The sequence below is a fragment of the Eleutherodactylus coqui genome, chromosome 3, assembly GCF_035609145.1.
Source record: "Eleutherodactylus coqui strain aEleCoq1 chromosome 3, aEleCoq1.hap1, whole genome shotgun sequence".
Taxonomy (NCBI): Eukaryota; Metazoa; Chordata; class Amphibia; order Anura; family Eleutherodactylidae; genus Eleutherodactylus; species Eleutherodactylus coqui.
Window position 1 is genome coordinate 229,934,238 of NC_089839.1, and position 121,781 is coordinate 230,056,018.

The 121,781-nt window shown below is 43.1% G+C and overlaps 1 protein-coding gene across 2 annotated transcripts; it reads left to right on the forward strand.

The window, feature by feature from the left end:
- The first annotated feature begins 8,472 nt into the window (after positions 1 to 8,472).
- On the forward strand, positions 8,473 to 109,619 carry KIFAP3 (kinesin associated protein 3). 2 transcript variants are annotated; one of them, XM_066597058.1, is made up of 20 exons: positions 8,473 to 8,621; positions 12,029 to 12,160; positions 14,603 to 14,757; positions 25,443 to 25,501; positions 34,986 to 35,127; positions 35,211 to 35,310; positions 42,796 to 42,920; positions 44,542 to 44,640; positions 53,518 to 53,696; positions 55,661 to 55,823; positions 63,335 to 63,435; positions 75,797 to 75,905; positions 77,502 to 77,614; positions 80,503 to 80,668; positions 83,213 to 83,338; positions 85,160 to 85,258; positions 88,258 to 88,343; positions 89,621 to 89,810; positions 94,732 to 94,831; positions 109,107 to 109,619. In XM_066597058.1, the coding sequence occupies exons 1-20, from the start codon at positions 8,590 to 8,592 to the stop codon at positions 109,207 to 109,209; spliced, it is 2,379 nt and encodes a 792-aa protein (XP_066453155.1). In that variant the 5' UTR covers positions 8,473 to 8,589; the 3' UTR covers positions 109,210 to 109,619. The 2 variants fall into 2 exon arrangements, with proteins under 2 accessions (XP_066453155.1, XP_066453156.1); XM_066597059.1 differs by having other exon boundaries at positions 94,735 to 94,831.
- The last annotated feature ends 12,162 nt before the right edge of the window (positions 109,620 to 121,781 follow it).

Here is a 121,781-nt window from a genome sequence, read left to right on the forward strand (position 1 = left end):
CAGTAGTGCAGAAACAGAACACTGTAATTAAATGTGCCGCTTATTGGCCTGTGGTTGGAGGCTGACTTCCCTTACGGAACGCACAGCAGATCCAGGAAACAATTTTGCGCAAGCCTGCTGTAACGCTTAGCTGCGTATTAATTAGGACTACTACCCCCAGCAGATAGATACTGTAGGCAGCGCATAATATTATGTATACTGTTTCCCTCTGGCGGGATGACGGCGCTGATGTAACAGAGACAGCAGATCCAGGAAACAATTTTGCGCAAGCCTGCTGTAACGCTTAGCTGCATATTAATTAGGACTACTACCCCCAGCAGATAGATACTGTAGGCAGCGTATAATATTATGTATACTGTTTCCCCCTGGCGGGATGACGTCGCTGATGTAACAGAGACAGCAGATCCAGGAAACAATTTTGTGCAAGCCTGCTGTAACGCTTAGCTGCATATTAATTAGGACTACTACCCCCAGCAGATACTGTAGGCAACGTATAATATTATGTATACTGTTTCCCTCTGGCGGGATGACGGCGCTGATGTAACAGAGACAGCAGATCCAGGAAACAATTTTGCGCAAGCCTGCTGTAACGCTTAGCTGCGTATTAATTAGGACTACTACCCCCAGCAGATAGATACTGTAGGCAGCGTATAATATTATGTATACTGTTTCCCTCTGGCAGGATGACGGCGCTGATGTAACAGAGACAGCAGATCCAGGAAACAATTTTGCGCAAGCCTGCTGTAATGCTTAGCTGCGTATTAATTAGGACTACTACCCCCAGCAGACACGCAGTAAATTGAAGACGGTCACAGGCAGCCCAAATATAGTATTTTTCCCCAATTTTTTGGAAAAAGCCCACTGCCTATATAGCCTGAATATCTCTTTCCCTGCCTCACCAGTACTGGCCCTATACTCTGTACAATGACTGCAGACTGAGGACGCAATGCTCTGCACGGCCGATATACAAAAAAACAAACAAATGTGCAACACTGCAAAAAGCAGCCTCAACAGTACTGCACACGGTCAGATGTGGCCCTAAGAAGGACCGTTGGGGTTCTTGAAGCCTAAAATCACTCCTAACGCTCTCCCTATAGCAGCTCCGGCATTAGCAGCACTTTCCCTGATCTCTGTCAAAATGCATCTGTGGCGAGCCGCGGGAGGGGCCGATTTATATACTCGGGTGACACCTGATCTCGCCAGCCACTCACTGCAGGGGGGTGGTATAGGGCTTGAACGTCGCAGGGGGAAGTTGTAATGCCTTCCCTGTCTTTCTATTGGCCAGAAAAGCGCACTAATGTCTCAGAGAGGAAACTGAAAGTAACTCGAACATCGCGTGGTGCTCGCCTCTAGTAACAAGCATGTCGAACACGCTAATACTCGAACGAGTATCAAGCTCGGACGAGTACGTTCGCTCATCTCTATAGCCAATGCTATAATAAGCATCTTTTAGCCACCAGGGGAATGGAATCAAGGAGACGGACCAGTGTTCCTATTCTGTTGGTTGCAACTGCATGCGCTCTATCATCATAGTATCATAGTAACATAGTATGTAAGGCTGAATGAAGACAATGTCCATCTAGTCCAGCCTGTCTATCCTCCTGTGTTGATCCAGAGGAAGGCAAAAAAAACCCCATGGCCAGAAGCCAATTAGCCCTTTTGGGGAAAATATTCCTTCCCGACTCCCTAATGGCAATCAGACTGTTCCCTGGATCAACCCCTAATAGTTCATACCTGCCTGTAAACCCGGATTGACACTTAACCTAATATTTATATCCTGTAATATCCTTCTTCTCCAGAAAGACATCAAGTCCCCTTTTAAACTCCTCTATGGATTTTGCCATCACCACTTCCTCCGGTAGAGAGTTCCACAGTCTAACTGCTCTTACAGTAAAGAATCCCCTTCTATGTTGGTGATGAAACCTACTTTCCTCTAATCGTAGCGGATGTCCTCTTGTTACCGTCGTGGTCCTGGGTGTAAACAGATCTTGGGAGAGATCCTTGTATTGTCCCCTCATGTACTTATACATGGTTATTTGGTCCCCTCTTAACCTTCTTCTTTCAAGAGTAAATAGTCCCAGTTTGGATAGCCGCTCTGGGTATTCCAGTCCCGTCATTCCATGTATTAGTTTAGTTGCCCTTCTTTGAACCCCCTCAAGCACTGTGACATCTTTCCTGAGCACCGGTGACCAGAATTGTACGCAGTATTCCATGTGAGGCCTGACAAGTGCCTTATATAATGGAAGGATGATGTTCTCGTCCTTCGCCCCTATACCTCTTTTAATACATCCCAAAACTTTATTTGCCTTTGCAGCAGTGGACTGGCATTGGTTACTCCAGTTTAGTCTATTATCCACTAATACCCCCAGATCCTTTTCCATATCACTTTTCCCTAGTGGTACCCCATTAAGTGAATATTGGTGACATCCATTTCTCCTGCCCATGTGCATAGTCTTACATTTTTCAACATTGAACTTCATTTGCCATTTTCCTGCCCAAGCCCCCAGCTTGTCCAGGTCCGTTTGTAGCCGCACATTGTCCTCCGTTGCATCGTACAGTATCATACAGTATTGATGTAAGGGGGACCCTGAATAGCCATAATCGCTATGTGGCTGATTTGGGCCCAAAATGGAGTCACTTTGCTGCAGCCTTCAAATATATGGTTTGAGTTTAATAATCTCGCCAGTGATGGACATCCTTGGCATGTAGGTCTCTGGAATGGGAATATCTTGGAGACGAAGCCTGGCGTATATACCCTAGCCTGTGGTTTGTCATATAGTTCTCCTATGAAAGTCTAGAAAAGGCCATGGAGGTGCCCTGCATCTAAATACCTGCTGCAACCATCCCCATCGAATGTTGTCAAATGCCTTTTCAGCATCTATAGTAACCAAGACTGGAAAGCTTTGCCCCATCCTTCATCTAGTGTCACTGTCCAGTGCCATCAAAACTTTTCTATTATTGGTGACTGCTGACGTACCCAGCAGAAAGCCAACTTGGTAGAGTGAAACCAAAACCATCAAAAGAATTGATAGTCTGTTGGCCGTTACTTAAAGGGGTTCTGACACGAATAACGTTTTTATGTTTTAACATCCATTGTTCCCAGGTCTGCCTAATGTACACAGGGAACCCACGATTTTTGGCTTGCTTTAGCTTTAAAACCTAATGCTTACCTTTGTTATCAGCATCTGCTGTTGTTGTTGTGCAGCTGGGGGTCATCTCCCAGCAGGCTTTGAGCTTTAACACAGCTTCCTCCTTCCAGGGTTGCCGTGGAGAGAACAGCCAGCCTGCCTGCCCACAGATAGTCATGGGATGCTGGTGGGCGGCAGCTAACAATGTGAAGCTGGGGACAGTTCTATGCAAGCCCAGTCCACATGCCCTGTGACGAGCCAGGACGGGCCGCCCCCACCCCACTCCGGGATTGCGCACAGGCGCAGAAGACAGGAGTCAGGACGGGCCGCCGTCCACTCCCGATAGCGTGCGCATGCGCAGAAGACCTTCCAGCTCAGCCAGGATGAATGGGCCGCCCACAGCAAGCACTGCTTGTGACGTGGTGCCAGTCCGGTGACCTCAGAAATGGTTCACGGACGGAGCAGAGGAAGAAGCTACAGAGGAAGATGACAGATGGAGGGGACATGCCTGATGATCGGTCCTGGCCAGGCAAGGTAAGTACTTTTTATTTTTTTTGTCATGTCAGAACCTCTGTAAGATAATATCTTCAAATCCTGATTTATGAGTCAAATCGGTCAGTATGATTCCGGAAGTTTCCCTCCTTTGGTAATAACTTTATGTAGGCAGTATTAAGGTGGGGGGGATTTCCATCCCCTACAAAACAGAGTCAAAGAGGCTAACAAAGATGGATATTATTCATAATTTAAGGGCTTTATAAAATTCCACAGGGTAGCCATCAGGGCCTTTAGACTTTAATGAGTCTACATTAATGTGAAATGTAGTGGGTTGCCTAGTGACCCAATTTTTAGAGAAGTGATAGAAAAAAGTCTTAATACAATTTTGTAGAGGAAAGACTTTAAAAAAACATCATAGCATAATCTATTCTTCTAGGAAGTTCTGTTAAGCCTGTTGGTGAAAAGAAGGGGCTACAAATCTTGACTTCAGGGTAAACAGGTTGGGCGGAAGCAGGTAACAGCTTCGGCCAATCAGAGGCTGCAGCATTACCTGCCCAAACTCCAGACATCATGGCAGCCAGGTTATGAGAGCTGGTGCCAGGAGTGCCAATGGTGAAGCTGCCATGCGTCCGTCGCTTCTGGCATTTACACTGAATGATTGTCATTGAGATTCCCACAATCCAGCGAGAATCTAAAGATTATCATTCTGTATAAAAGGGCCCTTAGACTCCATGCTGGAACATTCTTTTATTTTAAGGCAAATACTCCAAAATTCAACAGGCTCTCTAAGTTTAGGTTCTCTAGATCAGTGTTCCCCAACTCGAGTCCTCAGGGACCGCCAACAGGTCATGTTTTCTGGACTACCTCAGTATTGTACTAGTGATATAATTATTGTCGTTGCCTCAGACATTGCCACAGGTGTTCTTACTATAGGATATCCTGAAAACACAACCTGTTGGTGGTCCTGGAGGACTGGAGTTGGTGACCCCTGCTCTAAATTACATATAACTGCAGTGGGACTTTAGGAACTGAGTTTACTTGGGTCTTTTTCCTAAATTTGCACTCCATCTTTCGGTGCTGTGTGGCTCACTCATTCTCCAGGTGTCTCTTTCTGCCTAGACCTGACCGTGCTCTCAGCCCTCTTGGACTGACACACTTCAGGGGATAGCCTACAATGTCTTCAGACCTTCTATAGTCTGCACTGTGTTTCACTGCTAAGCCCTACCAACTATACCACATGCTGTTCCCTGGATGAGGAGCCATGAATGGGGAGTGTCTCTAATGTCCGCATGTTGCCCGTCACTATGTTGAGTCTACAGTAAACGCCGGCCCACATGTACCACCACTTTACAATATATTTTTCAATGCTATATTTGTATGGAACATGTAACAAAATTATAGGAGTGGATAGGACAATAGATAAAGTGTACAAAACGAACCTCAGCGTTCTATCTGCAGGGGAACAGATGACTTACATGTTGTTATCCCGAGTCAATTTAACATAGTATATAAGGCTGAAAATAGGCAAATGTTCATCTAGCTCCGCCTATTAAACCCCCCACCCCCACACACACTAATGTTGATCCAGAAGGCTGCAAAAAAAAAAAACAATTACGAAGAAGCCAATTTTCCCCATTTAAGGGGAAAAAAAATCCCTTCCCGACTCCAAGTCTGACAATTGGAATAATCTCCGGATCACCGACCCTTCTGAAGTAGGCCGCCTGCAGACGAGCGGAAATTCCGCAGCGGGATTTCCCGCGGAATTTCCGCCCCTGGAAGCTGCCATAGGATTGCGTTAACAAATGCAATCCTGTGGAGATGGCCGCGCGAAATCTCGTGCGGCAAACAAATCGCGGCATGCTCTATTTCTGTGCAGGGCTCGCAGAGTCCCGCACAGAAACGTCACTCACCCGCCGCCGACTCCGCTCTGCGCATGCGCCGGCTGCCAGCACATGAAAGAGCCGGGGCCGCGGGACCAGGTGAGTGTCACGCTGCTCTCTGCAGACGCTCGGGTCCCGCTGCGAGAATTCTCGCAGCCAGATCCGACCCGGCCGCCTGCAGGCAGCCGTAATTAGTGGCTATGACACGTAATATTGTAACACTTAAGTAAGGAGTTGAGGTCCTTCAAACTCTTTTATCGAATTTGCTGTCACCACGTCCTCAGGCAAAGAGTTCCACAGTCTCACTGCCCTTACAGTAAAGAACCCCTTCTATGTTGGTGTAGAAACCTCCTTTCTTCTAGATGTAGAGGACGCCCCCTTGTTACAGTCCTGGGTATAGGTAGATTGGGGGAGAGATCTCACATCATTTAGTTTTCTCCTTATAGGCTTTTAGTGTTTCTTCGCTGTTTTCTTGTTTTAGTAGTTTAAACACTTCAATTTTATCATTTATTGCCGCCTTTACTTTTTTTCTTGCGCCACATTGCTTTTTTCCTATTTTTAACCCTTTTATTCCTATAAGGTCGGGCTCGCATGTGTAATTTAATTGTGTATTATTCGCACAATGTACGCATGCTTAATACGCGGTGAATGGAGTCAATGAAACTACATTGTCATCGATGCATTTACACTTGCATATATTCATTGCGTATAATAAGTGCATAAAAAAGAACACAGCGTGTAACTATTTTAGTGTAATATGCATGTTAGAGCCCTATTGTGATTTATCGGTGTGTACAAAAACACTGTACATGCGCTAATTACGTCGCGTATACGTATGTGGCATTTTTTACATATTGCTAAGAAACATGTGTTAAACGTTTATAATAAAAGAATCAGGAAGAAGTGCATGTAGCGGATGTGAGGTACAGGCATACGCCATCACAAATGCGGTGATACGCAGCTCCACATACCATGCAGAATCCGACCTGCCCGTGGACATGAGCCCTTAGGCTTACTCCACACGAGTGAGCGCCATATTGGACTGTGAAACTTGGCCCGATATTGTGCTCGTCAACATGCGATTTACCCACAGATGCAAGACGTTTTTCTTTAAAACACGCCGCCCATCACTTCCGGTAAAGTACCGATCCTCCGGCGCAGCTGAATAGCAAGTGTTTCCATTGTTTTCAATGGGAAGCTTCGCATCACATTCCACGTGTTGAACACAATGGGCGATGCGTTCCGAGGGAACGCCCATAGATAGGACGTGCCGCAATTTTTTTCCTGCACCGCTATGGATATGGCCCCAATCAAAAGAATGGGGTTCATACCCGTGCGAGATTTGAGCGCATGTTTTTTTTCAGCCGCGTAAAAGCGTCCTTAACCCCTTCCCACCCAATGACGTAAGGGTAACGTCATGGCAGGCTGGTACTTCGCGCAAAATGACGTACCCTTACATCATCATGACTGACATTGCGCTATCCTGCAGCGGGAGCCGACTGCCAGTCACAGCCGGCGTCCCGCTGCAACAGCGGAAGGGGGGTATCGGAGATGCCCCCTCCGCTGTTAACCCCTTCCCTGCCGCGATCTAAGTAGATTGCGACACAGAAAAAGTTTACAGAGGGAGCGCGGCCTCACTCTGTGTCTCCGGCCGGCTCTTGCGATGTTATCGCGAAAGCCCAGCCTGTCGCCATGGCAACAGGACGCCAGACACTGGCGTCCTGTAGTGCCAATGCCTATGATCGCTGTATAAGCGATTAGGCATGGTAGGGCAGTAGCTCTACCATGCCTTATCACAGCGATCATAAGTGCAGTGATGTAAATCCCTCAGAGGGACTCAAATAGTGTAAAAGAAAAAAGAAAAGAAAAATGTCAAAAAAAAATGTATAAAAACCCCGTTTTTATGCTTTTTCTAATATTAGCATAAAAAGGGTAAAAAAAAATTATACCCCCACATATTTGGTATTGACGCGTCCGTAACGACGTGTACAAAAAGTTGAACACACTTTTTATTTTGTACGGCAAAAAGCGTAAAAAACGCTAAAAAACAGAGGCAAAATGCTAATTTTTAGCATTTTGCCGCCCAAAAAATACAATAAAAGTGATCAAAAAGCCGTACATTTCCCAAAATGGTACCAATAAAAACTACAGCTCGTCTCGCAAAAAATAAGCCTTCACAGAGCTCCGTCCATTGTAAAATAAAAAAGTTACAGGACTTTGAATGCAGCTATAGAGAAAAAAAAAAGATTTCCAAAAAAAGGGGTTTTTTTGCAAAAAAGTGTAAAAACCTAAAAAAATATAAGAATTTTGGTATCGTTTCAACCGTACCAACCCGCCGAAAAAATGTATTGTGTCATTTATGCTGCATGACTAACGCTGTAAAAAAAAAAAAATCTATGGCAGAATTGATGCGTTTTCTCTCCCTGAGATCATAAAAAAAAATAATAAAAGTTTTACGATATAGCCTATGTACCCAAAAGTGGCACCAATAAAAACTACAGTTCGCCACGCAAAAAACAAGCCCTTATACGGCCGCGTCAACAGACAAATAAAAAAATTATGACTTTTGAAAAATGGAGAAGAAAATCCGCCAAAAATCGCGTGGTCCTCAATGCCAAAATAGGCCATGTCATTAAGGGGTTAAAGAGAAACCATCCCTTCCCGCCCCTCGTCTACAGGCCGAACCAGGACCCTGCTGCACCCTGATGAGAGCTGCTGTGCATGGTGATGCTGGCTGTGGCTTACAATGCCCAGCGACATTACAAGGTGACGTCAGCGGCCGCGGCACACAAGTCATGGCGGACACGATGCTTTGGGGCAGCTTCTGGGGTGAAGCCACTGTTCTACTCTCAGGCTCAGCGGGTTTTGCTCCTCCATGAAAACCCCAAGAGCCATAATAACTCTGACCCAGCGTCCTCCCGCCGCCCACTAGTCCGCGGCCGCCCAGCGGCTCCTCCCCGACCGGCACAGTCACGTGACCGTGACGTCACGCCGGGCCTGGGCTGTGCTGACACCGCGGCCGCTCCGTCCCCCTGGAAACCATAACAAGCCGGGCTGCAGGCAGCGGAGCCGGGACGTCTGCAGACATGCAGGCCGAGGACGCCAGATACCTGAAGAGGTGACGGTGCTGCGGGTTGTCATGGCTACAGGCAGTGATGGGGGACTATGCAGGGATGCTCTCCACCCTTGTAGGCTCAGGACCGGCTCAGTGTCCTCCTCCAGCTGCTGGCCGGTGGGAGGGGAGGCAGGTCAGGCCGCGCTCACACCAGCGGATTTGAATTGCGCGTTACCAGCGCCATGTACGCTCGCATTAAAACACTGATCTTCGCTGTCAGATTCGCGTGGCCGCAGACGTAAAACGCAGTGTGTCCCACGCAGCGTTTTACTACCGTGACGCGGCCTGTCACCAGGTATGGCAGCGACATTGTACTGCGCGCCACAGCCTATCGTGTTTTTTTCCCCTGCTTATATGTCCCGCGCTGTCGCTTCACAATGGCACGTATACACGCCGGCCATGTAATTGCGCATGGGCGATGTGGTTTACACGCCCATACAGAACAATGGGGTCTCTGGCACGTAATATGCGTCTCACACGTACACCGCACACGTAATACACGGTAATCTTGCGCTCCTGTGACCCGGCCTTATACACACACTGGCGGTTTTCATTGTGTATAGTACACGTGTATAAAAGGGCGCAGCGCGTTCTATTTCACCGCGTATTACGCATGATAGAGCCCTATTGTTCTGCATGGGTGCGTACGAAACGCTGTATAGACGCAACTACATTGCGCAGGTACAGCGTTTAAATGCAACGCCGCTAAGTAACAGAACAGGAGATTAAAAAAATGAAACCAGCAAGCCCGTTTATAATAACGTGTGCGAAACACGCTGGCATGCGCAGGCAAAAATCGCTGCCATAGCCGGTGATACGCGGTCCGCACCGCAGTGGAACACAGTTTTCATCTTTTTGTACTGGATGTTTTTAGTAGCGAACCAAAGACTTAAAGGGGTTGTCCCGCGGCGAAATGCAATTTTTTTTTCAACCTACCCCCGCATTCTGCCCCGTTAAAATCAATACCGTTTGTAATTTAAAAAAAAAATAAACCGCTTACCTCCTTCCCAGTTCGCGCAGCATCTTCTTTTCTTCTTTTAAAGATGGCCGCCGGTCCTTTCCCAATGATGCACCGTGGTTTTCTCCCATGGTGCACCATGGGCTCTGTGCGGTCCATTGCCGATTCCAGCCTCCTGATTGGCTGGAATCGGCACACGTGATGGGGCGGAGCTACGCAATGACACGTAGAAGGGGGCGGAGCCAGAACGCTACATGAACAGTACATGGGGGGCCGGCGGTGCGGTCACAGCGGGGGTCCGACAGCCTCATAATACAATGGTGTACTCAGCACCTCTGTCTGGTTAGTAGAGCGGGGTCTCCCCTTCATGATGTCTGTGCGCCCAAAGACAAGCCCCTTGTAACGGTCCTGTGAACTAAGGCCGGGCTCACACGAACAGATTTGTATTGCGAATCACGCGCACATACTACGCGGTGAATAGCGCCAATGAAAGTACACTGATCTTCACTGTTCCCCCCCACACCTGCGTATATTACACATGTAACAAAGAACGCAGCGTGTTCTATTGTACTGTATATTGTTTTCTATGGGTGCGTTCGGAACTACATTGCGTTTTGTTCGGCATTTTTTACGCATGTCGCTAAAAAACGTGAAAAGACATTATTTATCCCTTTCCAATCCAGTTTTGGATTCAGGGTTTCCTAAAAGACTTTCTCTTTTTGCTGTTATACAACGGTGCCATCTGCTGGCTAAAGCCAGTGTGTGCGCTAGAGAGGCTCCGACAGCAGAGTTGCTGGTAATAGACGGTAAGAATACCCTGTCGGACGTCTTCTGACATTGGAGCTGTACAAGCTTCAATCAGAATGTAGGAAGATATCAGACCGTGGATTGGAAAGGGTTAAAAAAAGAGGAAACCAAGAAGTCAGTGTGTAAAATACACTGTACAAGCGCAGGCGTACGAGAGCAAAAATGCAACAATACGCAGGGATATGCGATTCCCGACGCAAGTGAAACGCTGTGATTTTTGTGCAGTGTTTTGCGGTACACTCATGTGAGGCCGGCCTGAGATATGGTGCTTATAGTTTAGGTGACGGGGAGTTTATGGAGCTGTCTCTTACAATCACCCGCTGCGTCGTTGCTGCAATAGGAGTCTAAGGCTTCATGTCCATGGGCCACATGGTTTCTCCCTGCAGAATCCCGTAGCGGATTCCACCCAGCCCACAGAAATGAGGCCAAAAAACCCTTTTTACATACCTGTCCCGCCGTTTCAGGGCTGTCCTCCGTCACGGCCGAATCTTCTTTCTTCTGCTTTCTTATTTTTAAACTCCTGCTTTCCCGTGGTTCGCGGTGTCAGCTGCTTACGTGCCGCGGATCTAGACGATTTCCATTGATTTCAATGGAAGCCGCGAGAGCCGTCCATTGGAAAACTGCAGAAAATGGAGCATGCTGCAGTTTTTCCTGCACGTGGGCAGCGGTTTCAGCACTGCTGAAAATGTGGCACAACTTGGTCCTGCGTTTTTGGCAGCGCTAAATGTAAGAGCTAGCTACACGACCTAAAACCAAAAAGTAATACTCGCCTAGCTGGGGTTCTCGCTGCTGTTCTCCGGAGATCCGGGCCAGCTGCCGGGCGCTTGTCAAGCCGACAGCATCTATTGCTAGTGACGGGGATTGAAATTTCCGCCTCCCAGTGAGAGATTGCCTTGATTGGTTCAGGAGCGCCAGCTTCACCAATCTGAGTCGGCGTGCGGTGCACCAATCACAGCCAATCAATGAATGGCTGTGATTGGTGCATCCAGCGCTGGCTGTGATTGGCTGAGCTTGCTGACACTCAGCTTGCTTAGCCAATCAGAGCAATCTCTCGCTGGAGGTGGGGTTTTCAAACCCTGTCATTAGCAAAAGATCCTCTGTCGGCGATGACAACGTTATAAAAAAATGCGTGACAACGCTGCTGAAACCGCAGTAAACGCAGCATTGAAAAACGCTGTGTTTCTGCAAACGCATGGCTTGATAGGCAATCTACAATCCTTTCAGAAGGATCCAGCTGCCATGGCAACCCGTGATCTTATTGTGGAGAGCAGTGCCGGACCCCCGAACTGTGATTGTGGCATTTAAATGTCTCTGGCAGGATTGATGGCTGCATTTAAAGAGTTAAGTCACGCCGCTGATTGGAGCTCTTATCAGAGCTGTTTCTGGCGAGTGTCGGCTATAAGAAAGAGCCATCAACCGCATTGTATGGAGCGGGGTCGACCAATGATTTCCACTCTGTGTAGCAAGTTTGCTTTAAAGTGGATACAAATGAACAGAAGTGAGCTGCAGCCCATCTGTAATGGTCAGACAAGCGATGCAGCTACCGCACATTAGCCATTTAGAAGGATGAGTGGAATAAGGCATATTTTTGTGATTCACTATAACATTTCTTCCTGTTTTTTCAATATATATCTATTTTTTTTAGGAAAGTGAAAGGAGGTAACATAGATGTCCACCCAACAGAAAAAGCTCTTGTTGTCCACTATGAAGTGGAGGCAACGATCCTTGGAGAGATGGGAGATGCAATGCTTGGTGAGAGAAAGGAGTGTCAAAAAATGTAAGTTCTAAGTAAAAGTTCATACAGTACAGTATGACATATGGATATATGTCCTTTTTCAGCCTTACAAACTATTTTACTGTGCAAGTACCATCTACTCAAATGCATTACCTTCAAGGTAGGGTTGCTACCTTTTCCACCCAAAAATCACATGGCTTCTATTTCTTGTGATGTAGAGTCGATCCGCAACATTCTGCTTCCTGCAGGGCAGTTTACACTACATCACTAGTGACACAGCGATCACTGCCTGGTAGAAAATGCCGAATCCTCGTCAGCCTGTTTTAGCACGCAGGCGTAGAATGTTGCAGCGACTGTGCCTGAACAGTCTCTCACCTTGAATGTTCCTATAGCATATGAACACTCACTGCGAGACACCGTGCCTGCACGCTAAAACAGGATTAGGCAGGAAGCAGAATGTAGCGAATGGACGCTACATCACAGGAAATAGAAGATTTGGCCAACTTGCGGAGAGGTGACCCAGGGGACTGGAGGAGCCAGAAGAAGATTGGTGAGAAGAGGTGGTAAGAAGACTACCTGGGGAGAAATGGGTAAGTAAAGAATTTCTTTTTTCCAATGACTGAACCGCTTTAAGCTCTACAGTTCAGTGACATAAATAATAATAATCATTATTTATATAGCGCCAACATATTCTGCAGCGCTTACAATACAGGGGAAATAAAAACAAGACCACAGTTGCATGAAGTAATCAATTGATGGAAACAATAGGGGTGGGGGTCCTGCTCCAACGAGCTTACATACTACAAATAATGGGGTGATACAGAAGGTAAAGGGGCTGGAGATGTGCACGGTATGGCGAGGTGGAGAGTGAGGGACGCTATACACACAGACAGTGGTTAGGCCGTATAGAGTTGGTATAACTGCAGATGCCGGTTGATTACGGCTAGCAGGAATTGCAGTCAGTAGGATAGGGAGCATGTTATCAGGCGGAGTACCGAGGGGTCTGGTTTAGGGGATATGGTATGCCTCACTGAAGAGATGCGTTTTTAGAGCACGACTGAAGTTTTGTGAGTCCTGGATTGCCCGGATAGCCTTTGGTAGCGCGTTCCAGAGGACCGGTGCTGCTCTGGAGAAGTCCTGGAGACGGGAATGAGAGGTTTGCATTAAAGGGGCACTTAGTCTGATTTCATTAGCTGAGCGGAGGGCGCAGGCTGCGTGGTGGATTGAGATGAGGGAAGCAATGTAGGGCGTGGCGGTGCTGTGGAGAGCTTTGTGGATGACGGTGGTGAGTTTAAATTGAATTCTGTATTTGAGGGGCAGCCAGTGCAGTGACTGGCACATGGCAGAGGCGTCCGAGTAGCAGCTGGACAAGAAGATGAGCCTCGTTGCCGCATTCAGGATGGATTGGAGAGGGTAGAGTCTGGTGCGGGGAGGCAGATCAGCAGCGAGTTGCAATAATCAGGCAGAGAGTGGATTAGGGCAACAGTGAGCGTTTTTAGTGTGTCCACTGTGAGAAAAGGGCAGATTCGTGCGATGTTCTTGAGGTGCAGCTGACATGTTCGGGCAAGAGATTGGATATAGGGGGTGAAGGAGAGATTGGGGTTGAATATAACCCCAAGGCAGCGGGCATGTTGTCTAGGAGTTATGGTGGTGCCACACACTGAGATGGAGATGTCAGGAAGAGGTCTGTTAGTGGAGGGCGAAAACAGGAGACAGTCGGTTTTTTGAGAGGTTCGGTTTTAGGTAGAGAGAGGACGCAGTGTTAGAGAAAGCGAACAGACAGTTGGTGGCGTTCGGGAGGAATGTTGCTGTGATGTCATGGGAAGAGGTGGATAGCTGGCATAGAGATGGCACTGAAAGCCAAATCTCTTGATGGTCTGCCCAATGGGGGCTGTGTAGATGGAGAAGATGCATTCTGTATTTCGCATTTTCAGAATAAGCTGTACCCAAGTAAACTCTCTAGGATGTATTTTTGAGGCAGATTTCCCCTCTCCAGAGTTCTTCTCTAAGGCTGTTCTTACACAAGCATAAAGTACCCATATCATGGATGAGTGACCCGGTCCAACGGTGGGTCTACTGAGTGAGCTCCACATGTTTCAAGCCTCAATACTGTGATCGACCATTGGTCATGACAATCGCTAGCCTCCACAAAGATGCAGCAACAGAGTGTTTATGACATTAAACTGAGACTTTTGCAGTCAAAATATGTTTTTGGCAGCAAATCACAATATATTTTCCTAAACTTTTTAAGACTTTCAAACAAAATGTAACCTGGAATAAAGTTTTTAAATGGTCTTTTAAAGTTATCCAAAACCTATTGAACCTGTTAGAAGGGGTAACCGCTCCCCTAATCTTTACACTTAGTTTGTGCCACCTTGTACTCGCACAAGAGACACATAATATCCCATGATGCACAAAAGCACAAGGCGAACATAGCCTACCGCATATTGTAACAAATCTACTTTTTTCCTTTTTTTTTTTTAGCATTCGCCTGAAAAGTCTTAATGCCAACACGGATATTTCTTCTCTGGCAAGGAAGGTGGTTGAAGAATGCAAGCTCATCCATCCTTCAAAATATGCTGAAGTGGAACAGCTTCTTTATTATCTGCAGAATCGCAGAGATGGCTTAACTAGTAAAGGTGAGGACGCGATAACGTTCTGGTTTTATTGGTAGAACAATGGAAAACCTTTAACTACAAGCCTCAGGCCAGCTTCAGGCCCGGTGGATTAGTTGTAGAGCAGACAATGTAAAGTTTAATACATGTGGATGGGGAATGCAAATCTGTACAGATTTTAGCCCATGCTGTGGATTTTCAAATAGCAGCCAGCCCATTCTGACTTGTTGTGTACTTTGACTTTTGCAGAACCTCTATGTGCCATGTGCATTTTGAAAAGGATTTGCAGCTAAATCCACATTAGAAAACTCTGCAGTTTGTTGGTGTGCTTCTACTGTGCATTTGTCAAATTCATTATTAACTTTATTTCATATTTCCAGAAAAATAAATGTTGAATAGATCACGTGTCATAATGTACAGTCATGTTTATGTGTAGTAAGATGGTACATCTTTAACGATACACTTAAAGGAACACACTGGTCAAAAATGAGAATTGGCCATAAAGAGGTGTCATTGGATATGGATCGTAAAGACCGTGCTTCCTGTTGTTTACTGTTACTGTATTCTCAGATTCTTACATATCACTTGTATTCTTACATTGTAGCTTGAAGTGGCTACTATCTATGACTGAAATGATTTCAGACCTGTGATAAAGTCAGGTGTATGTTGGTTACCTACATAGGTGTCAGTGGGCAGGGGCAGACAGCTAAGCTCCTTGCAAGTTGTGGAAAAGATGAGGCTTCTGGTCCAGCGTTGTTGCCCTGCTCCATGCTGACCCTGTCCCGGAAACTACTGTAGTGGTCACATGGTGTCCATTACTAACATGACTGTTCAACCAATCACTGGCCTCAGTGGTCAAGTGCTTTTCATGCATAGATGCCTGCTGAGGCCATTGACTACTGGAGTCGCTTCTGGAATCAGACCGACCTCTTGAAAGGTGAGAATAGGTTTGTTACATAGTAACATAGTATGTTAGGCCGGAAAAAAAAGGTATATGTCTATCTAGTTCAGCCTGTTGCCCCCCCCAATGTTGATCCAGAGGAAGACAAAAAAACAATAAGGTAAAAGCCAGTATTCCTATTAGAATAAGTGAAAAAAATCAGTCCTGACTCCAAGTCTGGCAATCAGAATAATCCCTGGATTAACAACCCTTCTGAAGTTATTATTATAACATATAATATTGTATCACTCAAGCTAGACGGCCAGGCCCGTCTTGAACTCTTTTAGTGAGTTCGCCATTCCAACTTCCTCAGGCAGAGGATTTCCATAGTCTCACTGCTCTTACAGTAAAGAACCCCCTGTTATGTTGTAGAAACCTTCTTTCCTCTAGCTGTAGAGGATGCCCCCTTGTTACCGTCACAGTCCTGGGTATAAATAGATGGGAGAGATCTCTGTATTGTGCCCCAATATAATTATACATAGTTATTAGGTCGCCCCTCAGCCATCTTTTTTCTTAATTAAATAACCCAAACTTTGATCACCTCTCTGGGTATTGTAGTCCACTCATTCCATTTATTACTTTAGTTGTCCACCTTTGTACCCGCTCAAGCTCTGATATGTCCTTCTTGAATACTGGTGCCCAAAACTGTCCACAGTATTCCATGTGTGGTCTGACCAGTGACCTGTAAAGAGGAAGAAAAATATTCTCATCATGTGCCCCTAGACCTCTTTTGATGCACCCCATGACTTTATTCGCCTTGGCAGCAGCTGCCTGACACTGGTTGCTCCAGTTAAGCTTACAGTTAAAGGGGTTGTCCCGCGAAAGCAAGTGGGTCTATACACTTCTGTATGGCCATATTAATGCACTTTGTAATGTACATCGTGCATTAATTATGAGCCATACAGAAGTTATTCACTTACCTGTTCTGTTGCTAGCGTCCCCGTCGCCATGGAGCCGTCTAATTTCAGCGTCTAATCGCCCGATTAGACGCGCTTGCGCAGTCCGGTCTTCTCCCTTCTGAATGGGGCCGCTCGTGCCGGAGAGCTGCTCCTCGTAGCTCCGCCCCGTCACGTGTGCCGATTCCAGCCAATCAGGAGGCTGGAATCGGCAATGGAACGCACAGAGCCCACGGTGCACCATGGGAGAAGACCTGCGGTCCACCGTGGGTGAAGATCCCGGCGGCCATCTTCGCAAGGTAAGTAAGAAGTCACCGGAGCGCGGGGATTCGGGTAAGTACTATCCGTTTTTGTTTTTTTTTAAACCCCTGCATCGGGTTTGTCTCGCGCCGAACGGGGGGGCTATTGAAAAAAAAACAAAAACGTTTCGGCGCGGGACAACCCCTTTAACTAAAATCCCCAAGTCCTTCTCCATATCAGTGTTCCCCAGTGGTTTCCCATTTAGTGTGTAATGGTGGCATATAGTTTTCCTGCCCATGTGGCTTATTTTCGAGTGTTATCTGCACCCTGTATTTTTTTCTAATCTCAGAAAACTTCTATAACTCCTTAGTTATGGCCAATATGTGTTATTACTGTGGTCGCTAAGGGGCTTTAGGTTAGACCGCTGTATAAATATGGGAACTTAGCCTGGGACCAGCATGGGAGGGAGGAAGAGCCAGGGCTCGGGCTCATGTTCTAATGCTCAGGTGCAGAGAAACCTCAGCTATTTAACCCCTTACAAGTCGCCCCCTTTATCACTGAACAGCCTGTGATGCGATTGATCAAGGCCTTTGGGTTTACCATGTAAGGTAGCCTATTAGATAATACTAGATCTAATAGGAGAGCTCTCATAGGCATACTACACTGTACTATATAACAAGTCCTATTATCAACAGTGTCTTAGTATCTTGCAGCGGAGTATAAATTTATGTGATGGTGTTTGGGTATATTTCCTATACTGTATCCCAACTCGCTTCAGACAACACTGTTATGGCAGTCCTAGTAGGGAACATCGGGCATCTCTGTAATTGCCTCATTCAGGAAATTGAAAGTTTGGGGGCCTGTAGAGCTCCATGACTGCAGTCAAGCTGAACTTTTAGTTGTTGCCTGGTGTAACTCTTTAAAGGGGTTGTCCCCCCCCCCCCCCCCCCCGTTCGGCGCGAGACAACCCCGATGCAGGGACCTAAAGAAAGCTTACCGGAGCGCTTACCTGAATCCCCGCGCTCCGGTGACTTCTATACTTACCGGTGAAGATGGCCGCCGGGATCCTCTTCCTCCGTGGACCGCAGCTCTTCTGTGCGGTCCATTGCCGATTCCAGCCTCCTGATTGGCTGGAATCGGCACGTGACGGGGCGGAGCTACACGGAGCCGGCATCCTGCACGAGAGGCTCCATTGAAGAAAGCAGAAGACCTGGACTGCGCAAGCGCGGCTAATTTGGCCATCAGAGGCCGAAAATTAGTCCGAAACCATGGAGACGAGGACGCCAGCAACGGAGCAGGTAAGTATAAAACTTTTTATAACTTCTGTATGGCTCATAATTAATGCACAATGTATATTACAAAGTGCATTAATATGGCCATACAGAAGTGTATAGACCCACTTGCTGCCGCGGGACAACCCCTTTAATAAAAGCCAGGTTTGATTCATGTTTTCACCAAAAATAGTACTTTTATGATATGATTCCTGCACTTCAACAGCATCTGGGAGCCCAAAACAGCAGCCCACGCCCCCCCCCCCCCCCCAGAAAAAATAAAATAAATAACACCAAACAATGTTGATTGTGGTGGAACAGATGAAGGCGGGTTATTTTCATCACTCACACAATTTAATTGCGACCTTGTCTGTTAGACCATCCCCATTTATAATATTGTGATATCGAAGTCTTCCCATTTTGGACATTTCTAGCCACATTGCTCAGCGAGTTTATTCTGCTGGGTTTTTAATTCTATTAGGTTTCTATTCGATCATGGTCCGTCTATGCTTCTCTCTTATTGAACTGGCCCCTTTGACATTTCCGGTTTGTGGAACACAAGTCGGTAGAACGCTTACATCATTGTTGGTCTGTGGTACACAGGCCATTGGCGAACCAATGTCAATTCCCATCCAGCCATCGCTCCTGCCCCGTCCGCCACTTCCGGTTTTCTGCTACATAATGAATGGAAAAAAAAATAACCAGAGTGGCCATTAAAAAATGTTCCAGTTTAGGAGAAGCTTAGTTGTGTACATTGGACATCCGCAGTGTATAATGTAAAATAATATGGGGAAAATAACAGAAAACACAAAGCCTCCATAATGTATTGCAAGGACCCCATAAAAACAGAATGTGGTCGTTTTTGTATTCTGGACTGGAAGGTTCTATTAAAGGGGTTTTCCAGGTTTAAAGTATTGATAAGTTATCACTTGGAATGGGACTGAGCCTGCAGGATTTTTCAAAGCCACTGCCAATGTACAGTGCTGTGTGTTTCCAGCACACATCAGCTCTGGAATATATATTGTGGGGTCAGTGAACAATTGATTGGCAGGCTTTTGACACCCAGCATCCATTTAAACTGCTGATGATGACCTATTATAGAATCGTAGATAATAGAATCGTAGAATGGTAGAGTTGGAACGGACCTCCAGAGTCATCGGGTCCAACCCTCTGCTCAGTGCAGGATTCACTAAATCCATCCCAGACAGATGTCGGTCCAGCCTTTGTTTGAAGACTTCCATTGAAGGAAAACTCACCACCTCCCGTGGCAACCTGTTCCACTCATTGATCACCCTCACTGTCTAATATCTAATTTGTGTCTCCTCCCTTTCAGTTTCATCCCATTGCTTCTGGTCTTTCCTTGTACAAATGAGAATAGGGCTGATCCCTCTGCACTGAGACAGCCCTCCAGATATTTGTAGACCGCTATTAAGTCTCCTCTCAGCCTTCTTTTTTGCAAGCTAAACATTCCCAGATCCTTTAACCGCTCCTCATAGGACATCATTTGCAGACCGATCACCATCTTGGTAACTCTTCTCTGAACTTGCTCCAGCTTGTCTGTCTTTTGGGATTATTTACCCTGGAAAAAAGACGGCTAAGGGGCGATCAAATAACTATGTATAAATACATGAGGGGACGATACAAGGATCTCTCCCATGACCTGTTTATACCCTGGACTGTGACCGTAACAAGAGGGCATCCTCTATGTCTAGAAGAAAGCAGGTTTCTTCACTAACATAGAAGGGGGTTCTTTACTGTAAGAGCAGTGAGACTGTGGAACTCTCTACCTGAGGATGTGGTGAGGCAAAATCCATAGAGGAGTTTAAGAGGGGACCAGATGTATTTCTAGAGCACTATGATATTACAGGATATAGACATTAGGTGTCCAGTGGGGTTGTTGCTCTCAAATCTTGATCCAGGGATTACTCTGGCTGCCTTATAGAGTCAGGAAGGAATTATTTTCCTCCAAAAGAGCTAAATTGGCTCGTGTTTTTTTTTTTTTTTGTTTTTTTTTTTCTGCTGTCCTCTGGACCAACAAAGGAGGTGGGGTTGAAACAGGCTGAACTAGATGGACATTGTCTTCATTCAGCCTAACATACAATGTTACTATGTTTTTAAAGTGGGGTGCCCAGAACTGGACACAGTATTCCAGATGAGGTCTGAATAAGGAAGAGTAGAAGGGGATAATGACCTCACGTGATCTAGACTCTATGCTTCTCTTAATACATCCCAGAATTGTGTTTGCCTTTTTGGCTGCTGCATCACATTGTTGACTCATGTTCAGTCTGTGATCTATTAGTATACCCAAGTCTTTTTCACATGTGCTGGGGTATATTGTCAATTTGTATTTTTAACAATGTTGTAAATGGAAGGACCTTTTTCATATTGTTAGGCAAAGGTTATTTTTTGCGGGGATGAAAAGTTGAAAATCTCCAATCTTAAAATGCATCATATATTTTGGAAATGAATAGTGAACAAAAATAAAAATGATGGAATGCTTAAAATGTATTGGATATTATATGTTTGAATGCCTGCAATGGCACAACTCGATAGTGTTCACAAACATAGCTTAGTTTAAAAAGTTTTAAAATAGTCAGTCATTGAGGCATAAGGCTGCCAATGAAGAGCAGCCTGGCCAATAATGTGTTTCACACCTCCTTTAGTATGTACTCAACATCTGTTTTAGGAGTACCTTCTAGACTCTATCGAGGGGTTAATGTAGTTAAAAGCCACTTTGTCAGTCTTCTGACATCTTCCAATTCTAATCGATAAGATGATCCAAAATTGGTGAAAATGGGGTCCTCAAATAGCTTTTCCTGGTAAGCAAGGAACGTGTCTGTGCTAAATGTGGCCACGTGAAACAGATCACTATTTTCTTGTACCATGTGTAGGATTTCCTTGATACCTGGTATGGCTGTAAAGCTTGGTCTAAAAGGTCCACCCCCTTCATGTACTAATTGTAGTCGGTGATTGACCCAGGCTTTTGTTTTGTAGTAGTAGTTCTACAACAGCTATTGTGGCATCCATAAAGACTGAGCTGAGGATAAAAAAATCCTTTTTATTCCTATGCTTAAGGTCAAGCGGTTCTCTGCTGCAAAAAAACACTTGACTCCTCCCTTTTTAATTTTGAGTTCATCAGTGATTGTGGAAACTCCTGCCAGTTTTGCCGAATGGTCTCCCAAGACCCTGCGATATATTTTTAAGCAAACTTTTAAAAAATGGTACAGCGGTATAATAATTATATATACACAGGATATAGCCTTTTTGAAATAAAGGACAAATCGGATCCCAAACAACTTTTTTTATTTATCCCAATATAGTGAGGGTATCCTGGTGGATTTGGTTTGCCATTAGCATATTCGCTAAGGCAAACTACTCGAGCGAGTAATGCCTTATGCGAGTACCTGCCCGCTCGTCTCTAAAGATTCTGGTGCTGGTGGGGGGCGGGGAGCGGCGGGAGAGAGCTGGGAGGAACGGGGGGAGATCTCTCTCTCACTCCCCCCCCCCCCCCCCCCCCCGCTCACTCCCGCAACTCGCCGCTCTCCCCCGCTGGCACCCGAATCTTTTGAGACGAGCGGGCAGGTATTCATAAAGGCTCGAGTAGTTTGCCTTAGCGAGTACGCTCGCTCATCTCTATTTGCCATCTTTCCCTTCATATCTATGGAAACATTTAACCTGTTGTATACATTTTCTAGCGTTTTAGTTCAAACTTTACCCTTTTAGATGGAATAAATTGTTTGATGTGCAGCCTTCCTTTGAATTTTATAAGGGACTCATCGATAGAAATGTATTGGTTGGGGGTGTAAAGCTTTAGAAATGTGACAGCTGTTGGACGATGGGCCTAATTTTGTATGATCTGTCAAATTATGGGGAATTCTATAGGAGGACATTGTCTGTTATCATTAAAATGCCAAAATCTCGTCAGAATTTCATATTGTGTTCTTAGAATAATGGCAGAGAAGGCTGGAGTGGTTAGTACCGGGCGGGTGGACCATTAAGAGCCTATACTTGTTTTTTTATTTGTAGCGAACCTCAGTTATTTTCTGCATCGGAGTGCTGTTTTTTTCTTTATCTGCAGAATGACTATTGTTTAACCTACATTTAAAAATGATGATCATTATCACCTGTTTGTGTCATCGTTACTTGAGCCAATCAGGCACCGGTGACTGCACCCAAACCAGAAGCTATTAGTAGAAGCCTGTTTTGGTTGTTTTATCCACTCTGGGGCATGCCATCGTTGGTGGAATGCAGAACATACATTTATGTCGCTGCTGCACAGAGCCCAGCAAGCAGCCACATAAATTTAACATCGGTGGTTAAACCTGTAAAAGCCCTTTAAGAAAGGACTAGCAAGCTAGACAGCAAATATGTAATAACACTTGTAAGCTAGGAATATCAGAAGAAGAGGATCATGATATTTTCTAAAATATGCATTGTGTTGTTATCCCTTTAGTTGAAACCAGATGGAAAACAATTGAGATATTAAAATGTGATTTTATGTCTTCTGTTATGTCGCAATTTACTTATATCCTGCATGTACATTCCACGATCTGTGTGCTCCTATACAACCAAAGAGTGAAGTATTTCTTGCTTAAGCCATTCTTGGTTTGGAGGTTTTTTTTATGTCTTACAACTTTACGCCAGCTTAATATAAGCCAGTGTTTCATTTCCTGTTCAATATCAGTCATTCTGCAGAGTGATGATGCATCAACTTTGCTTTAAACTGATGTTTTAAGAGCCAAAAAATCTCTCAAATGACACATTGTCATCCTGAATGTGGATACAATCAAATAGAGTCTGCAAATAGAGTATTATTATTTAAATGCAGCCATGTTCAGACCTATTTATTGCACAGTTTGCAAATTTTTGCAGTAGGTTTTAATCTACAGTTTAGCTTCTCTTTTTTAATGTTTATTTCTAGAGATGAGCGAGTATACTCGCTAAAGGCAATTGCTCGAGCGAGCATTGCCTTTAGCGAGTATCTCTCCCGCTCGAGACTGCAGGTTCGGGTGCCGGCGCGGGGGAGCGGTGAGTAGCGGCTGTCAGCGGGGGGGAGAGAGGGAGAGAGAGATCTCCCCTCCGTTCCGCCCCGCTCTCCCCCGCAGCTCCATGCCCGCTGCCGGCACCCGAACCTTCCGTCTCGAGCGGGCAGGTACTCGCTATGGGCAATGCTCGCTCGAGCAATTGCCTTTAGCGAGTATACTCGCTCATCTATATTTATTTCTTATTTCCATATTCTAATTAGGGCATAATAGGTCTGGCTAGGTATTTCACCACTGTTTCTGTGTGCTTAAATCCTGTAGAGTCTTTTGAATATCTTTCAGTTGGGATTTTCAGCTGGAAACTATGGTATTAGTGTATCTTGATGCCGCCAGGAATTCCGCTGCTAGGGCCTTACTACGTTAACCATATCGGGACCTAGGGGTGTGACAGGGGCGTTCCTTCTTTTAAACCCCTAGCTTCCGGTGGCGTCAAGATACACTAATACCAGAAACTATTTCATACTAAATAGTTTATACCTTCTTTGGAGTTCTAAGCTGTCAGTATCCGTGGACCTCTCTACATGTAGCCTCCAAGTCTTGAAACTCCAAGACTGCAGTTGAGGTTCTTGGGAGTCATTACCTGTTTGTTAAGGTCAGATGATCAGTTGGTTTTCTATCCATCTTTCTATCCAAGTATTTTTTGTTTCATCAGTCTCCTGATAAATCCTTTAGGCATTTTCAGCGTATTGATTAATATTGGGACAAAGTGAGTTGTAACAGCATTCAATGTTGAGCATCAATTGCAAAACTAAACAAGATTTTAAGACCCATTTACACTGACAGATGATCGCTCAAAAGCTGCTCAAACGATAGTTTGAGTGATCATCTTTGCATAGTCTATTGTAGCTAAGTAGCTAGTAAAGAGCTATGCAGGCGAAGCGGGACACCACCATTGCTCTGCAAACAATACAGCTTTTCTGCATAAGCAAATAGCTGTATTGTTCTCTGTGATTACAGCCGGTATCCCGCTGTGAACTACCAGTGGGGCACGGGCTGTAAGAATCTTATCAGCGCTGCTTACTGTGATAACAGCCTGCACTACTGATAGTTGATTGCTCAATTCAATAAAACTAGAATTGAGCGAGGAACAACTCGTGCATGAGAACTGTACGATGTCCATGCATTTAGACCCAACAATTCTTGCTCAAAAGACTGCTTTTGAGTGATTTTTGAGTGAGAATCATTGGGTCTGAATGGGCCTTAAGGTGTACAAAAACCAGAGATAACAGCGTGGTTCAATCCTAACGCTGCCCCTCAATTAATCCCTTGTAAAGCCTCATATTGAATTTGGTTATGTTTTGGGGCTCTACCCTGTAACAAGATATAGGAGAGCTAGAAAGGAGAGTTCAAAGAAAGGGATGGGAAAAGAGTTCGGTTTTACAATAAAAGGCTGGAAAGGTTTGTTTAGGATGGAGAAAAGAAGACTCCTTAGAATATATGATACAAACAACTTGCATGTGATCTATTCATTCTGAGAACTGTCTTCTACGTTCTGAGAGCCATAATGTTTAATTTGTCCATTCATATAGCCATGGAGCAGTTTGTTTTTTTGCAGAATGAGTTGCATTTTTAAAGAGGTTTTGTCATTAGAAAAAAAAATTCTATACTTACCTATTCCTCCCCAGGCAGCCGCCTTATCACATCTTCTTCTCACCCATCTTCTCCTGGCTCCCCTAGTCCTCTGTGTCACCTCACCTCCAGCCGGCTAGATTCTCTTCTTCCTGTTATGTAGCGTCCATTCGCCCCAGTTCACTTCCTGCAGGGCAGGGAACGCTACGGCACTCAGTAATGTGTTTAGACATAGCGAGAAAAGGGAGCGTTTTCTCTACTTGTCAAAGGAGATGGTGAGCAAATGGATTGGAGTAACACTGTCTCGTTCTCTTATCACTTGCAAAACATTTCCTCTAGCAAGGAGAAAAGGCGCTGCATATAAACGGACTAAATGTTACATTTTTATCTTAGATCATGCAAAACGCAACATTCTTCTCTATTGAAATCCATCAAATGAATGACTATATAATGATTGGAGTCCATGAGAGTGGATGTTTGTAGCGGTTCTACACTCTGCCTCATAGGGAGGGGCCCTAGGTAACTCTGTTTGACTGACATATGCCATTTTAGGATGAAATGAACCAACCCCTTTAGCCTCCAACTGGATGAAATAACTTTTATATATACTATAAGCCGCTTTAATGTTCTGTTCAATTTACTCTACAGCTTTTTATATTTACTCCACTATAGAATTACTGTTTGTTCTAATAATTAGGAATAACATTATTTGGAAATGTAATAACTCTTGGTCACTTGTTTCATTTTACAGAAAAGAAAGCAAAGAAGAACAGTAAGCCTAAGGACCCACCGCCATTTGAGGGAATGGAGGTAATACTTTCTAGCAGATCACTGACGTTTCTTCTTCTTCAGTTAGCAGCTTAAAGTATATTTAATATTATAAAGTAACTAAACTTTTAACCTTTTCTTTATGAATCTATGGTACAACCGAATACAGGACACTTCTTTATCCACTTATATATAATAGAAGAAGAGAGGTAGGAGCTTTATGTGCAGGGCTGTAGTATGTAGCAGAATATATTGTATCATTTGTTGTGCTCACCATTAGGCCGCCTGCAGACGGCTGGGTCGGATCCGGCTGCGAAAATTCTTGCAGCGGGACCCGACCCGCGCCCCTGCAGGGACCAGCGCGTACTCACCTGCTTCCACGGCTCCGGCTGCTTGATGTGCCAGCTGCTGGACAGCCGGCACATGCGCAGACCGGAGCCGGCGGCCGGGGAGTGAGATTTCTGTGCGGGACTCTGTGAGCCTCGCACAGAAGTAGGGCATGCCGCGATTTGTTTTCTGCGCGTGATTTCGCGCAGACAAATCGCGGCCGTCTGCCTAGGATTGCGTTTGCTAACGCAATCCTATGGCAGTTTTCACAGGCGGAAATTCCGCGGGAAATCCCGCCGTGGAATTTCCACCCGTGTGCAGGAGGCCTCAAATGTTATGTGAAACACAGCACTGATTAAGTAGAACAAATAATATCCAGGACCACTCTCTGCTTCGATCCTCTCCCACTGGGGTATCCACGGCTGTTAGTGATGGAAATTAATGTAGTGTGGATCTATATATTTATTGGTGCTGTCCATGGAAGTAATCACTAGTTGAAAGGTGGCTCATTCCTATTTATTAACTCCTTCCCAACACATATATGTGTTGTGCAGCAAGCCAGTAGTTCATCGCATTGTACATATACGGCACTGATTACCATGGCGTTCAGAAGCTGAGACCCCAGTAATTAGATTTCCTTCTTCTCCCCATCGGCACTTCCGCAATTATATCACAGGGTGCCGATGGTTGTCGTGGCAATCGGAGGTCGAATAATGGCCTCTGGGTCTGCCGTGTAAGGTGGCCTTTGAGGATTAGGCTGTACTGTCAGTGATGAACGGAACAGTGCTAATAATACTGCACTAATTAAGTAGCGCAGTGTATTATGTTTGATCCCATCTTAAAGTTCCCTCATGGAACAAACAAATGTGGTAAAAAAATATATTTTTAGTTGTAAACCCATTTTCCAAAATTAAATTAGAAAATTGCCATTTTTCTAATAAAACAGTATTATTGGAAAAAATGGTAATGATTGGTACTATAAAATTGTTATTTATCCTGTATAGTAAACACTGTTAAAAAAGAAAAACCATACCAAAATACTGCCTCATAATAAATTAAATAAAAAGCGATCAAGAAAAGCTTTTGCACCCCAAATTGGTCTAAATGAAAATGTGCACTTGTCCCACAAAAATCAAGCCCTCGTACAGCTCCATAGATGGGAGAATAAAACATGTATGACTGTCTGAATACAGCAATGCAAAAACAAATTTTTCTGTGAAAAATGCTTTAGTAGTAGTAGAATCCTAAAAAACAACAAATATATATATTTATACAAATTTGGTATCACCAGAATAAGGATTACCTAACAATTATACTGCATGGTCAACAGCATGCAAAAAGTTAAGGTGTGTGTGTATATGTGTATATGTTTTTGTGTGTGTGTATATATATATATATATATATATATATATATATATATATGTGTAAACACACACACAAAATTGCAGTTTTTGTACACCTTCGCTGCTAAAACATGCAATAGAAGTGTATCAAGCAGTAACATGCACTCCAAAATGGTGCCAATAAACATGTCTACTCACCCCCCAAAAAAAGCCCTCAGCACAGATGAAAAAAATAAATAAGTTATGTGTCTCTGAATATGGCAATGTGAAATAATGGTTTACCTGTGCAAAAACTACAAAAAAATAAACAGTATAGATATAAATTTGGTATTGCTGCAATTGCACTAACCCGCAGAAGAAGAATAACATATCACTTATACCGCACGGTGAACGGATTTTCAAAAATAAAAAATGCCAAATTTGCATTTTTTTTAACAGCTCGTCTCCTAAAAGCACAATAAAAAACAATCAAAAATTTTGTCTGCAACCCAGTATGGAACTAGTGAAAAGGGCAGCTTATCACATAAAAAACGAGCCCTCACACAGTGCCGTAGATGGGGAAAATAAATAAATATGATTCTATGAATATGGCAATGAAGAATTTGCCCAATAAAAGGAAAGCCTCAAGATTTATGAGGTGCTCCTTAATTTCTCAGGCCTGTGTTTGAGCCATATTATATACTAGGGCTACATGTGTGATATTTCTAAAAACTGCAGATTCAAGGTAATAATAAAATGTTTTGTTTATCTGCTAGAGTTTTTTTTCTGTTACAAAACAAAATGATTAAAATTGAAAATCTGCAATAAAAATGAACACTTTGTTTTCGTTCCTGTAAAACAACTAAACAGGTAAGAGAATTTGTAAATGCCGTTTTTAAAATGAGGAATAAAAAGATACAGAGAGCGCCACAGGTAGTAACGATAGATTGTAGTTATCAATTGAAAGGCTAGGCATAAAAGATGTCTCGAGTGGTTTCTTCCCTCTTTGCTCCAATCCTCTTGATATAAGATGGAGAGCTGCAAAAACAAGCCGGGGGTTCTGAAAATCGGAGCTCGCCTGGATATAAAATGGTAAAACGTCAGAAAAAAATGGCCGCGCTTACATGTAAAGTCGATGGAACGTTATTTTTTAACATTTCTTGCCATGTGGCATAAATACTGTGTTCAATTGTGATGCGATACCAAATATGTGGGTTTTTAAAAAAAAAAAAAAAAAAGGATTATTTTCACTGAACAGAGAAAAATGCACAAAAAGTTTTTTTTTTTTAATTTTTGTTTTATATTATTTTATGTCCCTGTAGGGGACCTGAATCAGAGAAGCTATGAGTGCTATGATATAAGTACTGCAATGCATTATCGCCTACAGTAGCGGTCTCGGGCCATGGCAATTCATCGGCCCTCTGCAATTACATAGTTAAGGGCAAATTGAGTCACAGAGGGACTGTGTTCCCTCTGTGAACCTTTTGCATGCTCTGATTTACATTGATTGTGGCATCTGCCCTTTTCTCACGGTGGACAAGCTAAAAACGTTCACTGTTGCCCTCATCCACTCTCGGCTCGATTACGGCAACTTGCTGCTGATCAGCCTCCCCCACGCCAGACTTTCCCCTCTCCAATCCATCCTGAATGTGGCAGCCAGGCTTATCTTCCTGTCCAGCCGCTACTCGGACGCCTCTGCCGTGTGCCAGTCACTGTATTGGCTGCCCGTCAAATACAGAATTCAATTTAAACTCACCACCCTTATTCACAAAGCTCTCCACAGCACCGTGCTGCCCTGCATTGCTTCCCTCATCTCAATTCAGCCCCCAGCCCACGCCCTGCGCTCCACTAATGATATCAGACTAAGTGTCCCTTCAATTCGAACCTCTCATTCCCACCTCCAAGACTTCTCCAGAGTAGCACCAGTCCTCTGGAACGCATTACCCAAAACTATCCGGGCAATCACTGACACACAAAGTTTCAGGCGTGCCCTAAAAACGCACCTCTTCAGGGAGGCATACCATATCCCCTAAACCAAACCCCTCGGTACTCCGCCTCATAGCATGCTGCTTGTCATACTGACTGCGATCCCTGCTAGCTGTAATCAACTTCTCCCTGCAGTCACACCAATTCAGCCACTATACAGCCCAATTTGACTATTGTCTATGTGTATAGCACCCCTCGCTCTCCATCTCGCGATACTGTGCATGGTATCTCCAGCCCCTTTACCTTCTGTATCACCCCATTATTTGTAGTATGTAAGCTTGTTGGAGCAGGACCCTCACCCCTACTGTTTCCACCAATTGATTACTACATGTAACTGTGGTTGTGTTTTTATTCCCCCTGTCTAGTAAGCGCTGCGGAATATGTTGGCCCTATATAAATAAAGATTATTGTTATTATTACTGTATTATTATTATGTAGGGCGTTAACAGCGGGGATCGGTGTTCTCACTTGTTGCATTGGGAAGGCGGCTGTCAGTCACAGCTGGCTCCCACCGTGGATGGTGCACGCTCAGCTTAGGTTTACGTCCTGTTGCGTTAATTACCACCCTGCCAGTATGTAAACTTACGCCCTGTGGCATTTAGGGGTTTAAAAATAGATTTAGGCTATTTTCATCAAAATTAAAAGAATTTTCACAATAATTACTTATTTTTAATGCCCAAAATAAAAGGAAGCTTGTAAAATGTTCTGAATGTACAGTGCACATGTGTTAAATGTCATTTTTTAACTATTTTGCGGGGCATAATTATCCATCTTATTTGCAAAAATAGCACATTTTTTGAAATGCTCTATAAATTTAGGATTTCTTTTAAATAACTGAATGCAAAACATATGAACCGAAATTCACCACTAGCATAAAGTACAATGTGTCGTGAAAAAAACAATCTGAGAATCATTTGCATAAGTAAAAGCATCCCAAAGTTATTACCACTTAAAGTGACACATGTCAGATTTGAAAAGTGGGGCCTGGTCAGGAAGGCCAAAACTGGCTGCAGGGGGTATGGGTTAAATACCATATACTATGTGATATGGACCAAAATAAAGGAAGAAGTCCTTTTTCAACTGGTAATTCCTTCCACAGACTGCACCAACCAGTGTATTGGCTAACACTATAGTCACTTATCTGCCACTTTTCCACCTGCACCCTGCACCGAATCGTCACTCTGAATGTATTGATAAAATCCATACAACAGTCTCAGTACTGTTGTATAATACCGTCTATGATGCTGCTCCTTTTTGAAAATCTGAAAATTAGAAATCGAGCCCACAGATGGAGAAAACTGCTACAGAATACAGGATACAAGTCATATAATGGCCAGATGTGCTGTCATTCATCATGTACACACACTATGGTTTATTCTGAAAAGTCATCCAAAAGTTTAATTATGCTTTAAATGCTAGCATATTATTTGGTCCCCTACAGTGGTACAATTAAAGGGATAATTCTTGTACAGAGAGAAATGAAAAAAAGGCTTATTAATCCCTATTTATGGGCATCAAGACCAAGTGGGTGGGCATGGCCTGGCTATGAATGAGTGGAGATGTGCTTCATCTTGGCTCCCATTCTGAATTTGGCCCAGCGTACTTATTTCTTTTACCTTCACGACCCGCAAAAACCTTTCCATGGGGGACAAAAAGAAAAACTCACAGCAGAGCTTCCAGACTGTGGATATTCTGCCTTCCACTCATGGTATCGGTGGTTTCTCTCCAGCAACACAGGTCTGATGGATGAACAACAGCCTACTACTCCTAGCTCCCGCTGTGACAGCTGTATCTCCTCTTCTGCGGGCGCCTGTCAAGCGTGCCCTCCCAGAATTGCCAGCCAGTGGAGTCCCTTGGCATATCAGGGCACTGACTCCGCTGCAGCCAGTGCCCCAGGATCTTCCTCTTCCCGGCTTCCACTGCAGACTTCCCAATGCCCAGTGGTAGTGGGCAGGCTGCTGGCTGGGTGTAACTTGGTGCTGTTGCTGTTTTTGCTTCTACTGATAGCGGTGACTCTACTGGACTAGTAAATTCCAGCTGGCAGAACCATAGGCAAGGGATTATGCATCCTTTGGTAGACTCCATAACATCTCGGCCTAACATGGCATCTGGAGCAGGGACTCTTGAGGTGATACGGGCTATTTCCCTATAATCAGCATTGAGTGCTAGCTCTTCCTTTTGTTGATGTGCAATCAGAAAAAATTGCTTAAAAAGTTATGTGTGCCCTAATATGGTACCAAAAACTACAGATCACCTTTCAAAAGACAAGCCCTCACAAGGCTCCGCTGATTTAAAAAAATAAAAAAGTTATGGGTGTCAGAATATAGTGATAGTTCTTATTTATTAAAAGTAATAATGCTAAAAAACTGTATTAAATTTGTGTTGCTACATATGTACTGACCCGCAAAAGGAAATGATTCTAATATTTGCTGCACCAGAAACACTGTAGAAACGTACCCAACCACCACCCTCCCAAAAAGAAAAAAAATGGTGCAATTGTGTTTTCTTTTCTTCTTCACCCCACTTAAACTTTTTTTAAACACATTTTAAGCACATTATAGAAGGCGTTAAATGGTAGTATTAAAAAAAACAGCTTGTCCCTCAAAAACAAGCCCTCATACTGCTTATTGACAGAAAAATAAAGTTATAGCTTTTTAAAACAGGTGAGGAAAATTTGTGAAATTGCGGGTTTTCTAAGGGATAATAATGGTAATAGTCTTTATTTACATAGTACCAATATATTCCGCAGTGCTTTATGTCAGACTAGGCTTTATTCTGTTTTGTGTATCCTCTGTCTGCATGGCTCTTACTAAATAGACCAAGCGCACTAATAAGCTACAACAATTTGCGCAGTCTGGCACTATGACAGATCCTCAATCTGGTGTGTCTACTAAATCTCAAGGGTGATACCCTTGGCCCAACTATTATGGATGTACTTAAGGAAAAAACGGAGTGTCAGTCTGCACTCACTGAAAAAATAGATGCTTAGCAGTCCGACTTAAGCTTGTTACGATTTCCCACGGAAATTTCCATTGAGGACATTCTGTAGCATTTCCTCCACGTGTAAACTTACCCCAGTATTAATAGTAACCCTCCAGAGTGGCCCCAGCGGTAATAGTAACCCCTCAGAGTGGCCCCAGCGGTAATAGTAACCCCTCAGAGTGGCCCCAGCGGTAATAGTAACCCCTCAGAGTGGCCCCAGCGGTAATAGTAACCCCTCAGAGTGGCCCCAGCGGTAATAGTAACCCCTCAGAGTGGCCCCAGCGGTAATAGTAACCCCTCAGAGTGGCCCCAGCGGTAATAGTAACCCCTCAGAGTGGCCCCAGGGGTAATAGTAACCCCTCAGAGTGGCCCCAGGGGTAATAGTAACCCCTCAGAGTGGCCCCAGGGGTAATAGTAACCCCTCAGAGTGGCCCCAGGGGTAATAGTAACCCCTCAGAGTGGCCCCAGGGGTAATAGTAACCCCTCAGAGTGGCCCCAGGGGTAATAGTAACCCCTCAGAGTGGCCCCAGGGGTAATAGTAACCCCTCAGAGTGGCCCCAGGGGTAATAGTAACCCCTCAGAGTAGCCCCAGGGGTAATAGTAACCCCTCAGAGTGGCCCCAGGGGCAATAGTAACCCCTCAGAGTGGCCCCAGGGGCAATAGTAACCCCTCAGAGTGGCCCCAGGGGCAATAGTAACCCCTCAGAGTGGCCCCAGGGGCAATAGTAACCCCTCAGAGTGGCCCCAGGGGCAATAGTAACCCCTCAGAGTGGCCCCAGGGGCAATAGTAACCCCTCAGAGTGGCCCCAGGGGCAATAGTAACCCCTCAGAGTGGCCCCAGGGGCAATAGTAACCCCTCAGAGTGGCCCCAGGGGCAATAGTAACCCCTCAGAGTGGCCCCAGGGGCAATAGTAACCCCTCAGAGTGGCCCCAGGGGCAATAGTAACCCCTCAGAGTGGCCCCAGGGGTAATAGTAACCCCTCAGAGTGGCCCCAGGGGTAATGGTGACAGCCCTCCGAGCGGCCCCAGGGGTAATGGTGACAGCCCTCCGAGCGGCCCCAGGGGTAATGGTGACAGCCCTCCGAGCGGCCCCAGCGGTAATGGTGACAGCCCTCCGAGCGGCCCCAGCGGTAATGGTGACAGCCCTCCGAGCGGCCCCAGCGGTAATGGTGACAGCCCTCCGAGCGGCCCCAGCGGTAATGGTGACAGCCCTCCGAGCGGCCCCAGCGGTAATGGTGACAGCCCTCCGAGCGGCCCCAAATTCTTTGCTTAGCTATGGAGGCAAGAGGGCTAGCCATTCCCTAGTTTTACTGTTACTATTTGGCTAGCCAGTTGGTAGTTGGTGTATGTAGGATGGTGGCTGTCTTCTTCAGATTATAATTCAGTAGTGGGCCTTGAATGTATAGTAGTGGGTCCTAAACAAAGTCTGAGAGACCTGTTGTTGATGAGTCCTGCTTCCTGTGTAATTGCTATGCCCGTGAGGGTCACTCAGAAATCTGGAATATTGACCTCCATTTAATACCTGATGAGGTGACTAAATGGTCCCCCTCATACTTCCTAATGATGCAACCAATATCTACCACACTTACAATACTTACCAGACTCTGAATTTTGGGGACATTATGCAATTACTACTCTCTACCTTCTTCGTTGTTCTGGTTATTTTTTATTTTTTTTTTATAGATACCTTCAACTTTATCATGCCATTAGGGCCCAATTTGGTGATTTGGCAATTCCCCTCACCTTGACTTTGCTTGGCGGGACTAGTTCAGATGGCCACCTTTTTGAGGCCAGCTTCTATAGACACTTGGCGCAAAGCTTTGCCTGTTGAGAAATAGAGCTCTTGGGTGACGGGAGCCTGATATACCAGACCCAGATTGGATGATCAGGGAGACTTTCTGGCTGGCTCTAGTCGCCTTTTAATTCGTGCTATAGATCAACTAATACTAAAAAATAATAAAAGTTAAATTCCTTACACTCCTTCTCGATTTGCATACTGTGGGTTTGTCCCCTAATGTGGATTGTCTGGGATGTTTGATGGGTTCAAGTATGGTCATGCATATGTTCTGGGTATACCACGTTCTGAGGGACTACTGGTGTGATGTCCTTGAGTCGCATCTGGGAGTCCTTTTATATCCCAAAGTGTTCCTCTTTGTCCTTGTGGGAGACATCCAAGCTAATGTAGCAGTTTGCTTTTCTTTTTAAATAAATTGTTACTTTTTATGCTAAAAATGTAATATTGCTTAATGGGAAGCATCCTAAAAACCCTACTGAAGTTGCCTGCATACATGAAGTAAATAATCTTGTGTCTATGTGCAAATTTACATACATGGTTCAAGACTGTCCTGACAAATTTGCTAAGGTGTGGGGTCGTTGGGTTGACTACCCTAATACTGTTTTAAGTGTATCTGACTAATTTATCCTGTCTGGGAATGTTAGAAGACTTTTTATGGGCCTGTTTGTTCTATTGGCAGTCGCGCTGTGGGCGGGGTTTGTTTCTTACGTCATCGTTCCTCGGTTGGCAATCATAGTTTTCCTTTTTTGGTTTATAATGACTATTAAAAAATGGGCTCCTCTACTGCAGAGAAATATATGCAACCCTTTATTGTGCTACATTGTTGTTTTGACATTGTAAAATGGTCCCTTTGTTTTGTACTCTAATTACTGTCTTTCGGATTGAATGTTCTTTCTATTGTGCTGCACAAATTGCCCAATGAACATTCCTTTATAAAACCAATTGCCAAATTTTACATACTAGACTATAGTGTTTTGTCTAAACCTTCTTCAGAGTCAGTCCCATCCTGTGTATTTCTATGTAAACCATTAGATTACTCAGTTAACTATTCCTTTTAGCCATTTTCAAGGCAAATGCAGTGTTGCTATTTCTTATTAATCCATTCACATTTTCAGATTGATGAAATTTCTAATATCAATGACATGGATGAATACATCGAGTTGCTTTATGAAGATATTCCAGATAAAGTTCGCGGTTCAGCTTTAATTCTTCAACTTGCAAGAAACCCAGACAATTTGGAAGAGCTATTGCTCAATGGCAAGTATTTTCCCTAATGAAGCGTCGTGGTAGATTGTCCATCGACGGGACTGAGACATTTTTTTGTTCACTTTTCTCCTCAGAAACTGCCCTAGGAGCCCTAGCTCGTGTATTACGGGAAGATTGGAAGCAAAGCGTCGAGCTTGCCACAAATATAATCTATATTTTTTTCTGCTTCTCAAGGTAATTCTCATTAACCTGTGACTCTGGTATAGGTATAGGATAGCATTCCTTATGGGAGTTTTTTCCTCTTATTGTGGTTTGCTAGTTTTCAGAATTTCCAGGGCGTCATCCCGACGGCCCCATTACGTATGGAGGTTGTCCTCTGACCCAGGTAGGGACAGGAAGAGTTTAAAAGCACCTCCCCTTTCCACCATGCTTTAGTGTCTTCCTGTCCCTACGGTGGGACAGAGGAGCAGCTACCAAGCAGGAAGAAAAAAAATCCTTACCGCACGCTGTGCGATCCCCCTGGAGGAGTAGAGGTCGGGGCTGCACACTCTCGAGTCCCTGCATCCCCGACCTGCGCCGCCGACAGAGCCGTAAGTCGCCTCAGCAGCGCTGGTCTCCCTCGCGCGGTCCGCTTGTTCGGGCCGCCGCTGCCGCGATGGAATAGTTCCTCCTGGCAGGGGAACGGCAACGGCGGCCTCCCTGGTCCTCGGCGCGCATAGCGGTGATGTCATCCGGCGTGGTGACATCACGTGCTCAACGTAGGGGGCGTGGCTCCCGGCGAGAACCCGGAAATGGGCGCCAAATTCAAAAATCCTCCCCATATAAGCAGGCTAAGCTCCATGGAGGATCCTGCTGACTTCCAGACAGTGTATGTGAGTATGTCTACCCGCGACAGCTCAGCACGAGAGGGAGAGACTGAAACCCTACAAACTGTAAGTAGGCTATATGCCAAAAGGAATGCGCAAAATTGTCACTTGTACAAGTATGGATGCATATATGTTCCCTTTTTCTCTCCCCTCTCCCCCACTTTGCATGGGTAGATGGATAAGGAAGGTCCAAAGAAAAGGACCCGAGAAAAAAATCTAAAAAATGCGTCCTCTGCAGCAAAAGGCTCGAGGAGAGCTATAAAAAGCCCCTATGCGAGGAATGCACGGGGAAAATACTTGCAGAAGAAAAAGCGGCGTTTAAATCTGACATCTGCTGCATGATCAGGGAAGAACTGCAGGCCTCCATGGCGTCCCTTCCCCAGGCCCAGCCAGGTCCGTCACGGGTCCCTAAAAGACCAAGGCAGACCGAATCGGCAAGCTCAGTCTCCGGTGAATCACTGGAGCTCCTGTCTGAAGGAGAATTAGAGGACCCACCAGTTCCCGTAGAAGATGAGAGAAAATATTATTTCTCATCAAGCGACATTGCGCACCTCATCAAGGCGGTGAGGGAGACAATGCAAATAGAAGAGGATAACCCGCCTAGGACAATCCAAGATGAGATGTTCGGCGGCCTCCGATCCAGGAGAAAGACCATGTTCCCGGTCAATCACACCCTGCAGCAAGTGATCGCGGATGAATGGCAAGAGCCGGAAAAAAGAATAGCGGTTTCAAGAGAAATCCGAAACCGGCTCGCGTTCGCTACTGAGGACGTCCGCCTGCACAGGGAGACCCCTAAGGTGGACATCCAAATTGCAAAAGTGGCCAAGAAAACCCTCTTGTCCTTTGAGGACACTTCCCAGCTGTCTGATCCCATGGATAAAGAGATCAACGGATTAATGAAGAAAGCCTGGGAGGCAACATCCCTTACCATTGAGGCCAACATAGCCTCAACTTCTGTGGCCAGATCCATGGTGCTATGGCTAAACAGGCTGGAAGCCTCCATCAAGGATCGGGCCCCCAGGGAGGAGTTAGCCAGTTGTCTTCCCCTTCTAAAAATGGCGACCGCTTTCCTGGCTGACGCATCAGCGGAGACAGTGAAATACGATGCAAAAACCGGAGTCCTCAGCAACTCAGCGAGAAGGGCATTATGGCTGAAGACGTGGGCCGCAGATATAACCTCTAAAAACAAACTCTGCGCCATCCCCTTCCAAGGGGAATACATGTTTGGGCCCGTCCTGGACAAAATCCTAGAGAAAGTCGGCGACAAGAGTAAGACCCTGCCCGACAGACAACCTTTCAGGAAGCCACCCTTTCCGAGGAGGACACGCCAGCCACCTCCCGAAGTTAAAGGAAAAGGGAAGACTGGAAGATGGTCGTATCCCAAGGGAGGTCGGGGTAAGGAAGCTCAACCCTCTCCTGAACAAACAGGGGGTAGATTAGCGGGCTATCTAAGCCAGTGGCAGGGGATAACATCTAACCCCCGGGTACTCCAAATAATCGAAGCAGGGTACCGAATCGAGTTCCACTCTCTACCCCCTAGGAGATTCCTCATAACCTCCCCTGGGTCCCGACAGGAACAAGGGAACCTCATAAAAGGTGTACAGGAACTCAAGGACTTGGGGGTCATTACACAAGTCCCTGATCATGAAAGGGGTGAGGGATTCTATTCCCCCCTATTTCTAATTAAAAAAAACAAACGGTTCCATTAGGACTATCTTTAACCTTAAAGCCCTAAATAAATTTATTTTATACAAAAAATTCAAGATGGAAACAGTAAGATCTATTGTCTCACTAATAGACCGGGATAGTGTAATGTGCACTATAGATCTCAAAGATGCATATTACCACGTCCCAATAGCTGGAGCCCATCACAAGTACCTGAGATTCGCTCTGCGGGAGGGTGACAGGATCCAACATTATCAATTCACGGCCCTTCCATTCGGAATTTCCACCGCCCCTCGGGTGTTCACAAAGATCATAATAGAGATGGTAGCCTATTTCAGACGGAACCAAATCCGTATATTTCCATATCTGGATGACTTCTTGTTAGTGTCAAGGACAGAGAAGACTATACGTATAGACCTATCCATGGTCTTGTCTACCCTAAACAGTTTAGGGTGGGTAGTCAATAAACAAAAATCCGACCTGAATCCAGATACACAGAAGGTATACCTGGGTGTATTGCTAGACTCCCACATCCAGGAATCCCGGCTTCCATCATCTAGGAAGGAAGACCTCATCCAAAGAGTAAACTCCCTCTGTCAGGCTACGACGGTTTCTATTAGAAAAACAATGAAGGTGCTGGGCATTCTGACAGCCTGCATTCAGATAGTCCCATGGGCACAAGCCCATACCCGGCAACTACAAGGATTTATCCTTGCCAACTGGGACAAACGGCAGACATCCCTGGATAAGAAGGTGAGCCTGTCCGTCCGAGTCAGAGTCCCTACGCTGGTGGACCTCGCAGAGGAACCTAAGCAAAGGTACCTCCTGGTCACAAGAACCTACTGTACCCATCACAACAGATGCCAGCAAAACGGGATGGGGAGCGCAAGTAGCCGACCAAAATCTACAGGGAATCTGGGACCCCCAAGTAGCTAAGCGATCATCAAATTTCAGAGAATTGAGGGCAATTTGGGAGGCCCTTCAGGCAGCAGAACCCCTTGTAAGAGGAAGGCATATAAAAATCCTGACTGATAATATGACAGCTCTGTCGTTTGTTCGTCACCAGGGGGGAACGCGACACCCACACCTGCAGCAACTGGCGACAAAGATACTCCGCTGGGCGGAATCCAACGTGCTGTCTCTCTCAGCAATCCATCTAAAAGGGTCCACAAACGTCGCTGCCGACTTCCTGAGCAGACAGAGCATCCTTCCAGGAGAATGGGGGCTGAACCAGCGAGTCTTCGACCAACTAATCTGCCAGTGGGGAGAGCCGCAGATAGACCTGTTCGCCACAAAGAAAAATTCAAAGTGCCGAGACTTTTACTCGCTGAACCCAAAAGACAATCCGTGCGGGGTAGATGCCCTGTCCCAAAACTGGGACATGGACCTAGCCTATGGCTTTCCCCCCTTCCCACTGATCCCCCACACCCTCAGAAAAATCCAAACCAGCCGGGTGTCAGTCATACTAGTTGCCCCTATGTGGGACAAAAGGCCCTGGTATCCTCTGCTAAAAGCCTTGACTATTCGGGGTCCACTCCTACTACCAGCCGTGGAAGATCTCCTGCTCCAGGGCCCGCTAACATACCCGGGGGTCGATAAATTTAAGCTAGCAGCATGGATGCTGAAAGCATGATACTGCGTGGGAAGGGACTCTCCCATAATGTAATTAACACCCTGACAAAAACCCGTAAACCTATCACTACAGCCATTTATGATAGGGTATGGAAGAAGTTCACAGACTTCTGCAAGATAGAGCCAGGAAAAATCCCAGGGATTGACATACCGGCAATCCTGGAATTTTTACAGGTAGGCCTGGAGAAAGGCCTTAGCCCTAGAACCCTTAAGGTTCATACAGCAGCACTAGGGTCCTACCTAGATTTCGCTTTGGCAGAACACCGCTGGGTGCGTAGATTTCTCAAAGGGGCAGAAAGACTCTGACCCTTTATTAGAGAAACCTTTCCTACCTGGGACCTAAATATAGTCCTAAATAGTTTTTGCCAACCCCCCTTTGAAGCCCTCTTCCAACTTTCCCCGAGACTACTCACGCTAAAAGTTACCCTTTTAGTCGCTATAACTTCGGCTCTGAGAATAGGGGAAATACAAGCGCTATACTGTATTGAACCATACATGGTAATACAAGATGACAGAATTACCTTCAAACTGGACCCGGCCTTCCTACCGAAGGTAGTGTCAAGTTTTCATAGGGAGCAGACGATTACTCTGCCTTCCTTCTGTCAAAATCCCCGCAATGAAAAAGAACGAGAATTTCATAGCCTAGATGTTAGGAGAGCCGTTCTAGCGTATATAGAGGCTACCCGCTCTTTCCGTAAAAATAATAACCTCTTTATCCAATTTCAGGGGCCGGCAAAAGGAAAGACGGCATCTAAGAGCACCATTGCGAGGTGGATCAAGACGGCCATCCAAGAGGCATATAAAGCCAGGGGTCTCAATCCTCCGGGAAAAATTAGAGCCCACTCCACACGCTCTCTCTCCTCCTCTTGGGCAGAAAAAGGCCAGGCGTCTGCCGAGCAGATTTGCAAAGCGGCGACCTGGTCTAGTATACATACATTTATCCGACACTACAGGGTTAACGTCCAGTCGGATAAAGACCTGGGCTATGGACGAAAAGTCCTTCAGGCAGTAGTCCCGCCCTAAAGCCACGTATAATTTGGTATACTCCATACGTAATGGGGCCGTCGGGATGACGCCCTGGAAAGATACGGATTACTTACCGGTAGTCCCATTTCCAGGAGTCATCACGACGGCCCATAGTTCCCTCCCTTCTAGTTTAATTTGTTTTTCAAATGTAAATATGACCGAATAAAGGTAAAATTTGGTTTAGTAAACATTGTCCACCGTAATAATTTGTAAGTCACTAAAGCATGGTGGAAAGGGGAGGTGCTTTTAAACTCTTCCTGTCCCTACCTGGGTCAGAGGGCAACCTCCATACGTAATGGGGCCGTCGTGATGACTCCTGGAAATGGGACTACCGGTAAGTAATCCGTGTCTTTTCCAAAAGTAAGCTATATCTGTTGGAAATGTTTCAGTTTATCTGCACAGCTCTTCCCAAACAAATGCTCATACTGCAGGGAAGATGCAGCTACCACATATGTGTAGGTCCAAGTGAACATACGCTCACAAATTCTGGATTTCAGCAACATAAATTAGAAAAAGTTCTATAAGGCTGGTTTCACATACATTGTTTTATATGGATACTTATCACTTAGAAAACAAACTTGACATGTGGCCGTGACACGGCAGAAGTTTTGATCAGAGGGGATTTAATCCGATGCATGTGTTTTTTATGGACTAAAGCTGCAGCACCGGGGAGTGACCTGGGGTTGCTGATGGCTTGGAGCAGTGATCGTGGTGGCTGTTGACCAAACCCCAGTTACGTGATCACCGTTGTTAAATGAATAACTGTAATCACCACAAACTGAGATAAAAAGTGAAAATCAGCTTGTTTCATCTCCTCTCACAGTTCCATTTGGTGAGAAGAGATAAAACATGGTACGGCAGGCCTCCTGGAGTCTCTCCCACTGCCAGTCTTCAGCAACCCCACCCCCCGCAAGTTGTTTGTAACGCTGTTGAGGTGTTACTTGATTACGTGAGGTTAGTCACAATTTATTTTTCTTTATTAAGCCCTTAAGGACCAAGCGCGGTAAATTTGTCCTAGGCTTTTATCCCAGCCGATAGCAAAAGTATGGTGCGGGATTAAAGCTCCTGCTCCTGCAATCAAGCAGGAGCAGGTCAGGCCCTCGGATGTTAGACACAGTCGAGGACCTGGAGGAGAAGACAAGTGGTTTTAACAAGCGCTATGTACTAAAGAGGGAAAGCGGAAGTATTACTTCCGCTATTCGACCCGGCGATCACGGGACTGCAGATCCTGATCAGCTCTGCCAGTGACTTTTCTCCCTATAGGAGAAGTAAACTGGGTTTACTTTGTATGCCCCAGCTACAGTTGAAAAGTGTGAAATTAAAAAAAAAAGACAATGTGAATGCCCCCCCAGAGGTCTTATATGACATCATGGAGGACATAGATGGTAAAAAAAATAATTACAATAATAAGTTTTAAAAAACTATAAAATCAAACAAGAATATATACCTAAAAAAGAAAATCACGCGACACACCTCCGACGCCAACCAAAAACATCTCTATATGTGCCCTGTAATGTAAAACTATACAAATTATATATCAAAACATCTGAAACTAAATGAGGAACCCATTCTCATACTTTTTTTTTTTATGTAAGAAAAATCTATTTTTAAAAAATTCTTTTTAGCTTTTTACCAATAATAAAACAAAAAAGAAAAAAAAACTCAGTGAAAAAAGATATAAAAAAATAGCCCTATATATAATGGAAAAATAAATGCAGCAAAACTAATTTTGGTAGCGCAAGAAAAAGAATAGGGCAGTAAAACCACCACATGGATAAAATCCCTAAAAAGTGTCTGGTATTTTAGAACCGAAACAGCCTGGTCCTTAGGGGGTTAAAAAAAGTGTAAGTAAATTTTTGTATTCAGATTTTGTTTCACGATGCTTGATAAAGAGGTCTAAGTAGTCTCAAAAACTTGCTATTGGTTATCTTCTTTTCAGTCGATCATTAAAAGGTATCAACTGAAGACTCTCACTACTTATCTTTTTTAAGACATTTTTTGTGTAATCATACCAGATATTTACACACAAAACACCAACAAAAATAGAGCTTAGGTGGAATCTGTATTGAATTTTTCTATATGGAGGTTTCCGCAAACCCCAAGACAGAAATCTTGGCTAAGCCACTAAGCTGAATTTCACTTCAGTATACTGAAGAGCAATACATGGATTTAGCCCTTTTTCAATCATGTCCTACTTATACAAGGGGGGGACTCATTAGAAGAGACAGCTCCGATACTTTTGGCAACTTGATTGCATAATATATGGTAGTGACTCCGGTCATTCTTGTTTGACACCACATTCAACTTATCGTACATTAGTTACATGTTCTATACTGCTCTCCAGGATGAGCCGGTCTCTTGGAACCTGGTGAGGGTGGCTTCATTTTCCTTTTAATTTATACAATTTGTAATCATTAGTTACATTAGCTTTCTATTTGGTAGTCCATATGGCTTACAATAGCTACCCTGCTTGAACTAAAAACTAGATCTTTTACTAAAGTTGTTTCCTTTTTTCCCCATGTTCTTATAGCTTTTCTCAGTTTCATGGATTAATAACGCATTATAAAATTGGAGCACTTTGTATGAACATCATTGACCACGAGTTAAAGCGCCATGAACTATGGCAAGAAGAATTGGCCAAGAAGAAGAAAGCAGATATCCTTGGAAAATGTTAACAAATTTGACTTGGCTATATATGAAGCCATTGTTGCATAATTTTGTAGTTTTGGAACCTATCTCTAACAGCGTGGCATTTAACAACATATTTCACCTTCCTAAGACTTTAAATGAAATTTTACCTCTCCAACACAGGAAGTCCACAGGAACTTACAAATAGCTCTCTGGCCTGTCCTAGGTGATTGAGCCATCAACAGGGTTGTCATGGCTTTTTATTTGTTGCTGTTAGAGGTTTTTTCTGGGACTTAAGAAATTGACAGGCTTAGAATTGTGTAGCAGAAAGAAAAAAGTCATACTCACCTATTCTAGGCACTCCCTGTTTGGCGCTGGGGCTCTTGTGACCACCACTTGGAACCAGGAAGAACTAGGCTGACAGCTACGTGACGTTCATTTTGTACGTTACTGCTCAGCCAATCACAGGCTTCAATAGCCATGGAAGAATCATTGCTGAATCCTATGATTGGCTTAGAAGTTATTCTGGATTCTGAGTATGTCATTTTTATTTTACACAATTCTAAGCCTGTCAATTTTATTTTTATGTCCCTTGAAACCCCTTTAAGGTTACCCAGCCACATGAAGTAGTAATAATTGTTGTAAAATTAGTCGTAACTCATTTTCAGTTGTTCCTATAAGACAAGAAATCCACTAGCACCTTTCCTGCTATTGCTTAATTTCTAACAAGGTCAAAATCTTTGGGATGGCTACTAGAGCCCTTAAGACTTTTGCCTGTAGGGCAATTCAAGTCGAGCCATATTCGTGATTTTTGTGCAGTTTGCATGCCGTGATGCCCTTTTCTAATTTTTGAATGATATTTAAAATAGTTGTCCAGTAATTTACTGTTACGTTTCTATGTTAAATTAGGCAAAGCCTATTTTTTTATGTGAAATAATTTTAAGAAAACTCCTCCTGTGTCTAGATGTGTCAAGTTACTTACTTGTTGGAACCCCTTGGTGTTTTTTACATTTCAGAACATCCACCTAATGTATCCAATGTCAGTGGTCGCACATACCCAGTAGCTTTGCCCCACTACTTGAATTCTCTCATACACAAATGATGGAGTAAGGATGCTTTCACATCTACATTGGGGATTTTGTTTTCCTGCTCCATTTGGGGAGCAGGAAAGGGGAATCCTTGTAGCTGAACAGTTCTGTCTTTGGACAGAACTGAATGGCTCCGGGTTGACCCCATTGGCTATAATGGGGACCGCCTGCATTCCATCCAGCTGGTTGCCTTTTTGGATGAAGGAAAAAGTGCTGCATGCAGGGCTATTTCTTCTGGTATCTTCAGCCGCATCCATACTTCCGATGCAGATGTAAAACCACCCTAACTTCTGCTCTTGTACTGGCCAGTAAGATTTGGTGCAGTAGAAGCTGCTTTTTCTCATCAGCTTTGACACGTGAGTGGTACATTTTGTAAAAGATCAATGGATGAATTCATAACAAGTGTGTAACAGTGATATCTATACAGAGGAGCAATTTAAAAAAAAATATTGTAAAATAGACTATAAGTCTGCTTGCAAACATCAGTTTTTCATTTCTCAGAATTTATTTTCTTGTAGATTTAGCACCTCAAGTTTTTTTTTCTTAACTAAGATGAATACTTGATGATGATCCAGAAACACAGTCTTTGAAAAAAGAATATGAGAAAACATATAAAAAATACCAGGGGCTTCTTGTCAAGCAGGAACAACTTCTAAGAGGTATGTACAACTGTATTGTATCTGTCAGCAATTTCTAATGATTAATCAGCATTAGGCTAGCCACACACACTAGATATCATTCTCGCCCCCTGCCCGCCACCAGCACCACCACCACTTTCCCCATACATACACAAGCTCTGCCAAGTGTGCTAAGGGAATAAATCTGCTGGCAAACCCTTCTGGTAGTGGCTTTTCAACATGTAGGTGTGTCTTTAAGATGTCACCGCATCTAAAAACACAGTGACAGAGTAAATTTGGCTGTTATTCCAGATAGCCGGCCATCTTTACTTAACACCATGGGGAAATTGCCACTTCACCAATCAATCCAAAAATAATAGGTCAGAACTAGAGATGAGCGAACGTACTCGTCCGAGCTTGATACTCGTTCGAGTATTAGCGTGTTCGAGATGCTCGTTACTCGTAACGAGCACCACTCGATGTTCGGGTTACTTTCACTTTCATCTCTGAGACGTTAGCACGCTTTTCTGGCCAATTGAAAGACAGGGAGGGCATTACAACTTCCCCCTGCGACGTTCAAGCCCTATACCACCCCCCTGCAGTGAGTGGCTGGCGAGATCAGGTGTCACCCGAGTATAAAAATCGGCCCCTCCCGCGGCTCGCCTCAGATGCGTTGTGACATAGCTGAGGGACAGTGCTATCGTGTTGGAGATGCTGTAGGGAGAGCGTTAGGAGTTATTGTAGGCTTCAAGAATCCCAACGGTCCTTCTTAGGGCCACATCTAACCGTGTGCAGTAGTGTGGAGGCTGCTTTTTGCAGTGTTGCACATTTTTTTTTGGGTATATCGGCCATGCAGAGCATTGCGCCCTGCAGTAATACTCCAGGGACAGAATTGTGTAGGCAGGGCCAGAAGACATATATTATTGATTGAATATACGTAGTGGTCCTTTTCAAAAAAATATTGGGCAAAAAATCTATTTGGCCTGCCTGTCACTGTGCTCAGTGTTCTGGGTCCGTGTGTGCTGGGTGTAGTACTTCAACAAAATCATACGCAGCCAGCTAAGTGTTACAGCAGGCTTGCGCCAAATTATTTCCTGGCGTTCCGTAAGCGAAGTCAGCCTCCAACCACAGGCCAATAAGCGGCACATTTAATTACAGCGTTCTGTTTCTGCATTACTGGTAATACAGCATGCTGAGGGGTAGGGGTAGGCCTAGAGGACGTGGGCGCGGCCGAGGACGCGGAGGCCCTAGTCCGGGTGTGGGCACAGGCCGAGCTCCTGATCCAGGTGTATCGCAGCCGACTGCTGCAGGATTAGGAGAGAGGCACGTTTCTGGCGTCCCCACATTCATAGCACATTTAATGGGTCCACGCGGTAGACCTTTATTAGAAAATGAGCAGTGTGAGCAGGTCCTGTCGTGGATGGCAGAAAGTGCTTCCAGCAACCTATCGTCCACCCACAGTTCTGCGCCGTCCACTGCTGCAACTCAGAATCCTCTGGCTGCTGCTCCTCCTTCCTCCCAGCCTCCTCACTCCATGAAAATGAGACATTCTGAGGAGCGGGCAGACTCCCAGGAACTGTTCTCGGGCCCCTGCTCAGATTGGACAGCAGTGGTTCCTCTCCCACCAGAGGAGTTTATCGTGACTGATGCCCAACCATTGCAAAGTTCCCGGGGTCCGGGGGATGAGGCTGGGGACTTCCGGCAACTGTCTCAAGACCTTTCAGTGGGTGAGGAGGCCGATGACGATGAGACACAGTTGTCTATCAGTGAGGTAGTAGTAAGGGCATTAAGTCCGAGGGAGGAGCGCACCGAGGATTCTGAGGAAGAGCAGCAGGACAATGAGGTGACTGACCCCACCTGGTTTGCTACGCCTACTGAGGACAGGTCTTCAGAGGGGGAGGCAAGGGCAGCAGCAGGGCAGGTTGCAAGAGGCAGTGCGGTGGCCAGGGGTAGAGGCAGGGCCAGACCGAATAATCCACCAACTGTTTCCCAAAGCGCCCCCTCACGCCATTGCACCCTGCAGAGGCCGAGGTGCTCAAAGGTCTGGCAGTTTTTCACTGAGAGTGCAGACGACCGACGAACAGTGGTGTGCAACCTTTGTCGCGCCAAGATCAGCCGGGGAGCCACCACTACCAGCCTCACCACCACCAGCATGCGCAGACATATGATGGCCAAGCACCCCACAAGGTGGGACGAAGGCCGTTCACCGCCTCCGGTTTGCACCGCTGCCTCTCCCCCTGTGCCCCAACCTGCCACTGAGATCCAACCCTGCTCTGAGGACACAGGCACTACCGTCTCCTGGCCTGCACCCACACCCTCACCTCTGCTGTCCTCGGCCCCATCCACCAATGTCTCTCAGCGCACCGTCCAGCCGTCGCTAGCGCAAGTGTTTGAGCGCAAGCGCAAGTACGCCGCCACGCACCCGCACGCTCAAGCGTTAAACGTGCACGTAGCCAAATTTATCAGCCTGGAGATGCTGCCGTATAGGGTTGTGGAAACGAACTCCTTCAAAAGTATGATGGCGGCGGCGGCCCCGCGCTACTCAGTTCCCAGTTGCCACTATTTTTCCCGATGTGCCGTCCCAGCCCTGCACGACCACGTCTCCCGCAACATTGTACGCGCCCCCACCAACGCGGTTACTGCCAAGGTCCACTTAACAACGGACACGTGGACAAGCACAGGCGGGCAGGGCCACTATATCTCCCTGACGGCACATTGGGTGAATTGAGTGGAGGCTGGGACAGAGTCAGAGCCTGGGACCGCTCACGTCCTACCCACCCCCAGAATTGCGGGCCACAGCTCGGTGCTGGTATCTGCGGCGGTGTATGCTTCCTCCACTAAAGCACCCTCCTCCTCCTCCAACGCAACCTTTGTCTCGCAATCAAGATGTGTCAGCAGCAGCAGCATGTCGCCAGCAGTCGGTGTCGCGCGTCGTGGCAGCACAGCGGTGGGAAAGCGTCAGCAGGCCGTGCTAAAACTACTCCGCTTAGGAGATAAGAGGCACACGGCCCACGAACTGCTGCAGGGTCTGACAGAGCATACCGACCGCTGGCTTGCGCCGCTGAGCCTCCAACCGGGCATGGTCATGTGTGACAACGGCCGTAACCTGGTGGCGGCTCTGCAGCTCGGCAGCCTCACGCACGTGCCATGCCTGGCCCACGTCTTTAATTTGGTGGTTCAGCGCTTTCTGAAAAGCTACCACGCTTGTCAGACCTGCTCGGAAAGGTACGCCGGCTCTGCGCACATTTCCGCAAGTCCCACACGGACGCTGCCACCCTGCGCACGCTGCAACATCGGTTTAATCTGCCAGTGCACCGACTGCTGTGCGACGTGCCCACACTGTGGAACTCTATGCTCCACATGTTGGCCAGGCTCTATGAGCAGCGTAGAGCTATAGTGGAATACCAACTCCAACATGGGCGGCGCAGTGGGAGTCAGCCTCCTCAATTATTTTCAGAAGAGTGGGCCTGGTTGGCAGACATCTGCCAGGTCCTTGGAAAGTTTGAGGAGTCTACCCAGGTGGTGAGCGGCGATGCTGCAATCATTAGCGTCACCATTCCTCTGCTATGCCTCTTGAGAAGTTCCCTGCAAAGCATAAAGGCAGACGCTTTGCGCTCGGAAACAGAGCCGGGGAAACACAGTATGTCGCTGGATAGTCAGAGCACCCTCCTGTCTATATCTCAGCGCGGTGAGGAGGAGGAGGAAGATGAGGAGGAGGGGGAAGAGACAGCTTGGCCCACTGGTGAGGGTACACATGCTGCTGGCCTGTCATCCTTTCAGCGTGTATGGCCTGAGGAGGAGGAGGAGGATCCTGAAAGTGATCTTCCTAGTGAGGACAGTCATGTGTTGCATACAGGTACCCTGGCACACATGGCTGACTTCATGTTAGGATGCCTTTCTCGTGACCCTCGCGTTACACGCATTCTGGCCACTACGGATTACTGGGTGTACACACTGCTCGACCCACGGTATAAGGAGAACCTTTCCACTCTCATACCCGAAGAGGAAAGGGGTTCGAGAGTGTTGCTATGCCACAGGACCCTGGCGGACAAACTGATGGTAAAATTCCCATACGACAGCGCTAGTGGCCGAAGGCGCAGTTCCGAGGGCCAGGTAGCAGGGGAGGCGCAGAGATCAGGCAGCATGTACAGCACAGGCAGGGCAACACTCTTTAAGGCCCTTGACTGCTTTATGGCTCCCCGGTGCTTGCTTGTCCTGCGGCTAGCGTCTTGTCAGAGAGGGTGTTTAGTGCGGCTGGGGGAATCATCACAGATAAGCGTACCCGCCTGTCAACCGACAGTGCCGACAGGCTAACACTCATCAAGATGAACAAAGCCTGGATTTCCCCAGACTTCTCTTCTCCACCAGCGGACAGCAGCGATACCTAAGCAATACGTAGGCTGCACCCGCGGATGGAAGCATCGTTCTGTATCCCCATCAAAAACGGGGACCTTTTCGCTTCATCAATCTGTGTATAATATTCCTCCTCCTCCTCCTGCTCCTCCTCCTGAAACCTCACATAATCACGCCGAACGGGCAATTTTTCTTAGGCCCACAAGGCTCAGTCATATAATTTTTCTAAACAATTTTTATACGTTTCAATGCTCATTAAAGCGTTGAAACTTTCACCTCAACCAATTTTTATTTTAACTGGGCTGCCTCCTGGCCTAGTTACCAATTAAGCCACTTTAACCAAAGCGATTAATGGGTTTCACCTGCCCTCTTGGTTGGGCATGGGCAATTTTTCTGATGTACATTAGTACTGTTGATACACCAATTTTTGGGGGCCCTCGCCTACAGTGTAATCAAATTAATTTTTAGCCCACCTGCATTACAGCTGACGTTACATCAGCTGTGTTGGGCACTGCAATGGGATGTATTTATGTACCGCCGGTGGGTTCCAGGGAGCCACCCATGCTGTGGGTCCACAGGGAGTTGTAAATGCATCTGTGTCCACTTCTAAAGAACCCCAGTCTGACTGGGGCATGCAGTGTGGGCCGAAGCCCACCTGCATTAAACATGACATTATTACCTCAGCTGTGATGGGCAATGCAATGGGATATTTTTATGTACCGCCGGTGGGTTCCAGGGAGCCACCCATGCTGTGGGTCCACAGGGAGTTGTAAATGCATCTGTGTCCACTTCTAAAGAACCCCAGTCTGACTGGGGCATGCAGTGTGGGCCGAAGCCCACCTGCATTTCATCTGACGTTAGCTCTGCTGTCCAGGGCACTGCAATGGGATACATTTATGTACAGCGGGTGGGTTCCAGGGAGCCACCCATGCTGTGGGTGCACACGGAATTCCCATTGCGGAGTTGTACCTGCCTGTGACTATTTATAAAAAACCGCGGTCTGACTGGGGCATGCAGACACCTTGACAGAATGAATAGTGTGTGGCACATAGGTTCCCCATTGCTATGCCCACGTGTGCAGCTCCAGATGGAGGTGGCACAGGATTGGATTTCTCATTGCTTCTGTACAGCATTGTGGGCTATCGCCCCGCCCCTTCTAAAGAGGGTCGCTGCCTAGCCGTGCCAACCCTCTGCAGTGTGTGCCTGCGGTTCCTCTGGCAGACGCACTTATAAATAGACATGAGTGTGGCGTGGCATGAGGGCAGCTGAAGGCTGTGCAGGGACAATTTGGTGTGCGCTGTGGACACTGGGTCGTGCAGGGGGGGGTTGGCCAGCATGTAACCCAGGAGAAGTGGCAGCGGAGTGTCATGCAGGCAGTGATTGTGCTTTGTTGGAGGTAGTATGGTGCTTAGCTAAGGTATCCATTGCTAATGAGGGCTTTTCAGAAGTAAAAGTTGTTGGGAGGGGGGGGGCCCACTCTTGCCGCTATTGTGGCTTAATAGTGGGACCTGTGAACTTGAGATGCAGCCCAACATGTAGCCCCTCGCCTGCCCTATCTGTTTCTGTGTCGTTCCCATCACTTTCTTGAATTGCCCAGATTTTCACAAATGAAAACCTTAGCGAGCATCGGCGATATACAAAAATGCTCGGGTCGGCCATTGACTTCAATGGGGTTCGTTACTCGAAACGAACCCTCGAGCATCGCGAAAAGTTCGTCTCGAGTAACGAGCACCCGAGCATTTTGGTGCTCGCTCATCTCTAGTCAGAACGCAAAGCTTCCATAAAAAACCTTTTCTATATTTTATTCATTACAATTAAAAAGATGTTACAATACAACAGAGATGAATTGGCACCACCTGAGGAAGTTTGGAGCGAAACACGTTTCGGGGTGCAGGTGGTAAGGTGGGCTTTATACATTATGTACTGCTGCTTATGTGTATAGATTCAATGCTTTGTATGCTTGATGTGTCATTTTATATGATTAAATGTTTGTTGATATATAATTTTGCATACATGTATTTTTGAACATCTATATAATTCTATGAACTTGATATGTTGTATGCCTTCCTTCCGCCTGTCTGCTGCACACTGGAGACTCATCTCTGTTGTATTGTAACATCTTTTTAATTGTAATGAATAAAATCTAGAAAAGTCTTTTTTATGGAAGCTTTGCGTGCTGACCTATTATTTTCGGATTAATTGCGTGGCAGAGCGTGTGCTGCTGGTTGTGAGATGCAACCGTGATTTATTATATTACACTTCACCAATCAGCAATCGCAACAAATTTGTCAGTCAATTCTGAACAGCCATTTGCAGCTTTTAGAGCACACAGAAGCTTCAAGACATTTTAAAGCTAGGCATCATTGGGGGAATCCCCACCCCCACCCTAGTAAAGGCAATTGCCATGATTGGTCAGTCAATTTAGACCAGCCAATCATGGTTCTTGGGGGCATTTGAACCAATGAATGTGCCATGGGGCACAATAAACTATACTAATTGATTTTATGCATGGCAACACTAATCGTCAGAGTAGGCAGGTATAATGATGCCAGTTGTGCCACCTCCCCTCATTTCAGTGATTAGCTGGTCTGTAAAGACCAATCGGTCACAGCTAGAGTGGACAGTGGAAGCATCTGGAATCTTCTGTGGACGCCACTTTCAAAAAAATCATAACATAATTTTTCTAGGGCGTTATCTACATGAGGACTTGTTTTTTGCAGGATGTTATATGCTAATGTACCATAAATGTATTGGGAGATTTTTAAAAACGTCTTAGTGGAGGGAAATTGGGAGAAAGGCAATTTCTCCACTTGGTGGCGGCAGCGTACGATATTCAGGATGCAGTAAAAATGACATGTTCCCGTTATTCTGTGGGTCAGTAGGATTAAAGTAATTTCGAATTTATACATTTTTTCTGTAGTATCACTTAAAAATTTTTTTAAGTGATACTAATTGTTTTAATAAAATAATTGCTTTTCGGCTGTAGATAGCTGTCAAAAACAGCCAATACCTGCTTTATTTGGAGCTGGCCCTGCTCGGCATATTTTGCAGACGTTTATATACATCCCAACTGCACAGGGCATACATTTACAACATGTATAGTCTTATGGCTGATGGGAGGGGGTCACTTCGGTTTTCAATACTGCAGTGCAAAATCTCAAAAATAAGGGGGAATTTAATCAAAGTTGTGCGGTAGTTTTTTGTCATCAGAAATCCCAAGTTTTTGCTTGTAAATTTTGTGAATTTTTGCTCTTGTATGCTTCTATCTCTACTTTTCCACGTGTCTTGAAAAGAGGGCATGGTTTGAGTGGAGTGAGGCTTTAAAACAGACTTGAGAAATGCAACTTTTTAAAAAGTTGCAGAATTTGTCTCAATCTCTTTCCAGCAGCTGGGCGGTGTAAGATGACTCCACAGCTCAAGACCTACCGTATATACCGGCGTATAAGGCGACGGGGCGTATAAGACGACCCCCCCCAACTTTCACCTTATACGCCGGGAATACAGCGGAGCAAAAAAAAAATAATCATTACTCACCTCCCCCGGCGTTCTGCGGCGCTGCTGCAGGATGTCGCTCCCTCCTGGTCCCCGGCAGAGCATTGCTTTCTGGACGCAGGGCTTGAAATCCCCGCCTCCAGAAAACACACGTGCCTTCAGCCAATCACAGCCATTCAATGATGTCATTGAATGGCTGTGATTGGCTGACAGCGTGTGTTAGCTAATCACAGTATTAGCTTTCTGGAGGCGGGGATTTCAAGCCCTGCGTCAAGAAAGCAATGCTCTGCCGGGGACCAGGAGGGAGCGACAGCCTGCAGCAGCGCCGCAGAACACCGGGGGAGGTGAGTACTGATTTTTTTTTTTTTTTTTTTTTGACACTTTCTTTTTTTTGTATTACCGGCGTATAAGACGACCCCCGACTTCAGAGCAGATTTTTCGGGGTTCAAAAGTCGTCTTATACGCCAGTATATACGGTATTTGAATATGCAACTAATCTATCATCAATGTGTGACATTTGATAAATTTGCCACAAATAATGACAATGTGGCATTCAGGTGTTTAGCCCTAATATACTAATATTGTACAGTACCATGCCAGTCAATCATTTATGCCCCATGTCGCAGGCTACGTAACTAAAACTAGGATTAAAATTTTGAAGTTTTGTTAACTATAATCGATGCAAGATAAAAAAAGAATCATGGCTCTGTAAATTAGGCCAGTGGCTGAAATGATGGTGTAGTGTGACAAAACAAACCGCTTTTACCGAAATCTTCTGAAGAGCAGCACTGATTTCTCCAACATTACGAATCCTAAGAAACTATGGCTTTATCGTTCATTCCAGCATATTGGAAAGATGATGATCTTGTTTTTGATTTTATTTGATGGAGATAATGGAATGTAATTACATGATCCTTATATAGTGCAGTACTGTACTCTGCAGTCTTTCAGTGGACTTTTGGTGCGCTGCATTTCATCACACCAAAATTGAACTAGTTGTTCTGTTCTTTAGATTAATGTTAATGCTTTTGTTTGCATATCAAAATCTAAGCAGTTAATTATTCTCTCTTTTAGTGGCTCTCTATCTGTTGCTTAACCTCGCTGAGGATACTCGCACAGAGTTGAAGATGAGAAACAAGAATATTGTCCATATGTTGGTAAAAGCACTAGACAGAGATAATTTTGAACTCCTTATCCTTGTGGTATCCTTTCTTAAGAAGCTCAGCATCTTCCTTGAAAACAAGAATGACATGGTAAGTTAAAAGCAACAAAAACATTTCTGAAAAAAAATGTATTTCTGAAATTGTGGATTGTAGGTTTTTTTAACTTCACAGAAGCAGAACAGGTCCAGTAACACATTTCCAAGCTTCCTAATTGGACCAACAGTCTAATGATCCTAAAATTTAACTTTTCTTATAACTTATTTAAAACCTATGAATAAACGAACAAACAAACATGTATACCTGAAGGAGTAACAGATAAGTGATACCCCCAAGAAAGGGAAAAGGTGAAAAATGCTATCTGGTTATGTATCCAGATTGATGTCACTAGCGACTCAGTTTTCTATATACAAAGTTGCCACCCATAAGAGAAGACAATCGTGACTATTGGTCACAAATTACACTGGGTTTTTATCAAGCCAAAATTGTATACGACTGTCGTGTTGAATCAATGAGGTGACAGTTGCCCAATCAATGCCCAACGCGTTTCGCCCAACTATTGGGCTCCTCAGGGGCCAAGATTTACTCCAGACTTGTTATACTGGAGGGTGGCTAATAATCTTGCCGCCTAGATAGAAATAGCGGAGATTTAAAAGAGTAGACTCTCTCAAACTAGATCGAGTATACTCACGTGTAGCTAACGGAAAATCTGATCAGTCAATTTTCCCCATTAGGATAGGGCCAATATCTGATCAAGCCGTTTCACCCAAAGATAAGGACAATGTCATGCTATCTCTCACATACTCTAATAGTGAATTTGTTCGGGAGTCAATTAGATTGTTATAATCCTCAAATTTTATGGCTGGCGAGCACTGAATGAATAGCTCTATCAAACCAATATTATTGACCCCTATGTGAGGACCCAAGGTGTATCTACATCCACAATACTGTGTCAATGCCGTGTTATCGATTACTTAATTGTTTTGTAAGTAGACTAGACGGACCACTCAAACTAGTACTGACATGATGCCGGTTTTTTGTTTTGTTTTGTATACACTTAAACTCCTATCTTTCTAACAATCAGGGCATTATCTAGACCCTCCTGAGTTTAGCCTAGATGGTATCGTGCTACTCTAATTGATCTAGATAGTACTAGTACCGTATATTCCGGCGTATAAGGCGATGGGGCGTATAAGACGACCCCCCAACTGTCACCTTATACGCCGGGAATACAGTGGAGCAAAAACAAAAATCATTATTCACCTCCCCCGGCGTTCTGCGGTGCTGCTGCAGGCTGTCGCTCCCTTCTGGTTCCTGGCAGAGCATTGCATTCTGGACACGGGGCTTGAAATCCCCGCCTCCAGAAAGCTAGTACTTTGATTGGCTAACACACGCTGTCAGCCAATCACAGCCATTCAATGACATCATTGTATGGCTGTGATTGGCTAAAAAACACGTGCCTTCAGCCAATCACAGCCATTCAATGACATCATTGAATGGCTGTGATTGGCTAACACACGTGCGCCTTCAGCCAATCACAGCCATTCAATGATGTCATTGAATGTCTGTGATTGGCTGACAGCGTGTGTTAGCCAATCACAATATTAGCTTTCTGGAGGCGGGGATTTCAAGCCCCGCATTCAGAAAGCAATACTCTGCCGGGGACCAGGAGGGAGCGACCGCCTGCAGCAGCGCCACAGAACGCCGGGGGAGGTGAGTATTGATTTTTTTTTTTTTTTACACATTCTTTTTTTTGTATTACCGGCGTATAAGACAACCCCCGACTTCAGAGCAGATTTTGGGGGGTTCAAAAGTCATCTTATTCGGTATATACGGTACTTGCAAATTCTGTGTCAAGAATCAACATGTCAGTTCTTTCTTTTGCGCAACATGGATTTCAAAGCCAGAAAACAATAGCAAAAGCAATAACAAAAAAACTTTTTTTTTAAATTGGTTATGAAAGGTTTTATTTGATTCAGTATTTGGTAAGGCATTGTATATTTCGTGTTTAGTGTGCTCTGTTGTTCTAATATATAGTTTCTTGATGCTTATTTTAGGCAGAGATGGATATTGTTGAAAAATTGTGTAAAATGGTGCCATGTGAGCATGAAGATTTACAGAATATAACTTTGCGACTTCTTCTGAACCTCTCCTTTGACACTGGACTGAGAAACAAGATGGTACAAGTTGGACTTCTCCCCAAGCTCACAGTTCTTCTAGGTACAGTTTTGCTGATTTAATTTTTTTTTTGTCCTGTTTCAGTTAAAATGGGTGTAGCCTTCTGTAAGATTCCCAATGTCAACATTTACGTTAGTGGAACGGCCCGCTCGCCTCTATTCACGGTTCGTTCATAGATGAATGAGTGCCTGTTTACACAGGCCGATCGTCATTCAGTTTTTATGCATACAGAAACTGAATTGTAAGCAAATCTCACTGACTGTGGGAATCTGAACGATTTCTCAGCCCAATACAAAAAACTAAAAACTTTTCAAACTTCCCAAAGTCAAGTCCCAAATCCCAAAATGAAACTCGCATCAAGGAGATTGCATTTACCTCTATGACATACTTTATCACCCCACCCCCCAAAAATAAATGTACACTTTTTTTTAGATATTCAATGTCAAAGTTTACATCATGCAACCTTGAAAGGAAGAATGTAGTACTTTAGCTTAAAACAATGTTTTATGAAAATTGTGCTCCATTAGCTTCAAAACGAGTGCATGATAAAAGTTTTACTATAATTGCAAGCAAAGTTAGCAATTTTTCCTCATGTCTGCAACCCTGCTGTATGAATACCATGTATCACTGAGGGCTAAAACGTTACATCTGTAAGTTACTTTATGTCCTCTGCAATCCTACTAAACTTCATGAAAATCTGAGAGGGTTGGATTGAAAAGTTCATTTTAATGTGATGACTTGACACGAAATGACCTTTAAGCTTCCTGAGTTTAATTGATTTCTTTATATTAATTATGGTCTACTCTGTCAGTTGTAGGACAGAAACCATAACCGAGCATGCTGCCGAGGTCAGGGAGGAGAATAAAGTGTTGGATTCATTGATGGCATTGTATCTGTTCAGCAGTGTAAAAACGCCTTAGAAACCACAATTGCCGAGTAATTAGCTATAGTATGAAAGGACTGCGTATTTTAAAGGATGCCAAAATAATGTGGACCTCCATATTTTATGCTTTGATTGAGCTGTATCCAGCATTTGTAGTCTTTAGTATTTGATCCGTGGAGAAAATTAAAGAGGTCAAATAGGGCAAAAGACGAAATGAGAAGCACATGTCCTGCTGGGAAACTGAACTAAAAGGTTTAACGGCATTGCTTGCAGTTATTACAGATAGTAAAATTTATGCCTCCTCGTTATGCTTACCCAATTAGGTTGAGGAGTTCAATATTGGAGCCCATGCTAACCATATGCTTTCAAAGTCTTTCAAAACGGATGAAAAAATGACTACTTATTTCAGTTGTAAAAAATAAATATAACATTTGTAGGGAAGAGCACATGTGTCCATCGGAATTACCAGAACAGAGTTCAATGAAGTTCTAAAAGCATAGAAAATTGACAGCAGATAAAGTCCATCTAGTCTGCCCTTATCTATCATTTTTATTTTTCTCTTGGGATAGATCTATGCTTATGGCATGCTTGAATTCATTTATTCTTGATTTTCCAACCAAATTTGCTGGAAGTTTATTCTAAGCATCTAGTACTATTTCAGTAAAATAATATCCCCCCCCCCCCCCTCCGACTCCCCAATTAATCTCAGATTGTGCTCCCTTGTTCTTTTCTAATTCCTTCCTAAATCTTATTTATCCTTTTAACATCTTTAAAGGTTTTGATCATATCCCACCGTTACCCTAGCCTATACAAATAAGTTCTTTAAGTGTTTCCTGATAAGTTTTCTTCTTGGGACCTTCCACCATTTAGTAGTCCGTCTTTAGACTTATTCTATTTTACCAATGTCTTTCTGTAGGTGAGTTCTCCAGAACTGAACATTGTATTCTAGATAGGCTCTTTAACAGAGCTCAGGATCATAATTTGTTGCCTTGAAAGGTCACCAAAGCAAACTCCTGAAACTAGGCACTTCTCTCTTGCTGCACTTATGCAACTCGAAAAAGCCATCTCACCACATTGATACACCTCCCTATGGGTGCACAGAAGCAAGTAGAGAGCTGAAGGTCAACGTGCTGCGGGCATGGAGAAGCTGCGCAGCCCACCTCTTTGACTTGGAGCTTTGTTTCAAGTCAAACTTCAAAGTGTGTTTATTCTGAAACGCCCCAAAGTTTCAGAATAACACATCCACGGGGCAATGGCCATACCTATCCTGGGTTCATGATGCCCGTGGTGACAAGTTTCCTTTAAGAGAATAAACCCAGAAGAGCTGCTACCTTCCTTAAAACCAGGTGCAACGTAACCACTTCAGGACAGCCAAACGATTATAAATGACTTACAGTCCTGAAGTCCGTGTGGAGTGGGCTTCAGAGCTGAGGTCGCTCCATACCTGGTGGCCTTCAGCTGTTTCTCATAACTGACAGCCGTTGGTAAATTTCGCCATCAGAGTTAGCTGTTTAGGTGCCATGGTCAAAGTTGGCCCAACACATCTAAACAGTCAGCAGGGGTGGGTGATTGTATCCGTGTCCTATTGGCACCCCCCACAGCATGATATGGGGGTGCTGCTGAGCTAGCACAGCAGCCCGGAACCTACTAAAGGTAGGACTTGAAAGGCAACCCCACAATCTGTGTACTGCAGTACTGAAGAATTGCAGTATATAATACAAGCATTCAAATAATCATAAATTCAAGTCCCCTGTGGTGACTGAACAAAACTGTAAAAAAAAATGAAATAAAGTTTTTTGTAACAGTTTAAAACATAAAATCAAATGTTCACCCCCCCCTCCCCTTTTCCTATTATTCCTATAAAAAACAAAACCATATTTGCTGTCGTCATGTACATACTATTAAAATATCACAATATTTATCCCACACGGCAGTCCCATTGAAGATGAATAGAATGGGACGGCGCATGCGTGACTGCTGCTACATTTAGAGCAAGCAAAAAAAAATGTAAATATATTCTAAAACATTCTTTAACTTACTTCTCTAGGTACTGCAGTTCCTGAATCTATACTCCTCTGTCTTACTGTTCTTTTCACAGTTATAGACTAAAAGAAAATAGCTTTATTGGGAATATATTTAAAAACGTAGGTGGGCTGACACACAGAACTCGACAAAAAACATACATAAATCCGACAAGTATCTTGTCGAACTACTAGCCTTGTTACAGAATTGTGTTCCTCAAAGGCTTAGTAGAACACATATATCCGACACGTATCTTGTCCAACTACTAGCCTTGTTGCAGAATTGTTTTCCTCAAAGGCTTAGTAGATTAGTAGTGCTAATAAAATAGAAAGGTACTAATCACTTCGACTCTGGTGAGAGGGAACTAGGAGTTTAGTAGTGTATTTCTCCTAAAGACTCTAGATAGTTCCTATAGTGTAAATTACCAGAAGTATATTTCAATAGACCATCTTTTTAAGATAGAAAGAGGATGGTCTATCGATAGTAAAGGCTCTTGTGAGGTAAAAAACTCAGAGAGGAGCTTATTTAGATGTAGCTTGCTCACACTGAGCGTGCATTCATGCGATATGTTGAAGAGATAATATCTTCATGCTCAAATTAATAATGCTCAATTAATAATGCTCGACGCGTTTCCCCACATATATTCTTGTGGTTCATCAGGAGCCTAAGCGAACAAGAGGAAATAGTGTAGCACTTTATTTATATAGAATTAATGTATCATAGTAGATGAAAGATAGTGGAATACAGTGGATACATACAGAGGGGACTCAGGAGGTAATTACCTAGAAGTTTGGTAGAACCAATATTATAGAGGCACGAGGAAGTGACGATATCACTTCAACAGCTAGTCAACGGCTAATATCGCTCAAAAGATGAGTAAGCGGAATCCAACATCAATCAGATTTTGCGGATGTAATCAATAGCACCTCTTACTCAATAAATAGTGAGCGGGGGGTGTGCATTGCCATACAGCATGGACAATGCATTCCCAGATCGACCCGTTACCAAAAAATTGCGGTTATTATAGATTGATGGGTTTATGGAAAAAGAACTAAGGTAGATAACAGAGGTTATCAGTGGGCTCAAGTGTCTCACTAATGACAGAGTGAACGTGTAGCCCAATCCTGATTGAAAAATTAATCCTCAGATGAGGGTCTCATTGATAGGAGACAGCAGGTAGAGGAATAAGATCAGAAATAATCAGAGATAGGGAGGGCCACAAAGTGATTGCGGTCACCCTAAATCTGAGATGGATCTTAAGGCAGTTATCTTTTTCCTTAGAGTAATGCAAATATAGTCTGCTAACAGTTAGTAGCTGTTGTTACGAATCGTTACCCAAGCTGAGAGGAGCTAGCACTAAGTCAAAGCTTGTGCTAGTCTTAGTAAATAAGATGCCCCAATAAGCAGAGAGTCACCCAAAATAATAGAGATAATAAACAAAATGAAAAAGATGCAAAGCCTGTGGCTCTGATGGTGAGCCACAGGGGTACTGCTGAGCTGTGTGTTAGCAACTCATATAGTAGCCTACTGGACTGCCCCCATGGGAGGGGATTAGTGAAGGGACCAATCAGTATCATCCAGATCCTCAAGGGGCGGTAACGCTGTAATTAGGTAAATTGCGACGTTTTAACATCTTTTAACAGTGCGTTCTTGATCACCTGTATGTCTCCAAAGTCATAAAGACCTAAAAGCGGCGTTCGATCGTCCTCTGCTGAAGCCGATTGCTTCAGGGATGAAAAAGAGATACTGGGGACGGCCGGCCGCGTTACTGCGCATGCGCGTGACGTCATCACGCACGTGCGCGTCACCTGTGACGTCACCGCGTTTATCATGTGATCAGGGGCCGGTCACATGAGCGGAGCAGTAAATGCCATTGACAGAAAGGGCAAAAAGCGATCAGAACCACAGAGTGCAGCTGTCAGTTGCTGCATATGAGGAAGATGATTCTCAAATGTTCACAAACCTAAACAATAAAGTTAAGTCAGTATTATATGAGCAATCTATTAGTTCAAATTGATTGCAACTTTATTGAGAGTATGTTAGTTTGTCTTTTATTACAGCATTATTATATATAGAGAGAGATTTATATCTAACTCATTGTTAGTGAAGATGTTCCTTCAGGTAAGTATACACGTCCAGTAGAGAAGGCAGGATGCATTATATTGAGTTTGAATGGTTGTAGACGAGATATTTACGGATAGCCTGATAAACAGAAGATAGTCAAAATAAGTGGATCTACCTCATAATAGAGGACAGTAGTAAAAGAAGCACGGGCAGTTAATTCAAATGGGGATTAACAATAAAGTTTATTTTTGGACATAGAGGGAAGTTGTTGTAATTTTTTACTTCAGAAAGCAGTTAAAGCAGAGACTTTCGTTGAGGCCGGTCGGACTCAGGCTGTTCATCCTAAAGATCCATGATGCTTCTTTTTGCAGAAGCCGTTGATCCACGTTGCCACGTCGTCCATGTGTGCGTAAGAGTTCTATCCCCTGGAACTTTACAGAGTGTGCGTCTCCATTATGTATGGCCCACACGTGATCAGCTAATGGTGTTGATTCATGTCTTTGTATATTCCCAATGTGGCCCAAGATCCTGCGGCGGAATTGCTGTATTGTTTTCCCTATGTAGTTTTTTGGACAGGGACAGGTGGCCATATTGATGATGTTGCGGGTTTTACAGTTGATGAAGTCATGATTCTGATAGGTGTGGTTGGAGACAGCACAGGTAAAGGAACTGGCCCTCAGGACAAAGGGACAGGCCGCACACGAATGGCATGGAGAAGTACCCAATGGACGGTTTAAGCCTAGCCAAGTCAGTTTGGATGTGTCGGGCTGTAAATGGCTTTTGACAAGATGATCTTTTAGGTTATGTCCCCGTCTAAACGTAATGCGGGGATTAGGAGAGATATAATCTCTGATGTCCGAGTCATTTTTCAAAATATCCCAATAATGGGACAGGATTTCACGTATCTGTTGGGAGGCTGTGTCATACGTCCCTATAACTCGTGAAGAATGTTCAGTGGGACGAGCTCGTGGTGTTAGTAGTGCATTCCGCTGTTGTTGAGATGCGTATTGAAAAGCCTTGGAGATTGTATCCTCTGGATATCCTCTCAATATAAAACGTCTCGTCAAATTTTTACTCTCCTCAAGAAATGATACTTCGTCTGAACAATTTCGTCGTAGACGAAGAAATTGGCCTTTCGGAATTCCACGTTTTAAAGGCAAAGGATGGTAGCTCTGCCATCCTAATAAACTGTTGGTTGCAGTTGTTTTACGAAATAGAGTCGATGAGATTGTGCCATCCTCGTTCTTTAGGATCCGAAGGTCCAGGAAGGGTAGTGTTGTGGAGTTTATCTCGCTGGTGACCCGCAAGTTCAGGGTATTCGAGTTCAATGACTCAACAAAGGTCTCAAATGCAGTAGCGGTACCCTTCCATAGAACGAGGATGTCGTCTATATAGCGCAACCAAAGAGTGATGTTATCAGCCCAAAGTGGATTATTATAGATGACCCTTTCCTCCCACCAGCCCAGGTACAGGTTTGCATAGGATGGGGCACAGGGCGTCCCCATCGCTGTACCCCTGAGCTGGTGGAAGTACTCGGAGTCAAACACAAAATAATTGTGTTTTAAAATAAATTCCAAAAGGTCAATGACACACTGATTATGGCTGTCAAAGTGTGAGCCTCTTTGCTGAAGAAAAAAGCTCACTGCCGTTAAGCCTCCTTCGTGGGGAATTGAACTGTATAATGACTCGACGTCAAGTGATGCTAATAAGACATCAGAGTCAATGGTAATACCTTCAAGTATTCTCAAAACGTCCATCGTATCTCTAACATACGATCTTAATGATAGAACAAATGGACGGAGAATTTTATCCACGTAGATGCTTACGTTTTGGGTAAGGTTATTTACCCCGGAGACAATAGGGCGACCCTTAATGGGGACAATGCCCTTATGCACCTTCGGAATTGCATAAAACGTAGCGATAGTTGGTGTTGATGGATACATGAAGCGGTATTCATTTGTATCGATATTACCAGCAGTCAGTTTCTGTTGTAAAAGATTCCGTAAAGTTGTCAAGAAGGAGTTTGTTGGATCACAAAGGAGAGTACCATATGTAGAGGAATCATCAAGAAGGCGGCGGCACATATCAATATATTGTGGTCTGTTAAGTACCACAATATTACCGCCTTTATCGGCTTGTTTAATGATGATCTTAGGATTTTTTTCAAGATTTTTAAGTGCTCTGGTTTCCTCTTGTGTCAAGTTGGAGTGTTGGTACTGGGAGGGTTTTAGGGTTTTAAGATCGTTTTTTACCAGCTTCTCAAAGATGTCTATTTCAGGACTGTAAATAGACGGAGGATTATTTTTGCAGGATGGTTTGAGATCAGTGAAGGGACCGATGCCTTCAATTCTCAAGTTCTCGTCTTCCAAGTCCTGCAGAGTCTGAAGCCCCTGTAGGTCTGATAGATCTAACCCTAATTCCCGCATACGTCTTACTGCACTTATGTCATGATGCATTCACAAGGAATGCACTCACCAGAATAAACTGAATTTATGATTTTCTCACATTTGCCATTCTAACAAATGGTACACTATGCAGATATTTTACATTTGTTCCAAATAAGCAATTTCCTTTTATATTCCAGAAAATGAAAACTACAAGCAAATTGTTATGTGCATTCTCTACCATATAAGTATGGACGATCGATGTAAATCCATGTTTGCGTATACAGATTGCATACCGCAGGTAAACCGACTTTGTCTATAGTATGTGAGATGTAATCAACAACAAATGATATAAATCCATGTTCAAAGGGTTAAAGAATTCTATTAAAAAGGTATATGCCTACAAAATAGATATGTGAAATATACGTGTTCTATTGGGTGCACACAATTTTCATGGAATAGGGTTAAATTTAAAGGGGTTATGCAGCTTTTAAAAAACCAATGGCCTATCCTCAGGATAGACCATCAATATCTGACCAGTGAAGGTCCACCCCCCAGGAAACCTTAAGCTGATTGAAGGGGCTAAGCTCTGCGGCCGTTTCAATGTATATATTTGATCATGATCCTGTTTATAGTCAGATCGCTGTTTTTTGTTTTCACAGCGACAATTCTGAGTACTGCAGTCTTGTCTAATTCACTTCAATGGGACAAGCCTGCAGAACGGAGTACAAACGGGATCATACTCGCATATAAATATTGAAGTGGCCTAAGGATAGGCCAACAATTTTAAAAGCTCCATAAGTCCCTTAAATTGTTTTGATGTTTCTCCATGCACTTTTTTATCCAGTATGTATGTGTATATCTGCCAATACACTTCACTTTTTTTCTCATATGTAAGGAATTGTTACATTGAAAATTATTTACATTTGCTCGACTTTCTGCTTTTAACTTGTATGCATTTTTAATAAATCAAAACCACTAAATATTATATAAATGACATATGCTGCTCAAAAAATGATTTAAGGTAAAGTAAGCATTGCAGTATAAACCCAAGGCACTTCAACTTGAGGGATATCAATCGGTCTATGTAGAAAGCATACGCGACTGAATCTCCAGGGCACCTGTTGTCACTATCACCTGCTTTGGTGCAAATGACAGTGACAACAGGTGCCCTGGAGATGCAACAGCAAGGCAACCCCCAAAAGGGAATGGTCTTGCAGGTAGTGGCCACAGTCGGTAACTCTCTCCTTATACTTCATGATCTGCTCGCTTATATTGTCTTTTGTAATAAAAAAAATAACAATATAAGAGAGACTGAAAATGTTTTCCAAAAAAAAGTTTCTCTTCCTTTTGTCAAAATCTGTTCTAAAACTAAAAAGGTTTTAAGAGAGTGAATCTATTGACCGCGATGTTGCAAACTTCATTTAAAATGGAACTCTATAAAATTAACATGTCAGAAAATATAACTAAAAATGAATAGTTGTAAAAAAGAAAATAAAGGAATTATGTCCAAGATTATTTGATTGGAACATTAGAATCATGTTGGTGTATTTCAATAATACTACAAGTACTGCTAGTTGTCCCACTGTGCTCAAGAATACTGTCAATCATAGTTATTACCTCAATGGGGTCACCTCCCCACTGTCTAATGTTTATTCACCATGCAAGGACTCCGGTGTTTGGGCTAATTCCATCTCCAGCATATGTGTACATGTAGTGTGCACACTGTGGATTCTCAGGCGGAAAATATGCAACATTTTATAAAGGCAACAAAGTAAATGAGATTTACTGAAATCTCAGCCCCCCACTGCATGAAAAAAGCTGCGGCGTAAATTGACTTGTAATCTGGATTTTAAATACGGATTTGTTCCTGATTTTCACTATTAAATTCAATAGGGATGACAAAATCCACCACAAATCCCAATTGTTGCAGATATTGCTATGGATTACTTTTGGATCCACAGCAAAATCCATTTTCCAGTATGGTACCATTGAAATCTGCTACTCGTCTTGCAAATAAACCCTTAGACAGCTACGTGGACGGAACAATAAGAGTTGGGAGTTTTTGAAAGTTGGTAGTTAAAAACGAAATTCTGAAAAAAAAGGAGCCGTGTCCTTAGCGGCATAATAACATTACAGAATATAAGGCAGATAATGTTTGTTCTCATCCATTCTGCTTGTGTTAGGGCCAGTTCACATGAGCGCCAGAGATGCATTTAGAACCTCCGTCACTGAATTCCGTTACAATACAGGATAAAATGGTTCTGCATGCCGCACTTTTCCGCCCTGTAAAATGCTGGACAGCTGGAAGGAAACTGAACTGACATCATTATAGTCAATGGAGTCCGTTTGCCACTGCGGTTACGTCGTAAGATGCATTCTTAAGGCCAGTGGGAGCTGATTTCTTGTCCCCATAACTAAACTACAGGGAGAAAACTACTTCTTTCTAAATATCCATGTTATAAACTGTGTTTGTGTAGATAGATTTATGTGCATATACATTGACATTTGACAAGTTTAATAAGAAAAAAAAAAGATTCACATTTCATTAATCGCACGTGGTGTTGGGAGTCCACAGCACTGTATCACATATATACAAAATGGAATATACTACTGGAAATCCCATATGGTAGCACTGAAAGGGTTGTGTGCAATTTTGCAACTTAAGCCCGTACCTGGCATCACTTGTTTCTTTTGGCTCGCTAGTCTGACAGATCGTCATTCACCTACAGCTGTTGATAAATGAAACATGACTGGAGTCGGGTAAACATAATTTAGGGAAGTCTTGTCTGTGATGCTATTTGTAAGCTATAAAGAAAATACCAGTTACTAAATATTTCACAAGTGTACCAAACCAACCAAACACAACCTGCCATGCCAGAGTGTCTGTATGTCAGCTTTTCTCATTTCTGAACTTTCAAAGTATTTATAAACTATTAAGTGACATTGACCCGACTTAATTCAGATCCACCCCCCCACCCCCAACCTCCTTTCAAAAAATCATAACTTTTTTATTTATCCATCAGTGCAGCTGTCTGAGGGCTTGTCTCTTGTGGGCTGAGTTGTAGTTTTCAATGGCTCTAATTAATGTACCGTATAATGTACCGAATTTTAAAAAAAATCTTAAGTGAAGTGAAATGAAAAAGAAAACTCAATTCCGCTATCTTTGGAGGAATCTTATACACACTGCAGTAAAAATGACAGGATAACTTTATTCTCTGTCTCAGTATGATTACTACGATACAGAATTTATATTGTTTTTTTTTTTAATGTACTACTTTTAAAAATAAAATATCTTTGGAAAAAGTTTATTTATTTTCTGCCCTGTCTTCTGATGGCAATAACATTTTCATTTTTCTGTCAACATAGTTGTGTGTGGACTACCCCTGTATGCACAATTATGTACAGATGGCTGTCAATCATTGATAGGACCGCCCATTGGACTGTTCAGCTCAGGTTGTGCAGAGATGTAAAAGAATTAAAAAAAACAGTTAAACTGAATCTTTCCCCATAAAACTAAATATCAATCTGCTCAGCTCCTCCTACTCTATAACATATCACAGTATCCCTCAAAGTAGAGAGCAAAAACCAATCACAGGTGGAAGTGCTGCATGGCTCTCCATTTGTCTAACGAATACCTTGGTAGAGCCATGCCGACCGCAAGACATTATGATCATTATTCCGAGGGGTACTGTAACATGTTTGTGTGCTGCAATGGGGAGGTAAGGTCACAGTACACAGGACACTACTGGAGGCTTCATGGTAATCAAGTAGCAGAACATATAAACTCGCCTTTAGATTTAGAAACGTTCACTCCTGAGAATATGCACTCAAGGAAGTGGCCAGTACTTACAGGTGGCTAAATAAAGCAATCCTCATTGCAATGTGCAGTATCCCTTGAAGTAGCGAAAAGAAGCTGTACCGTCAAGTTGCACTTTACAGGCGATTGTAATTGCGAACAATCCCTCGAGGCTTTTATGGGTAACGCAGTGAATGCTCTCCATAGGATAACTATGGAAAGCGCCACTTAAATGTCTACGAGTGGAAAATCGCAAGCGATTTTCCGCTCGCAATATAAATTGCGGCATGCTGCGATTTGCCGCGATGAACCTATCCTATAGATAACTTAATCATGGAAAATTGCGGTGCCAAAGTGCTCCCCGGCGGCGGCTCCCATGGCGGGATATTTCTACACCTGTGGACAGGCGGCCTTAAAGAGGTTTTGTCATTAGAGAAAAAAAATCAATAATTACCTATTCCTCCCCCATCAGTGTTCTTACCGCATCTTCTCCTCCCCAATCTTCTTCTGGCTCCTCAAGTTCCCCCAAGCCACCCGGATCCTATTCCTCCTGTTTTGGAGCGTGCACTCTCAGCATTCTCCTTCTGGCAGGTCAGTATACGTTATGTCACTAGTGATGTAGCGTTCTTTGCGTAGCAAGGAATGCCTGACTATTGCCGAAAATGTATGTGCGCGTTGTCTCTCTGCGAGTGTTCCTCTACTATTGTCGCTGGACAGCGTGCATGCGCAGTCTCGGTAATAGTGCAGAATAGAAGTCGGCATTCCCTGCTAGGCTATGAATGCGTACATTGACCTGCAGGAAGGAGAATGCTGGCAATTGACGCTTCGTCACAGGAAGAAGAAGAATCGGCCGGCTGGAGGTGACGTGACCCGGGGCACTTTAGAAGCTAGGAGAAGATCGTCGGGGAGACGATGCGGTAAGAAGATTGATGGGGGTAAGAATAGGTAAGTATAGATTTTTTTTTTTTAACTGACAGAACCCCTTTAACCAAGTTACTTCTGCTACCTTTGTATGAAATTCGACAGTAAAACAAGTTAAGAATGGAATGCTACTCATGGGCCAGTATTGTGCTTGCCCCCTCCCCTAGCTAAAATTTGCCTGCCATCTCCTGAGGAAAAGAAACACCTCTATATAGGTAACATAGAATTTACAATTGACAATAGGTTATTGTTACAGTTCCTTTCCCTGCCCAATGACCTCTTCACATGTCAGAGACCTAACCAGAACACTCTCCCACAGACGTTAATAAACATCTCCGGACTACAGGTTCCTGAAGTTCATGTAAAGCATATCTCTGAATGCTGTTAACGGCTGCTCCGGCAAGAGTCTTTCCCCCATTAATCATGAACAGAAGAAAAATAATCTACAATTGGAAGATAAAAACAGATTAGAAAACAGAATACAGTATTTAGTTTGTATAAAAAAACTATAGCTGATATATTTCCTCTTGTAGCTAGATTTGTTTGGTAATCTTTTTCCTTACGTTCATTTGTTTAATTGTTTGGCACTTGAATTGAAAAAAAAGAAAATATTTACTAATACAGTTAAATTAAGAAATCCTATTGTTTTTGTGCGTACAACTCATATGCAAGATCTATGTGTTTCCAAGATACCATACTACAAAACACTTTTAGTATGATCCTGGAGCCATACTGTTTCACATCTGTGCCCTTGATAACTTACCAAATATACTGTTTGCTAGTAAGGTGTGTGGACATATGAAAGGGCGTATTACTGCAGGATCAGACTACGCTGGGTTTGTTTGTGGTCTGTTACCATGGAGATGCTTGAGAGCCTTAGGCACAAAAACAGTAGGATACTTTTTACCAAATCTAATTGGTTATTTTACTATTAATTTTAGATGTATTAGGACTGTAAAAAAAAAAAGGCGTGAAGGCAGACATAACCTTTAATTTCATTTACTTATTAGCTGTCTAAAATGTCAAAATAGTTTTGTGTCGGGCAGATTTATCATAAACCTGGAATATTGATTATGAGTATACTTGTCACTGCTGTATAAATAAATATTAGTAGATTTTTAAATTCTATTCCAAGTTGTTAGACAAGACTCCCATGACCAAATGGTAAAACGCCGCCTTTTACTGGTGTGTGGAGCTGTGTATCACTTCGTTTGTGATCGTGTATGCCTGCGCATAACAGCATTTCCCACTAGTTTCTTTTTCAACGTTTTCTTTCTCAACCCTTAAGGTGGCTTCACACAATCGTGTTTTACAACTAATACATTCCCTTTGGTGTGTTCACATGTCCGTGTTTTACAGGTGTGTGCCTGTAAAGATAGGACATGCATGCACCATAGGGAATGCACGCATTGCCTTCAATGAAGCTGCGGCTGCATTAAAGGCAGTGGTCTGCCGGCACCCATGAATTGTTTTTCAGGGAAGAGCTTTAAATATAAGCCCCTACCTGAAAAACAACCATTTTAGTGTTAAAAAAAATATAAAAAATTTATATATACTTACCTGTCCGCCGCTGCCGTGTCCCCCGCGGGGATGAAGAACACATCTGCCACATGCGGCAGATGTTTTCTTCATCCCCGCGGGGAATAAAGAATTCCCTGCTGAACCTGTCACATATGCGGCAAAAGAATTCTTCATCCCCGTGGGGACTAAAGAATTCCCTGCCGCAGCTGTCATAGATGTCAGCTGAGGTAGAGGATCCAGCTGCCGACACTCCGTAACTGTTTTTCAGGGAAGAGCTTTAAATATCACCCTTCCTTGAAAAACAAGGCAAACTAGTGTAAAAATTAAAAAAAACTACTCACCTTTCTTCAACTGCCGGGGCTCAGCCACGTCCAGCGCTGTCCCCGACTCTGCAATGCAGTTCTTTGAGCAGGCGGGGAATTAAAATCCCCGCCTGCTGAAAGAGCTGCTCCTGATTGGCTAAGGTGCTACTCAAAGAACTGCATAGACAGGATGCGGCTGAGCCCCGGCAGCTGAAGAAAAATGAGTATGTGTTTTTTTGTTGTTTTTTGTACACTAGCTTGCCTTTGTTTTTTCAGGGAAGGGCTTATATTTAAAGCTCTTCTCTGAAAAACAATTACGGGGTGTCGGCAGCTGCGGCAGGGAATTCTTTATTTCCCGCAGGGATGAAGAAAACATCTGCCGCATATGGCAGATGTGTTCTTCATTCCCACGAGGGACACGGCAGCGGCAGACAGGTCAGTATGTATATGTGTGTGTGTGTGTGTGTGTGTGTGTGTGTGTGTGTGTGTGTGTGTTTATATATATTATTTTTTTTTTTTTACACTGAAATGGTTGTTTTTCAGGGAAGAGCTTCTATTTAAAGCTCTTCCCTGAAAAGCAATTAAGGGGTGCCCGCAGAGCATTGCCTTCAATGGAGCCGCCGGCAGCAGCTGGGGCTCCATTGAAGGTAATGCGCACCTGCAGACACACGTGTTTTTGCGCGTACAGGGGTGCGCACATCTGTACGCACAAACACACGCTAGTGTGAAGCTACTCTAAAGCCATGTTTTCTAGCAACATGCGTAAAAAAAAACGCCATACATACACAATGTAATTGCGTATAATAAGCGGTAAAATAGGACATGCTGCATTCTTTTTTACACATATATTTACGCAATGAATACACACAAGTGTGAATGGATTAATGAAAATCAATGTACTTTCATTGACTCAATTCCCCGCGTATTATGTGCATGTACATTGTGTGCACAATACACAATTGCATTACGCTTGCGTGAGACCAGCCTTATTTTTACTATTATCAGTAAAACGTGGGTTTGAATGCATTTTCCAATGTTTTTTTATTTGGTCAAATGGTTATGATGTGCTTCCTTGATGTATAAACTTTGATTTATGTCCTGTAAATAATTGAATTGTTTTTTATGCAGTATTGATAGTTGTGCGTTTATAGTCAAAAAGCCCCAACCTTATTAGCCATATCTTGGTCAGCAGAAGGTGATTGCATTTCGATTGGTGTACAAACTCCGCTCGCTAGTTCAAAGAAAATGTAGCCTGATGTTTTCCACAGTTTGATGTCGTCCAGAACTTCCACAGCTCAGAAATAAACATTATTGTAGTAAGAGTTAAAACATTAACATATAATTGTTTTCTTTTTAACCCTGAAACATACATATAGTGTTTAAATACATGCAAATGCCAACCACATGCTCACACAATTCTGTTCACATGACATCACTAAAACACCATGTTAACATTTTAATGTTATTTTCTACTTGGCATGATGAAGAACTGGCTTGGTTGTCTACATGTTTCACTCTAGCCTTCTGTTTTTAGTCAGACTTTGATCTTAAGGCTCACAAGCTCTCTCCATACTTTCCTCCCAGCTGAACCCTTTTGCTCTCCGTACTCTGTTTGGCAAGGTATAGAACTTCAAGCCGGTCTGTTGACTAATTCCTAAGGCATGCAGAACCACAACATAATGACTTAAAGATGTCCAGGAGAGGGGAGGGAAGAGGTGTGCGCACAGAGAGAGAGAGCGATTTAGCGTTTGGCCTCTGGTCACTGGTAAATACGTGAAGTCAGGTGCCAGACAGTCTAGACACGGTGATTTTTAGCGCGCCCCTTATGATATCTGATACTCAATATGGGACTTGTCTGATTAAGCTCCTTCTTACATCCTCAGAATGCCTGCAGTCCTTTTTAATGCCTTCCTTCTAAATTAGGAAAAGATGGCAGTGGGCACCTCTAAAACAGGACAAATTTAATGTTAATATTTCCTATTGGATATCAATGATCACTGCTTTTGATGTGCCATGCTTTTCATTTATTGTAAACAACTATAAAAAGCATCTCGTGGGCCACTGGTTCATTAAGTCAATTTCTGCTTTAATTGGTTGTGGTTTTTCTTCTAAACAAAAACATTCTAAAACGAGTTGCTAATTTTGATAACTAGTGCAGTGTGATGAAATGTCCAATGGCTGTGATAGCATTTAATAGAGGTTAAGTTGTTTTAATCAAAACAGTATTTTAAGTAATTAATGCACTTTGAGTAAGACTTTTAAATTTGAACTTTGAATACCTGTAATAGTCCAGGGCCCTCTTATGAGGGTAGCCATGGAAATAACATTTTGTGAGGCTTATTAATTTCTTAAAGCTTAACATATAATCAACGATTTCACTTGAATACAATGTCCTTTAAAACCTACAGGCATGAAAATTATTTGAATTCCATGGTTTTACATTTTATGGCATAATTTAAAAAAAATCTGGTCCTTAGAAGGTCTTAAAAGTTGGTTAATTATAACCTCAAATTAACAATTACACATGACAATAACACTGTGCTGTTGAAGGAATAATAGAACCCAGGCTATCTAAAAACAGAGAGATGATAAGGTAACACTTAGCTAACTTAAATGAATTCAAATCTCCAGGTGCAGTTGATTTGCATCTTGGGGTACTGAAGGAGGCAGTGGAGCTAATTGCTGAACCACTCTGCATAATCTTTGAAAATTCCTGGAGAACAGGAGAAGTCCCAAAAGACTGGAGAAGGGCAAATGTTGTCCCTATCTTCAAAAAAGGGAAAAAGTTCCAGGAAACTACAGGCCTGTGAGCCTGACTTCTATACCGGGAAAGATCTTTCAACAAATTATTAAACAACATTGCTGCAAGCACTTGGATGAGAATAGAGTATTTAATCAGAGCCAGCATGGGTTTGTATTAAACAAGTCATGCCAGACAAATCTAATTTTCCTCTATGACAGAATCACGGACTGGGTTAATCAAGAAAATGCAATAAATATAGGATATCTTGACTTTAGTAAATCATTTGACATACCATTTTTATTGAAAAAAATGATTAAATATGGGATTGAAAAGGAGACTGCTAGGTGGATTCACAATTGGCTGAGTGATCATACTCAAAAAGTGCTCCTAAATGGCTGCACATCCAACTGGAAGAATGGCTCAAGTGGGGTACCGTAAGGTTCTGTCCTGGGTCCAGTAATGTTTAACATTTTTGTAAATGATCTAGATGAGAGAATTAAAAGTAAACAGATCAAATTTGCCAACAACACAAAGCTAGGAGGGATAGCTAACACTAGAGAAGAGAGAGGATTCAAAAAGATCTAGACAAGCTTGAACAGTGGGCGGCAACAAACAAAACGGTATTTAGCAGGAAGAAATGCAAAAAAAAGCACAAAATAGGAGAAATTGGGCTAAGCCGCACATGTGAAAAAGTTTTGGGTATACTAATAATATATAACAGACTGAAAATGAGTCAACAATGTGATGCAGCAGTAAAAATAAGGCAAACACAATTCTGGGATATATTAGGTGAACCATAAAGTCTAGATCATGTGAGGTTATTATACCCTTCTACTCTTCCTTTGTCAAACCTAATATGGAATACTGTGTCCAGTTCCGGGCACCCCAATTTAAAAAAGACCTTTATTAAACTGGAGCAAGTTCAGAGAAGAGCTACCAGGATGGTGAACAGTCTGCAAATCATGTCCTATGAAGAACGGTTAAAAGATCTAGGAATATTTAGCTTGCAAAAAAGAAGGCTGAGAGGAGACTTAATTGCCGTCTACAAATATCTGAAGGGCTGTCACAGTGCAGAGGGATCAGCCCTATTCTCATTTACACAAGCAAAACCTAGGAGCAATGGGATGAAACAAAGGGAGATTAGATAATAGAAAAAGCTTTTTGACAGTGAGAGTGATCAATGAGAGAAACAGGTTACCACGGGAGGTGGTGAGTTCTCCTTCAGTGAAAGTCTTCAAACAGAGGCTGGACAGACATCTCTCTGGGATAATTTAATGAATCCTGCATTGAGCAGGGGTTGAACCTGATGACCCTGGAGTTCCTTTCCAATTTTACCATTCTATGATTCTGTGACAAATTACACCATGTCATTATTTACTTAACAAAAAACTAGACCAAAAGGACATACCAAGCTTTAGGAGTTCTATGTGCTCTATCAATTGATTATTCCAGTGCAGATAGGGATGGAAGTAAAGTTTGAAAAGAGCTGGAGTATGTATGGAGGAAGGTCAGCAGGGGATACAGATTTCAAAATCCTACAGAATTTTATGTTTCTTTGTGACCTATCTTCAAGGTCTATAACTTTTTCATGTAGACGGGAGATCTCTTCTTCCAAGGCATTGTGAGCACCTACCAACTCATTGTGGGCAGTGGAGAATTCGCCCATTTTTTTAACATGGGATGTACGTGTGGCAAGGTGGTTACTATTGGATTCAAGTTGATTAAACATTTTTTGCATGTCTTGAGAAATGTCTTTTTGAAGAGGCAAAAGCAGCTCCTTCAATGTATGAACATTCTGAATTTGAATTAACCATTCTACACATCACATTTTTGTCAAGTAACTTCTATTGACTCTGTGTGTCTCCTCTTGTAGTACAACATGGCTCAGCAAGCGAAGTAGTTTATAGTATACATGTGCTGAATATGTGAATTTGTTAGGTAACTGCTATTGCCTCTGGGTTTTTTCTTTTCCTAGTTTTTGTAAAAAGTGGTGTATATTTTTATCTAACAGTGAGGAAGCATGTGTAGGAGATTTGCACCAAAGTTTGTGCTGTTATCTTCTATTTAACTATTCATCAATTGTGAAATGTTGTCACCATAAGGGGTTTTCCAAAATCAAAACTATTGACGACTTATCTTAAGGATAACAGATCAGCAGGGGTCTGCTACTTGTGAGTTCCGTGATCAGCTGATGGCAAGCTACTACAGATGGCCAGAAGTATCAAAATGTTGTCCATAGCATAGTGGCCCGATTTTAGTATTCCATCGCTCTTCCATTGAAGTAAATGCAAGAAAACTAAAATACCAAACCAGGTCATTGTGCTGCGGATTGTGTTTTGACAGTTCTGACTGTCCATAGCAGCTTCTTAGCTGATTAGTGGTAGCCCCAAGCGGCAGACCCACATTGATCTATTGGTGACCTATCCTGAGCGTAGGTCATGAATAGTTTTGATCCTGGAAAACCCCTTTAATAATTGTGGCTGTTAAAGGAACTATAGGAATTATTGAATATTCTTTATAACTCTTGCCTATTAGGGTCTCTCCCTGTTATCTTATAGAGTGTGCGGTAATACAAAACGCTTTGTAATAAGTATAACCGTATCCCACTAAATCACATTATATTACAGATTATATATAATAGCAACTTGGACAACCCCTTTAAATAAAAAAAAAATCCTTACAGTTTGGTGTGTGCATGTGTATACATATTTGAATTGTATGGTTTTACATATCAGGACACAATAAAAAAAATTTTGCCCTTAGAAGGTCTTAAAATTAGGTACGTACAACTTCAAATGAACAAAAACACATGAAAAATCACAGTGTCAATATTTATTTAGCAAAAACTAGGCCAAAATGCAGAAGCAGTGTGTGAAAAATGAAGTACACCCTATGAATCAATAGTTTTCAAAACCACCTTAAACAGCAATAACTTGAAGTAATCGCTTTTTGTAAGACTCTGTCAGTCTCTCACCTCATTCTGGAGGAATTGTACCCCACAATTCTTTACAGCGTTCCTTCAGTACATTGAGATTCAGGCCATTCGTTTATGCATCGGGTGTTTGCAAATTGCACCTTTTTTGGGGGGTTCATTATGTCCTGATATGTAAAGTTATAGAATTCAAGAAGGGTATACTAAGTTTTTCTCAAGACAGTACATGTGCACATAATATAATGAATATGTTTATTGCATTGAGAAGTGAAGGGGTGCTCTTAAATACATACTGGTATATATCAAATGAAATACATGTATATGAAATGTTTCTTGCTAAGTGATAGGCAGTTACATAGTAACATATTATGTAAGGCCCCAAAAGATATCTGTCCCTCCAGTTTCTGCAGTTTTGTAATTTTTTTATTTTTATTCCATGTTTAGCTGATGAAGATGCTGTTTGAGTGCTCTGAGGAACGCATTGATCTTGAATTGATTTCATTCTGCATAAATTTAGCTGCAAATAAAAGAAATGCTCAGTTAATTTGTGAAGGTAAGTATGATATTAAGTCAGTCAATGTTTTGTATATTGAGTTATGTTTTTAGATTCCTTTTGTAGCCTTTATTTAACGTGTGTTGTAACAGTATTAGAACATGTTGGGTGTGTGTCCGCAACAGAATACAAACTAAGGCCCCTTTCACATCTGCGTTAGGGCTTTCACTTTCTTTGTTCTGTTTTTTAAAAAATTTAACCCTTTCCAATCCAGTGTCGGGCCTGCCCCCGACATCCTCATTTCCCTCCACAGCTCCGATGTCGGGACAGGTCCGACACTGCAGTGCAGGAGTGCGTCTGCACCTGATCATCAGACACATCGGGTGCAGATACACTCCTGCACTAGTCCTCATCGAGGACCCCCGAGGAGAAGGCAGAAAGGGTTTTTAAGTAGTAATACTTCCGCATTCTGCCCGGCGATCATGTGACCGCTGGGTGCCACCCGACTCCAGCTGTCACGTGATCGCCGAGCCGGGAGGCTGAAGGGAGAATGTGGAAGTAATACTTCTGCATTACCCCGACGATGATGTGACCACTGGCACCCTCCTGAACTCTTTCAGATCAGGAGGGTGAAGGAAGAATTTATTTTTTCTCATCCATTCTCCCCAGCTCCAATTTATTTGGAGCTGGGGAGAATGGATGAGAAAAAAATAAATGGATTGGAAAGGGTTAAAATGAATTTAAAGGGGTCTATTTTTTTCCCATTCAAATCAATGATAGGGAAAAAAAGTGGAAATGTTTCCTTAAAAAATCCATTCTGTTTTGACTTCCGTTTTTTTACAGGACTAATATCGCTGCAGACTGTGTTATTTTCCCAGCCAAAAAAGCTGAAACCTAATGGAACAGAAGCAAACTAAACCTTTTTCTTTGCTTTCTGTTTTTTTTTTAAATTCTATTGAAATCAATGGGGGAAAAGAACTGATTGTTTTTTTTCAGTTTTATTTTAGCTTTTCTCCTCCAATGGAGCAGAGAGATATAAACCCTGAACTGACCCTCAGGCCCCCTGCACACGGGTGGAAACTCCACTGCAGGATTATCCGTAGAATTTCCGCCTGTGCCCGCTGCCATGGGATTGCATGCATGCGTGCAATCCTATGCACACAGCCGCAATTTGTCTGTGTGAAAATACACGCGGAAAACTAATCGCGGCATGTTCTATTCCTGTGCGGGTCTCGCAGAGGTTCACACAGACATGTCAGTAGAGACCCGCCGGCTTCGCCCTTCGCATTCTCTGCAAGAATTCTCGCAGCGGGACACGACCCGGCCGTCTGCAGGCAGCCTAATATGGATATGAAAGGGGCTTAACTGCATACAGAAAGGCTCAGCTAAGGAGGACCTATGCTTTAAATTGTACTTCTCAGTACTTCTTTATAAGTCTTCCATGCTGATGCTTTTCTGCATATGAGAGCGAGTGAGAGGGGAGCAGAATATCCTCCACTTTCTGTGGGGGCAGAAAAGTGTCTTTGTGGTGTTCAATGCTAGTTGCGGCTGAGTTTCTCGGCCATAGGTCCTATACGGCCTTACAGCTTCAAATGTGCAATGTATAATTACTTTGTTTCTATAAATTTCTGACTATAAAAAAAATGATTACCATAGGAAATGGACTAAAGATGTTGATGAAAAAGGCTCTCAAATTTAAGGATCCATTATTAATGAAGATGATCAGAAATATTTCCCAACATGATGGCCCAACCAAGAATTTGTTTATAGTAAGTGTTTTTTATTATCACTTTTCTATTATATGTTTTGCTCTCATGCAGCAAATAAAAGACTTTTAGGCCTCATGTCCACGGCACGCGCGGATGTCCGCAGCAGAAGACGTGCGTGCCAGTGCGTAAATTATTTTTAAATGCTTGCTGGCAAGCGCTGATGCATTTTATTCCTGCGCGGATGCACTGCGGGTCATCTACTAGGAAGAAATCTGCAGACCCACCTCTCAGTTCTTCGCCCACCAATTTTATTTGCGGATGCATTGCAGATCATCTGAACCCATTGACCTCTATAGAGCATGTCCGCATGAAATGGAGCATGCTGCGACTTGTTTTTTTTCACCAAACAGTCTGCAAATCAAATCTGCATGCTTAAATTCAGTTGCGGGTGCCAATGCTTCCCTATGGGCACTTTGAATTGCAGATCTTCCGCGCGAGTGACCCGTGTGGATTCCACAAATCAAATCCGCCCATGGACACCCCGCTTGTCTTCTGCATCCCCCGCTTGGAGCGCTCGGCTGTATAACAGCCTGGCACTCCGAGCAGAGAACAGCTAGGTGCAGAAGACAAGCAACCCCACTTGTTTTCTGCATCCCCCGCTTGGAGCGCAAGGTGATCGCTCAACCTTTGTACTGTACAGCCCAGCCAAATAAAGTACAACCAAATGGTAACAATCCATGCCTTTGTGCAGCAACCTACTCCTATATACATATTGCATGTAGTCATAGTATTCAGTCAAAATAATTTTAAGTTTGATGCATAATGACTTTTATGCAGTACAAATTGTAGCATAGAATAAAGAAAAATAGTTTCATTTAGATATTTTTCACAATCACTTGTCCTTGCCATCTTCTTTTACTGTGTGCTCTAGCCCTTTCCTGACCAGGGGTCATTGATGCTCCTGTGTCCAGGTCACATTCTGCAGTTCTGGTATCCCCACTTTTTCAAAAATGTAATACCTTTTTTCTTTTTCTGACAACACAGCTACATGAGGGCTTGCTTTTTGCAGGACGAGTTGTACTTTTCAATGGTACCATTTATCGTATTAGGAGACGTTACAAATTTCTAAGCGGTCACACCAAAATGAGGAGGTGTTATATAGGAATTTCTGAGTGGAGCTGAATGGAAAAAATGCAATTGCGCCATTTTTTTTTATGGCATTCACTGTGCAGTAAAAATGACACATTAACTCTATTCTGTAGGTTATAGCGATATCCAATTTATATAGGTTTTTTTCTGTAGTACTAATTTAAAAAAATACCATTTTTAAATTCCTTTCTGTCACTATGTTGTGACCCCCATAACTTTATTTTTCCGTCGATGGGGTTGTGGGCTGATTTTTTTTTTTTTTTGTGTGGGGCAACCTGTAGTTTTTATTGGTACCATTTCGCTGTACGTGACTTTTTGATCACTTTTTATTTAATTGTTCTTTTTTTTATGATGGCGTTCACCAAGTAAGATAAATAATGTAATATTTTTTGCCTTCCTCTGGACCAACAAGGGGTGGGGTTGAAACAGGCTGAACTAGATGGACATTGCCTTCATTCAGCCTAACATGCTATGTTAACTTGTTACTATGTAATAAAGTGGACCTTCACGGACACAGTGATACCAATTTTCACCTTTTCTCTTTTTTTTTTTTTGTTGTGGCGACTTTGAAAAGGGTTTTTCACTTTAATATTTTCTTTATTTGTTGCTAATAATTTAAAAAGCCTTTATTTTACTTGTTACTTTTCTTTTTTTAGTCGCCATAGGGGACTTGAACTTGTGATTGTTTGATTGCTTATAGAGAAGGGTGCAATACTATGGTATTGCATTATACTGTATTTTTACAGCTATAGGCACGTCTTAATAGGCCAACACTCAAGACCTCTCTGGGGACCTTCAAAAGGCCCCAAGCTGCTATGACGCACAGACTGCACTCCCACGATCTCATCGTTGGGGGGTTATTTGGGACATTTAAATACTGGTTGACTTGGGAAACTAAATAACGCTGCCAGAATTATCTCCAATCACAGTTGTTTAGGGCAGTTGTTGGCCATCATAGACGAGCCCGTTCCATACACAACATATTTTGTGGACTTCTATTTAAGTCCTAACTGCTCAGGGCATAGGCAGTCAGGATGTATTTAACTGTATGGCAGACGAGAAGTAGTTAATACGCATATTACATTTAGACAGGTTTCAATCTAGAGTATGTGTAGAGGGAACTTGAGGCGTCCATTACTGATTCAGACTGCATTATTATCCTTGTGCTCACAGTTGGATAGATGATGTGGAAAACCATCACAGTTGTATATGAAACTCAGACTGAATTGCTGACTACAATATACTATAGACTGGGCATAGGAGACCAAATAAGAAAAAGTGCAGAAATGGATGCAACTACTGGCCAGGGGGTTTGTAATAATGATCAGAATATTCCTGCAATGAGCCCTGCTTTGGGAATAAAATCTCCTTCACTAAAGCATACTCTTCTGCAGTCAAAAGCAAATACAGACAAGTAATGAGAATAGGATCTGCCAACAACAGTAATAGCAGTTAACCTACTTGCGTGTTTATTTCAACATTGCGTAATAAGTTGCAGTTAGGCACTTCTCCAAGCAGTTTATATCCCATGAGGATAAAAGGATTGACCTTTTTGAGTTTTATTTCTATGCTTGATTCTTCCTCTCCCAGACTTTAGTTTTCGAGGACTATCTGGCTGCTCATATTCATATTGCATTGTTGGACTATACATCTGGAATCTGTGGGTTCTGGCCAACTTTGGCCTAATATGTATGGCAATAATTCACAAAACTGCGATGTGAACAAGCCTTAAAGATATAATTATTTTGAGCATTATTAATTTGACATGGCTAAACTTGAAATTTACATTGCTGTGATAGGACTACGTTGGGGACCTGGCAGCTCAGATTTCAAATGATGAAGAAGAAGAATTTGTGATTGAATGCCTTGGAACACTCGCCAACCTCACGATTAGTGATTTGGACTGGGAACTTGTTCTCAAAGAATATAAGCTTGTCCCTTACCTCAAGGACAAACTTAAGCCAGGTAAATATAGCAATACACTAAAATACAGTGAAACCTCTTTCAGCTGACCACCCAAAATTGCATTGAAAAATTATCTTCTATTGGGGTTGTCTTCTTATGGTCTTTTGGAGACATTTTACTAGACACACATTCAGTCTTAATTGTTCTCTGTGTAGTTAATTAGATATACATGAATACAATGTCTGTTAATGGGGCAGTCCACAATAAATTTTTACTTTTAAGAACATGTTCCCCAAGCTACAAAATAATAAACAAGCTTGTATTCACCTCTCTGAGGACCCCACGTTTCTTTAACCGGCTGTTGTAGGTCTTTTCCGTGATGTGATGCTTACAGGCTGCAGCAGGCGGTTTACAGGATGTCATTGGCTGCTGCACCCAATCACAGACCTGAGCGTTCGAGCATGGAGCAGAAGATGCGGAGTGGGGAGTATAAGCTTGTTTATTATTTTCTGGCACGGACAACCCCTTTAATTTTACTTTTGAATGATAATGTTTGGTGCAGTCCCAATGTCATACAAGTCACCTGTTTAGTTGTTTGCCATGTAATTATATTGTAAGTAGTAACATATGCCAATGCATTTTGTAGTTCAACAAAATTACTCACATGGCTATGCCAATTACCTTAAGAGTAACTGCATTTTCATAAAACTTCTGACATTTCACTATAACACATCAGACGTTTTATGAAATGTTGTCGCTCTAACAACAAAATAATCTTGTAGACATGATACCTTTTAACCCTTTCCAATCCACTGTCTGACGTCTAAAGACATTATGATTTAAGGCTGTACAGCTCCAATGTTGGAAGACGTCCGTCGGGGTTCTCTTACTGTATATTGCCAGCCTCTCTGCTGTCAGAGCCTATCCAACGTGTCACCTCATGCAGTACTGGCTTTAGCCAGCAGATAGCACCATTGTGTAACAGCAGAAAAAGAGTAAGCTCCCTAGGAAAACCGGGATACAATTTGGATTGGAAAGGGTTAATGGGTAACAAATAAAATGTTGACGTTCGCAGCGTAAGCTTTCAAGGCTACTTGGACCTCTTCATCAGGCATGGCATAACCGTACTTACTTTTGACTGTTGGGGATCTTGGTCCTTCGACCCACATTGATCTCTACAACTGAAGCTCTTTGACCCTTTGGCTGTGACTGCCTCTCCTTTGAAAGTTGAAAATAAGCTCATAGACCTCTGTAGTCATGTACATGCCAGTCTTTAGCTGCAAATGACAGCTCATTCCAGCCAAAGGAGATCAGTGGCAAACAATACGTAAGCGAAAAGGTCCTCTGCGCTCATAAGAGAAGTAGGTAGCAGAGATGTGGATACACTTACTTTGCAGGAGGTGCTTATGTAGTAAAACATGTACCCCCTCCTTAAGATGCCATCTAGCAGGTCAGCGAAGCAGAACCAGGTCCAGGTATAGGTTTTATTAGGTAAAAACATGTGGTTCAGGAAATCACAAAGCAGGCAACGTGTTTCGGTGCTTAAAATACACCTCTCTCAAGCCTTGATAGAATGATCGGAATGGGTTTTTAGTGGACAAATATAACTTAAACCACCCCTTTAAAACTATTCCTTAAATTTATATTTATATTAGTTTGTCCAATTGCTTTTCAGCCAGTGGAATTGGAATGACTAGATAAAAATAGCTGTAATACCTAAACAGTGTGACAACTTGGGGTATGTGAGCTCTGAGGGGTTGCCATTTTCCTGAGTCACAAATTCACTCCCAGACTGTGGAATCTGTTTAAATCTTGACTCATCAGCAATAGTCCAATTATTCCGCACAGGACTTTATATCAACACAGTTCGATAATAACATAATCTTGGGCCATCTACCAGCTACTCCCATTAGCATCCCTCGCTAAACCAAAAACTAAGTCTCCCAACAAGTACCTCAAAACCATGCATATGGTGTGTCTTTACATTGTCGTACACCACATCCACTTAAATTTGGCTCCCCCAGGCCTTTACTTTGCCGGTTTCTCTTCTCAGGCTGGAGCCATTATGGGATGAGTTCAGCTCCTTTTTAAAGGCTCTCTCACATCTGATTGCTCCTCATTAGCATCAATACAGAGAAAAACCCTTTGCCTGTCAATACTTTTTAAATGGAAATGCTTACCATTTGGGAGCTGGTAACACCAAGACATGTAGGGAACAATACAGTAGAGAGTTTGGCAAAGCCTTTTTTTTCATTAATGCCTGTAGGCAAATGCTCTGATAGGTAGGTCTGGACCGTCTTACGATCATTCCTAGAGTGCTTTCATACTGATATTTTGAAGATTCATTCTACCATCCATTCTTATTAAAATTGAGGCTAGATTTCAGTTAAAGGAAAATGGGAGACCTTCACAAAGCTGACTTTGTTTTTAAGCGGTTGCTGTTGTCCATTGTCTGTAGGAGCACAAAACAGGTCAACTTTCTGTTATGTAGATTGATTGGTGCTACATGCTTTGGGGGGCACACAGTAAGTAAACCGTTCTCCTTTTTCTGCTGAGGTATAATTGTAAAAATCTGATTTTACATGTTTATATATTTTGTCTCAGGGTCTGCTGAAGATGATCTGGTCTTGGAAGTGGTTATAATGATTGGAACAGTGTCCATGGATGACTCCTGTGCTGCCTTATTGGCAAAATCTGGAATTATTCCAGCACTTATTGAACTACTGAATGGTATATTTTCCCAAACTACTATTATTGATAAAATAAATAAATTGTAGATATGTTAGTATTTTCTTCCCGATGCTTACTCATCAGATCTAACTTGAAAGCTTTATGTTTTCAGAAAGCTCACATCCTGTATTACCGGTAATCTGTTACGGCTGAATTATGCCAAAATGTATTTCTTGACTTAAAGGGGTTTTATCATGAGTATACTTTTTTTTTTCCTGCATCTGGGTCTGTTATAAAATAATAAAAAATTAAAGCAGACTGAGTGGCTCTCATTGGCCCGGCTTCCGTGTAGACTATCAGAAGGAAGCGCGTGATTGCCGCTGCCATTCAAAGGCTGCAGCATCACTGTCGGCGCTCCTGGCAATAGTGCTCATATCCTGGGTGCCATAATGTCAGGATTTTGAGGATGTGATTCTGTGGCCTCTGATTGGTGGCAACAGTCATGTGCTTCTTCCCGGCTTTCTACTAAGAAAGCCAGAGCAGTGTGAGCTGCTCAATTCCACTTCGGGGGTCCGAGGAGACGGGAATATTATCTATTTTTATATTTTATAACAGGCCTAGCTGCGGGGAAAATGTTTATACTTCTGATAAAACCCCTTCAAAAAATATTGGAATTTTGTAATTTAACCTAAAACAACTTAAAGTAATCGGAAAAAGGTTATGATTTGACATCAAAAGATTAAGTTTATTTTCTATAAAATACATATATTTAAAAACCCTTATCCAGGTTTATAGTAGAAGCATTGACAAATTGATGAAAAAAAGTCGGCCACTACACCCCGCAGGGTATTCAGCTAGGTGTATAAGAAGTAGCAGTTTTGTGTTGAGGTTTTACTGGTATATCAGTTTAGAATGTGTACATATGTAAGCTGTGCGGAGTACAACACAGTAAAAAAAAATGGGGGGGGGGGGAGTGGGATGGATGGAAAAAATAATAATTCCGTCATCATAGGGGTTTCAGTTTATAGCATTCACCGCACGGTATAAATTACTTGTTAATTTTATTTTGCGAGTCAGTGTGATTATGGTGCTACCAAATTTAAACATTGGTCATTTTATTCAGTATCAAGACAGAAGGGGCATGATCTTTTTTTTATAGTGCACCATCTTTTACTACAGATTATTGTTGCCACATGAATGCCAGTCTTGAGGTTACATGCAAAAAAGAAATGTATTTCTTTGGCTTACCTACACACGGGCGAGCATGATTTAAGGCCGTGAAACTCGGCCCAATACCACGCTCGTGACCATGGGATGTACCCACGTATATGAGACATTTTTCACATCACATCGGTGAAGTTCCGACCCTCTCTTGCGAGTTTCACCCACGATAAAGGATCAAAAGTGTTTATCATTGATTTCAATGGGAAACCTTACATACGCATCTCATGGCATGCGAGGCATTGAAGCTCCCATGGAAATGAATAGGCGATGCTTTCCGAGGAATGCAAAAAGTTTGAAGATGCCACATGTGGTTTATGTATAGGACGCCATTCAAAAGAATGGGGTTTATATTCTCAGGATGCACAAATCTTGCACAATTTTTTTTCTTGGCCGTGTAAAAGCGGCCTTTGAGTGTTGCCTAATAAGTCACACCAAAAATTGCATGTGTTCAGTCTAAATACATTTGGTCCAAATTTCTATCTAAATTTTCAGCCACTGAAATTTCTGCAACAAATCTGCTTCATGTGAATATAACCCTTATAGGCGTGGCTTTGATACTTGTATATGCGAAAGTGAGCTATCACATACTATAAACGGCCTATAGAGATGGTCTACTCTCATTCTGGATGATAACCACTGTTATTTATTTATTTGTAGCTCAGCAAGAAGATGATGAGTTTGTATGCCAAATTGTATATGTCTTTTACCAAATGGTTTTCCATCAAGCAACAAGGGACGTCATCATAAAAGAGACACGTATCCTTTTGTTCAAATGCTCACAAAAGGCAAGCTGTTTGCTAAAGGGTTACTGCTGAAAGGTAGAACTTTAATAATAGCAGAGCAATAGACTCGCTCTAAAGCATAAATAAAGCCAGAGGTTTATCTCTACTACTTGGGTGTCTTGGCTGTCTGCTGCTTCACATGACACTACTATGTTATAATCATTAGTAACTTCAGAGGGGTTGGTGATTCATGGATTATTACAATCACCAGATTAGAGTCAGGGAGGAATTAGGCCTGTTTCACACGGGTGACAGCAATATCGCAGCTATGTACACACGATTTTGTAGCGTTAGTGATGCTTTCTTCTTGGGAAATTGTAGCATCGTATCGCTGTTATCCCTGATTTTTTTACACTATTTTATTCTGAGAAATTTTAATAGGACTTTCGAATTTTAAAATCGCATCTACTCTGCTTTCCTCCCTATCTGGTGCGCCCCCCAGTCCCTAGTTTAAACACTCCTCCAGACCACTAGCCATCTCCTCCCCATTAAGATGTGGCCCATTCCCACAATAGAACCTGTAGCCAACAGCAAAGTCAGCTTAGCCACTTGTTCACCCCCCTAAACCCCAGCTGCCGGTCCGGTGTGGCACGTGGTAGAAGTAGTAGTTCAGAAAATACTTCTTTGGATGTCCTTGCCCTAAGTTTACGTTGTAGATGCCTGAAATGATTTTTAAGGGCCTTCTATCTACCTCTAACTTTGTCATTGGTGCCAATGTGCCCCGTGGCTGCTGGGCCCTCGCCACTGCTAATCTGATTTATAAAACATTAGTTCCTGTTACAGGAATGAGGTTTTGGTCCATTTTTGTTTCACTGTGAAATTTACTTTGAGATTACGATTAGAATGGTCCAAAGCAAAAATTGGCTAACAATTTTCGAATTTGCACAGTACATTTCCTTACAAACATATGTTTGTTTTTCTAATTCTTCCTGGCGGATAGTAATCATATACCTATAAAAGCTAATTCCTTCCCTGTATCCGTCACAGATATTGGTGGCATAATAGCATGTGTTGATTATGACAGTATAGAGTGGTATTTCCCAGTCAGTGGCTTGCAAGCCACATGTGACTCGTGACTCCTTGATGTGTAACTTGCCATAGGATTTCTGAATTATGCACTGGGAAATTACATTATTGCAGTCATCTATTAACCACTGAATAGTGCCAATTTGGATGGTATATTACCAGCCTCTAATATACACTGATATATGTATTCGCAAACGTTTGCAAAATTGTGATTTCTTATTTGTGCATATTTAGGGCTCAGTCAGACGGGCGTTTTTTCGCGCAATTTGCGCATGCGCATGCGTCCGGCGATTTTATAAAACCATTGCTTTGCAATGGTATCGGACACATGAGCGCTTTTTATGCGCTCTTCCGATAAATTATAGAACAGAAATCACAGATCGCACCTATCTGCGATTCCTGTTCTCTTCTCTATATGCGCTCAATGGGGCCGACGGCAGCAGCACCGACCCCATTGACAACATATAGTAGACAAATCATTCTTCTCTGCCACAGCTGTAACAGCTGTGACAGAGAAGAACGATGTTTGCCCATTGAAAGCAATGGGCTGTCGACGAGCGCGGGATGAATTTTCGGGAAGGGCTTAAATATATAAGCCCTTCCCTGCAATTCATCCAGAAATGTGTAAAAACAAAAAAAATATATATACTCACCTAGCAGACGGAGTTCAGCCGCGGCCGGCGGCAGTCCTCCTGAACTGCTCTCTGTAGTATTCAGCAGCCGGGGATTTAAAATCCCCGCCTGCTGAATGAGCTGCCTCTGATTGGTCAGGCTGTGACCAATCAGAGGCAGCTCTCACTCACGCCCATTCATGAATGAGTGTGAGTGAGAGCTGCCTCTGATTGGCTCAGCGCAGGGACCAATCAGGGGCAGCTCTCACTCACACCGATTCATGAATGGGTGTGAGTGAGAGCTGCCTCTGATTGGTCAGGCTGTGACCAATCAGAGGCAGCTCATTCAGCAGGCGGGGATTTTAAATCCCCGGCTGCTGAATACTACGGTGAGCAGTTCAGGAGGACTGCCGCCGGCCGCGGCTGAACTCCGTCTGCCGGGACAAGGTGAGTATATATATTTTTTTGTTTTTACACATTTCTGGATGAATTTCAGGGAAGGGCTTATATATTTAAGCCCTTCCCGAAAATTCATCCCGGGATCGCCCGCAGCACATTGCTTTCAATGGAGCCGGCTGTATTGCCGGCTCCATTGAATTCAATGCGTTGGACAGCTCCGGACCGCTTCTATTGAAACGCGGCTAGGAGCAGTATTTTCGGGCAATTTTTCGGCCCCGGTCACGCGATTTGCGGATGCGCATCCGTCATGCGATCCACAAATCGCTGGAAAAAAGGCCCGTGTGACTAAGGCCTTTAAAGGGGTTTTCCAGTCACAAATATTATTGATGACCTCAGGATTGGTCATCAATAGTTGATTGGCCGGGGTTCGCAACTTGGAAACTTGGCCTATGAGCTGAGCGGGCTCATGCTGTCAGTGCTGTTATACACAGGGGTCAGATTGGAAACCAGTGCTGTCGTGGCCGGCGCTTGTTATTGCAGGTGCAGCTTCCATTGAAATCAATGAGGATAGGTCATCAATAGTATTTGTGCCTTGAAAAACCCTTTAATATTTCCCTCCTTCATTTTTGAGTACACTATGGCTCCTGGCCATTTTTTAAAGTTGAATGTGGCTGACAAGATACAAAAAGTTGGGCACTTCTGGTATAGTGTGTGTGTGTAGGGACACATGACTTTGACATTTTCAGGAGGAATAACAGAGGAACAGCACAGTATAGAGCTCTAAAAAAGGTGTTACAGAATTGTTGAAAGACACTTGTCAGGAGACGTGATTGGCCTTTTATTACAACCCAGGGCAGATTTTTATGTATTGCGTTTTTAAATAAGAAAGGTAACTAATTTGCTTATGTTTTTAGCTTCCTTAATGCACACGTCTCAGAGGCTCCTGCTTATCTTATAGACTTAATGCATGATAAAAATGCAGAGATCCGAAAAGTATGTGATAACACTCTCGATATCATAGCGGTAAGTTAGCACCATATATACTAGTATATCTTAACCTCTTCCCATCTTATGTTTTTCCTGAATTGCCGCAAAAGTATATATAGCTACATCCTGTGGATGGCTCGGGCTCAGGAGCCGACCCACACCATCTGCAGCGGAAGCTGGTTGAGTTTGACAGCCAGCCTCTTGTTGCAACAGCGGGATTGTTGAAAACGCCATCCCCAATGTTAACCCCTTACATGCCGTAGTCAATGTTGATCGCGGGATGTGGGTGGTTAACAGAGGGAGAGTACCCTCTCTGTTACATCATTGGCCCTTCACCATGAGGTTGCGGACTGGCCTGTTATAGGCACAAATAATGATAATACACTGCAGTAATTTGGTGTATTATCTGAGGGATGTTGAGGTCACAGGGACATAAAGAAAAGAATTGAAAAAAAAAACCATAAAAAATAGTAAGAAAAAACTCTTTTTGTGCAGTTTACACAATTATGTTATTAAAAAATTTTTATTTTTTTTTTAAAGCTACATATTTCTATTGTCGCATCTGTAATGACCCTGCAATAAATTGCACAAACTTTTTATCCCACACAGCAAACGCTACAGAAAAAAAGAAGCAAAAAAGTGGAGACAAAATGCTTTTTGGTTAATTTTGCCTCCCAGAAAGACACAATAAAAGCGTTTTTTTTGTTGTTGTTTTTTTTCTTAAAACAGCCAGATGTGCCCCAGAATGATATGAATAAAAGTTCAGCCCATCACGCAATAAATACGTCACCAAACAGCTATTTCCATAGAAAAATAAAGTCATGGGTCTTTGAATGCAACGGTGCAAAAAAATTCTAAAAGGGATTTTGTTGCGCAAGAGTGGAAAAACCTAAAAAAAAAATCTAATTATTGGGTCGTCATAATCGTATGGACCCTCAGAAAAAAAAAGTTATCTTGTCATTTGTACTGCATGATAAACTCCGTAAAAAAATGGCAAAATTGATGTTTTTTTTACCCTGCCCTCCAAAAAAAAAACTAATAAAAATTATACGACACACCGCTCATAAAACAAGCCCTCACACATCTATGTCAATAGAAAAATAAAAAATATATGGTTTTTGGAAAGTACAGATAAAAGTCCCCAAAAAAGCGTTGTGTTCTTGGATCCAAAAGAGGCCGTGTCACATTAAGTGTTGGTCTTCCTAATAAAAGTTGCTAAATATATGTGAACCAGTAAGGCATAGTTGTTCTTTGTACAGATGTTCTTGGCGATTCATGGATTTAAACATCAAGAGTTATCATTTTCTATATAGGAATATGACGAAGAATGGGCCAAGAAGATCCAGAGTGAGAAATTCCGCTGGCATAACTCTCAGTGGCTTGAGATGGTGGAAAGCCGTCAGATGGATGAAAATGAGCAATATCTGTATGGAGATGAACCCATTGAACCATTTATCCATGAAGGAGATATACTGGAAAGACCGGACTTGTACTATAGTGCAGGTGATATTCCGTCCTAATATAATATAGTATACATTGAAAATAATTGTTTGGGAGTTTAAAGAAATTAAACTACAGGAATTGTTCTGAAGTCAATAAAAAGCACCAACCTGATAAATCTGCCAGCGCTCCTGCACATGGTCGCTGCAGCCGCTCCCTGGCCTACAGTACGTGACGGTTAGCAGCAATGTTCACATGAATCTAGCAGCAGAATTCTGAATTTAGCTTCTGTAATGTAGCTTAGAACTAAATATAAGGGTCCTTTCACACCTGCACTAAGGGATTCTGCTTTCCTGCTCCGTTCAGAATCCCGACAGCTGAACAGTTCCGTCTCTGGATGGAACCGAACACTGCTGGGCGGACCCCATTGACAATAATGGGGTCCGCTCAGCTGGCCAGCTTTTGGACGGAAGGAAAAACACTGCATGCTCTAGCAGGAATAAAACATTAATGCCAGCTATAGCTTGCTGCCATGTCAATGGTCAACTTTAAAGAGAGACTGTCACCATATTAGTGCACCCCTCTCCGAGGGCAGCATAACATACTGGCAGTCACACTGATTACAGTGATATGTCTGCTGTGTGTATCTGTGCAGTAGTATTGGAGAAACTTGCATTTTATCAATAGCGGCACATGCTTAAAGAGACCTTATCGCCTACTTTTAGCCCTATAGGCTAATCTTATAGGCTGAAAGTTGGTGAATTGCTGAGTCCGGGTGTGTAAGTAGTTATACTCACCTCCCCCGTCATTCCACTGATGGGAGTGCGGAAAGCAGGTTAAAAATATGCAGTAAATACGCGCGTTACATGCATATTTATTTGTGTGTAAAAATATGCACGTAGTACGCAGCCCCCATACGCCCTTGGGACTGAGTCCTAAATGGCATAGTTGGCTCAGATGTCCCAGGACTGCAAAAGTGCTGTGTAGCGTACAACTGGACGTCAAAAGAAAATATAGGAAACACACATCATTACAGTGACATATGAGTCAGAAACGCTATATTTTCTCCTTAGGGAGAGCACCTAGACAGTGAGTGAGGAGACTTAAAAGGCCATTCATACTCCTCTGGGTAATATGCAAATAAAGGAGATGGAGCAATTCCTCCACAGTGCCACCTATTGGAAGGCTGTCTTCCAATAGGTGGTACTGTGGAGGTATTGTTCCATCTCCCTTAGTGACATATGAATGATACTAGGTCTAACCATTAAATAGCGGGGGCAGAGGATGATACCCTTAGGAGTGATCAGGTGATATTTAAACCATTCTTCTGTTGATCCTGACATGCACTGGCACTTGGGAAGGTACTGATTCTTCTTACAGTAGTGCAGCTCCTAGGGAGTGCAGTCACCTATATTATACAAAAGGTACAGCTTTGCTTTAATCAGCAGTCTCGCTGCACGGCTTTCAATAACATTTTGTGTGATCGTCTCGGAGAGTTTCACTTTAATCATCATTTGATGGGATACTCCTTTATTGCATGGTGTACTATATTCTATGCCATTCTTGTGCCAATGAACCCAGGACCTTCTTGTTAACCAGTTGTATACAATGACATAACCAGGGCCTACCTTTGGTTAGATGGCTCTCTGTACAGAAATTATTTTGGTGCTCCACTCCCCAACTATTATAAAAGGAAAAAAATGAATGTCTATGTCACAGTTGCAAACTATGGGGTATATGTCTTATTACTTGTACGCTAGATTCATATTTCCAGTGTACAAAAGTTGCAAATTATGATGCACTCCATAATTTGTGATTTTGTTTTTTGGCCTTTTTTTCCGTTAGTCCCTGACACCTTTTTATGGGTGTGGGTCCAGTCAAAAAGGGTGTGTGGCCACCCGTGCCCATTTGATCTACACCAGAAACTTTCATAAATTATACTTGTAATCTACTTTAGCTTGTAGCTGGTGTAGGTTTCAGTACGGGTACCTCGATTTAAAAAACACTTCAACAAACTGGAGCAAGTTCAGAGAAGAGTTACCAAGATGGTGAGCGGTCTGTAAATCATGTCCTATGAGGAACGATTAAAGGATCTGGGAATGTTTAGCTTGCAAAAAAGAAGGCTGAGAGGAGACTTAATAGCGGTCTACAAATATCTGAAGGGCTGTCACTGTGCAGAGGGATCAGCCCTATTCTCATTTGTACAAGGAAAGGGATGAAACTGAAAGGGAGGAGACACAGATTAGATATTAGACAGTAAGGGTGATCAATGAGTGGAACAAGTTACCACGGGAGGTGGTGAATTCTCCTTCAATGGAAGTGTTGGACAGACATCTGCCTGGGATGATTTAGTGTATCCTGCATTGATCAGGGGGTTGGACCCGATGACCCTGGAGGTCCTTTTCTACTCTGATTCTATGTATTATCTCCGTTACTCACGGTATATATTCCCCCCATATATAATCTCTCCCACGGTATATTTCTCCCTCCACAGTATATTTTCTCTATAGTATGTATATATCCCCCACACACACACATTATGTACCGTACTCTAGCTCTCCCCCTTCCACCTGATGAGGGCAATCTGTTATCACTGTATGATATGACATGAGCGTGGGCAAAACATCTCAGCATCGCGTTTCAGTTGGGCATTGCTGTCAGGTGAAATAATGTGACTTGGGCATTTTGCCATTGTGTCTAACTGGTAAACAAGAATTGGCACCTGGCAGTGCAAGAATGGCACAGAATCGGTAAGATAAGTCATTTGTTTTCCAATTTATGTTGAATATATTCAATGGGTTGTCTGGGACTTTTATGACATTTTAGACAGGCCGATTATCGTTTAGATTCCCGTGGGAATCGTCCCGCGTAAACGAATGCAGTGATTGAACAACTGATTAAGAATCGTTCAGTATAAACAGCAGTAGCTCACTTTTGAACGACTGTCTGCTTACTGTGAACGGTGGCCGGTGGTAGGAGAATGCTCCCCGGCCCACAATGCCTCCAACCCAGCATTGCTGTTAGCAATGCCAACGATACTTGCTCCTGTGTAATAGCACAGGAGCGAGCATTACTGGGACGAGCTGTCGGGCATCGTTTTCCTGACAGCTTGTCTTGTGTAAAAGGACCATTACTGTTGATGACCTTTCCTCAGCATTGGTCATTAATAGTTGATTGGCGGGGGGTCACCACTTGGCATCCCCATCGATCCGCTGTTCACCAGGCCCAGCTGTCAGTGTGCACATCGATCGAAGCAGATAGCGCTGTCCATATTGCAGTGGCCCAGTTTGGCACTGCAGGCACAGCTCCCACTGAATTCAGTGGGAACTGTGCCTGCAGCACCAACCTAGGTCACTGCATTATTAACAACACTATCTGCTTCCAGCACTTTTCACACTGACAGCAACCCGGCAAACAGCTGATCAGCAGGGATCCCAAGCAGTGGACCCCCACGGATCAACTATTGTTGACCTATCCTGAGGAAAGGTCATTAATAGTAAAAGTCCCAGGAAACCCATTTAAATCTTCTTTAAAATAAACCCCATTCAAATAAATCTACTATGATTTATTATTGCATAATAAAACATACGATTAGTAAATACTTTTAATATAAGTAAAGTCTTTGCTGACTCAGTGATATATTGTAGTTTTAAAGATTACATTTTAATATGTGGTTTTCCTGCATGCAGTACAGTATGCAATAATGAACTATATAATGTGTAAATATTTTACATTAAACTTTAAAAAGCCACTCCGGCAAGGTTTTTTTAAAATTTATTACATAACTAGCCCCCCAGAATAAACAAATCGGTTAGTATTACTTTGGTTAGTTATTCATTTCTATCTCAATCTCCTTGCCTCCTCCTCCTGAAGTCATGTGATCTCAGCTCTGACCACCTGTGATTTTATTGGGTCTATGTTCTCTCTAATTAGTCAGTTTTCAAGTCAGCATAATTCCTGTGATGGATCCTAACATACATTGTTTGGATGCTGCTTTCTCCAGCAGGTTTCGGGGTATTCTGTAGCTTCCTAATTGTGTAGTATGGCATGTGCACGCCTTATAACAACCAGTCAGACACAAGCTATTAGTCTCAAGTCTAAACTGGATCTGGGCGGTACATTGCTCAGACCCTCATTTAATTGAAACACATAACACTTGCCCTTTATGGGCGTATAACGCATTACATCAGTAACATATATAGTTTTCATTTGTTGGGCCATATAAAATCCCCTGCCCCCTCCCCACACCCCTCTCAAGTCCAGTGTATGAGCCAGTCTTTGTCTCCTCAACAAGTGGTCAGGCAAAAGTGGCTTCTTTATCTCCGAAGTTGAGGGTGGAGGAGGGCTGGGGAAACACCCAAGATAAATATACCTTTAGTCTTACTACATACCAATGTAATTTAACTCAGGGGCTGCAGAGGAGCTTTATATTAGGCTAATGTTATAGAACACATCTTTCACCATGCCATTGTCCAGCAATTACCATAATGAGATTGTGTGGCCATTAGCCTCTACAGAGTTAAATTACTACAGCTGCGTAATACATCTAGTTTATACAAATCAATAGACATTGTACGCTAACTAATCATCATATCTACTACAACATGCATACATGCTCTTTGGAGAAGGACACAGACACTCCTGTCAGAGTTACTAATGATAATCACACAGCTCCTGTCACACAGTTATAACAGAGGAGATCACAGCTCATCCTCCTGACTGTATATTGTGAATACAGAAGACAATGGCAGTATTGCAGTGATGGTACAGGCTGTAACTGCTCATATGATGTTGTGCTGATACATACACCATGAATATTGTACCTAATAAGCATCAGAAAGGAGGCTGAACTGCATGGAATTGAATGCAATATACAGAGGAGAACTCCAGAGTTTTGACAAGAAATTGGGTGAAGGGGGCAGAGATGCAAAAATGTGTTTTCACCTGAGTGGCCCTTTAATTTCAATCGTTTCATCCCACCTAGAAGGACTCATCTCATCTGAAGGTACCGTGAGTCCAGACTTCTTCAATGACTATCAGCTTCAGAATGGAGATCTTATTGGACAACATTCATTCGGCACAGGGTAATCAGCTTTATATCTTTTTCTTCTTTTGAAAAATTCTATCACTTGGAATAAAAAATTTTTTTCATAGTACTAATACATTACTGAATGCTCCAGGTTAAACATGTAGCCCTGCTATGCAATCCTAACCCTTTCCAATCCACTGCCTGACCTCTGAAGACATTATAATTTAAGGCTATACAGGTGCGTTGTTGAAAAACATCCGTCGGGGTTCTCTTACTGTATATTGCCAGCCTCTCTGCTGTCGGAGCCTATCCAACGTGTCACCTCATGCAGTACTGACTTTAGCCAGCAGATAGCGCCATTGTATAATGGCAGAAAAAGAGTAAGCCCCCTAGGAAAACCAGGATACAAATTGGATTGGAAAGGATTAAGACACGACATATATGACACTTTAGTGGGTTCTGCATTCAGTGATGAAATTCACAGGATGGTTTTTCACTCCATGAAAAGTGTTGTAGACTGCTGAGAACCTTTATTCAAAGTGTATAATAAAAAAAAAAGATTCCTCATTAGCACTGCTAAAATGAGACATGAGTGAGGGTGGGTCCACAATAGAGGAGGTACTGATTGAGAGAGAAGTAAAGAGTAGAGATAAGCAAGCACGCTCGGGGGAACGGGGGCGGCCGGGTTAGCGGGGGGAAGAGAGAGAGAGACCTATTAGTGACGGCCAATACGCCTTTTTATTGACCTCATTAATGGGCTTTGAATATGCACATACATGTTTTGTCGCAGTCAATAGCAACTGCAGCATCCAGTTTAATAATCTATGTATTTTTCCCCACAAAAACCTATTTTAAAATAGACAAATTGACAAAAAAATTTTTCAAAAGCAACATGTTGTGGGTATAACCGTGTTCATAACAACCCAGATGGTGAAAATATTTTGTTGCTTATTGCGCATGGCAGTGAATGCTGTAATAGATGTAATAAAAAGCAATCCAAAGCTCATATGTACCTCAACATGGTACCAATAACAACTAGAATTCTTCCTGCTAAAAACAAGAACTCACATATCTCCATTTCTGGAAACCTAAATGTTCTGGGTCTTAGATTGGGACGACGGAGATTCAATTGTTTTTGTTGAAAAAATGTGTTTTTAATTGTGCAAAAGAAGTAAAAAAAATCTCTATAAACTTGGTATTACAGTAATTGTGCTGATCCAGATAAGAAAGTTATCATGTTATCTTTGCTTAATGGTGACCGCTGTAAAAACAGTGGCAATTTCGGGTCATTTTTCCCATCTCCTTCCACCAAACAATGTAATAAAAGTTATACAAGACATTATATGTAACTAGTTTAACAAAGCCGCAGGGCATCATAAATCATATATCGGGGGTAGATAATATCTCTCTCATATAACCCATATATATATAACGAAAAGTCCCTCCTGTATTATATATCGGACAGTAAAAAACCAAACTGGAGTGCAGGACTTGTAAAAATTCATATATTTATTAAATATGGGAAAGTCATATATCCAGAAAAAAAGGACACAAACAAATATAAAAAATATTAAATCAAAAAAATCCCCACAAATGTAAATGTATTTCATTAGATGTGTCTGAGGTAATAGCCATCCATGCATTTCTTGGATAAACCCTATCTAAGAGGGAAAGACACAGTGCAGATCATAAATCGTGCAAGAGGTTTAAGTACCTGTGAAGAGTATAAAGCTCCTCATAGTCCCATCATAGTGTGGGAAATAGACCCCTAACGCGCGTTTCAGACCAGCCGTCTTTTTTATGTAATGTTTTTTATATTTGTGTGTATTTCTGTCTCCTTTTTTCTCGATATAAGACTTCCCCGTGTTTAATAAATCTATGTATTTTTACAAGTCCTGTACTCTAGTTTGGTTTTCTTCTGTTTGGTATACATTATATGTACCCCAGAGTGGTGCCATTAAAAATACAACTCCTCTAAAATGAATAAGCCCTCGTATTACTATGTCAGTGAGTTCTCTCGCAATGCAATGATGAAAATTGCTTGGTCCTGAAAACACACAATAGGCTTATCACTAGCATAGTAGCATAGTATGTCAGGCGGAAAAGAGACATATGTCCAACCAGTTCAGCCTATTACCCCCAACCCCCAATGTTGATCCAGAGAAAGGCAATAAAAAAAACCAATGAGGTAGAAGCCAATTTTCCTCATTTAAAGCAAAAAAATTCCTTTTCGAATCCAAATCTAGCAGTCAAAATAAATCCCTGGAATAACAACTCTTCTGAAGTAATTATTGACTAGAACATGTAATATTGTAACGCTCAAGAAAGACGTCCAGGCCCCTCCTAAACTCTTTTATCAAATTTGCCATCACCACGTCCTCAGAGAGTTCCACAGTCTCACTGCTCTTACAGTAAAGAACCCCCTTCCATGTCGGTGTAGAAACCTTCTTTCCCCTAGACCTAGCGGATGCCCCCTTATTGTAGTCGCAGTCCAGGGTATAAATATAGGATGTGAGAGATCTGTGTATTGTTCCTTGATATATTTATACATAGTTATCAGGTCACCCTTGAGCCATCTTTTTTGTAAACTAAATAACCCCAATTTTGACAACCTCTCTGGGTATTGTAGTCCTCTCATTCCATTTATTACTATAGTTGCTTGTCTTTGTACCCGCTCAAGCTCTGATATGTCCTCCTTGAGTACCAGTGCCCAAAACTGTACACAATGTTCTTGTCATGTGCCCCTAGACCTCTTTTGATGCACTCCATGTTCCTATTTGCCTTGGCAGCAGCTGCCTGACACTAGTTGCTTAAAATAAGTTTACAGTTAACTGAAATCTCCAAGTCCTTTTCCATGTCAGAGTTCCCCACTGGTTCCCCATTTAGTGTGTAATGGTGACCTGTATTTTCCCTGCTCTTGTGCAGAACCTTACATTATCATTGTTACACCTCATTTGTCACTTTTCTTCCCAAGCCCCCAACTTTCCCAGATATTTGCAACCGCATTGTGTCCTCTCTTGGGTTAATCACTTGACATAATTTTGTATCCTCTACAAATGTTGACATTTTTACTGTGTAATCCTTCTACAAGGTCATTAATAAATATATTAAAACAAATGGGGCCCAGTACTGCCCCCTGTGGTACCCTACTAGTACTGGTGGGCCAATCAGAGTATGTGCCATTAATAACCACCCTCTGCATTCTATCATTAAGGCAATTACTTACTCACTAACTCTAAGCGAATAATCAAGAGACAAGTTAGCCCGCAATTTGTAAACCAAGCTAATTATAATTTTACGCTGCTTATAGACATTATAAGTGGTCATACCGATTAGATAAATGTCAGCCAAATTTGTCTATTTATCACAATTGGCTGACTATCTAAAATTCATGGCCATTAGCCTAAACCTTTTTCTTCCCACATTGGAAAAGATTGCCTGCTTGGCCCAGTAAGGAGGAATAGCTATTGGTCCAATGGTTACTCAGTCAATAGTGCCCCCCCCTACAGCTGGCTGCAGTGGTCACATGTCCCTCTGTTGGGATGTCATCACTGCAGCAGATAGTAGATGACACTGCAGGAATGGGCACTTTCAGAAATGGAGTGCCGGGGGATCGGGTGAGGTGAGTTTGCCTTCTTTTATGTTTTTATTCACCATACTAAGTGGATTTCAGTTTAAGGTTTTCCCTGGAAAGCCCCTTTAAGAGTATGGCCACCTTCACTGTTTATCAAATGATTTCTGCTACATATTTTATATGCCTTTGTGTTGATTATTTATAAATTAAATTTGAAATGACTGAAAAGTTGATAAAAACTAAAAAAAAGTGCAGAATCCGAATCCAGCGGCTGTAACTATCCGAGTTCCTACGACTGACCTTGAAACAGGCTGGATATTTTTTCTTTCCCTTTCTGTTTTATTTGGTTGGAGTGAATTTTCCTTCCAGGAAGTAGCCGGAGGGGTTTATTTGGCTTTCCATATAGCACGGCTTTGATCTCCGGGTTCTGTCACTTCTTGAATTACATAGCTCTTTTTCATTTCACTTAATGAGAACAAAATTTCCTTCTTCTTCACCACTCGCATGCTGTGAAACGTTAAGCCAGTCAAGTCCTTAAAGGCTAAAACTCGAAAGCTCCATAGCACAGTGTCCAGTTTTGATGATGTTGTCTTTGTAATTTATTTTCTTCCTCCACCACCTCCCCTCCAACTTTTACGGGACCGACTTTATTAAAGATAAGTGGTTAAAGGCCAGCATTTGGGGAAAGATTTAAGACCCTCACAAAATCAGGGGCCCATAACTTTTGTTTAATGCCAAAACTGGGAGTTCTGAAATGAAAGCTAATTCATGTGTGTTTTTTTGCCTTGTGTTTTTTAAATATTCAGCCTTTCCTGTACAATGCATTAAGGGATTACTTTAACGTTAAGCCTAATATATTTATGTGTACTTGTAATTGGATCAACAGATACGGTTACCGAAGAGAAAAAATATAGATGGAAAGATTTGTGTCGAAGCGATTCACGCAACGCAATGAAATTTTACCAAATGCAGACCGTACACAGTTCCCGGTCTCACCAGCACTTATGTAGACTCTAACAGTCATCTCATGTAGAGGTTTAGAAGAAATAAAATAGTTTAATAACTGAGGCCAATAAAAAAGGAGATTTATCATTAGTGACTGTTGGCCGAGGCATATGTGGTTGAGGGCTCATGCGCACGTTCAGGCTCTGTTGGGTGCCGTATGTATGGTGATGCTCTCCTCTCACTGTAATGTACTTACTATATCCGATGGAGCGTGTCATCATTTCTATGGAATCCAACAGAAAAAAACACTTATAAGAAAAAAGGTATTCTAGCACTGCAGATATTCTGTGGATTAATAGTACTTTTAATTTATCGTAGGCGTTTAACCCTTTCTAATCCACTGTCTGACGTCTAAAGACATTATGATTTAAGGCTGTACAGCTCCGATGTTGGAAGACGTCCGTCGGGGTTCTCTTACTGTATATTGCCAGCCTCTCTGATGTCTGAGCCTATCCAACGTGTCACCTCATGCAGTACTGGCTTTAGTCAACATATAGCGCCGTTGTATAAAGGCAGAAAAAAAATAACCCCCCCCTAGGAAAACCAGGATACAAATTGGATTGAAAGGGGTTAAAAGTCAAACACGAGATTACTGATCTCCTACATGTTTTGAGCAAAAGGTCTTAATCATGACATGGATTACGGAAAAATTATGAAATTGGAGAAATATGGGGGTACGGTAGATGTATCATAAATCTCTCTGGCAGTCCTATTAACTGCTCATACTTTGGGTTGCTGAGAGGAACAATTAACCATAGAGATGCTAATCGCATCTCATTCTTACTGTGAAAAAGCATGACTTTTTAGAAGAAGCCGCCATGTGTGAGCATGAGGTATAACACTATTTCTAGTCGTCATATTACGTATCTTGTATTTTTCAAAATTTTTGCAATCTGCCGCTTGCACCACCAGCACTCCATTTAGTCTCACTGTGGGGTGTGTGGTAACACTGTAGTGAGGAGGACGAGGAAATCAGCGGGGATCTCAGTGGTGAGACCCCTACCAATCTGCAAGTTATTCCACATCCTTCATATTCTGGTACAACCCCTTAAGGACATTCCTATAATGGGCCTTGGGGATGTAGCATTTTTTTCTTTTTTTTCCAGTTTCGTCGTGTGTTCTGAGAGACATAATGTTTTTGTGTCATTGTTCTTGACTTAGCCGTAGGAACGCATGCCTTTAGCGGGATGACTAGTATTTTATATAGTAACTAAAGTACAAATAAATTTGTTGTTGTTGTTGTTAGCCGTTTAGTCATTCACGACCCTTAGCGACCCTACAGGTGAGCTCTCTCCATGTTTTTCGGTTTTGCACTGCGTCTTTCAGTTGTGTGCTATCCATGCCAGTATCAGCTCTGACAGTACAAGCGAATATAGGGGAAGTTATAATATATCTTGTTAGAGAAAAATGCTTCTTTCTTCACTTCTCAGGTATTTTCATCCCCTGCTTCTGCATGCACTTATGCTTCATTTACACGGGACGATCGTCATCTAAACAAATGCACGGGCAGGTAACGTCCCCGCTAGTTGTTCGCGCTTATGCAGAATATTTGGACAGGCAGATCACCGCTATAGTATGGCTCACTTCTCACATAGCATGTGAAGCGCTGAGCGGGGAGCATTAAGACGCAGTGAGAAGTGAGCAAACCAGCGATGGTTTTTATGCTGGCTGAAGCTGAGCGGCAAATGAAAAGTAAACGAATACTGCATGATGGCTGTGCATTTAGACATAACGATTATCATGCATTGTCGTTCGTTGGAACGATTGTATGACAGTAATTACATATCATAAATAGCCCTTTACTCTGCATGTACTCATGAAGTCCGTGAACTGATGGATCAGATAAGAGCTGCCGAGGTGTATGGGAGGGGAAGGGGGAGGAAAGAGCTGCCAGGGAGAGAGGCAGAGAGAGCCACACAGACTTCTGTATATGGATCTTATCCGTACATGTTGAGTGAGTAATTAGTGCAGGAGAAGTGAAGAAAGAGTCATTTTTCTCTAATAACATTTATAAAGTTTAGAGATGAGCGAACGTACTCGGATAAGCACTACTCGTCCGAGTAATGTGCTTTATCCGAGTATCTCGCCGCTCGTCCTGAAAGATTCGGGGCGCTCCGCTGCTGACAGGTGAGTCGCAGCGGGGAGCGGGGCAGAGCGGGCGGGAGAGAAGGAGAGAAAGATCTCCCCTCCGTTCCTCCCCGCTCTCCCCTGCAGCTCCCCGCTCCGCAGCGCGTCCCGAATCTTTCAGGATGAGCGGGGAGGTACTCGGATAAAGCACATTACTCGGACGAGTAGTGCTTATCCGAGTACGTTCGCTCATCTCTAATAAAGTTTCTTGTACAATAAAATCTCTACTAACCTTGGTAATCCGTCTGAAAGCAATCGGCTTTACCTGAAACTGTTGCTACTCGAGGTAATTATTTCCATAGGAATTAATGTAAATCCAATTAATTCGTTCTAGACATTCCAAAAACACACCATCCATATTTAATTGAAAATAAATATGGTCTTTAGAACCAAAAACAATAATAAATGAATATAAGACTACTGTAAAGAATAAATGAACATTTAACATGTTATTGAACATGTTACTGTGTGTTATCTGTGGTGTTACATAGGACTGCAGGTCACATCTACCACATCATCTGTCCTCAGTGTTATCATTATGTTCTCTGTGCTGTTACATAGGACTGCAGGTGACATCTGCTGTGCTACAGTACATCATCTGTCCTCAGCGTTATCACTGTGTTCTCTGTGCCGTTGGAGTACAATAGTATTGTACTGTACTAGTGTATCACCCATCGTCGATGATGAAGGGTGGCTTGCATTAGCAGGAGAAGGAGAAGGTTTTAATGTATTTACATGTACTATTGATTTATAAAAAAAAAAGGTTAGGTACTCTAAATTTTTTTGTCAAGAATGGAAGAAAAACAGTAATGTTTTGGGGTTTGGTTTTAAAGGCAGGTCAGTATGATTATAATGATACCAAATTTATACATATGTGTAGATTTTTTAGTTTTACTTGTTTCTGCTTTTTGTTCACGCATCCGAATTCACTGTGGATTTTTTGGTGGGAATTGCATCAAAATCCACATCTTTCAACCATAGTTTTGATCTGTGCGCAGGCTTAGCCTAGTTAATGGGCAAAATCCGCGAGTGAATTACGCCGCATTTTCGCATAAAAAAAAATGCCATCATTTTATTGATGCAGAAGTGTGATTTCATGCATCAGAATTCCACACACTGATTCTGTCCATTGACAGGGCTAAATCCGCATGAGAATCTGCGGCAAAAACGGCAGCATAAAAATGTGGATTTTTCCACGGTTTTTAGAGGTGGAATTCATACAAAGAACTCCACAGTGAAGTCTACCGTATAAGCGGATGCTGTGAGCCATGGCCTGATTTTTACATATTTCTGGTAATTGAGCTGTAGGAGGGCTTTTTCTGTATTTATGAACAAGGTAAGAATCTGAAGCGCAGCACACCTCCCCTTCTAATACATAGGGCTTTTATTACACTGGCTGAATGCAGATATGCCTTCAGTGTTTTCTGTTAAGATGCTGCGTTTATCCAGCCATCAGTTTTGACTAAATTCCATGTTACTCTGTAGCTTGCTTATCGCTAAAACATCAAAAATCCATGCTACATTGTAAAGAGGTGTGCTGCTCTTCATAAGCCTTGTCGACTCCACTTTACATATGGCAGCACCTTTGCCGCAAGTTAATTTGTTACATTTCTGATCTATTAGATCTGCCCTGGTCAATTAAAAGTGCTATTATTGTGAAGTGGAAGCATTGAGGAGTAAGAACAGCTCAGCCACAAAGCCGTAGACTAAATAAAAAGTGGGGTCTCCGAATGCTGAAGCGCACACCATGTAGAAATGACCCATTCTCTGTTGTATCACTCACTACGGAGTTCTAAACTGCCTCTAAAAGTAAACCGGCAAAAGAGCTATGTGCCCGTTGCTTCATGAATTGGGTTATCATTGTCAAAGATCTGTACACAAGCCTAAGGTCAGAATGCCCAATGCCAAGTGTCAGCTGGATTGTTGTAAAGCAGACCTGCTCTTGGAGTGTGAAGCAATGCAAATATGTTCTCTGACATGATAAATCATGTTTTTGTAAGTAGCAGTGTAATGGGCAAATCAGGGTTTGACAGATGCCCAGAGTACACACCCTACTGAAATCACAATACCTATTATAAAATATGGTGTCGGAGGGATAACGGTTTAGGACTGCTTTGCAGGGATTTGATTAGGCCACTTATTTCTAGTGACGAGAAATGTTAATTCCACAACATACAAAGACATTTTAAACTTCTGCTTCCAACTTTGTGGCAACAGTTTAAGGAAAGGCCCTTTTATGTTCCAGACTGTTTCTGGCTGTGACTCTGTGCTCAAATCAAGATTCATAAATACATGGTTTGACGAATTTGGTGTGTGAAACTTGAGTGGCATGCACAAAAGCCCTGACCACAACCCCATAAAACACCTTGGGGATGAATTCTGGAACCTCATTTGCAAGCCAAACCTTCTTATCCAACATCAGTAACTGATCTCACGAATGCTGATTTGGCCGAATGAAGGTATTTGGATCTCCAAGTCCTACAGAGATATATTAGGAAATGAAGGATTTGAAATGTTGCACCTACGGTAATTAGTGTTAAACAAAGAACATAGTGGTGAAAGGTAGACAGTCACTTTGAACCCTTTCTACAAGACCTTGGAACCTTTAAAGAAGATTGATGCTTTTTTGTGATCCCTTAAAGGAGATGTTATGATTACTCGCATTACTACTTCGCCTATTTTAGTAAACAACAATAACATACGGCATCAATAATGTGAAAGTGAAGCCGTCCAATTTGGTAACCTGAAATTGTAAAATGAATGCCATATACCGCTCGGAGTCTCACATGGGAATTCATGTGCTGACCTTCGTTTTAAGACACTCCTCTATCATATAATAGTCTGTGTTCTCATGGGAAGACTATTCCTAAATTAAAACAGATGATTTCCTAGCCAAGCCATAATGTTAACGTCAGCCCGAACACTGATTCACAAACGATATCGCGTTTTACACACATAGCTTGCCATAAAGTGTCTGATACAACTGTATCTACTGAACACATGCTCAGCAGCCCAGTCACAGGAACTAGATTTATAAACACGCTACATAGTGGATAAGGTAGAACAAAGACAGGTTCAACACAAGTCTCATGTATCATCCAGGAGAACGCAAAACTACCCGTAATAAGTCAGTTGCCTCAATTTAGGAGGAAAAATACCTTCCCTTCTCCAATACTGCAAATAGAAAGAAATCTCTGACCCAATGACTTGTTTCCAACAGTGTTGTATGGTAGAAATGTTATTAGTGATGCAGAGTGAAGGTCCCTACACACGGGACGGCTGTGCTGTGCTTACACTGGAGCGATAGTCAAGTCAATGGAGGCGCAGTCCCTGGGGTCGTTCTGGCCCACCTCCATTCACAGTAAACAGGAGGCACTCAAACATTGAGCAGCTCCTGTTCACACCGGCTGATAGTCACTTGGCTTTTAGTTTTCCTTACAACCAAGCGACTTCGACAAGTGAGCAATTTTCTCGCTTAGTGCCCTGTCGGCATCTGCGAGTACGCAGGGCTATTATCGGCCCGTGTAAAGTATTGGTATTTTTACATTTGGCACTAAGAGGCTTTATGCCAGACTGCTGTTTTTTATTGGGGTCCTTTATAAGCTCTGCATGACTGAACCAAGTATAGCGGGTGTTCAGATGTCTTATCACAGCCAACACCCAGCTGTAATGAATTGGATCGGAAGAGCTGAAGATCTTGGCCGTTTAACCACTAAGATGCCACAATCTTAAGTGGTTTCAGAAGGAGGAGCCTACCTCTCTCATCCCATCACCCTCAATTGCAAGGCAGAACCTATTAGGCTGCCTGTCATGGCAGTGTAAAACTACTGGGACTATAAAAAATTACAAAAAAATTGTTTTGTAAAATAAAAACCTATGAGAATAAAAAAAATAAAACAAACCCCTCTCCCTGAGGCTGGTTACACATCTGCGTTGGTAGTCAGTGGGGTCCGTTTGGTTCTGTCCAGAGAGAGAGCGTTTGGCTGCAGGGATCTCCCTTTCCTGCTCGTATTCCTGCTATACTTATTGCTGAGGACAGAGTTCCATTTGAATGTACCGCTTCCCTGCCGCATCCAAATACTTCACTGCATTGTGTGAAAGGATGTATTTGGGAAAAGGAACATCAGTAAATAGCATCTCAGCGGGCAGTGTAATTCATGACTGTGTGCTGCCATCTAGTGGAGGAACTGTGAGCTGCAGCTTTGCAATTTATCATAAATAAAAAGCGAACAAATAGTTGTATGCAGCTCATGGTGGTACCAATTAAAACTTCAACTAGTCCCACAAAAACAAGATCTCATACAGCACAGCCAAGGAACAGATATAAGGAAAGACTAGCGGAAAAAGGGCACTCGGGTAGGGCAAAAATATTAATTTATGTTTTTATACAGGTCTATTACTAGAAAAAAAATGTTACTGGTTTTGGAATATAGCATCAAAAAAACTAATTGTGTTTAAAAAAACAAACTTTTTTTTATCAGATCGATTTTATTGGAATTTTATTTTTGAATCCAAATACCCCTTAATTTCATGACATTTATACACACCTAAGTATTATATACATAGAACATACCGTGTGTTCCCTGAAAATAAGACACTGTCTTATATAAAATTTTGCCCCAAAAGAGGCACAGGGTCTTATTCTCGGGGTGTGTCTTATACTCACCGAGCAGGCACTGTCCAGGTCACTCCTGTTGGTCCCCTGTGTTCCGGCAGGCTTCCGTGTAGTCCTCAGCACCAACAGAACATCTCTTTCTGGTAACAAGGCTTGTTTAAATTCCCCGCATCCAGCAAGAGATTGCTCTGATTGGCTGAGGCAGCGCTTGCGAACCAATCAGAGCCAGTGCTCGATAAACCAATCACGGCATTCGGCGCCTGCTAAGTGAGTATTCTTTTTTTTTTTTTTTCTATTATGTAGTGTAGCTACGGCTTATTTTCAGGGTAGGGCTTATATTTCAAGCCAGCCCCCGAAAATCACATGGATTCCACATCAAATATTATTCTGCAGAAAATCTGTATTTAGACTTTTGGACAGTTACATATAATGCCATGTTTGAGGTATTTCAAACAGTAAGGAGCTTTTTGCACGGGATGACCTCTCAGGCGCAGATATCAGACAGGTCGTCCCAGTGCTTTTACACAGGTATGTTATCACTGATTGAACGGAGGTGGAGCAGGCTGGGGATGGTTTCGGTCAGTCTGCCTCCAGTCACAGTAAACAGGCAGTTCTTCATGAATGAACAACTGCCTGTTTACACGGGCTGATCCATTGTTCAGTTATGTGGAAGCTTAACGATGAACGAGAAGAGAACACATTCTCGTTCATCATTCAGTCTGTGCATTTACACTGAACGATCATCTGATCGGTCGATACAGGAATCTGAATGATTTATCGGCCCGTGTAAAAAGGTGCTACGATGATATCGATCTCAGATATGCTCCCCCTAGACAACTCGTCTGTAAACGTCTCCCGGAATATAAACATGCAGCAAGTTCAGCTGCCACTCCTGGAAGGTCACAGATCGCTGCGTCACACGGGGTAATCCAAGAAATGTTAAGTGCCACAGCATATCAGATGAAATGTACTCTGACAGGGCTGGCAAGCCAGTGGGGAAAAAAAAATATTTGTGCTTCTAAAGCTCCGCATGCAAGGTCCTGCCGGTATTACTGAGGCCTGGAAGTGATTTGAGCCTTAAAAAAATCATTAGAAAAGTGCAGAGGTTGCGCTCACATATTAAATGTTCTAAAAACTCTGCAGTACATCAGGGGGGTTAGTTTTAATTTGCTGCTGTGTTCTTGTTAGTTCAGCCCGACCCTGGCACTTTAACATAACAATAACAGTTTATGTAGTAGTTTGGGAGCATGCAGGTTCTCATGTGTGAAGACTACATGGAATACAGATGGCTTTAGAACTTAGATTAGCCTTTCCTATTAAGGTGCGCTCACACAAGCACATTTTGTCAAGGATTTTTAATGCAATTTTTGAAACTATAATCAGGTGAGGATCATAAAAGGAGAGAGAGAATAAATGACAGATACAACTTGTCTTTTTTTGGATCCACTTCCCTTTTTAGCTTTAAAAACTGCATCAAGAAACCTGAACAAAAACTAAGTGTGTGAACGCACCAAATAAGGGTATTTCTCAGACCTTGAGCATAAATTAGTAGAATATGTTTAATTATAGAACCTAATTAAGCAATCTACAATTCTAAGGGCGCCTGCACACGAGTGGAAATTCCGCAGCGGGATTTCCGCCGCTGCAAGCCTGCATAGGATTGCGTTAACAAACGCAATCCTATGCAGACAGCCGCGCGAAATCTCACGCGGCCAACAAACCACGGCATGTTCTATTTCTGTGCAGGGCTAGCAGAGCCCCGCACAGAAACGTCACTCACCCGCCGCCGGCTCCGGTCTGCGCATGCGCCGGCTGCCTGGCAAGCCGGCACATCAAACAGCCGGAGCCGTGGGTGAGCACGCGCTGGTCCCTGCAGGTGCTCGGGTCGGGTCCCGCAGTGAGAATCCTTGCCGCCGGATGCGACCCGCCCGTCTGCAGGTGGCCTAAATTCATGAAATCATCATTGTACATTTTCTGTTTTCACATTCTATTGTTTCCCTTCTTTCATGTATTGCAAGAGGTGCGATTTTTATTTATTTATTTTTTTGTTAGCGCTCAAGCAAGTGCCATGGCCTCTTCAAGCAGCTGATCAGCAGGGTTTGCAAGTGGTAGACCCACACTGATCAGCTAATGATGACCTAATAATTTAGTCCCGTAACCCTTTGCAATCCAAATTTGGATTCGGTGTTTCCAAGGGGTTTTCTTTTTCTGCCATTATACAATGGCACCATCTGCTGGCTAGAGCCAGTACTGCGGTATGGGACAAGCTGGAGAGGCCCCCCGACAACAGAGCGGTCAATAATATACAGTAAGAATACCCTGCCGGACGGCTTTCGACATCGGAGCTGTGCAGCCTTCAATCAGAATGTCTTCAGACGTCAGACAGTGGATTGGAAAGGGTTAAAAACGCTTTAAAAGCACGTTATTTACTTTTATTCAGCCATAGATTTGTAATTCTCTGCTGATAGTTAAGTGCTGTACATACACGCAGGTACGTCGCACTATCTGCTCATTAAGAGTTCTACAATTACTAATGGAAGCTTTTTCCTAGTACACGCTCACTGAGTCTGTGGCCTGCATAGGGTTAAACATACTAACTGCCAGCAGACTCCCCTTCCGAGACTGGTACACGGCCCACAGAACCTCCTGACCTTCCACCTCTGCAAGATCTGCTTTTCTGATATATTCAGTAGTCCTGTCTCTGCTATAGGCTCTGCCGTTTTAAGTTTGATGTAACGGCACTCGTCTCTACCATATTCGAGTAGGTTTCGCACACTCCCATTGCAACTGTCCGTCAGCAAAGGGGCGCAGCACATAGTGTTATAGAGGGGTCTAGCAGACGTCCCTAGTGTGCAAAACATATATATGTTATGCCAGTTATGTATGAAGCGTGACCTTTTCATGCTGCTGCATTGCAGTGATATGTTGCCTATACATAGAGGCTGTGTTATTTTCTGTATGTGTATGCAAATTGTGATATATGGTAATGTCTTTTTCTTCTCCTTTTAGGATTGGTGTTGACAATTTTGGGCAATCTGCCACTATTCCTGGGCGACCTGCAACTGCATATGGCTATCGTCCAGATGACTCTTACTATTACGGAGCGCGATAATTACCGATCGCCACTAACATTGTGTAATAATTCAGACTAAATTCACATCAGCTATGGGGAAAAAAAGCATGTCTCCAGTCTGTGTGATTAGATTTGTGACTTCCATGTGCAGTTCCTGTGGGGACTTCAGTATAGGATTTAAGTGATACCCTATAGCCAATAGCTCTGCACCGCCTTGTACATTTAAGCAATTAGAACAGAAACAAATAGTTTGATTGGGGAACTGCAGGCAACAAGTAATCTTTGCCAGGAAGCGTTTAAATTATTACTGTGAAACTAAATGTCCTAAAGTGTTATTGATTTCTTATTTATATTTAATAACCCCACTACAGCATGTCCACCATTGTGTCCGTCTTCATCTAGCTCATGTCATTAAAAACATTTTAAATAAAGAATAAGTGTCCTATTTCTTTACAACCACTATTATATTGATTCCGGGACTGACTTACATATTACATAGTAATGTTAGATCACATAAAACTTGATTTTTCAATTGGAATCAGTTTAGAAAAATACTCCAGTGTCTAGATATTGTTGTTACATGCTTGCTCTGGCGCCCCCTAGTGTTCTTTTGACTCCCTTTCAGAACATCCAACTAATGTGTCCAGTGTTGGTGATCACACATACTCAGTAGTTCAGTCCTACCACATGGATGCTCTTGTACACTGGCAGTGGAGCATTTCTTGTTATATAGGCCAGCTCCTAAGTAATCTTCTGCTTGCCATACATTGGACACATTACGGGGACATTCTGAGAGAGAATAAAAAGAGCACAATGCTGCTAGTCCGACTGTGTGTCCTCAGCCTTAAATGGACATTACACTTTCAGAAAACTTCTGTTAATAGGATAGCCAATGTAATCGCTTTATTTACCTAAAATGACATTTTTGTGCTGAAAAATTCCTTTAAAGTGCTGGCCACTAGGGGTCTCCCCTCCTCCTAATTTGCTGTCCACTGCCTATTGTCAAGTAAAAATTCACTCCTAGTAACAGTGGTAGCAAAAGTGAAGGCAGTGGAGAGTGAAGTGGGGTGTTTAGTCAAGCTACACATATAAGTCTAGCAGATGGGAGGGGGGAATGACTCGCACAGATCTACTACTAGACCAAAGTAAAAGGTACAGATGCAGCCCACAGAAAGGACTACTAGTGAAAAATGCAGGATACAAATCCTATAATGGCCAGAAGTATGCACACGGTCACCTGGAAATGCAGGTAATGTTTTAGAGCCCTTTAGGTACATAGTGGAATTTGCTGCTATGGAATTTTACATCAAAATCCAGTGATATGTAGTGGTTTCAGGCACTGGGGTGGAGCCTCAGGTGTAGTAGCCGCAGGTCTGGAGAGTAGGGTGGAGGAAACCGGAGGTGATCAACAGGTAGTCACGGTTTGCAGTACAATAGAGGAGGCAAGTAGCGTAGACAGAAGGAAAACCAGAAGTCAGCAACGAGAGGTCTTTGTTTGCAGTACAGATGGATGAAGCAGGTAAGAGTAGTCTGAAGGGAAGTCAGTATCAGGATGTCTTGTAGAAATAGAGGAACAGGCAAGTGGAGCTTGATTAAACAGTGCTGTGGTGCAGAATAATCACGCACTGAGGGAGTGACACGGTCAGGGTTTTATTGGAAGTGCAAACAAGAGGCGGGATCAGGACCAGGAGGCAGGAACTAGGTAACTGGGATCAGAAAACACAGCTGAGAGTCATGAAAGGGAACTGTTCACTAGCTCAGTCGTGAGGTCCCAGGTTTGATCCTTGACAGCCCCCTCCTAGGATGGGCCCCCTGAGATCCCAGGGGCTGGCTGACCTGGATGCTCCCTATGAAATTTTCCCCGTGAGCTTGGGAGCATGCACATTTTGGTTCAGCTCCCATTAGTTCTCCTCTGGCCCCTATCCCTGCCACTGCAATAGATGCGGTACCCTTCCTCTGTGCCTTCTGGAGTCAATGACCTTTTCCACTATGAACTCGTCTTGACCTTGCACCTGTACTGGAGGGACACGTAGCTGCTGCCTTCCCACAAAGGTGTTCTCCTGAAAAGGTTTTAACAAGGACACATGGAAAATGGGATGAATCATCAGGCTGCCCATGAGCTTCAAATGGAATGCCACCTGGCGTACCCTCGATGAGATTGGGAAGGGGCCGATGAATCTTTGCCCAAGTTTGGGAGAGGGTACGTGGGCCTTAAGATTCTTGGTGGACAACGACCCTTTTTATCCAACCGGAAGGTAGGGAGCCACTTGATGGTGTCAGTCTGCCGCCTTCTTATAGGCATCCTGGGCTTCCTATAAAGCCTTCAATTCCCTTTGAATATCCGCCAATGTGGCCAGTCTGTGGTTGACCATCTGGACAGTGGTGTTGGTAGGAAGGCCAGGAATGAAAACAAGGTGCGTCCCGTGGTTGTCATAGAATGGGCTCTGGGTGGTAGAACTATGTTGGGCATTGTCATACATGAACTCCGCTGATGATAGATAATCCACCCAGTCTTCCTGGAAGTGGGAGATAAAATATCGGAGATATTGTTCCAAAGTCTGATTCGTTCCTTCGGTCTGACTATTGGACTGGGTTGAAAGCAGAAGACAGATAAATAGTGATGCCCAGGGCTCTGCAAAAACTCTTCTAGAACTTGGATGCGAATTGAACCCTCTTGTCCAAAACTACATCACCTGGTATTTTATGCAGTCTGAAAACTTCCCAGATCATCAACTCTGTGGTGTGCTCGGTGGTGGGAACCTTGTTTATGCGGATGAAGTGATCCATCTTCGTAAGTCCATCCACGACAACATCGATAGCAGTTATTCCTTTCAGAGGGGGGCCGGTCCACTATAAAATTCATTGATATAGATCCCCATGACCTAGATGGGACCGGAAGAGGCTGTAGAAACCCCAGAAGACGAGCTTGTGGTGTCTTCTTCCAGGTACATACCTCGCAATAGGTGACATACCTCTTCACATCCCTTCTACAGTCGGGCCACCAAAAGGAACAAAGCAGGAGTTCCAGAGTCTTTGTGACCTCAAGGTGACCGGCCAGCTTGGAATCATGGACCAGTTTGAGTCGACCAGCCTCTATAACGTATAGTTGTTGTTCTCGCCTCCAAAGTCTATTCTTGAAAGTAAGCTTCACATCCTTAGGCCGACTCAGGAAAGGGTCACTTTCATAGCCTTCCATTAAGCTTTGTTAGGAGGTCTTCAGAATGCAAGATTCTCAAGAAATTTTGGAGGGACAGAATTGTGTAGTCTGCATTTGACCTCACTTCAGGCTGCGAAAATATCCTGGACAATGCATCTGCCTTGCCATTTCCGGAACTGGGGTGGTAGCACTCAATGAAATTAAACCAGGAGAACAGGGCCCATCATGCTTGTCTTGCAGATAACCTCTTGGCAGTATGGAGAAATTCTAAATTTTTATGGTCAGTAAGAACTGTCACTGGATGATGGTCTCCTTCCAGGAGGTGCCTCCATTCGGTGAATGCCACCTTGATGGCCAGTAGTTTCATGTTCAGTTTCATGTTCAAAAACGTCATAGTTTTTTCTCAGCGAGTGATAAGGTGTAGGACAAAAATTCACAAGGATGTAGTTGCATCTTATCTGTGACTCATTGTGACAGGACAGCTCCTACAGCAGAGTTGGAGGCATCCACTTCCACAATCAAAGGCAATTCTGATCCACCCCAAACAAAAGTTTGGGGTGGATCAGTACAGGTGCTGAAGTAAAAAAAAGTCTTTAGTTTCTCCAAAGCGGATTGTGCCTCTGTGGACCGTAAAAACGTGTGTGCTTTCTTTGTGAGGCAGGTGATGGGAGAGATGATCTTTGAGAATTCCTTAATAAATCTTCTATAGACATTCACGAAACCGATCAGGCACTGCACTTCCTTCAAATTTCTTGGAATGGGACAATCCAGGATGTCTTTAATCTTGCTGGTGTCAGTACTTAAGGCGTCTGAGGAGATAATGTACCCCAAGAATTGCATTTGGGTCTGTTAAAACTCGCACTTCTCTAGTTTGTTGTAGAGATTATACTTTTGAAGTCGTTCCAAGACCACCCGAATGTTCCTGCGATGTTGCTCCAAGTTGTCAGAGATGAGGATGTCTTCGAAATATACCACTACGAATTGGTCCAACAGGTCTAGAAATACATCATTGATAAAGTGCTGGAAGGTGACGGGAGCGTTGCGAAGGCCCGAACGACATTACTAAAGATTCGAAGTGTTGATTTCTTGTTCTGAAAGCCGTTTTCCATTCATCTCAGGATCTGTACCAGATTATATGCTCCTCTGAGGTCCAGTTTAGTAAAGACTTTGGCTGCCTGAAGCCTATCCAGCAGTTCTGGGATTAATGGGACAGGATAGCGATTCTTAAAGGAGTTTTCTGCTCAAAAATACCATTGATGACCTATCAGTTACCAGCACCAGCCACTACATGGGAGGTCGGTGCGGAGGCTTCCACTCCGACCTCTGTTATTGCGGCGCTAACTGCATGCGCTCACACAACTGATTGGTCGGGCTCACAAGCGACGAATCCCAGACGATTAACTTTTGATGACCTATCCTGATGATAGGTCATCAATAGTTTTTTTGACCAGAAAACCCCTTTAACCCCTTAGTGACGGCCCCATTGCCTTTTTACGTCCTGGCCTGCTGGGCTTAATTCCTATAGGACGTAAAACAATGCATCCTCTAGGAATGAAAGCCCTGCAGGCTTAGGACGTGATAGCTCCATTATGCCAGTTACCGGAGGTAGCCGACAGCATGGAGCTGTCATCCACGGCTGCGGAACCCCACCCCTGTTCACGCGATCGCGTTAAAATCTATGGGCAATCACAAAAAATGGCCGTTACTGACTGAGGAGTGCATATAGATGCATCCTTTCACCGTGCAGGTAGCTGACTACCAAATGGAGGAGCGAATAACACCTGTGCAGAACACCGATAAGACAACCACTCACACTGCCTCTTGATAAGGAGGGGGGTGGCTGCTTGGTATATACTCCCACACATAGGGGATACATTGTGCCAGACCAATTCTGATATATGTAGTTCACCATGCAGACCAGCATGGTGAACTCGGTGAATTCGGCGGGTTGCCCTGCATTTCCAACAGTGAACCACATTGGTACTGCCACCCTGGGCTCCCCCTGGAGTCTTAAAGCCACGCTGCATGTGAATGATAGATAATAAATGCAAGGCATTGGTTGGATGTTGGCCAAGATACATGAGCCCACTAACCACTTCACGGTTCCTTGCTTTGTAGTGGGTCCCTACACTAATATAAATGCATCACAGAAGGGGAAATAAAAAATTAAAAACAATCACAGAAAATGGCCGTTACTTACTGAGTGAGGAGTGCATATAGATGCATCCTCCTCTCACCATGCAGGTAGCTGACTACCAAATGGAGGAGTGAATAACACATGTGCAGGACACCGATGTGTGGGAGTATACACCAAGCAGCCACCCCCCTCATTATCAAGAGGCAGTGTGAGTGGCTGTCTTACGTCACGCCGGAAGGCCCGGGAAATTTAAAAACTCCCTGCTCCCGGCTAGTATGAGTAGTCGAAAGCAGGGAGCTGTCACTGGGAGCCGCTGTATGCGGTTCCCGGTCACATGATCGCTGCTATCCAATGGATCATGCACAAGTTAAAAAAAAAGTTTAAAAAGTGTAAAAAAAAAAAAAAAAAGAAAAAAGTTGGTTTCATCTCCATGGATCATATCCATGAGGGGAGATGAAATTACGTACCTAAAGCCCCCAGATTTATCCACGGACCTTGCCCGGCTTCTACGCACGCGTCCGTCGCCAAAATGGCGGACGCAGGCGCAAAAGCCGCAGATTTGTGGGGTAATTTAAAATCTCCCCGCACCTGGCTACTAAATGTAGCCAAGAGCCTAGAGATTTCATGGGGTGCCATGGTACGTTTTTCCCAGTCACGTGATCGTCGTTATCCAATGGATAACGGCGATCACGTAAAAGTAAAAAAAAGCTAAATCTTCACCTCCCTTCACGGATCGGATCCGTGAGGGGAGGTGAAATTACTTAAATAAGGCCACCGGCGATGTCACCTGACGGGATCCTTATCTGTGGACCTTTCCCTAGTTTTGGCGCATGCGCCCATCGTCAACATAGCGGACGCAAGCGCAGAAGCTGGGGAGGGCAAGAGGAAATTTAAAATCTCCTTGCTCCTGGCTACTATAGGTAGCCAAGAGCTTGGAGATGTCACGGGGGGCAGCGGTGAGCGGTCTTCGGTCACGTGATCGCCATTATCCAATGGATAATGGCGATCACGTAAAAGTTAAAAGACAGTTAAAGTTTGACTCTCCGTTCAGTTTGGGCTCCGTTGTGTATCCAGACAGAAAATTAGGGCCACAATGGGTATGTTTCTGAACACGGGACAAATGGGGGTATACATTTTTGGGTGAATGTCTTCATTCCTATGTATGCTGTTCAGAAAAAACTTTTTAAAATTACATAAATGCCAAAAAAACAAAAATCGTAATTTTTTCCTTCTGCTTTGCTTCGATTCATTTAAAAATGGTGGAGTCAAAATACACAGTACACCCCTAGATTAATGCGTTAAGGGGTATAGTTTTTAAAATGGGGTCATTTGTGGGGCTTTTCTATCGTTTGGGCCGCTCAAGGGGTCTACAAGTGGGCAATGGGGCCTGAAACCTCTTCAACCAAAATGTCTGTTCTGAAAACCACCCGCTGCTCCTTTCGGTTAGGGCCCCGTTGTGCATACGGGCAGAAGATTAGGGCCACAATGGGTATGTTTCTGAACACGGGACAAACGAGGGTATACATTTTTGGGTGAAAGCCTCCATTCATATCTGCTGTCCAAAAAAACCTGTTTTTAAAATCACATAATTGATTAAAAAAAAAAAAATCGTAATTTTTTACTTCTGCTTTGCTTTGATTCATTCAAAAACTGTTGCATCAAAATACGCAGTACACACCTAGATGAATGCGCTAAGAGGTCTAGTTTCCAAAATGAGGTAATTTGTGGGGGTCCACCGCGTTTCGGCCGCTCAAGGGGTCTACAAGTGAGCAATGGGGCCTAAAACGCCTTCAAGCAAAATGTCTGATCTGAAAGCCACTGGCTGCTCCTTTCGGTTTTGGCCCCGTTGTACATACGGACAGAAAATTAGGGCCACAATGGGTATGTTTCTGAACACAGGACAAACGGGGGTATGCATTTTGAGGTGTAAATCCTCATTTTCATGTGCACTATAGAAAAAAAATCCTGTGTTAAAAATTACGTATTTGCAAAAATATGAAATTTTTATTTTTTTCTACTCTAAATTACATTAATTCCTGAAAAGAAACTGTGGGGTCAAAATACTCCTGACCCCCCTCAGTGAATACACTAAAGGGTGTAGTTTTTAAAATGGGGTCACTTGTGGGATTATCTATAATTCTGACACCTATGAGCCTTTGCAATCTTGGCTTGGTGCTGGAAAATAAAGTGTTCCTCAAAATGTTGATAATTAATGTTAAATTTGTACGTCTCCTAAATGGTAAAAAAACGAAAGTTTTTCAAACGTGCATTCAGAATAAAGTGAACAGATGGAGATATATATCTTAGCAAAAATTTGTACAGTATGTTTGCACATATTTGAGATATTATAGTTGAAAATGTGAAAAAAATGACAATTTTTTTCAAATTTTCCCAATATTGGTACTTTTAATAAATTTACACAAATTCTATGGGTCTATTTTTACCGCCTAAATGAAGTACAACATGTGGTGAAAAAACAATGTCAGAATTACTTGGATATGCAAAACCTTTACGGAGTTATGATATGTTAAGTGACACATGTCAGATTTCCAAAATTTGGCTCAGTCACTAAGGGGTTAATAGGGCTCTTGTTTAGTTCCCGGTAATCAATGCACAGTCAAAGAGTAGAATCTTTCTTTTCAATGAAGAATATTGGTGCTCCTGCCGGGAAGCAAGAGTGCCGGATAAAGCCCTTCTTAAGATTTTCATCCAAATATTCCTGAAAGGTTTTTATCTCTGGTTTTGGGAGGTTGTAGATATGCCCAAATGGAATAGAAGATCCACGGAGCAGTTCAATAGGACAATCATACAGCCGATGACTTGGCAGCTGGTCAACTTTCTTCTTGCTGCAGACATCCCTGAACATGTGGTATTGAATTGGTTACTTCTCAAAGTCCTATTGACCATCCTCGGGGTCTTGCATTGGCTTAAGGGTGGATGGTGGTATCTGGCAGTTCTCTTTCAGTATTGTGAAGAGAAGGCAATGGTTCTTGATCCCCAGTTGATTGACAGATTATGGGTAGAGAACCAGGGAATCCCGAGAATCACTGGAAATGTAGGGGACGAGATGAGCTGTAAGCTGATCATTTCTTGATGGTCAGGTTTCATGCAGAACTCCAGTTCGATTGTCTCCTGTGTGACAGGTCCCTAGGACAAGGGTGATCCATCCATGGTTTTCACATCAATCGGTATGGGCTTAAGTCTGGTGGCAATGTTTTTGTCAAAAGCAAATTTTAAATCCATGAAGTTTCCTCCAGCTCCTGAATCCAACATAGGTGAGCACTGCATCTTCTGATGACCGTTAAGATCTCTATTGGAAGGACAAAGCGGTGGAGCGGATGAAGGGTTTTCACACAATCTTGAACTACTGATGCAAAGGTGTGTTTGGTGGCATCCCCTTGTTTCATGACGGCTGGATTGGTTGTTGTCCTTTACATTGCCTAGGTTGACAGTCCTTTGGAACTTGTTTGGACAGTTTAAGGCATAATGTCCTGAGCTTCCATAATAAAAGCACAGATTTTCAACATGGTGCCTTTTTCAGCAGTGGAAAGGGGTTTACGGATGACATCGACCTGCATTGATTCTGGTCTGGTTTCAGCCCTCAGCGGGGGACTCAACATGGATTGACTGAAGGAATAAGAGGTGTTGGTGCCCAAACCCCGCAGTCTCTCTTTTCGCCGCTCGGAAAGTCTCGGGTCAATTCGGATGCACAGCTGAATAAGGTCTTCCAGGTTATCAGGGGTCTTCACTCTGGTAAGTTCATCCTTTACCCATGCAGATAATCCCCAATGAAATTGGCTTTGTTGTGCAGCTACATTCAACGTGGTATAATTCGCCCAACGACAAAATTCCGCGGTGTGCTTTTTTAAAGGAACATTGCCCTTGTTGTAGCTTATTTAACCTCCCTTCTGCAGTGGCATAGCGGTTCTGATCGTCAAGGCATCATGAAGGCATCGAGGCTATTAAGAAGATTACTGTTGATCTCTATGTATGGTGAGGCCAAGGCAAGCGCCTCATCAGTCAGGAGGTTGATGATAAAGAATATTTTTTTCCGGTCACTGCTAAACAAGGTGGGCTGCATCTGAAAATAGATTCAGCATTGAGGTAGGAAACCTCTGTATTGGCGATGATCTCCCGCAAATTTTGCTGGCAGTGGCGTGTGGGCATCCTAGCCTGAATGATGCAAATGCAACAGTTGTTTCTGTAAGGTAATTATCTCCATCTGTTGATCCAGCACCAGGGTCTGTAATCCAGAAGGCTGCTCCTGGTAGGAGGCACAGAATTCTTGTAGCTCTGTCATTTGTTTCTGTAGGATGGTCACTATCGGTTCCATTTTGGGCATGATTATTTTGTAGTGGTTTCAGGCACTAGGGTGGAGCTTCAGGTGTAGTAGCCGCAGGTCTAGAGAGTACTCATGAGGAAGCGGGAGGTCGTCCATCGGTAGTCAGTTTGCAGTACAAATAGAAGAGGCTGGTAGCATAGTCAAACGGGAAGCGAGAGGTCAGCAACGGGAGGTCGCTGTTTGCAGTGCAGATAGATGAGGCGGGTAGCATAGTTGGATGGGAAGCCAGAAGTTAATATCAGGAAATCTTGTAGAAATAGCGGAGGAACAGGCAAATGGAGCTTGATCAAACTATGCTGTGGAGCAGAATAATCACGTACTGAAAGAGTGACAGGGCCAGGCCACTGTGCCTGACAGCCGAGAACCGACCTGCTCCTGCTTTATTGCAAGAGCACAAGCTTTAATCCTGCGCTGTACTTCTGCTATCGACCGGAATTAAAGCCCTGGACCAAGTGCCGAATATTGACCATGCTTGTTCCTTAAGGGGTTAATTAACAAAAGATACTATTAACACCTCAATTTTTAAAAGCAGTCTTAAGGCCCATTTATACCAGCCGATCATCGCTAAAAAAAATCTCTAATCGTCAATGCTTTTAGCGATAATCAGTGCCTGTAAATGTGCGCCCATCGTCCGCTTTTCGGGCACTGTTATCTGATCGTTAAATTCAAGCTAACCTAAAAATTGTTCACTTTCTATCAAAAGTTCTCCACGGGGAATGCTGATAGCATTATTTCCCCGTGGAGAACAAAGGATCTTTGAGAGGCTCATACCTTACAGGAATAACGGAATAAAGAATACGAGTAATACAATGTGGCTCAATAAGGGTGTAAAGGGGGAAATAAATGGCAAAAAGAAAGTATTTAAACTACTAAAACAAGAAGGCAACGAAGAAACACTAAAAACCTATCAGGAAAAAAATAAATTATGTAAAAAGCAGCAAGGGTGGAGACAGAGAGACTTATTTCCAAAGAGAGTAAAACTAACCCTAAACTCTTAATCTATTGACCCCTTAACGCTGCAGGGCGTACAGTTATGTCTTGAACGTTCAGGGAATGTATGAAGGGAGATCGCGGGGTGATCTCGCTCCACACAACGCGGGCGCAGGCTGTTTCTTACAGTCGGTATCTGCCCGCAACAGGTCCGATAAGCTGCGCTGCTCATCGGAGCTGTTAACTCTTTAAATATTTAAGACCTCCGACCGGTTTATCGGGGTTCTCGTAAGGCCCCCGGTGATGAGTTTGTGGGTTGCCATGTGGGTATCATGGCAGCTGGGGGCCTTCTAAAAGCCCCTAGGGCTGTCATAGCAGAATGTCTATGAAGCCATGCCCATGGCGTGGTTCGATAGATTGCCTGTCAGATTGCGGTATAATGTATTGCTATGGCATTACATTAAACTGCAGATGCAATCAAAGCATTGCAAATTCATGTCACCTCTAGGGACTAACAAAAAAAGTAAAAATAAGTTTTAAAAAGTGTTACTAATTATTAAAAATATAAAGGGTAATAAAAGTTTTAAAAAAAACAAACCCTTTTTCCATAATTATAAAAAAAAATCTAAACAATAAAACAAAAACACATATATGGCATTGTTGCGTCTGTAAAAGTCTGATCTATCAAAATAATGGGTTATTTACCCCGCACGGTAAACGTCAACAGAAAAAAAATAAAGACCGTCACAATTGCGCTTTTTGGTCACCCGTCTCCAAGAAAAAATGTAATAAAAAGCAATTAAGGCCTCATGTCCACGGGGAAAATCAGATCCGCTGCAGATTCTCCATGTAGAATCTGCAGCGGGTCCCTCCTGCCCCGCGGACATGAGCGCCGAAAATAGCAATTTTAAAGAATTTACCTATCCGGCGCGGGCGACGAAGCTCTGCTCTTCCTCACGGCCGGATCTTCATTTTCGGCCGGCGGATGAATTCCTGACGCCGGCGGCACGTCGCCGGCACGTCGTCGATGTGCCGCGCGCATGCGCCGGGCACATCCGCCGAGCCGAAGCAAGGGAGATGCGGCCATGAGGAAGAGAAGAGCTTCGCGGTCCGCTGCGGGTGAGTAAATGCTTTAAATTCCTATTTTAGGTCTCCCGCGGATCCGGACGGCTTCCATAGGCTTCAATAGAAGCCCGCGGGAGCCGACCCCGCGGGAGACCCGCATGAAAATGGAGCATGGTCCAGATTTTTTCATGCTCCATTTTTTTTAAAATCACTTTTATTGACGATCCGCGGGTATTTATGTACCCGCGGGTGGTCAATGCATCCCTATGGGGTGCGGATCCGCATGCAGGAAATCCGCTGCGGATCCTAAATCCTATTTTCCCCGTGGACATGAGCCCTAAAAAGTTGATTGTACTCCAAAATGGTACCAACGGAAACTATGGGACGTCCTGCAAAAAATGAGCCCTCGCACAGCTATGTCGAAGAAAATATAAAATAGTTATTGCTGTTAGAATGTGGCGGCATAAAATAATAACAAAAATAAATATCTTTGAAAATAAATAAAAGTAGTGCAGCAAAAAAAAAAAACTATATAAATTTGTAATCTTCGTAATCGTACTGACATATAGAATAAACTTGCCTGACAAAGGCTGTTTGTAACGGCCGAAACGTTGCGTGTATTGTACTGAGGATGGAATAAAGAAAAGAACCTGTTTTATTGCACCTAAGTGTGTCTGCTGCCATTCGTATAGAATTTCATATAGAATAAACTTATCAGGTGATTTTTGTTGCAGTTTGTACGCTGGAGAAACAAAATGCACCCAAAGATGGTGAAATTTGATTTTTTTCCATTTCACTTGACTTCGAATTTTTAAAAAAAATTTTCAGTACGTTATATGGTACATTAAATAGTAACATTGAAAAATACAACTCGTCCCACAAAGAACAACAAGCCCTCATACAGCTATGACGATGGATAAATAAAAGGGGGAGGAAAAAACAAAAATGGAAAAAGGGGTTTTCCGGGGAGAATACAACTG

Excerpts from the sequence above, each read along its gene's own strand:
- KIFAP3 (XM_066597058.1), top strand. The coding sequence starts at position 8,590 with ATGCAGGCCGAGGACGCCAGATACCTGAAGAG. Across the intron at positions 25,502-34,985 it reads CGCCATTTGAGGGAATGGAG|ATTGATGAAATTTCTAATAT; the intron begins GTAATACTTTCT and ends TCACATTTTCAG. Across the intron at positions 83,339-85,159 it reads ACTTATTGAACTACTGAATG|CTCAGCAAGAAGATGATGAG; the intron begins GTATATTTTCCC and ends ATTTATTTGTAG.